The sequence below is a fragment of the Nannobrachium achirus genome (assembly GCF_963921795.1).
Source record: "Nannobrachium achirus genome assembly, chromosome: 9".
Lineage (NCBI taxonomy): Eukaryota > Metazoa > Chordata > Actinopteri > Myctophiformes > Myctophidae > Nannobrachium > Nannobrachium achirus.
Window position 1 is genome coordinate 39,191,216 of NC_137818.1, and position 109,422 is coordinate 39,300,637.

Here is a 109,422-nt window from a genome sequence, read left to right on the forward strand (position 1 = left end):
CATGTGAAGGTTTTATTGAAACTCCCTCAGTTGTTTCAAATAAAACACAATGAAATGTTTAAACAAGCAGGCCTAGGGAATAAGGACTGAGCAGCATGTTGAAGAATGCATATTAACCAAGGGGGAAAAAAAGACCCATTTTGAAGTGACTGCAGACTCAGCGCTCATCTCCAGCTGTTGTTGGTTCTGTGAAGGGCTTCTGGCCCCTGGTCCTCTGCCATGTGCAATACAGTATACCAAGAGACTTCAGAACCTGCCAAGGTCCACAGCAGCCACAGGTTCAACAACTACTAGGGTCAAAGAGATCACAGAGACTACAGCTCTTGTGGTTAGGGCAGGGGTTCCCAAACCTTTTTGTCTCAGGGCACCCCATAAATATGTTTTTAATCCGAGGCACCCCTACATTATAATTCTCACTCCCAGCACCTTATATTTATAGCATGTCGTCGTTGTCGGGTGGAAACCTTGTATGTTTTGTATTTATCATCTATACAATTTACTAAACTAGTGAAAACAGCAGATCTACAAGCTCACAATGCCTCGCATCGCGAGGCATTGTGTGCTTGTAGATCGGCTGTTTTCACTAGTTTTGTGTGACAGTCTTGTATGATGAAGCAGGGCTTTGCTTTACTAAAAGACGTACACATTTGAAACTTGGAGATACAAGGTTTCTGCCCAACATTAAATATGTTTTCAAGTGTCCAAATAAATTCCAAATATTATCAAATGATCTCGCGGCACCCCTGGACTGCCGTCACACCCACTTTGAAAACCCCTGGGTTAGGGGAATGATTATTATATAATAAAGGTCACATTTGAAGCATTCTGGTTTGTGTGGCACTGTAGTTTATTATCAGGAATGAGCCATTTGTGTTAAATATATTCATAGTCCTGTCTTGCGGACTGTGGATTGTGGATTGGTATGATGATAATGCATGGCCATTGAAAGATAATTTCCAGTTTCCATAATGTGATTTTCACAGATTGGAAATCTGTTGTAATATCTGATCCCATGCATTCTCACCATGAATTATAGGCTAATAACCAGACATGTATGTATGAGAATGGAAAACATCCTGGATCTGTGTGTGTGTGTGTCTGTGTGTGTGTGTGTGTGTGTGTGTGTGTGTGTGTGTGTGTGTGTGTGTGTGTGTGTGTGTGTGTGTGTGTGTGTGTGCGTGCGTGCGTGCGTGCGTGCGTGCGTGCGTGCGTGCGTGCGTGCGTGCGTGCGTGTGTATATATATATATATATATATATATATATCCACTCCATGCCTCTCAAGAAAGATTGTCCGTGTAAAGAATGACATGCATTCTTTAACCACATGAGCCCTAGCAACCATATTCTGGGGCAAACATTTGGCGAAAATAGCTATTCACAAGTTCACAACACATCATGTTAATATTGTATTTTAACTATTTTTAGGCACAGAGATTTGGTGTTGAAGGAAAATCCAACCATGTATAGAGCCCTGGCAGACCCCAATCAACTAAGTACATAGAGGGTTTAAGTAATTTACACATTCCATTGTATTGAGGCCTCTGCTTGTATTTTTATGGAAGAGGAAAGGCAACTTGGTCCATATTGGTTTAACCCAGTTACAGGGCAGGCTTCAACATAACACATTTAAGGACAATATACATACAGCATGTGAACTTCAATGAACCAGGCCAAGCGCCAATTAACTGTTTGCTGACATTTTCCATTCTTCTCCAGTGCTTCCTACATCTTGACAAGTTACTGTTATGGGTGAGATTTCACAGAGCCATAACAGAGTAGTAGTATGTATGTATATAGATCAGCAAGTAAAAAGAAAAAGAGTATTACAAATATATGCACAAACTCACTGCTTATAGTTTTAAGAACAGTGGAAAAAGTCAGTGATCTTCAAAATACAATTTATTGTTCTGGTGGTGGGACATTCAGTTTGCATACCAGCAGAAAGCAGCATGTAATACAGGCCTATATAATACACAACAGACATTTGCACCAGTTAACAACATTCAGTTACATGTGTATTGAGTTCATAAACAGCTTCACATGGCAAGGTGTTATCACCCAAACAGATTAAACCATTTAGTTTCATATGTGTTATAAGTCACCAAAATATACACACCAAACCCAGTGCAGCCAACTTTATCAGTCAAACAGCAAAGTCACCACTTCAAAGGCTTGCAGGGTGTTGTCAGACTTAGTGTCTGGGTGTTTAAAGTACAGATAGCTCATTGAAAATGTATGTGTGTGCATGGACCAGTGGTTTCCAAACTTTTTAGCTCAAGACCCAAAAGAAAATTAGTTGTTTGCCCGGGACCCAAACTAGTGAACACAGCAGATTTACAAGCTCACAACGCGTCGCTTTGCTAATTATACAAGAAAAAATATGGTCCCTGACCCACAAATGGGTCCCGACCCACTGTTTGGGAACCAGTGGTCTATATAGAGGGTCAGTGTAGAGACATAGGTCCTTGTCCGTGTCAGGGTCCATGTTGTTCTTTGAACTTGGTCTGTTTGCTTTTCCATTGGCCTAAGACAGCATCTTCATGTCAACAAGTGACCATAAACCCATTTCTGTTTGGTCTTAACAGTACCATCAGCATTACAAATAATGCTTGTTTGTTCTGTGGATGCTATGAACCAAAAAGCAAATACAAAACATGCAAAATTGAACGTCTATCAGAAACTTGGAGACAGTGGTTTACAGTATTGTACAGCTCAAATGTACCTGCAGAATGCAGTTTTACCGGGTTACACCACCATGGTATAATCAAACTGTTATCTTTAGAGTAACATCAATGGAATTTTTTGGTGTTGGTTTGATGGATGAGTCTCAGCCAAGTGCACCCAACTGACAACGCAGCCTTGTGAAGCCAGCATTTATATTTAGCCATGGCCACATCCATGTCAATTCTGTCACATAGTTAATAACTCTATCATCCCACATCAAAGAGGGAGCAGAAATGTTGAACAACAATATAAAATGGATCCATCAACCCTGTGTGTGTGTGTGTGTGTGTGTGTGTGTGTGTGTGTGTGTGTGTGTGTGTGTGTGTGTGTGTGTGTGTGTGTGTGTGTGCACGCGCGACTGTGCACGCGTGTGTGCTCCTATGGTGTGCTCGCATCGGATGAATTGTAGATCATTATCTTGTATGAATCATGTGTGCACCCTCACTGCAGAGCACAAATAGTTTTGTAATTCTGGTTTTCTTAGACCAGAAATCGTTGTCATGTATAGAGGTGTCTTCCTCTCTTACACAATTAAAACAGTGGTGTAAAAACTGTGTATAAATAAAAATATTGTTCCTACTGCTGTTTTCTTGTGCCAGCATGGTTCAACCTTTGCTTTGGCAACCTGAACACAAATTTGCTGAGTGATGTAGTCCTTTTCCAGTGACACAGAGAGGGAGGCGCAACCAGGCAATTCCAAACAGAATTTACAGGAAACTAAGGAATGAAAAGTGCTCCCTTGCATGACCTTTCAAGTATTTATCCACTATTAACAGGATTGCTGTTTTATGCTCTGGAATAGCCAACATGCACGGGTGACAACATGACATCTTGTGATCAAGTTCTTATGAGGGTATGTGGTGAACTATAAATGCATAGTGACACACTGACATAGACTACAGTCAACATACATACTTAAAGTGAAAGTAAAAGACATACTGAAGCAGAATTGATAAAAGCAGAACATTTTCATTCATATTTTAATTTATAGTCAAGCAGCCAGGCTGTCTGAAACACAGTTAATGCCACCAGGCATATCAGTGTATACGTTGGATGTGTGGTGATTCGCGCCATGGGCGAATGTACACTGACCTTAGCTGTCTTCACGTAATGCTTAATTTATGCTCTGTTTTATTATGGTGCCATGCGCCAAAAATAACAGATCTACTAGCTCTCAAAGCTCTCGCGCCTGAACACATTGTGAGCTTGTAGGTCTGTTATCATACAACGAAGCATAAATCAGGCTGAAATGGATGAAGCAGAACCTCAGAGCCAGGGGTGTCGCACCAAATTCTGGGCCCTGGGTACAAGGATTCTCTCACATTTTGTGCTTTAACTACCGGTATTGAAAAATAGCAGATATACAAGATCACAGCGTGGCACCGAGTGCCACGCTGCGAGCTTGTAGATCTGCTATTTTTGAAAAATCGTGAAAATTTGTGCAAGTCTTTGAATATTTTCAAATCCTTCTAAGGTTTTTTTGAAAAACCTATGTTTCTTTGTCAGTGGTGCTCAAACTTTTTCATGTGAAGGACCCCCAAAATTATATGTATTTGGCCACGGACCCCCATCTCAAAATATTTACCGTAGTTCCAGGGACCCCCAGAAGCAAAATTTGAGTTGACAAATATTCGCTTCAAAAATTGATTTATTCAATGATTTGCACACATTTTCACGACATTTCAAAAGCAGATCACCCCCAACATGACCTTTTTTCTATTGATTACTCACGCCATGGAGACTTGAGTTCAATAATATTTTTTGGTATTTGTCGCATTCCTAAGACAAAAAAAATATTTTAGTAAATTTACCCCCATTGATTCCAGATGGGGACCCAAATGCATTTGGGTCCCCATCCGGAATCAATGGAGGTAAATTTATTGTAATCAAATTATTGTCTTAGAAATGTGACAAAAAACTAAAAATATTATTGAACTGAAGTCTCCATGGCGTGAGTAATCAATAGAAAAAAAGTCATTTTGGGGGTGAACTACTCCTTTAAGGCCCCTCCACCTTGGGCCCTAGTAACTCAGTCCCACTGTCCCCCCCCCCCCTCCCCCCTTGTGACGCCCCTGCCTCAGAGGACACCAGACGACCCATGCAGAGAGAGACGATCCCACACACCCCCTGCAGCATGACATCATCTGTCTGGGTCCCTGTGCCAGTGCTTCCGTGCCCTTGCATACAAAAGAACACTGTGACGTTATGCTAGAATGGCATGGAAAGCTGTGGCCTCTCTTATTTAACCTAGGGGGGAACATAAAATAAACCTTGTACAAACTATATTTGAGATCCCTAAGCCACAGCTTTCCAATTGTCTGCCAGCCCTTTCAGCTCTGTCTGAGTAACTGTGCAGCAGCTGGTGCCTTTCTGAGGGAAAGACCTTGGGGCCTTCTGACCGCATTCCACCACAAACCTTCACTCCTCTCAAAGCAGGCGACAAAAAGGCCAGTAGTCTGTTTTCAAGTACATTTCAAATGTAATAAAATAAATAATAAGTAGCATTGCATATAATTATTTGATACAACAATAGAAAATACAATATTTGTAATTGAGTTTCAATCATCATTTGGAGAAGATGCAAAACCATTGAACCTATATTGTGGAAGTTTGCACTTTACATCATTAACAGTAGGCTACTTGCCAGCATGGACAAGGGTTCATTCTTACACTCTCATCTAACTATTCATTTATGGAATGTCTGTCCACTGCTAATGTACGGTATGGGCATGAAAGGGACACAGACAGACAGACAGACAGACAGACAGACAGACAGACAGACAGACAGACAGATACAACCATGGTAACACCCGCATGCTGAAACAATGCCCAAATCATGTCTGTCTGTGTGACATGATGAAACAAGTGACCAAATTTGGAGATGACTGACATCACTGACTGACATCACTACAGTGCCCAAATTTGGAGATGAAATCACAGACTGGCCTGGACACGGAACACCATATGGGCAACTAACCCTAACCCTAATTGTAATGATTATACTGTATATACAACACTGCAAAATCTGAATGTTAATTCCTCTGTGTCAATTTAATGAGTGTTAACTGCACTATGTGCCCTGGGGAGTGCACAATATATGAGGGATTGAATGTCCCTGAGGAGTCTCAGAAGTAATGTTGGAGAACCCAGCACCGGTCTGGGTTCTTTTTTGCTTGGGTTAGATGTCTGTCCTGTAATCTGCAACCATTTATTTTTAAGGTGACACTGTGATAGAAAGAAAAAACCACATCTGCTACCTGGGTTGCATCCTGGAAGCTAACCTATCCAGTGAAAAAATGACCACCAAGGTAATCAATAAAGTCAATCAACGAATTCGCTTCTTGCAAAGAGTTGCCCCACTGATCAATATCAAATCCCGAAAGACACTAGGAGGTGCTCTTATTGGGCCCCTCATTGATTACGGAGTCCTTGTCTGGTATCGCGACGCCCCAGCTGCCTTAAAGCTAAAGCTCCAAACAGCCCAAAACAAACTAATTAGGGTTGTGCTTGGTCTCCCTCCTCTGACCCACCTTACCGAGCATCACCACGAAAGCGTGGGGTGGCTCAAAGTAGCTGACAGAGTACAAAATCTTGCAATGGGCCTGGTGTACAAGATACACTACACCTCCAAGATTCCCAAGTACCTGACAAACTACTTCTTAAAGGTCAAGGATGTTCACGATCATAACACCAGAGGCAGCTCCACTAATCATCATCAGCGTAGATTTAACACTAAACAAGGCGCTAACTCGTTCTCCTGCTATACCATCAACATGTGGAACGCCCTTCCACAAGCCCTAAAGGAGAGCAAATCCCTAGCCTCCTTCAAAATTGGTATGAAAAGTCACCTTCAGACAGCAGCTACCCGTGACTTGTAAACAGACTAAGCCCCCATGCTCCCCCCCCCCCCTTTTTCTTTGTATTCTGCCTTTTGTATTTGATGTTATGCTTTTGAAACTGATATTATCCTAGATAAAGTACTATGTTCTATCCGTCTGTCTTTCAATGTTATATGAGATACTTAAAGTGTGGTTCCTGTGGAAATAAGCCTCGGCTTTCTAGGATCTCCTTTTAGTTGACCTTGTACCAGTGATTTGTACTGTCATGAAACTGTACTTTTTTCTATTGCAAACTTCTAATAAATTCTTCAATCAATCAATCAAGGTCTCTTTATCATTGCCCTGTTGGGCAACCACACTAATAATAATAATAATAATAATAATAGAAATTTGATGTCATCACGAGACCTTTAAACACCAGTATTTCGCTCCTTCCCAGACTCAGTGTAGCCTGGCCTGGCTTTATTGTGTGTGAAAATGTGTTTGAGAGTATATTTTCAGGAACAATCAGCCACAAGGCACGCCTGGAAATTTTGATTTGGAGGAGATCATTCTTGCCAAACAGAGTGCATCAAGGGCAAACCTATAGCTGAGAGAGCTTTCATTAAGATGCAGAGGGGAGGTTGCTCTGGTAGAATACTAAAGAGGTTAACATATAATCAAGGATGATAATTTGACAACAGTAGAGCTCACCCCAATCATCATCATTATTCTCATCATCTTCAACTGCACTGCACATTAACTTCAGTCTCAGCAGGATAACCAATGGTGTAAAGATGTAAGCATAATTTTATCTTCATTTTGTTTATGATTACATGCAGGCCTGCTGTGAGCATGTTGAGCGGTCAAACGGTGACATGAAAGCTGACGCCATGACCTCTTGACTTGTGTCCAAATACCAAACACTACAAGTCTCTGTCTGGGCAAACATGACCTGAACAAGAGAGGAATGGGAAAATCTCAGGTCACGAAAAAAAGAAAAGAGTGTGTGTGTGTGTGTGTGTGTGTGTGTGTGTGTGTGTGTGTGTGTGTGTGTGTGTGCGTGCGTGCGTGCGTGCGTGTGTGTGCGTATGCGTACGTGCGCGTGCGTGCGTGCGTGCGTGCGTGTGTGTGCGCGCACACGTACGTGCTCTGTGCGTGCGTGTGTGTTATGTGTGTGTGTGTGTGTGTGTGTGTGTGTGTGTGAGTACTAAAATATACATTTTATAAAAATATAACAATAAAAAGGCACAATGAATAAATGCATATTTATAAATTGTGTGTGTGTGTGTGTGTGTGTGTGTGTGTGTGTGTGTGTGTGTGTGTGTGTGTGTGTGTGTGTGTGTGTGTGTGAGAGAGAGAGAGAGCTGGAGAAGCTCCAGGCTGTGGCCCTGGCGATAATACATCTTTTTGCCAATGTACACATCCCGCGAAATGCACTGAGAGACATGACAAATAAAACTGTCCAGCTGTCCAGAAAATGGGTTGACCTAAATTCACACTCCACACGAGACATACTCTTCCTCTCATATGGCGAATTGGGCCTGGGGGTCCCAAACGTAGAGTGGATTTACGCAGCAAACAAGGCTAACCCACCTACTCCACATGCTCAATAATGATGACGGCACCGTCAGAGAAATGGCCAGGGCATCACTTCTTCTAGACTTACGCAGGAGAAAGGTCCCCCTGGCTGTCGAAGACAGAACAACTTTCTAGTATAGGTTTCAGGAGGAAAGACTCTGGAAAATTGGACTCACAAGCCAAGGGCTTTGGGGTCTGGTTTGATTGGCCAGACCTTAATGACCTCTGCCATCGGAAAACAACATTGAAGTGTCCATCTCTGATGGACTAATTACAAACCCCAGGGTTGTAGTGGAGGCTACCCTCACCCACACCAGGGAGGGGACATTAGGCTGCAGGAAGACACGGCTAGAAGGGTTCTGCTCAGTGCTCAATATGAGACAGACTGCAGGGAAAGTTGGCCTGTGTTGATTCCGCTGATCAATCTGTTGCACATTCTATGTACAAAAATGCTGTCATGGATGCCGTCAGGATGTTTTTGGAGGTTCTGATTCTGGAGGTGTCAGAACCTCAAAATTGAGAGAGAGAGGAGTGTGTGTAATCGATCATTAGACAATTCATTATTGTTTGCCAAAGACGCATACAGTGTTTCTCTGTATAAGATATTGTTAAAATCCAGCTTGTGACACATCATTCCCTATAGATGGTGCTCTTGTTACACATTTAATATTGTCATTAAGTGTGCTTGAGGCTGTTTCAGGAGTTCTCTCTATGGAGGTTCTCTCTTAAGAAATCAAATTCTTATCTTCTGCTATATAAGCCGCATATGTGTCTCGGTATCAGTCAACACCTCTCATGACGAGAATCAAAAATGATAGGGGTTCTCTGGAATTCATTGGTGGACAAAAGTTCAACCCCAGTGGGCTACTATAGCCTTGGATCAAGACCATCCAACATGTAGGCCTATTTTATCGAGTCTCAGTCTGACATTTGCTTAGATATCCTAGGTAAGCAAAAATACTTTATTATTCAAAAGTACAGTAGGCCTACATTTCCTTTTTAATATCAATGCATTGATGTAATAAAATGTTAAGTACATTTAATTAAGTACTGTACTTAACAGAGTAGGCCTATTTCTACATTGCAGTATACTTGTTCCACCACTGGTCGGCTTTGGTCCAGAGCAGAGCTAAAATCACTGGCTAAAACAGATTTTGGGTGCACCTTGTGCCCCAGGGCTGCCAACTTTCAGGAAAACCTAAGAGTGAGAATTTTCTTTTTTTGCGAGGGGGGGGGGGGGCCTTCGGTGCTGCAAAAGAAATATAAAAAATTATATATAGGCCCTAAGGCCTGTTAAACAAATATCTAACATATAATTTAGCGAATGTCTGTCTGTCTGAGTGAGTGAGTGAGTGTCTGTCTGAGTGAGTGTCTGTCACAGCGTTTCTCCTCAGTGGCTGGAGCAATTGATCTGAAATCGCATCACCAATAGCATATGAACACACCTGACATAACTGTGAAGCCCGTTTGTCACTTTCACAAATCGTTTAATTGATATTAATTTATTAGTGAATTAATTTTTCCCATTGACTTATAATGGGAATCGCAAAAACTCACATTCAATATTTTTTTTCTCGCAAACCATAGGGGCTACAGTTACAAAACTCTGAGAGGAGATTTATAATGATATCAAGGATTAAATAAAAAATAACTTTGTCAGTTGGCCTCATGGTGGCGCTATAACAGTCCACTTTACGTTTCGGCCTGTAACTCTTGAACCGTAGGTCGGAAAATTAAAATTATTTTTTCCCTGGATTCCTTGGGTCAATACGCATCTCCCCATATAGGCCCCGCCCATTTGCGTCAGGATAGATTTTCCGCCATTTTGAATTTTCTCCAAAACACACTTTTTGCTCCTTTTCCTACATATTTTCTTCAAATGTCACGAAAATGGGTACACATGATCTCTGAACCCATGCAATGAACATAGTCAAGGGATATTTTGATAGTCCATACCGTTCGTTCGTAACGGGCTTCCAAAGTTAGCGGGAGGGGCCCGTTTTGCAAACAATAGCCATAAATCACAAACAAAACGTCGAGTCAACACTGAATTTCTGCCACAGGTTGCGGGTGGCTTACTCAACGAATCCCCAGAAGCATTTCCAATTCCACCCGTAGAGGGCGTCACAAACGCGCAAAACGTAACCGTTTCGTTCCAAAACGCGTTTTTCAGGCGGACCGACCCTCTCAAAAAGAAACACAGACTACTCTGCGGATGGTCTCACGGTCCAAACCGCTGCACACACACACACACACACACACACACACACACACACACACACACACATAGCCATTAAACGAAACGGGTATTTCTTACATTGATGCTCCTACATATTATCATGCAAGTACCAGTTAAAGTTACTTTCCATCCCTCATATACCGTGTGCACAGTGCACATCCCATAACCCACACACTGCACATCATTTCGGAGCTCATATCTTTGAACGGGTAAGGACTAGTTACAATAATTTTGGTTATTATTATAATTGTATCGTCCCTTGGAGTCACTATTACACCAACCAGGTAGCCTACAGTATGTTGCTCTGGCTCTGGGTGGGTGTTATTTAATTCTCCAAATCTAACCCTCAATAATGAACACTTGAACAGCCTATGTAATTTTGAGGCAGAAACGTAGTTAATAGCCTGTACTGTGGATCATTTTGTTGGGGGGTCTGGGGGTCCTCCCCCAGAAAAAAATTAAAAGAGTAGATGTTATTTCCTGTATTCTGTTGCATGTTACAGGGAGTTTGATACTTTATCTGGCTTTACTAGGATGAGAAAATTATGGATAAATGTTTACATTAAGCTGCAAGTAACACGTCTTTTGCTTGAAGATCTGTTCTTTTTGCACACGCATCCATCCAAAAGTCCCTCCTCATTTAAACTGCCTGCTAGTAAGCAATGGGGATTTTGGACGTGTTGAATTTAATAATGTTGTAGATCCTCATCATCCTCCTGTCACCTAACTGTAAGAGAATAATGTGCGCAGGAACGTGCACGCAGCGTTCCTCACACCAGACGCTCACGCACACGCACACACAGCGACGCATCATTACTTCAGAATTAGATACAGTATTTAAGCCCTTTAAATGCTCAAATCGCGGCCGAAGTGGATGTCTCAGTGACACTTGAGTTGACGCAGTTTTCCACTTTTTGACGGCTGGTGATATGACGGCGTGAGAAATACGATGTGTGGCGTGAGAGCGTGAGAAGAGGGTCATTTGCGTGAGTCTCACGCTCATTGCGTGAGGGTTGGCAGCTCTGTTGTGCCCACTCTTCCTTGGTGCCCACAATAGCCTATCTTGGGACTGGGTGCCCAGATTTCCCTCGTGCCCACTCTGTTTTGGTCATGGTTTTGGTGCCCACGCTTCCTGTTAACAAGCAAAGCCCTCATTGGTCAAAAACCAAAACGTACTGACGTCAGAGCTGCCCTTGGGCTGAACGTCCACTCCGCAAGTCCTGATTCATTGTCAACATGGCACGTCTGGATGTCATTGTGGACAAGTTTGTTGCACTTTGGAGATTAACTTCTGTCCGACAAAACTTTCCTTGGATATTTTTGCTAATTTCAATCGTCGGATCAATTTTAAAAGAGCTAGAAGTAGTCCCAAAGACATATTTCAGCAGCAGCAAGAATGTCCTGAATGTGTAAGTAAAGAATTCTGCTAACGTGTTAGCTTTAGCTCTGTGGCTAGCTGGCATAACGTTATGGTAGCTATACTACTGTATGACGTTACTTGACATGGATTCATTTATTGCTTTAAGAATTTTTTAGAAGGTTGCTTAGGAAAATATACAGTTACATGACAGTACATCACTGGAAAAAGGTCAACTAAAATGAGAGCGTTTCGGCTTATTTACACAGGAACCCTTTATGTATCTCAACATTGAAACTAAAGACCGACGTATAGAACAGTACTATGCATAGGACAATAACGACTCCACCTGGACAACAAACGTGGGTGTAGGACGGGTGTTTAGTCATCAGCAGGCTGCAAATAGACATGGTATCTATCTATAAATGCGACAAATCTCTGTCTGTTTGTTTGTTTGTAATCCACGTATCTCGAGAACCGTTCATCCCCCCGGCTTCAGATTCGGCACGCGCGTTCCCCGCCGCCGCGCGGAGTGCAGTGCAGGGCCTCGACCCGACCCGACTCGCGGTTTTCCGAAACCGGCGCAAAACGTTCGGAATCTCCTTATGCGGAGCTGATTGTTGACATCAGGCTGTTCCGGAGGAAATCGGCGCAAGCGCTGACTCATTGTGACATCACTTCATAAAAGGCTGTGACATCACGTACGCCACATGAGTCAACAAAAAATCTCTGTGAATGTGTATGTATGTATGTGAATCTCGAGAACCGTTCTTCCCACCGGCACACGCTTTCTCCAGATATAGGCATAAAATGAATCCCCGAATGCGGAGCTGATGTCTGACATCAGAGTTTTCCGCAACCGGTACTGTGTGTGCAGAGATCTCCATATATGGGCATAAGGGGACAAAGGCAAACAGATGGTCAAAACGGGTCCTATGACAACAGGTATATTGGGGTTTGCATTAAAGGGTGGGGACAAAGGCTAACAGATGGTCAAAACGGGTCCTATGACAACAGGTATATTGGGGTTTGCATTAAAGGATGGGGCATTCATGGGGTCCGCTCCAAAAAAGAAAATAAAAGAGACAAAAACAAACATAAGACAAGCGACAAAGCGTGGGACTGGGAGGATGACTTGAATGATGCAGATTTAAGCAGGCTGTGTATTCTGCTTAAAGAAGAAACAAACTAAAAGCGACAGAGATCTCATATATGGGCATAAAATGGACGCAGATAAACAGATATCTCCATATACGGGCATAAAGGGACACAGACGGACAGATACAGAGATCTCCATATATGGGCATAAAATGGACACAAATAGACAGATATCTCCATATATGGGCATATGGGCATAAAATGGACCCAGAACTATATCTGCAGTGATCTCCATATATGGACATAAAATGGACGCCGACAGACAGACAGATACAGATATCTCCATATATGGGCATAAATGGACACAGGCAAACAGATGGTCAAAACGGGTTCTATGACAACAGGTATAATGGGGTTTGCATTAAAGGGCGTGGCTGGTATCGTTCGGTTTCGTTCCCGCCCCATGGGCAGCACTACATAAACTTTGTTTCTTTAGAAAGATCTATTGATAGTATTAAGAAACAAAAAGTTCTCCGCGTGTCACTTGCACAATCTTTGTCACCAGCCAGAAATGTATTTAATGGGGAAATCTTGTGCTGCTGTTTTTGCTTGTAAAATTTGCTATATTGATTTTGGCAACACAAAATCTTTCTCAAATGTCATAAATACATCTACCTAACATCTGAAACAAGTATTGGTGCCTTAATAACTCATATGCAAATTTAGATCATGTAATGTAGTAAATTTGTTGAAGGAAACGCTTCAATGTAACTGATTGTCAGTGACTGTAATTTTGTTATAATGACAAGTAAACTTGGTGTCTATTTCATGGTTTCACATCAAGAGAAACTCAATGGAATACTTATCTTCATGATTGGGTGTGTCTGGATCTATAATTTACATATTTCCAAGATGGACGCCACCCGAAAATGAGCTTTACTATGACTTTTACAGTGACAGCTGGCTGTTATGACAAAAGCAATATGAACACATTTGGTCAATTTTACCTCAGATTCTATCAAGAGTTGTGGGGATGATTGTGGAGAAAAATCAGAGAAAACATACATGCAGCTAAATGTATCTTAAAGATGTCATTTTTAATTCATCACATTGCTGAACCACCTACTCCCAAGTGTTTCTTGTCAGCAAGCAAAGACAGACAGAAGTCCAGGTCTCCTGAGCACTGGGAAGTTGGAGATTCTAGAGACTTCATCAGATAGCCTGGCTGAAGACCTTTTACTTGTGTGGACAATAATATATACCAGAAACACAGCAGTTTGTAAGCCCTGAATTACCATAACATGTGTGTAACTCTGAGAACCATTTGTACAATCTCAGAGTTAAGGGCGTACTAGTACTGGTTGGATTCCTAATATGCCAAAATGTCACAATGTCCATAGATATTCTGAAGAAAACCTGTCGACTTCGAATTCAGTAATTGGGTCTTATGATCAAAAACAAGACATTATAAGATATAAATTCAGCCACTGACACATTTTGTCCGTAGTACAGACATATTGATGACCCTGGATGAAAGTGATAGGGATGTGTAATATACGCACCATGTCAGCATGTAAAATTAGCTAAATACTCATTTTATTTCAAGATTTGCTTTTATCACATTTAAATGCAATACATACATGTGGGAGGAAAAAGCTTAGCATTTGCTGTATTTTGTCACAGCACAGCCTTACGTTTACTTATGCTGCCAACATTTGTATGCGTTTTTGTTTTGGTTGGGGGGTGTCTTGATGTAGCCTACAAATGTCAGATGTTGGGACACTCTGTGGTACTTAAATACATATTTTATACCTGACATGACCTTTTGTGCATTTATTATAGTCTTGTCCATTTTGGGATTTTTTTCCAATTTAGGGGGTTGTGATAGCAGTTTGGTTGATTTTCATCCATTTCTGGCCAAGGTACCTTTCATTACACAGTTGGCTGTGAGATGTGTTATGTATGAGACATAAGCGTTTAGCTAAATTTACTATGTGTATGTTTCATTTTGCTGGGTGCCAATCACATACATTGAGGCTTTTTCTTCAACAAATTAGCTATATTTCATGACCTAAATTCACATATGAGAATACTAAGCAGGGCAGGAATTTCAGGGAGGCCATGAAGGCCATGGCCGTCGTTGCCCCTCAGTTTGGCTTTGTGCCCCTCAAACCAATGGCATGACCTGAGGCCACAGTGGCCTTACTGCAGCTACCTGTACCCCTATCCCTATAAACTTATTTGCCCTTTTTTATATTTTTGAAAACATTTAAAAATACTTCAAATAGCCGATCTACATCGGCAGGGGTCATCAACATGTCTGTACATGGACAAATGGGTCTGTGGCAAGACTTGTCCATGTCCGTGGCACATTTAGTATTTTGGTTATCATGTGTACATAATCTATCCTAAATATTCAATAATAATAATAAAGCATTTGTTTTAATTATTTTGGATGATAAGTGTCAGGATGATTAATATGTTGTGTTGGCTACATGATTGCATCAAGTGAGGATGGAATGACAAGACAAGACAAGACAAGACAGAGAGAGAAGTAATGTTTGCTAATACTGGTTCCACTGGCATCACACCACTTACGCACTGTCTTTCTCATCATCATATAATACTTTTTTCCAGTGTAAATTAACACAGGATTGACCCTGGCAGCATATACATTTTAGTGGACTGTTACCTGTTTGTTAAGCTACTACACTCTAAAAACTGCTGGGTCAAAAACAACTCAACTTGGGTCATTTTTGATCCAACTCACGGGTCAAATAGGGACCGATGCCCAGTTTGGTTATTTTAACGCAAGAAATTTGGTTATGAATGTTGACCCATAAATTGGATCAAATAAATAACCAAATTATTTGTTTAAAATGACCCAAGATTGTAGTCAATATAACGCAAGTTTTGGGTTGAGTGGGCTAAATGAATACAACCTACTATTATGCATAGTCTGGAGAATGACAATGCCAATAGTATCTGACATTAACATAATATCAGAAATGTTTCAGGGTTTCTTCACAGACGATCTGTTCAAAGTTTAGTAATATCAACATAAAAGTGCATAATTATATATATATGCAATAATGTTGATAATACAACAATCAGAGTAGTTTAGAGAAAATAAACAAGAGAATCCCAAAGTTACCATGAGTTCTTCTCTTTCAGACAAGCTGGGGGAGGGAGCTCAACCCTAAGCTAGCAGCCAAGCACTTACGGCTATGGTTTAGACTCAAATACTGACAAATCAAATTCAGACATATGACAGTCAGCTTGCAGAGACAGACACATGGATATGACATATTTAGCATGTTTAGCTCCCAAAAGCTTAGAAAATGTCTCTGGAAACCCAGACAAATGCTTTTCCCAGCATGCTTTGCAAACAGGTTTATGGTGCCTGTCCCCTGATTGGCCCAAAGCTAGACCACTGACCCAAGTATATATGTGTTACCACTAACCCCCAAAACGGGTCACCCCCAGATAAATATTACCTACCTCGAACAACCCTGGAATTGGGTCAAAATAATATCCCAATAACTCAAGGAAGGGTTGTGGCTCTGAGAAATGACCCCAAAATTTGACCTAACACAAATGACCCATGATTTGGGTCAAGAAATGACCCATGAGTTTTTAGTGTGTACTATCTTTCAACCACAACTTATGAGACAAGAGATCAGTAGAATGAGTTTGGCAAAAGACAAAAGAATAAAACAATATTTGTTGATGGGTCAATGAATTGCAAAAACTATGCCGTGATAGTGAAGAAAGGGAACTTGGAAAGACTCTTTCTGACAAAGCACAAATCATTTGACTACTAGAAGGAAGTGAAGCCTTATGTATTTGTGTACCATGTGTATGGAACTGGATGGAGCTCTGTCAAGTATTTGTCTCATCAGCAAGATGGTGAAGAAAGAGAACTTGTGGACAAACCACACATCATTTGACGAGACATTTCCAGCAGACAGAGAACTGAGAAAAAGAAATAACTGGATGGAGCTCTGTCAAGTATTTGTCTCATCAGCAAGATGGTGAAGAAAGAGAACTTGTGGACAAACCACACATCATTTGACGAGACATTTCCAGCAGACAGAGAACTGAGAAAAAGAAATAAACTAAGGAACTGAAATTTCAACCATTTTGCCAAATATGATACTGTATATAATGTTCTTTTGTAAAATTATTGGACAGTTATTTTGTATGTCTGTGACAAAAATAAAATATGTATCAATATGTCCATCACAAGCTGACATGGTGATGACCCCTGTACATCGGCATGTTGTGAGATCATCTATTTGAAATATTCAATATTCAAATATTCATGTTTTTCAAAAGTAAAAAAAGGAAAGAAAGGTTTAATGATATTGAACTAAACGTAAGTTTAACCCTTAAATTCGATTAAATTCAATTCACTATTTCAGTGGACTAAACTTTGTTTTATTTGATGGCCTTCCTGCCCTAGCATTTGGCCTTTGCACCCTCAAAAAATGTACAACACCAAAGGCCAAGTGTCCTTGCCCCTAAAAAGACGAAATTCTAGGCCTGATACCAAGGCACCAATACTTGTTTCAGATGTTAAGTAGATGTATTTATGACATTTGAGAAAGATTTTGTGTTGCCAAAATCAATATAGTACATTTTATAAGCAGCAGCACAAGATTTTCGTTTTTTTGATATTCACTTTTATATACAATTCTGGCTGGTGACAAAAGTCGTGCAGGTTTCGTGCGGAGAACATTTAACCCAAAGTCCACAAGGGTATTGTCTATGCAAAAATGCATTGAATGAGTAGTGCCCAGACGTGGGAACGAAATTCATTTTCTAAGCACTTTTACTTATAACGCAATACCGCCTAATACCCAAGATTCACTCTCTGTACTCGGAATGGCATGCAGCCATAAACACAATGTACAGTACACTATTACACTTACTTAATTGAGGCGTCAGCCCCCAATTGAAACAAGCCCAAAAACTTTCTTGTGGTGTTTATCCTTTTAGTTGACCTTGTACCAGTGAACTGTACTACTGACCTGTACTTTTTCCTATGCGAACCTCTAATAAAGTAATCAATCAATCAATTCAATGGCTGAATTATCTTACTGCCACTGTGCCACATTCGTTGAGTCACTCAAGCGTACGTATGTTCTTGGTAACTTAATGGCACATAGTTCCTTTATCCAAGTGCTTTAGAATGTCAATTGCATTTATCCATTCTCATACACAATCATTCACACTTGCTCTCCTCCTCACAGGTACTTTGTGAAGGTGTCCTGGGGATGGACCTTATTACTACTGACTCCGTTCCTCCTCCTCTCCAACTCTTCCATCAACCGGAATGTGTCATTTCTCTTTCGGCGGTTGCTTTCTCTCGTGGTAGCCACAGTCATTTGGTATGTATGCACTGAGACATTCTTCTACATTGAGGATGTCAGTGGTTCATGTTATGAAACTACTGAATCCATTGACGTCGTCAATGACGAATTCACATCAAAAGCCAGCTGCAGGAGGGCTGGCCTCCAGTGGCAAGGCTATGACATTTCAGGACACTCCTTCATCCTCACCTACTCCGCCCTCTTCATCTGGGAAGAAATTGCTCCCATGGCCTACCTGAACACAGCTAGTTTGTCTACGTTGCCAAGAGTTGTTCTTAGCCTGCTGTATGTATCCCTGAATGGAATAGTGATGATCTGGACATGGATGTTCGCGTGTACCTCAGTTTACTTCCACGACCCATCTCACAAGTTGCTAGGGACATTGTGTGGAATACTGGGGTGGTATGTGACGTATCAGGTGTGGTATCTAAAGCCATTGTCTCCTGGACTCCCTCCTCATCGTCATCCAAAAGAGCAGAAGCAACACACCTAAAACGTGACCATTCTCATTCAATATCATTGCAAAGTATTTCAACTAAACCGACAATGATAACGCATATTCAAGTCGGATGTTTTCCATCTCTCTGGGTCCAAGTTGACCATGCTATTTAGAGTTCTTCCTTCCTTACAGAAAGGTAATTTTGTACAGGGGGATTGGTTTCTGTCCTTGAGTCACAGTTGGCAGCTGCTGTTTCCAGAATGAGTTCTCTCTCTGTAATCTGAGATAAAACACTGACATCTAGCTTTGACCTCTCACCATCAGCCGCCCTGCCTGGTGCTTATGCATCATTTGTTTCATTCTTTGTTGCCTGGTTTATTTGAATGTAAATTGGTGTGAGTAGGAAATTCACCGTTTTAGATTATCTGAACACTTAAAGAATGTTTTAATTCTAGAGTTGTTTAGCACTGACTACTTTTATTAATGACAATATTACCGCCAGCCAATAGTACAAGCGCATGTCAGTTTAAATAACTGTAGTAGACCAATATTTCATACAGATTTAATGTTTACCTTCATCTGTTTTCAAGGAACCATCTGTTTCCTTTTTGATTTGGTATGATTTTGGTCCGTGACTCCGTTCATTAGATTTTTGATTAATTTGCCTATATTTCACTGTGCAATATAGCTAACAACAAAACAGTGGAGTAGACTATTGAATATTATTTGTTTGAACATATTTTATGAATGTCATGTTAAAATATATTATTTTACTGTATGTTTAACGCTACATGCGTTGTGGTCACAACAAGATGATAAGCTGCTTGGTAAAGATGATTACTTTGTTTAAAGTGCCATTGGGCCACAATACAGTGTATGTGCATGGCTTTCTTTTGGGTGCAAGAGAATCATAACATTAAAAAGATTTACATGGACAATATTTGTTCTCTTTTGGATTGGTAAAACGTGACACTGCGCAGAGAGGATCACAGTGTTATTAAGTGGCTGTAATATTATATTTTCAGTCAAAGGCAAAACTACGTTTGTTTGGGCTCCATGAAAGAAAAACCTGAGGTCTGCGAATTCCATTTTCATAATTTATTTGTCATCGATGGCAACTGAATAAATTAAGGCTTATGAACAAATATCATAAAAAGCACCATAAATAAATGCATATTTATAAATATAAAAAAATAAAAGTAAAGAATAAAAAAATACTATCGTGAAACATAATGGTCACAAATAACAACTAGGATTTCCCAACTTGAACTCTTTGTGTGATCCATGGATTACAGGGATAATGATTGCGTCAGCATTAGCAGTGGAGTCATTGGAACAAAGGTGCTTGTGATAATCAGAGAATATACAATGACAGGCTGGTCATGGAGTGTGATGCCCAATTTAATTTGTGCTCTGTCGTGTGACAAAGTCACTTGACAAAATAGCAGATCTACAAGCTCAAGGATCGGCTTGTGGATCTGCTATGGATCTTCACTGTCATACGGCAAAGCAGAAATCAGGTTTCATTTCTTTTTCATTTCTATATAGATCTTTTCCTCGCAACTCATGTCATCTATTGTTGGTTTGTTAGGAAAAATACATGTAAGTTTGTGAATCCAAACGCAAACCGATTTAGTATAATGCTGACATACACTCAAAATAGATCCATGGTTAAATCATAAGAACTTGTTCATAGTACACTGTAAAATCATCTGTTAATTTAACTCAGAGGGTATATGGAATCAAACAGACCTATTTGAAGCCATTTGGTTCCATTTGCACAATCTCAGTTAAATTAACGCTGTGGATTTGACTGTGTACAGTGTGTCCGCTTGCCAAGACAGAATCTTTACAATTTACCTTTGTGCCATTTACATTACTGCTAATATCATGCAAGCTATTGAATCAAATCACTTTCCTCTAAAATAACTTTCTTTACACGCTACACTTGTATAAAAGATTCCAAATAACTAAACTCATGGCTATATAGCAAATGCTCTCCCCATCATATTATGTAACAAAACATAATGAACCACATCTTTTATACTTATACTTATAGGAGTTTTGATCATTTTGTTCAAGAGTTTTGTAAATGATAAATAGTTTGTCAGAGTCATTATCAGATATTTCACTGCAAGCAGACACTGTTATTAAAGGTTTGCTGATCATATTTGGTTAAAACACAATAGCATTTAGTCATGCAGCATGTTATTAACCACATCAACCCTGGTGTTCATATTTTGAGAAATTATAATGAAATAAAAATAAAAACTTCTACAGATCTACAAGTAGGGCTGTCACGATATGACATTTTACATGACGATTAATTGTCACTCAAATAATTGCGATTAACGATTTAATTGTGTTTTTGTCGTTGACAATTACATTTCTGTTTGGCTTTTAGGCTTTGAAGTTGCACATGGCAGATATGACACAAAACCTAAATACATGAAGAAATTACTGACATATTTGACAACTTATTACTTAAAAAATAACATTGATAGTGGAAATAGCCGATCTACAAGCTGTGAGTTTGTAGATCTGCTATTTCCACTATTTCTGACATTTTTCAACATTCACGATTATGACGATTATGACAAAATAATTGCGATAATGTCAAATAATCACGATTAGACGATTATGTAATAATTGTGACAGCCCTATCTACAAGCTCCAAACAGTGTATATAGGTTTATGTTGTTAATAACCAGCTGCAGATAGTTGTTTCTGTGGCAAAAGAAAACATGGCACATCCTGATTCCTGACTGAAACATTGGCCTCCAGTCGACAAACTGCTTGTCTTGTTCATCATCCAATGCCTAATTTCAGTTGAACAATAGTGTCTTTTAAAGATACAGTGTAAACCCTGTTCGTGTTCCACTGTGATGCGTATCGACGACGTCCAGAAGCGTTCTTCCAGCTGTGTGCACACGCTTGTGATCTAGTGGTGCAGACATAAAATGAATCACTGTGCTGCTGTAGGTCCATCATGTTGAATGGCTTGGGTCACAGTTCCCATTAAGAGGTTTAGTTTATGTACTGTACAGTAAGACTGTCTGTACAATCAGTCACAAAACCAGAGACACAACATGAACAACTTAGTACACAGTGTAATGTTTTAAATTCACACTCCAGACTTTGCCATGTAATCCCAATAATACAGATTATGATCTGAAACCTAAGTGGTACCGGACTCAAAATAGCAGATGGCTCCACAGAGAACAAACAACAATTGTGCAGCAAGAAAACAATAAGACTGAGCTGACGATACTTTGCTTGGCAAGAGTGCATGTCTCCTTTCCGACATGTCTCCATTCCGACACTAACCCTATCTCTAACCCTAACCCTAAACCTTAGGCCCATGGGAGTGTCGCCACTCCGACAATAAGAAGTCAATTTCGGAGTGGCGACATGTCGGAATGGAGATAGCCTCCCGCTTGGCAAGCCTCCTCATGCTCCGTTTTGCCTTGAGATGAGTCAGCCTGTCTACACACCATCCCCACTCATTATCCTTTAAACTGAACTTTTCATTTCATTTGAATCCTGTTATTCAACCGTGAGGAGGAAATGCGAGAGTCTGACGATCAATACAGTTCCCAGTGTGCTCTGAGTGTTGAGATGCTTGCGTTGGAAAATCATCACCAGCCTATGTAAAATGGGGTGCTTTGACATCGTTATTGATTGGGTCCCAAAGAACGCATTGGTAAGAGTTATGTCAGATTATCACTTGTCCCCTAAAAATTCTATTTAGTTAAATAAATTCAAGAAAATGGGCAATTATAAATCAGTAAAACAATCTAGCATCTGTCAGGAGGAAGGAATGAAGGGTAGTAAGAAGTCCAGTGATGTCTTGCTTGATATTGGTGAGGGATTAAAGCTACACCGTGTAAGGTGTTTTACTAAACAAATGATATTTTGACCAATCTGTATGGTAGAGTATGAAAATACAATATAACTATCACAACTGCAGCGGTTGTATTTGGTCTCCCTTTTATTCTATTGAGAAATGTAGATCCTGTGGTCTGGTATGACCTTTAGTGGTTGACAAGTGGTACTGCCTGAAGGTCAAAATAAAATTTCTTCCCCTTAGCAAGCACGCAGGCTATTAACGCAGTGATAAAAACGGCTTCACTTGCACAGGGGACCCGGTTTCGAATCCCAGATGGGACATGAAATTGCAGCTTTAATTAAGTCCAATTTATATTTACAATAATAATAGTAATACATATAATTATTAGTATTAGTATTATTATACTGTAATTATTATTTATCACATTTTAAAACGTGACATGATGCGTCACATTCAGTTGAAAATCAGTTACACTCAGAAGCAATGCCAGGTATAAATTAGGCATTACACTACCCCAGACAATTTACAAAACACAATTAAGTGCTTCAGAGGGGCTGCTTATAAACTTGCGTTGTGTCATTAAACATTTATTCAAGAAGAACCCTTGACATGAAATGTATCAGGTTATACAGAGACCTCCAACAGCACTGCTGTGTCCATCAATGCAGAAGTTGGAATATTACCACCACAAGATGTCACTCAAAACAGCAACACCCAAACTCCTGGTTACCCAGACTTTGAGAACCACTGGTCTATGCAAATGCACAATAGGGCAATGTTTGCCTCCATCATTCATCTCATCAGGCAGTTTCTGGTAGCACAGCAATTATCATAAATGATTTGTCATTTTGATCTCCTGAAGTTTCACAGAGAAAACCCCAGGCCAATAAAGGAGTGAAGAGCAGTTAGGTGAACGCCAATACTTTGAATTATAAATTCAGCGGTTGAGTGACATGCTGTGGTCTGGTAACCCCTGGAGATGACGCATCAACCTCATTCCATTATGCATATTTCTCCTGTTTTACTTGTAAAGACCATTTGTTTGAAATTGTCATTATGGCTTGACCGTGCCTCCAACAAAATAAAAATGAGTGCGCAGGGCTGAAGCCGTGAGACCTGAACGTTACCACAAATTAAAACTACTGTAGATGAAGGCCAGAAAAATGTGCTGTCAAGAATTCCTTGTTATGGAATGTTCTTAATATTCTTTGTTCACCCAGGATACAGTAAGTAATAGTGTTCTCTATATAGATTCATTATGTTTCCTGCAGTCATAAAACATTACAGAAAAGTTGAAACATCACACATATACACAGACATTAAACACGACAAGGGGCATTCACTACATATATTTCTTTTTTAAAAACCAATAGGCAAAGTAACCCATTCCTCCGAGGGAGCCCATGAGAAAAGAGGCCCCAAAGAACGATGGCGGCTTCTTTTTTACCATCCGAAATGCGTTGGGTAGAACTGCTGACAGGAGGGTAGTGTGGATGTCGCCCAAGACTTTTCGGAAGGCGTAGCGTTTTTGCACACGCACAAAAAAGGACTGGATGTTGGGTCGGCTGCCGTCCTCCCAATATTTCTTGGAAAGTCCCAAGAACTTAAGCCTGTGCAACAAGGCTCCCAGGCAGACATCAGCTAGTGTAAATTCAGGTCCACATAGCCACAACTCACATTTTTGACCTGGCAAGGGCAAAAGAAAAGATCTTACTGTAAATAGTCAAAGGCATGAAATGATTTGAAAATTAGTCTTGCAGCAGTCAATCAAGCTGATAGATTTAATTGTTTATAAGAAATAATATTTAATAATTGATTAATTATATTCAACCAATAATTTGGGAAAGTCAAAATGCGACAATTTCTTTTAAGTAAAAATATGTCAAATATTGTGAAAATAGCCGATGCAAGCTCACAATGTGTCGCACCCCAAAGTATTGTGAGTTGTATATCAGTTATTTGCAGTTATTCAGTTATTCAATTAATCAAAAAAGTAATCATTAGAATAATTGCTAATAAAATCATCAAAACTTGCAGCCCTAATGAAAATGCATTCTTAGTGTCTTAATAAATGGGAGTAATATTATACCTTGATACTCAAGTTTCCTCTTTTCTAGTTCGGCTTCCACCTGATCTAGAACCATGGCTAGCTCTTCCAGAATCTTCTTCAGATAGTTGACATTGTCATGGTCTAAGATTTTTGCCTGTTAACACAATAGAACATGTGCATCTCAAGTCCAAATGTAACATTCTGTACAATTGTTGATCTCTGTCAGGCAGAAACCTGTATGTCCAAAACCATTACTTTTCAGGAAATGGAGAAAAAAAAAACTGTGTCCAATGTAGTTATTACTTAGTCACAAGCTCTTGTTAATACTTTTTATTGGTTAAATATATTTCAACCTTCCATCACTATTTTTGGCATGTCAAAGGTGAAAATTATTGAAAATCTTCAAAAGGTGAAAATCTTCATAAATACCTATAGTCAGGGGATATCTTCAGAAAAAAGGTCCAAACCTTGAATACATTCCTTACCAAGAAATGTCCCTAGGAGAATCCTTACAGCTTCTGAAAGTTGGGGTCCCATTAACTTAAAGCTATACTGTGTAAGATGCTCAACTAGTGGTCATTAGCCCTATAGCAAACCGCGGTCGCGTCCGCCTCTTTCGTCCGTTTTTCGTACCTTCACACCCCCGCGTCTGCCTCCACCTCGCCGAGAGCTATCTTTAGAGGGGTCCCTGGTTCCTGTGCGTTCAGGCATTCCGGAGAAACGGACTCCTTCACCCTGCCTGGTAGGCGAGATTACCTTTTGAGTATAGAGACACACGGGCGACTACAAATATGGCCGCCATAGCGACCCCACTTCAAGATGCGCTGTGATTGGCCGGCAGTGTATAACCCTCGCTGTGATTGGCCGGTAGTGTGATGACGTAATTTTGCCGGGAAATCCCGCCCCTGTCACGGCTAAGTAGAAAACATATAAAGAGTGGGGGTTCTAAAACTTTAGCGATTTAACAGTTAGGACAATTTTAAGATTTGTTTTATAAAAAAAGTTACATGGTATAACTTTAACTATACAGGAAAAAACACACCAAAATAAATATGCTTTATGTAGCATGGGAGGGGTCAAACTAGGGGTTTTGCATGATTCTGAATCCATTGCAAGCATTTGTTTTGCACGAAAAACATTCCTTGGGCTAAAAACTGCTCCCACAAAACTGTGAAGAGTGATGACTCATCACTATACCATACTTTTGTGGGGCCGTTTTTAGCCCAAGGATTTTTTTTGTGCAAAACAAATTCTTGCAATGGATTCAGAATCATGAATGATACTTAAAGCAAATGTATTTTTGTGTGTGTTTTTCATGTATAGTAGTTAATGGGACCCCAACTTTCAGCAGCTGTCACGCATTCTCCTAGGGAAACTGAATTTCAGTCTTTGTGAGATGTGTTTCTAGACACCTTTATAAACACATTGGTGAAGAAATCTTTTGGTAAGGAATTTATTCAAGGACTTTTTAAGATATCCCCTGACTACTAAAGTAGTAGATCTACAAGCTCACTTTTGGATATTTGCGTGATACTGTCATCCCAAAAAGTATGAAATCGGGCATATGAAAAAATAACAACAACATAGATAAATATAATAAGTATTAAATAAAATACTTTGGTAGACTTTCAATCCAGTGCAGTTAAATATCTTGCCCAAGGGTGAAGGGCAGCTGCACACACTGCTGACACAAGAACAATGCGGCAAGTTTACATAGTCCATCAAATATTGGAATAAAAAATCAATATCATGGAAGAACAAGCTGCAGTGTTTTATTGCCATAGTAAGGTGGGGCAAAAGAGAGGATGGAACTGACAAACTTGAATCCTGTCCAAGCTGCATTTTCTAGAAAACTGGTGAACCAATCATTAGGATTTATGTCAGCCTGTGGTGACTTTCACATATCTGTGTACCACTGCTATCGATAAACTGAATAACTTGATAAGCCAAACAGGTAACATAGCTAGGCTGTTAACAGTACTGCCTGCATTATATCCTGATGGCATCTGTGCACCTGCAGTCATAGCCATGCACATAAACTGTATGTACTCTGAATTTTAGGCCAGAAACTCAGAACAAACCCAAAAGGAAAAAAAAAGGGAAAAGAAATGTCAACTTCACCATTCAGTGGTGTGTTCAGTTGTGCATAGATTTGTTTGTTTTATCTTTTATTATTTTTTCATGGAGCCCGAGGCTCAAGCCAGCCCAACTAATTAGCCATAAGACGTTCGGGTTGGGTAGTATCGGGTTCGGGGCGGGAAGAATTTGAGTTTTTTCATGGAGCCCGAGGCTCAAGCCAGCCCAACTAATTAGCCATAAGACGTTCGGGTTGGCTAGTATCGGGTTCGGGGCGGGAAGAATTTGAGAACTAGTACATACTGCAACAATGTGCTGCAATGAAACCCTTATCCATGCAGCACTATCTGATCCTTGTCTTATTGAATGTCAACATCTCCTACTTCTTACCAAAAGCTAATTTAATGGATTACCATCATGCATCAGTGCACATGGATCTCTTCAGTCTAATGAATAGAGGCTGCATTCAGGGCAGAGCGATACAGTCATATACGCAAAACATATATGTTCATATACAGTATTTTCAGCGCATGGCGATAACTATATTACTGCAGTGCAACACTTAAGGCATAAACAGGACTGACTCATTTGCATCATTAAACAAATAATGACAGCGTGCCATGGTGCACCCGATTAACTACTATAACAATATAATAAGTGTTTTGTCTCTTTTGTTTCAATGAAAGATTCAAACATCTGTCCAGACGCAATAATAACATCTACAAGCTGGACGCTACCACAATGGTCTGGTCTTTAATTAACCAGAGGCATTCCTGCACCTGTTTAATGTGGCACTCTGCCACCATCATCGGGACAAAGCTGTTTGTATTTGGGGGCCAAGAGCATCAGGGGGTCTACTAGAACATGTCAATGTGTGTGACCAGAGACCAACTGCTGGCTGAGCATACCTTCTGCACAGCTTCTTCCAGAAGGGCGCCGGTGTCATTCAACTACTGTATGCCTAAAAATGGAGAGCTATACAGTACACACTTCTTGGGGACAACTTCAACCGGCGGCTCAATAATCTGTTGAAATATAATCTAGAGACATTCTTCTGATCATATTATCCTCTGGAATAGTGTTTCACAACAGGGCCTTTACAGCCCCTTTGGGGGGCACTGGAAGCAATACTTTTTAAAGGGGGGCACTGAGGACGTGTGTGTGTGTGTGTGTGTGTGTGTGTGTGTGTGTGTGTGTGCGTGTGCGCGCGTGCGCGCGAGTGTGTGTGTGTGTGTGTGTGTGTGTGTGTGTGTGTGTGTGTGTGTGCGTGCGTCACTCACAGAGTCATTAACTCTGCAGTCAAATGGGGTCTGGTTTCTGAATTAATAATGGATAATGAGGGAAGATTGACTATACTAAAGCCAAAATTAAACTCTGTTGAACGATGATGTTGCTTGACACATCTACAAGCCAACAACATGGGTCAGTATCATAGTGACATGATACTGACCATGATACTGACATGACACTGACCAGTGACCATGTTACTGACATGATGTCCTTTGGCGTGGGGGAGGGGGGGGGGGGGGGGGGGGTATATGGGGGCTTTTAAGCCGTGACATAATTTTGTAGTCAGCTCCAAACAGATTTATTGTCAATATCTGTCCCTCACTATTTCAACAGATCCGAGACAAAAATAACGACTAAAGTATAATTCTACCACTTTCCTTTCAACAACAAAGAGAAGAAAAATTAGTAAATAGTAAAAAGATTCACGGGCGCTGGGGCCTTTTGGCCCCAAAAGTTCTCCTATGCCTACAAAATGATGTCAGACTTAACAGCCCCTGGTAGACGGTAAGGACTACAGTAGGCAAGCCATGTCGTGTATATAACATACCGGTATAAAGCATATTATCTCTCTCTCTGTCTCTATGTCTCTCTCCCTCTAGACGCGTCCTACTATCTGTCCTACAGCATCAGCAGTGTCATATTTATACAGTAACACACTGGAGTCTGTTGTGTGAACCCACCATGAGTTTCTTCTGCTTGGAGAGGTATGGTTCTGTCAGCTGGGGCTCCTCATGGTCCAGCTTCATCAGCTCTGATGCAGCATTAGTCAGGTGTCCTGAGTTTACACGCACGCACGCACACACACACACACACACACACACACACACACACACACACACACACACACACACACACACACACACACACACACACACACACACACACACACCATATACTGTATTATCATTGCCTTATGAACTGTTCATTGGAGAAAGATACACAGAAAAATCCAAAGAGTTGATTTAACTCTGAGTTGATTTAAATCAACACCAGATTTGACAGAATTAAGTTTAGATTTTTTGTGCATTCACCAGTAATGGGCTGTTGAGTCTGTAGAGTGTTATGATGTATGATTTTGCCATTGTTTATGTTCTTAGTAGTCCAGATCGAGTGGTTAGAGAAATTACACATGCCTTTGCACACTTTATTTACACACTATGTACGAACAGCTTAGTGAATGATGCCCACTGATTTTCATTATAAAATTTAAATATTTCAAAAAATGAGAACATACAGTTTGTGAAAGAAAATGCAGGGAGGTATTTAGTTTGCCAACTGGCAGTGTGCACACACAGACATGACCTCTTTAGACAGCTAGACTCCTACAGACCCATGCCATACCATTGTCTCTAATTATGCATAAACATCACCGCTCCACCACTTCTATTAAATAAGCCATCAGGTTGATTTAAAGGTTATCACACATACAGACCAGCTGGCTTGCCTGGATAATCAATTAATTGAAGAATGTTGTCTAATCCTTTCCCTTTGCCTTGATTTATTGAAGGAATGCAGTTCGGTCTTCAAGATTTACACAGAATTGATTCGACAGTATAACTAATTGCTGTTTTGGTTAGTTCATTCATCATCAGCGGACTTTAAACCGATGATGATGATGATGATGATGATGAACTAACCAAAACAGCAATGTGGTGTGTTTAGGGATTCTTATATTGCAGTGTCAAACTGCACTCCACTTTAACCCTGATGAAAATTAAAAAAAGAAAAATCTAAACAGTTTGGGATTTTTGTTTATGCATGCTTTGGAGAGTACTTTCAAAGGTATAACTGTGTCCACACTCCACAACCTTTTGGGAGAACAATACTATATCTTGCTTAGGAGAATGAAATGTTTTTATTTTACCCAGCAAATAGAACAGTACTGCAACAAAATTTCAAGCCTCATGTTAGCAATGACATGCTGTTTCTGTTATCTTGTCAAATGTCTGTTATCATACAATACAATTATGAGAATGAACAACTTTGGAACAGTTACTACTAAATGTTTTGCTAATTGTATCCAGCAGACCAGAATGTTTGGACAACTTTAGTTTTTGTACACACACAGCGTTATGCCTTGGCACAAGTATGCACTATCCGTTAATTCCGCACAAGGCAGCTGCCGCTGTCCCTGGCCTAGACGGTAGTGTATGGCGATGTTACCCTCTAGAGTCTAGACATTATGCAGACTCCCGTATTTGGGCCTGGAGGTGTGGCTGATGGGTGTGTTGTTGCCCCTGTTGTCCCCCAAATTCCCATACACGTGTCGTGTGCACACGATACGTGTATGGGAATTTGGGAAAGCAAATTGCGGGTCCTCAGACCACCCGCTATGCTTTATTATCCATTTGGTTGTTTACAAGTGCGTGCCTGGAATGGAAATGACGGGCATATATTGGGCATGCTCCCAGAGCCGATTCATATTTCACTCACAATTTAGGTGGCATTTCAAATACTTATTCCTTCATTAATCCAATGAAATAAAATGCAATTTTACCACAGTGTCTTCTTGCCTAGAAGTGTGGTCATGGAGTGTTCTTTACTCCCTCTCTCTATCAGTCTATACGAAAGAGTCACACAACATTCAGAGGTCTTACTCACTCCTAATTCTCAACAAACTCTGTGATTAAAGATGTCCTATAATAAGCAGAAGTGCTCTATATGCAATCCATGTGTATGTTTCTGATACAAGCAGCCAAATCTTTTTTGGTTCTAAACAAGTTGGCTGGCATGTCCCTTAGGCATAACAGCAGATATGTCCAGCTTGGAGGAGGCCATGGGGCAGACGGAGGACCAGGTGGAGGAATTCCAGTGAGAAAGGTCTAGGATTTCCACACTGGCCTAGGAACACCTCAGGATGGATGGATGGATGGAAGGAAGGAAGGATTGGCTTCACTTACTACGTATTTCTGCAGTGGCGTACATTGGGATCATGGAATCAGTGGTGAGTTCTGGATGTAGGATACAGCCGTGCGTGTAAGCGTCCATGGGCAGGCCATCTAGAAGCTGACGGTACTGCTGCACACGCTCATGGAGGACTGAGCCTTCATCAGGAATCAGCTGAGCCACTGTTTCTAAAGGCAAGACATCCATGTACATCATATATACTGTAGCACAATCAATAGATCACTTTTTATGCATTTCACAATCCATTAGATAATGACATACAACACGCTCAACTCAACTTGAAAACTGGGTGCTGGATCCATGAAGTAGTTAATAATGATAAAGAAGGAAAGAACAGCACTCCAGATTTACTATTTATTGACACATGGACATTTCAGCACATGCACTGCCAATTTATCAACCACAATCTGTTAGATACAATTTTTACTCTGGAACAGATTTTAGAACACACAGCCCACACAACAAGATCTAATGGCATATTTGTGGCATATTATAAAAGTATAGACCATTATAGGCCTAGTTGTTAATGTACATACTCAAAGCCATTATAATCACTGTTGATTGACTGCACATAGCCTACTGCATTATGAATCAGATTCAATATTCAGTGTTGAAGTCATATAAAAAATCCATTCATAGTCCTTATATCTATCTAGTGTTAGACGTTCTATTTATTTTACCTTCTTATATCTCTAGTCTTGCCTGCACCTATCCTATGTTTCACTGCTTTGCTGCTTTGACACCTGGATTTCCCTATTATATTTTATTATCTTAATAATAAACTGAAGAGAAAATAAAATAAGCAACAGAATAAAACCATGAAGGGAATCAAGCAAGGAAATGTCTCTAATTATGGAAAGGCCTTTCGATATAATACTTTTTAAGAAGCAATTTAAAAGAAGATACATGGTTGTGATGTACCTGGGAAGCTAGACTAAAAATACTCATGTGCTCTACTTTTTTTTTAATGAATTTATCTTGTCAGTCTTTCCAATCCATTGTATCTGAATGGTTAGTAATGTTTAATAATAAACAACAGGAATTAGAGCACAGTTGTCCATGAGTATTTTTAGTCTAACTTCCCAGGAACATCACGTCGTAGACCACCTATGGTTCCAAAGCAACCCACGTTAACCTTTATGCCAAGCAAGCATAAGAAATAACATGATCAGGGTTCCCACGGTCATGAAATTCCTGGAAATATTTTTAAATTAGAAATGTATTTTTCCAGTACTGGGGTCCTGGAAGGTCCTGGAAAAAGATATCCATGCACTGTCTTTGGTTATTGATTTTGTTAATACCTCTAAAATGACAAATTAAACATTGGCCAAATGGTCAAATATTAGAGGCAGAAATTGTGAAAATAGACGATCTACATGCTCACAACGCCTCGCAACGCCAGGCGTTGTGAGCATGTAGATCTGCTATTTTCACAATAAAAACGTGTTATACAAATATTCTGGAAAGGTTTTGGAAAAGTTTTGGAAATTAATTGGTACAAATGTGTGGGAACCCTGCATGATGATCAGCCATTAGATAGGCAAACAGCATGGTAACTACAGTAAGTAACAGAGCCCTCCTCTCCCGCCACCATTGTGGTGGTCGCATTTCACAATAAGGATGACATCTCCACAAGGCAATGAGAATACTTGAATGTCCGTGGCCAATTACACTCGACACTAAGCATTTGCATCAACTATTAAAATAGTGTGGTATACAAAACCAAATGAGTTGAGTATACCGGTATTAGTATTTAACAAATGAAAAGCATGACACTTCACTTGTAAGACACGCTGTAATGAAAGGACTGGCAACCTAACCTGCTGCTGAGAATCAGTAGCAGCGAACCAGGCCACAGCCAAAGACAGTGACAATTGGCGAAAGAGCAATATTCAGCTGTCTGCTGGGGTACTGGTAGTGTTGATATCGTCTACGAAAAATGTTCGATGACTACCTTTTTTTACTGAAGAAAACCAGTAGAACTAAAAGACAAGTCTTTTTATGTTTGGTTGTGCGCGAGTGTTAAGCTCTGAAAATAGCCGATCTAGCTCATAACGCGCCACGCTGAGACTCGTTGTGAGCTTGTAGATCGGCTATTTTGAGCAAGCAAGCAACCAAGTGTAAAATCACCATCAAAGCTCGCCAGAATACATTTTTGTTGACAAAATCAACTGTAGATTTAGTCAAATAAAATCTTCAGATATTTAGTTAACTGAAACTAGACTAAAACTAAAACATTTCTGAAGGCTAAAACTAAAATACGGTCAAATGCATTCAAAATACTATGACTAAAACAAAAATCTAAATTTGCTGTCAAATTCAACACTGGGTACTGGAGGTTCCCTCCCCAGGCTGCCATGTCCTGTACAGTACAGGTTTGCGGAGGGTGGAGCTGCATCTGGCAGAGCTCCAGGCTCTGAGGTAATCAATCCCAGGGCCAGCTAGACCGACCTGGGCATGGTGGGTGGTCTGCTGCAGCACAGGGGTGTGAATATTTGAGCATCTTAGGGACACACTACCAGGGGTGTCACAAGGGGGGGGAGGGGAGTGGGACTGAGTTACTAGGGCCCAAGGTGGAGGGGGCTTAATTATTTTTTATAATAGCACATGTACAAGCTCATCTTCAAGCTCGCAGCGCGGCACCAAGTGCTTGAAGATCTGCTATTTTTGAAAAGTCGTGAAAATGTGTGCAAATCTTTGAATATGTATTTTTAAGCGAACATTTGTAACTCAAATTTTGTTTCTGGGGGGTCCCTGGAACTAAATATTTTGAGATGGGAGTCCGTGGCCAAATACATATCATTTTGGGGGTCCTTCACATGAAAAGGTTTGAGCACCACTGACATAGAAACATAGGTTTTCAAAAGAACTTATTCAAAGATTTTCAATTTTTCAAAAATTGCAAATCTACAAGCGCTGCGAGCTTGTATATCTGCTATTTTTCAATAGTTAAAGCACAAAATAATGCGTAATAATGCGTTCCCAGTCTAAATGCGTTCCCTCCCCCTATGAAGAACATTCATGGGGGAGGCCCTTGTACCCAGGGCCCAGAATTTGGTGCGACACCCCTGCATACTACAGTATATGGACTGACTGTGGTGGAGGCATTAGCACTCCTTCAGCCTGAACATAATGAGAGCTGAGTCCAGGTGAGAATGCAATGCTTCCCGCAGCCTGAGTTTAAGTGCAGACAGAATAGTAAATAGATAAAACAAAGCCAAAGTTCAGTACATTTCAAATACCCATTACCATTGAGAGCTTTAATAGATCACCCTCACTACATCACAACTATAGTAGCTGACACTAGGCTCCTCTGCTTGGATATAAAAATCGTGTTGCAGTTGGCACTCTCAGAGCCAACTGCTGTCTACATTGCCAGGGGAGATTTGAACCCTGAGGAAATGCACATCAGCAGATCTCATTGTGCTGATTAGCAGTTTGAAATCGATTTAGTTTGAACTCTATCACGTAACATTTAACAGGGATAACTGCTACGTATGTGGCTAGTTTTGAATACAACTACGCCATGCATACCAATTTGTACAACCGCATCAAACAGTTAAATGGGTATGTTGGAATTCATGAACCATCATCAGCTGTTTTCCTTCTTAGGGTTGACTCATTATAACCGGGAAGCGTCCTAATACAGCCTAATACATTAATTTTGGGGGTTTTGAGCTCCTCGAAACATAGAATCAGCCTCAGATCTTAATAGTTACTGAACAGCGATCATACCGGTACATATCCTCTGCTACTGAAATCAGCGGTTAGCTGAAGCATCAAGCCTTCCTGCTGTGGACGAGTGAGCACAAAGGCTCTCTTGACTAAGACAAGGACATACTCAACATCCCTCAGGCCTTCCTTGGATTCATACTCCAAGGATATTGCATAACGGAATGCACACTGCCTCAGCAACAGTTGATGCAAGACAATATATTGAGTTCACAGAATCAGGATACAGTCAAATCTGGAGTGTTAATGATCTCTGATATCAGAGTTGAATTAGCACGATTTTGCTTTGTAATTGTCTTTATGTAATGTGTGCTTCCAAACTCTTGGCGAGCACATAGCAAAAATCTCTCCTTACCTTTCCTTTTTGCAAAACCAAAGCTTAACCTGCAGTGCTGCTACAAAAAACAACAAGATTTTTTTGTACCTCCAAGAAAGTTTGTCTCCAGGTATTCGATGATCTGGTTGTAGTCGCTGACAATGGTGTCTCCGTGGATGAAGACGGGCACCTCCTCCCCCAGGTTCAGCCTCATGAACCAAGGCTCTTTATGCTCCTGCAGAGGCAAGCTCACATCCCTCTCCTCGCAGATTAGACCTTTCTCATTAATAACTAGACGGACCTGGAAATGAAATAGTGAATGCATGTAGAATTAGCCGACTACACAAGTTACAGATTACCGCTAAGAAACATGATGACAACGGCAACCAAATACTCTCTAAGCTAAAGAATTTTACACTATCTCTGTAGACGTATTGCTGATGGGCAGGTAAGATGAGACAGTAAAAACAACTATATGAACTTTATGCCCACCCCACCCCCTGGGATTAGAATTCATTTAAACATCAGAACTTTAAGTGCAAATGATTAACTTCTCTTCATGGTCTAGCTCTGCTGGAGGCTATAGCTGCCTAAAGCAGGGTTGGTCTGTGGCGCTGGAACAACCAGTGCCAAAATGTTATATTGTTGTTAATATTTGGTGATATGTGATCAATAGTGCACAGAGCTGCAGGACCTTTCATCTAAGAGACAGAGCAGCAAAGTGTCTTATTCTCAATTTCTGAGTTATAGGGAGATTAGTCTTGCATAGCCAGACGATCAGCAATATCTGCCTAAGCATGTCTGGTAACATCTAAATTAAATGAATGGTCTAAATCTGAGTTGAAAGAATTCCAAAATGTTAAAATAACAGCATTGCCGAACCAAAGCAAAGACTTTAGGGTGGTCCTTCAAAGTGGGACGGTATCAGAATTGGTTTTCAAAGCAGTGGGCACAGATTTGTTCTCTGCTGTTGTACTACCTACATTGAATTTAGATGTTACTGGATATTATCAGTAGGCAAAGATCTCTAAACGAGACTACACAAGACTATGTGGAGATGGATGAAGCTGGATGGATGAATTATATCCACTACAATATCAACAAAGCAGAACAGAGTGGTTTACAAACTTGTGAGGAATGTTCATTTGAGTTGAAGTGGGGATGCGAGAGGATAAGAGCTCTTATTTTGTAAAGGACAAATTGTATCATATATGGCAGAATATACTAGCTCAACTACATTATTATTAAAATGACGTAAATATCATGTTTCACAGCCTACAGACCAAAACTGTTGGTGCAGTCAACATCCATTACTATCAGGACAAGCTGATGTCCATAGAGAGCCTATTCATGGAGCAAACATTAACCATTGTAATCCTGATATCACTATTTGTGGGCGGATTTTCGAAACAACACCAACAACATGGTCATTTCTTTTTTAAATAGCAAAAATAGACTATCTACAAGCTCACAATGCATCGCATCACGGTGCCCGGACGTAGCTATTTTTGCAATTTGTCAATTTGTCGTATGACGAATTTGACAAAGTATATACTGTAGGCGTGTAGGGTTTGAACGGAGACAACAAGTGTGGTATGCAAAATACTGTCGCTCGAAAATCAAAATAAATAAAACCCAAGTAAGAGGCAGCTGGTTTAACTGTACAATCACTACAGGCCTCTGGTTTGAACTGCTGGACAAGCTGTTGAAGTCTGCAGTAAGCCTACATATAGAAATTAATATACCCTGAAAATCACTTTAAAAATATTTTTTGGGGGCTTTTATGACTTTATTGATAGGACAGTAGACTGACAGGAAATGGGGAGAGAGATGGGGAGTGAAATGCAGCAAAGGTCAACGGGATCGGTCGAACCCAAAACACGCTGTCAGGAATCAGAGCCTATGTGGTATGCGCCTGGACCAGTACTGTTTCTTACATAATGAGTTAAGCCATTGCTTCGTAATAATGCCAAGCAGTTCAGCGGTTTAGACGTTTGCCCATAGGACTACACACTCCACTTTTTTCCACATCAGAATGCAACACAGTGATACTACCATACAGTATTTGACCATGTTCTGATCTTACTAGAACATTTTTTGAGTCCTATTAAATCTGACAGGTCTATCAAGAACAACAGCAACACTACTAGCATTACTGACTATAAACAGTATTGGGATACTGTTGAACAAACTGCTCTATATGCAGATATGAGACAGCACTGTGAAGGAGTGTTGAACATATAATTCTCTAATCTGCAGCCCTCAAGAATGCCAGTGCTGTATTGATTTGCCATGTGGCTTCCAAACACACCATAATTCTCAGGTATCAATTGCCATCTGTCTCTATCCATAACACCTCTGTTGTGCTCACTATACTTCATTCACATACGATCTGTCAGATGGATATGTGTAATGTGTTCCTCTCCAGACCACCACTTGCTGAATAACGCTTCTGTGAGAACTGATAACATATCTCTGATATCACTACGATCTGCTTTGCTAGCAGGATAAATGATACCTTCGCTTGTTGAATATCACTTACACCTATTTGTTTTGTATGTTTGCTTGTAGGTTGTTGTATTTCTGAAACATTTTTTGTAATACAAATATAATAATGCAGCATCTCTGAAGAAAGCCAATGCTCTGATAATTCATAGCATTTATGTTCAAAACGGCCTCAAGCAATAGTAAAATATAAATCAAACTACTTTAAATCCCGAACTGGAGCAAGAGTCATGAATGAGAACCCTTGTCTTCACTCCTTTGCTGAATGACAAGAACTCCAATCAGCCCCAGAGGCAACACCTAGCCTCATGTTTAACAGGATAAACCTTTAGCCCTGTGGACAGGGGTACCACATTATCACATACATATATTCCCTAAGATTTATGTATCTGCTTCACAGTGTAATACAGGGATGTGAAATAGTACAGTGTATTACAAGGATGTAAAATAGGTAATCATGAATGACATGTCCAAACGATCTTCACTGTTTGAAGCTCTGTTGATCCTGCCTGCACACATTTTGTTGAGGCTTCTTAGCTATGGGTAGCCTATCATTTTTATTCAGTTGCCTTTCTGAAGGTTACATTTTGTTGCATTTATGTGGAAAAATATATGTTTTGCGAAGGTAAAGAAATGTAAATTAGAAATTGTATGAAAATGACCAAATACTGGTTATATTATATTCACTTAAAGTAAGAATCAGCTCCCTTTGGTTTGTTTTGCGTGGAGATACTCAATTTTAATCAATTATTTAGACTGTCATGTGTCAGACCACATAAGGTGTACCATCATTCACATGCTATACAGACAGAAAATAGATCCTGCACGTCGATACAAGGTTACTGTTTATGAGATGAATGAATCTTCCATTCATACATGACTGAGTGACAATAAAATATTGATCATGAATTCAAGCTATAGCCTATTGAATTGTGCCCCAATCTGCAGAGGTTGTCTAAAAGGAAAGATCTGTCCAGCTATTATAGGCATATTCTATAACATTCACATGCCATAAACCTGGCATAATAACCATGCGCAAAAACATGCTTTGATCACAACGCACGCACGCACCCAGGCGCGCGCGCACACACACGCACGCACATACACTTCCATGCTATAGTAGCCTATGTCACGGAGGAGACTGGGGTACACCTCCATCTTCGTGCTGTAGCGTGCATTACCTTTTGGGAGGTGAAGGACTGCGTCCAGTGGTACAAAACGAGCCTGTCTTTTGAGAAGGGTAATTTGGGCTCTGCTGCCATAATCGGTTCCTCGCCTTCCTCCCCGTCTGTAATCTTGCCGTCTTCATCGAAGGCTGAGATAGGCCACCAGCTACAGTTGGTGGGGGTAACATTGTTGGAAGACGCCATGACAGAGCGTTTTGTGCGTGTGAGAGGATGGACCAGGGAGAGGGAGCGAGAGAGAGGGGGATGGAGAGAGGGAGGGACAGAGGGGGGAGGAAGAGAGAGAGACAGGGGGATGGCGAATGGGAGGGACAGAGGGGAGCGTTGGAGAGAGAGAGAGAGAGAGAGAGAGAGAGAGATAGAGAGCAAAGGATTTCAGCACCACGCACCGAGCATCATCGACTCAACGCAGCATCACCCGTTTGGGACAGCTCCAGTGCTGAAACGGCCGGGTTTTGCTATTTGCTTTAGCATTGAGGGAAAAAAGAAAGAAAGGATTGAAAATGAATAAATAAACAGCGTATCGATATGCAGTGTTGCATGCTGGTAGGACTATTAAATCAATGTGAACGTGAAACCTACTACTATACATCACATGATATGGGCGCAAACATGCGCCGTGGATGTCACTCAACTAGCCTATATGATAGGGAGGGACACGGGTGCCCTTTCTTCTCTAGGTCAACCTGCTCCTTAATGACAGACAGGCAGTGGTGGAAAAAGTACTCCCATCGCTTACGTAAAAGTATCAATACTGCAATGTATGTAGAAATACTCCATTACAAGTATAGGCTAATTAAAGGTCCCGAATACAAAATGTTAAAGTAGGCTACTAAAATATTGGCATTAAAGTACCAAAAGTAAAAGTAGGCCTACTCATTTATACATTTATATTTATAGACACTATATAAAATAAAATGTATAAAAAAATATTTTGAAAAAAGCTGATCTACAAGCTCACAATGCCTCGCAGCACGCCGCATTGTGAGCTTATAGATTGGCTATCGGCTAACTTAAGTACAGTAGGCCTACTTTGGTAAATAGGCTACTTTTGGACGATTATATTCCAAGGGTGTTGCAATGATTTAGATTTACCAGTAGAGGGTGCGACACTAAAAAGATGGCCTGCAAATCTGAGAGAGGGGTAACAGGATAGATGGGCACTAAGGGAGAGTGCGCAACTCTGTTTTAAATTGTATTATTATTTTTATTTTTTTCAAAATGGAAAGTAAAATCAGGTATGACATGATTAGAACATGCTTTTACAATATTAAGGTCTAATATTTCTACAATTACAAATGGCTACAAAACCTGCACACATAGCTATATCCAGTCATTTGGGGCATATACGATAAGTTGAAGGATACAATTCTGTCTGATAATGATGTACCATGCATGTTCACATCATGTATGCTTAACCTTTTCACAATTTTTAAAATATTATTTTTCTTTAACATTTTGGACAAAATAGACAGTTTTAGTGTAGGAGGCAATATGTCTCTATGTGTCCATCTATCCCGTATCCACCTGTGATTTAATAAATCATTATGTAAATCAACAGTATAGGGCGGCTATAAGTCCACCAAAATATTATGATTCTATTCTAGGGATAAATTGAGGTTAACCCGTCTGAGAACCTTGGCTAAATATTGCGCTACGAGGCTGAAGGGTTTAAAGTGGCGGACAGAAAGATATATCTACAGACTTTTAATTAAACACTATGCTATTAGCCAATTAGAGTATTCCTAAATGGCACACCAACCACGAAGTGGCAAGACTCTGCATTGCTCCTTGCAGGCAGCAGAGTAAGGATTGGGTTGTATTTTTGGAACGGTGTGTGTGGGGGACTGGTCGCCTTGTTAGGTCTGGTGAAATATTTCCAACAACAGCACCAACTGTCAGGAGATAGCTGCGCCTGAGCGAGGGGTGGCAGGGACAGGGGAAAGGGGCTATTCTATGGCCACCTTGAAAGCCATTTAAGATCACTGGCTTGTCAAGATAAAACATAGAATAAACGGTTTAATTAAGAGGGGTAACGGTAAATTAACATTTCAACCCCATTCAGCAAGAAAAGAACCTGTTAAGAGAGGGCCTAAATTACCGAGATTGACGAATCCACGACGGGGACAGGGATAATTTAAAGACAAGATCGAGGCGAACAAGTCAAGAATTAGACTAGCCTACTAATAATATATGCGCGTTACGCCTTCAACTTTCTGCAAAGTAGGCCTAGACTGAAGTGCGCTCGGATCGAGCTAGAGATGTGCACTGCAGACATTACCAAACCATTTCCAAACGAAGAAATGATCACAAGCACAGTGCCAAGGATATGATCTCAAATCATTTTTGATGTCAGTGAAGGTGAACTCAGACTGGTGGAGAGTAGGCCTACCTGTTTATCAAGATAGATTGTTTTAAACTTTTTGACAAGTTCGGTCAGTGCTTCTGGCTGCAAAAATCGCAGGCATGAGTGGAGGTCGCTTTGAATTTGACGACGGTGGAGCCTATTGTGGTGGCTGGGAGGGGGGCAAAGCCCATGGGCATGGGATCTGCACCGGACCTAAAGGGCAGGGCGAGTTCTCCGGCTCCTGGAATTACGGATTTGAGGTGGTTGGAGTTTACACCTGGCCCAGCGGAAACACCTACGAAGGCTACTGGGCGACGGGGAAGCGTCATGGGCTGGGAGTCGAAACGAAGGGACACTGGATATACAAAGGAGAATGGACTCATGGCTTCAAAGGGAGATATGGCTTGCGTCTTAATTTTAGTAGTGGAGCAAAGTATGAAGGAACGTGGAATAATGGACTTCAAGATGGATATGGCACAGAGACCTATGCTGATGGAGGTAAGAGATCTTTTCTGGTGTTTTCTTTTAGGCATGGTCATGTATTTTACTTTAATTGCAAAGTGATATGGTAAATGAACACAAGACCCCCTTATTAAAATGATATTGTAAAATTACTTGTTGTATAGTTAGCCTTAACTCCTCAAGCATGCTGACCACTCAGAAATGTGTCCACAGTATGGACTCTATATGGCAGGGAACCTAATACCAAACCACTGAGGAGGGAACCCTGATGATGCCAACACCATAGCATGTCATACTTCCTATATAATAAGAGGTGCTTCGCCTCTAGGGCTTACATTGTAATCCTTACAGTATGATATATTCCTGTAGCCAAAAGAACTGTTGCTGTCAGTCAAGTCGTATCTTTAGACTCCAGCTCACATCAACTGCTGAAAATGTAGTGCCAGGGCTGCCATGCCAACCCTCCTTGATTCTGCAGGAGTCTCCTTGATTGTCTTTTTTCCTTCATTTCTCCTTGGTTTGGTATCAAACCAAATTCACCAGAACACAGGAAATTACATCTAGGCCTACTCTGTTAAAATGTTTGAGTACCCACAGTTTTAGGGGTGTGGTCAGTGCATGCAATCATACCGAGATATTCACTAATGAATACTTAAGCTTTTTAATGGATGACATGTCTAAATGTACCCATCATTTTCCAATGCTAGTAAAGCAAGCCTGATTAAAGTATCAAGAACACAGGAAATGACATCTACTCTGTTAAAAAGTGTATGGGGGAGTCCCCCAGACCCCCAACAATAATACTAATAATAAACTCCTTGATTCTCACAGTCGGATGTTGGCAGGCCTAATAAAATAAAATTGCTTTCTTCCTAGAAAGCAGTCATTGCATAATAATTAGTTAGATTCTTATTTATTTATTGTAGCCTATCATGATGTGGGTAACCCCACAGGGCTATTAAAAGCAATGCAAGCCAATGTGTATTTGTATAGCAAACAATGAAAGTAAAATATATATATTCCATATCGAAATCACTAGAATAGTGCAGCACTATTTTGAGCGTGGAATTATTTAGAGACAGATGTATTCAAGTTGTTAATCACAATCACTTATAGAAAACCTTTAATAGTTCCTTTAACTCTTCTCTGGAAGCCTATAGCCTGGTGCTTGCTTGCTTATCTCCCCAGGTCACATATCTGACAGTGTTTGTAGAGTTCAGAAGTTGGGCCAGTTCAATTGATCGTAAAGGATTCTTGTTTGTACAGAGGCAGCACTGCCCTGCTCAACAGCTGACTCATCAGCTTTCAGCCCCATCATCACTTCATCATAGTTGTATAGAAGAGGGGGTGTGGTGATAGGATAGATGTCAGGGTGTAATAATAGCACAACATGGCAGCAGGCCTGTGCCCTCCTGGCCTGACAGCCAGCCCTGTGCCTGTCAGTGAATCCAAACACGTGTCCAATATAGCATGAGAACAGGGCCACATGATGAGGTTTGGTGGGGATATAACTCAGTCTGTAAGCCAGTCCTGGCACACTCGATACAGATATGACATTTCAATACAATAACAAAGCAACCATGGTTGCCTTGATTTTGTATTGACATTTAGTCTGAATAGTTTTGAAATATTAATATATAATATAATATTAATATTCATGCATGCATATCTGAGTTTCACTGCTTTTGTATATGAACTGGAAGGGAAAGGATAGAAAGGAAAGTAAATGAAATGAAAGAAGCAGTATGAAAAACATGAATTGATGTAATTTCCCTTGCCCCAAATATGCTAATTTCTACATTGTCAATTCAGGAACTTTCCAGGGCCAGTTTACTGGTGGGATGCGGCATGGCTATGGCGTTCGTCAAAGTGTGCCCTATGGCATGGCAGCAGTGGTCCGCAATCCTCTCCGTACCTCCCTGACCTCTCTTCGCAGCGAGCACAGTAATGGTACCATTCTGCAGCAGGACCCCCCCATCATCAGCACCAATGCCTCAGGCGATGAGACACCTGTTGCTGCCCCCTCACACCTGGGGCCGTCCCGCGGTGGCTTCGCCCTCACCCTTCAGGTAGACCCTGATGCTGTCAAACCAAAGAAAAAAGGCATTTTTCAAAGGTCCAACCTCCTGGGCAAGCTGAAGAAGTCTGCCTCAAGCACCTCACTGTCCAGCCAGAAGAGTAAGATTAGCTTCCTCGGCAGGAGCAGCTCGGCCATGAGCTCCAACGCCAGTGAGACCAACTCCACCATCAGCGGAGACGAGAGCCTGGCCGGAGACGAAGAATTCCCCATGGTGGAGGCCGACATCGATGCCACCACCACGGAGGTCTACATGGGCGAGTGGAAGAACGACAAGCGCTCGGGATATGGAATAAGTGAACGGTCCAGTGGGCTGAAGTATGAGGGCGAGTGGCTGGACAACCAGCGACACGGGTATGGCTGCACCATCTTCGCTGAGGGAGGGAAGGAGGAGGGCAAGTACATGAACAACATGCTGGTGAAGGCCATGAAGAAGAGGATGATCCAGCTGAAGGGAAACAAGATCAAGCATAAGGTGGAGCGTGCGGTGGAGGGCGCACAGAGGGCTGCAGCCATCGCTAAGCAAAAGGCTGAGATTGCTGCCTCCAGGTAAGGATGGCCCACATAAGCATTAGACATTAGAACATTTGATTTAATTAATTGTTGCTGCTTTTCTTTTTCTTATAATTTTTATCCCACAATTTTGTAAACCATTTTTTCACCCAGTGCCAATTGCCTAAGCTGTAATCCTGGGCTCTGCTCTCCCTCTGCCTCTGCCACGCCTGGGGAGACAACGGACTGACCTCATGCTTCCTTCTATGCATGAGTAGTCCAAGTTGTTTCTTTTCACCTGACAGGGGGGATTTCCCCGGTTTGGACATAGCGCGTGGAAGGAACATGTCATTCCAACCAGTTCCTTTCCCCTCCACCAGGGGCCCTGGCTGGCCAGGGGGAGGCATTATAGAGACCAGGATTACTGCATGTTTTTGTGAGGGTATCTACCAGTGTTGCTGCTGTTTTTAATGTTTGCTCAAAGCAGCTACTTATTGGCAATCTGGAAACCCATCGCCAAAAAAGTGGGGGAAAAATCTTTTTTGCATTTGCCTCTGTAGAGACCGGATGTCGGCCATTCACTTTCCTTTAGCGATTGACTTCTGTGTGTCTTTATTTACATCCCTAACTCTACACATTGTAACGGGAGTGGTGACAGATTCAGCTTCAGAGCTTTGAATCTGTCTTGAGAGATTAGTTTATTCATAGCTGTGCAAGACTGAGGAAGACAATGTTGGTAGGAATGTGTATGGTCAGCCAGTAATTGTACTAAAAGATAACCATTGAGCCATAGCAAGACATTTTCATTTCACTGTTATTCTGATAGTTCCTAAATAACACTAGGTTAGTCATTTATCGGTACTGCTTTGCAGCACTGTACTGTATATCACAGTAAAACCTGGAGTGTTAATCGAACTCTGAGAGTTATAAATGACCTGTATAGGTTCATTTATAAACAAGTAATACACTGTCAGGGAAGGGTGTAGGTTAATGCACACATACATTACAGTCAAGTTCAATGTAGCAAGTTGTTGATATGGACACTGTACAAATAATAGGCTCTGATACCATTCCTGTGGCCCGCCTTACCATATCTCTGTCACCCGCTGGTCTGTATGTGATTTTGGTCATGCAAGCTCTTTCACAGCAGCGAATGCTGCTCATTATGTAGTAATGGATGGATTGGATACCTTAGTATACCTACCGTAAGTAAGGACACAACAAAATAAATTAATAGAAGTAGAGTAAATGATTGGGAGAATATAACTAATACATATCATTGTCCATTTACAACATGTGAACACACAAGAGAACTACAATAGAAAGCAAATAGAGAAAACATGTAGTTGAACACCATTCACTGCCATTGTTGTGGAAAATGTGTGGATAATAGTTATTAGTAGGCCTGCAGTAGGTAATATGCCCTTGTGAAAACTGTCTTTGCAGGTTACTGTCACTAACATTATTGGAGTACGCTATGATATGAAAATCAGTTTAGCTTTCCATGCTAGAATTCACTTGTTATTAACTCCCAGGAGGTGTAGTTAGTCATGTCAAGTTCGAGTTGCTCTCAATTTCAGCTCGCTGGGCTCAATAACAAGCGCACCCTCTGTTTCTATGTATGGTAGTTTCCGAGTCCGACTGCCAAGGCACATAAATTAGCTACTCACTTTTACACTTGTGTACTTTGACAAGTTCACACAAGTTCTCAGGTGAAACCTTGAGACAATTATTGACCTCAAGTATACTTTGCTGTCTGTCATTCAAGCTATCAATCACAAATGGACTAAAAAAAAACTGCTTCTTGCATGGAACAAGGAAGAAATTTAAGTAATACAGCTATTATAGTGAAAGTAAATGGCATCATACTTGAATTGTGTTTGAATTCAATTGTGAATTACCTATTCCTTGCAATTGTTGATTGTTTTTCCATCCCTTTACAACATGAATGGCAGTGAATTTAATTACGTGCAAATGTAAACACAGCAGAGATCTAAAAAAGAAATCAACTCAGGAAAACTATACTGTATGTAAAATATGTGCCTGATATTGTAACTAGACAATGATACAGTATATACAGACACCTGTATGGTCCTTTTTTGCTTTTGTCCATGATTACATAAGATGCTACAGGTTTGTTTGAATTAAAACCACATATCCGTTTGACTAATAGAATTCTTGACTTAATTGTATATGCAGGGCGTTGTATTTTTCACTCCTTGTTAGACTTCAATATGAACTCAAATCTAGCATATAACTACAGAACATGTTTTAGTTTTTTTCTAGCTGTATTTTTTTTTTTACCAAGGGCGACATTTTGACTGCACTGTGCGTCAAAATTGTACAGGGAGAAAGATATGACACATGTGCCCCTTGGGGTTTTTCTATGGCCTTACAAGGCGGTAGTGTTTTTATCAACACTAATCCTCAGCACCTGAAATAAGCCTAGTGTTTATAGTAGGGAGGCTCACACTGATGGACTGCAGATCCTGCCCCTGCCTGGACAGATTGGAGTCTAAATATTTTAGCATGGGGAGAAGTAGTATCATAAGAGTTATGGACCAGTGTTATTTGGTGATGTTGTCAAGCACAAGCAAGCGCCTACATCATTTCCACGACTCTTCAGCCTCCAACCCATGAAAGCCCTTGGATAGGCATTTGGCTGAACGTATCCAGACAACATTGAAAACAAACAGCATTTATAGGAAATACTTTTAGCAACACTGGTAACCTTTAGTTAAAACCTACACCTGTATATCTATCCATTTCCATGATAGATACAACCACACCTAAAGCTTTAAATTATGCTCCGTACAATATACAAGCCAAGCTTGTATGCAAGCTTAGCTGAGCTTGTATATCGGCTATATTCATTATACGATGAATTATAAACCAGGCTGGCTGTCATGTATAAAAACTACAGTATGTTGCATAGTTCTCATAAACCCTGTAAGCCTGACTGAGCATCAGCATCAAAGGCTCTATTTAACTAAACGCCCTGCACTCATACATTGATATCCTTTGTTATTTAAAAGAAGCACAGTCACAGCCAGCCAGGTAAGCAGTTATTTTCCCAGCTTAAGTCAAAGAGATATGCTTGTTCTCATTCCTGTCCTTTGGAGATGCAGTCAGGGTTTATAAATAAAACGTACAACCTGTCCACTGGGACACCAGACCCATGTCTGCCCTGGTCAGCTGTTAGCTTTAACTGCTCCCTGACGTTTGGTGTGTTTTGGTGGTGGCCGTGGACAATGTTCAGTTGCTTACTGGACCCGGGGCATCTGGAGGGCCCTGTGTGGCCAGCAGTGGCTGTAAATGACACACAGACAGGGGCCATATGTGTCACAGAGGAGCCCTGACTAAATAAGGACAGGCACACTGTTGCTAGCTATCACAATCACAGGAGAATGCAACAGCTGATTATACTCCCCAGCCCACCTCCCAGCCTTGTCTTTCCTTCCTTGTCGCACACGCAAACACACACACACACACACACACACACACACACACACACACACACACACACACACACACACACACACACACACACACACACACTCACTCGCATTCTTAATTTCATGCTGAATGACAGGGGCTCTTGTTTACATAGTACCTTCACACCAAGTCAACTGTTACTCGCTCCTCAGCTGCTACAGCGAATCAGCAGTCCCTTTTGATTGAGACTTTAATTTTAAATTTTAAAAGGCTAGTTTGCCTTTTCATTACAGTAGGTCGAACTGGTTGAAATAGTCTTACACAGCAAGTTTACTTGTATAGCAAATTTCAATAAGCCAATTAAAATGTCTTTAATATTTATAAAAGAGTAAAGGTCTTTGCACACTGTTGCGTTTTTTTCAGCTGAATATACGAGCGAATTTCGGAGCACGTAGACGTAAATCAAGAAATCAACCTCACGTTATGTCAATTACGTTTGCACACTGCTCTCCGTTTCGTATTTATTTTCGGACCACTAGGTCTCTTGCTCTCTCTATCTGAAAAAAAGCATTTAGCAATGAAAAAACGCAGCAGTGTGCAACTAGCTTTAAACGAATGGAATTTTACCTCAGTAAAAGTCAGCAGCAAGTCTTCTGCTTTGATTTAAAATAACTACAAGTTGTAGCAGACCTGCAGTTTTCTCTGAATTTGTTCCAGATATTAATGTCGAGCATAAAAACAGAACTCTGCCTCTCTGTTCCAGAAGACCTGAGAGGTCTGAATGTTGCATGATGTAGCATTGCTTTATAGACCAACAGTAGTATTTTGAAATCAATTCTTTCACAGACAGGTGATTTGATCCACTTTCTTGGTGAAACAACACCGCTTTAACTGAGATACTATACTCACAGCCCCCCTGGTGAGATTTAGCACCTTTGCCTACAGCCAAGAGCAGATGACAGACACCAGTTCGTCTTGCGTCAGTGGCGGTGTCAAATGGTCCCACGGATATAAATATGACACAGCTCATAAGCAACTAGACTACTTGGGGATAAGGGGTTGTTAGCATACTGTACCACACCTTGCCCTAGTAGTGTGTCTAGGCTTTCATGTTTTATTGCTGATGCATACATTTTGTGTTGGGAAGCAATCACAGCCATTCACACTGTAAGCAGATATTTACCAGAGCAGTGCTGTATTTATTGTAGGATCCAGGTCATACACAGTATTTGTTCCTCAGCATTACAATGGCTGGTAAAAAATAATAAGTGATAAAGGAAAGGACATTTTACCTAGTGTGCCCCATAACAATGTTGCAATTAAGGGGCTATAATATGTAGCCGCACATGATACAGATATTTAAATAATAAGTCATTTATTTATTCACTAAAACAGTGAGTCGTCTATTTTTTATAAAACCTCTCCCTCTTTCTAACCCTCCCCCTCTTTCACACTTTCTGTCACAGATGAATGGGACACTCAACGGAGACCCAATAGCACATGTCAATATGACCAAAAATATATGCTTGCACAATGCTTTGATCGCTTCCCAATGAAATCTTACAGCCACAAGCATCAAAGACAATCTCTTTAGAATGGAGTTTCTTCCTATGATTGACATCTCATCATTCGTCGTAGATCGTCCTTAGGGGGAGCCCCAACAGCGTAGCGTATGTAGGTCAAAGTTTCAAATGTCACACTTGGTTTGCAAGAGTTAGGATTGAAAAGGGAAACTGACTTCATTAGTAGCAGAGCTGATCTATTACTTGTAATTGCAATTTTTAGATTTCACCCATGTAATTAATTGGTCATGCTTTAGGTTACAATTCATAAAGTATCATCACTCTACGCTGTTGTAGGTCGTAATTTACGGACACTAATGGGGCCTCGTCTGGGATTAGTGACTGTAGAGCTGTTTCTCCATAGATAATAATAGTGTACTTTAGGGCATTCACCGAATATTCGAATATCAAAGTCACTATTCGACGTTGTTCACTGAAGTCGAATATTCGCTTATTTTTATTTTCTCTTTAAAAAATATATAGTTTATAAAGCTTGGCTAGATAGGAAGTTTTAAGAATTAGTTGTGAGTGCCCCGGGTGGATGAATTTGTTAATGCTCTATACCAGGGGTTCTCAAACCTTTTTAGCCCGTGACCCCCAAAATAAACATATTTGAACTGGGGACCCCCACCCGGAAAAGCACTTGGAATTGTAGGTATTACATTTAATGTGAATCGGTTCCGCAAGATAAATATTGTGAAAATAGCAGATCTACCGGTACATGCTCACAACGCCTCGCAACATCGACTATTCGAATACTTTGAGGTTGAATAATTTGAATTCTAAAAATCACTATTCGTGAATACCCTAGTGTACTTTATGTCACTAACCTGTCTGGTTAAAGACCCCTTAAAGACAGAAATGCACAGTAAATATGTGCCTGGTGTTAATCCTGCTGACCTTTCGGAGGCTCTTGCTTTGCAATGTGGTGTGCACTAGTATGCTGCTGGACGCCACTTTGCTGCATTGGCTGAAACTCTAGAGATGGTGCTGAATAGTGGTGCAGCAGGTAGATCTGTAGGAAGAAATACCACCTGCTGCCATTTCCTGTCCTTCACAGTGCTTTGGGTACATGTTTGACTCCGCTTTGGCTCGCTCCTACAGTATACTGTACTTTAATAAACTGTCATTTATGCCAGTGGTTCTCAACCTTTTCAGGCCGCGACCCCCAAAATAATCATATTTTAACTGGGGACCACCCACCATGACGAGCACTAAGAGTTGAGGCATTACATTTTGTATAACATGGTTCTATTGTGAAAATAGCAGATCTACATGCTCACAATGTTGAACATTGAGTTAATCATCTAGGGACCCCCCAAAATAATTTGGGGACCCCCCTGGCAACTAGGCTGGTCATTCTAAAAGAACTAAATTGTGAGGTGGCACGTGGCAGGCAGTCACTTTGTAAGAAGACGCCATCTGTTGCCATTGTTTCTTATTTTACCCATTTTGTGGCAAAGTACCACCTGACTGTCTGCCAGCTTGACAACTGACAACTAAACACCAACGTCATTAGGCTTTGCCTAACCCATTCCCAAATGTTACAACAAGCGTCTACTTTGTGTGACATATGTGTACTGAAACAGGTATTATTATTACATTCGTAGTAGCTGGCATAGATTTTTCACAGCTTTTTGGATCTAGTTTTTGCATAAAGTTAAATGCTGTGAGAAAGCAAACATAACGTAACTGGTTTGTCTTCAGTGATAATGTATCCATTTGTATCTCTAACAGTGTACAAATGTACAAAACATTTGGTTGTGTTTTGTATACTCTCAGAGTTAAATGAATACAGGATTTTTCTTTGTGGGCAGTTGGAAATAACAACTGCCGATTAGCACGCTATCTGTTATTGCAACCTACATATTATCATCCATTTGAATCTAGTTATCAACATCTTGGGAGAACTGGGCAAGAGTAGGTGTTGACTGTATGGACAGGTGTTGCTCTGCTATATCAAGCAGGGAACCTCAAGTGGCTCTAATTGTTCGAGTGGGAAGTGCCTACCCCACAGAGTCCTCAAGTGGATATGGGGCTATTTTCAGCACAGTGTAACATTACAGTATGCCAAGCATTCTCAGAGTAATCACAATCAGCAATACTCCCTGTTCTGGAACAAATATCAATAGTTAGCTTTGAACTTTCAACACTACACACACACACACTCTCTCTCTCTCTCTCTCTCTCTCTCTCTCTCTCTCTCTCTCTCTCTGTCTGTCTCTTTCACACACAACACACACACACACACACACACACACACACACACACACACACACACACACACACACACACACACACACACACACACACACACAGTCGCTCACGCGCACACACTGATGTATTGGAGCCCTCACTAATAAGTCATTGTCTAGAGAAGGAGTATGGGAGGTTAATGTATTTCTGTTTCAGTCCAGCAACAGAAAAAGAAACAGACCCTCGCTCTGTAGAGCTAATAGTAGGCTACTAATGAAACATGTGACCCACGCATGCACCTGTAACTTCATTTGGATATGATTGAATACTCTAAACAAGCCCTGCCATGTGATATTTTGGTCAGTCTGTAACTGATGATGAACTGATTGTGTTGGCTTTATGGTATTAACTTCCAGGCCTGTTCCACAAGTCTGTGTTTAGTGCACAGCCGGGTTCAGGGATGGGTTCTAGTCTAGTGGAAGGGAGAGTGCACTGCCTATGAGTTTGGGGTCTTGAGTGTTGGGGACTTCTCATGACTTTTTATAGTCCAGCCGTGCCAAAGTCGCTTTCCAAATTGAGATGCAGGGAATGTGTATGGGGTGGTTGGGTTTGCAAATGGAACCCAGGAGGTCACTGATCTGAGAAAGTGTGACATTCATTCATTCATTCGTTCCGTTTTCTTTTGCAGTGAAAGACAAGTGAAACCATGGCAATTTCGTTGACAAATAATAGGTTACTTATGCTGTGCCATGTACAGTATTTGTTTAATCATTTTATTCACAATGGTGATTTGAGCACAGGTCATGGTTTAAACATTGCATTTATACTGTAGTAATGCATACCAAGACCATCCTGACGCATGCTTCATCAAGGTTAAATCATGCTATATTTCTGTCCTATTTATTTATGCATCCTCCTCCATGATAGATAAATAACATGGATCAATTTGCTTTGTATCCATATTTTATAAGTACGGTATATGCGTAATTTATTCCTTATCATACAATTGCATTGCTCGCAAACATAACTGATTTTCAACTGAATCATCTGGATCTCAGACTTCATGTGACGTCAGTCATCTATGACGTATCTATGATGTTTAACGCCAGATCCTGATGTTGTATGTTACTGCATTTACACAGGCGCATAATTTTGACGCACTTAAAATGTGTTATTTGTGCTACTTGCAGAACGACCCATGCAAAGGCCAAGGGAGATGGAGCGGAGCAGGCCTCTCACGCCTCCAACAGTGAGTCCAGCATCGCTAGAGTGGTGGCCAGAGAGCTCTCTCCATCTTTCTACCAGCCAGGTCAGTGCTCTTCCACATCTGCTCTGTGGCCTTCAGCAGTATTCTGCAACAATGGAGAATAATTTTATTTTAAACACAAAAAAAGCACAACATGAAATAGACAGCATAGGGGTGCCCGCTGGCCTACTGGTCTGGGTGCATACCACATTAGCCTCGCGTAGCCAGGCTTACTCATCTGCGAAGAGAAAAGCCTGGTGACAATAGAAGGCAGAAGATGTGAAGAGGGGGGGGGCTGAATTTTCCCGGAAGCTGTATTTTTGTCACAGTGCGGTGTTCCTGCAAACGTATTCCCTGCACGAAAAAAGCTGGTCTACGTCTCCTGCTCCGTCGGTTACGCTCGCAATAAACAATATACAAACAAAAACATTGATTCAGGCGATGTTACACCTATTCAGAGTGAGTTAAGAGCTACAATCTATTTTAGTTTTTTCGCTGGGGAATGTAAACAGACCCGCATCGCATGACGTAACTTCCGTTAACCGCAGCACTTCCGTCACACACTTCAAGCCCTATTGTCAACAGGGTGATACCACATAGGCTTTGTGTAGCCTGCAGTGGGTCGCTGGTACGATTCCCAAGCCAGACCAGATTTGCTGCGTGTCACTCGTGCCCATCTCTCTCCCCGTTTCCTTTCAGTCTACTGTCCTGTCAATGAAGGCATAAAAAAGCCCAAAACATATCTTTAAAAGAAATAGACAGCATCATACTATCATCGTGTTTTTGCTAGAAGCGTACAGTTTTAACAACAAGAGTACAACATGAATACAGAAAGCAAATCCTATTGTGTTAATAGGCAGCACTAATTATACTATTGCTGTACTATCTCTTTAAATCAAACCCCATAGGCTATAAACAAAAACAAAATCCTATTTCCTCCTAGCCAGTTTCATACTGTACTGTGTGACCCTGTACTCAATGCATAGTATACTGTATGTATGTATATACAGCTTTAGCTTTCAGAGACTTGGCTGTGGCTCAGTACGTGGGTAGTCACCTTTGAATGTCTAAAAAAAGGAACATCTTATTGGGCCAAAGGGATCATATCAGTTTCCTTGCCAGACTGGCAGTCCAGCAGAGAGAGAGAGAGAGAGAGAGAGAGAGAGAGAGAGAGAGAGAGAGAGAGAGAGAGAGACAGACACAGACAGACACACGTACGCACGCACGCACGCACGCACGCACGCACGCACGCACGCACGCACACAAACTAACACCCAGAGCCTTGTATAAGCCTTTTGCATTTCTCCCTATTTCCTCGGGAGAGGGCTTAGACCATTCTAGCAGACACTGATAAAAAGTAGCCAGCGTTGAGTGGCTGAGATATGTGAGATCAGTGCTGACCACAGTGACTGCTACGCATTCCTCCATGAAAGCTCTTTCACCATGGACGCAGGAGATAACACAGGAGAGTTACAATGTCAAAGTGTCTCCCTAGTTTGTTAACAAGACCAACAGGTCCTATATAGAATCAATGACAGTTAATACAAAATTGCAGTTAATAAGATTATTATATTTTTTTAGGGAACAGATCCCCATTTACAATGATAGCATTAGTATAAAATTCAATAAATACCTATATTAATAAAAATAGAAGCCATATGCCAATTTCCCCAATTAAATGTTTAACTTTACCATGGCCAGTTGGCCACCAGAAATCAGTCTTTTGGTGGGAGAAAAGTAGCATTATTGTTGTCAGAAATGTCTCATGAGAGCTGTATCCTATTACTGGGATAATAATTCATATATACTAGAAGGGTCTTGTTATTGTGCTATTTACAGTGTCAATAGCCATTTAGCAAGAGCAACTTGCTCTTTGTTGAGCACCTGGTTGTTTTTTATCTTCTTACAAAACAATTTAGTGCTTCAAAGAAACTAGGATACCAGGTAAACTTCAAATCTAGAATGCACAACATGCGACCAATCAGACCTGGTTCCAATATCTCAAGAAATAAGATTGTTCATTTTCTTTATGCATAGTTTATTATGAACATCAGTAAATAGCATCAGTGGTTTTTATGGTGCCGGAGATCAAACTTTTCTTCTAGAGAAAGCAATTATAGCAAGTTTAAAAAAATATTTGAGGGAATCTGTATTCTGATAATTTGTGAATGAATTGTTGTCTTGGATCCGGCTGCACTGCTCTGAACACTGCATTACGTTCCCTTTGGCGCAGGTCCTGAGTACCTGAAGAAGAGAGCATTAGATGAAGTACCTGAGGGCAGTGAGAACACAGACATAGTCATGCACGAGCCGCTGCTGGCCGAAGAGGAACCCATGCCCACACCGCCAGAAAGCCCCCTGATGAATGAACTGCACCGGCTCATGCCCGGCACCACCTCAGCCCGCACCCTGACCCCGTCCCCCAGCCCTGGCATCACCAACAAAGAGGTCCCCAGCCTCCTCAGCCCGGGAGGCTGGGATGGAGACAAAGCCATTAAAGGTGGTGGAAGCAGGACCAGCAGCAGACCAAGCAGTCGCTCCGCCACCCCCTTGGCTCCCACCCCTGCCCCCGCCCCCGCCGCCACTCCGGAGCCCAATGTTGCCCCTGGCAGCCGTGGCCCCTCCCGCACACCCAGCCGCCAGAGCACGAAGGCCGAGCAGGGCTCTGACCTCGAGATTAAGCCTCTGCAGAAGTTTGACTCTGACCCAGCCCCAGTCACTGATGCTCCTGTAAGTAATGGTCTCATCTACACAGAGGAAGAGGTGTCGCCACCTGCCTCCAAAGTGCCCTCCAAAGCGGTCACCCCTGAGCCGAAAGAGGCCGAGCCCAGACATGACCGAGCCCCATCTGTCCAGGAGCGGGCCCCATCTGCCTTGGAAAACAAGGTGGAATCGAGAGAAGCGAGTCGACCGGCCAGCAAAGCGGAGATGAGGCCACCACCGAAACGAGATCCTAGCCCCAGACCATCACCAAAACCTGCACCTCAACGAGAGCCTAGCCCCAGACCTAGCCCCAGACCATCACCGTTTCCTCCACCTGAACCGAAACCCGTAACTAAGCCAGAGGAACTTGTTGTTGCCAAGCCAGCCCCGAAGGTGGACCCCAAAGCTGAAGCCCGACTGAAGTCTTTGGTGACAACCCCGAGTTATGAAGTGACTGCGGAGTCATCGGAGTTGGAGGTAAGTTCATTTATTCATCATTTATTCTGAACAATACCCTTTTTAAGCCAGTTTCTTTTTTTCTTTTTCTTTTTAATTCAAGGAAATAATACAAGATCTAATCTTGTGTTTAACAGGTGACAGGAACAAATGGGTGCTGAATCTTTACATGAGATTCCATATATTTGTTAATTGTAACTGTTATTTTTTCTTAGTATTTACTGTGCTATGTGCTACAGTACATACTGCACAGCAAACCAACCATGTTATAGTTGAGATGTATTAGCAATTTACAATTATATCACCTATATCTTTACGGCTGTACTTTTGAACACACAAACATTTGATCGTTTGTGGTTTGTATTAGAGTATATATAGTAATAGAAACACATATAATACGTATACACATTGAGTACCGCATGGCACTTTCATTTTTATTAATCCATAAAATAAAAATGTAACTACTTGTATATACGGTACTTCATTGACTTTGGTCACCAAGGGGTTCATACTACTTAGCCCCCTGCTTTTATCCCTCTACATCAAGTCTCTTAGCTGAAAATAGCAGATCTACACGCTCATCTATTTTCTATTTTCAATGTTCTATTATGACATGTTGGTACGTACATCAAGTTTCATGTAGTCCCACGAGCCAGGCTGTTGCTTCCCACAGTTTTCAAATGCTACTGTCATACTGGAGCACTCTGAAAATGGGGGTAAAGTGGATGTGACGCCTCCTACCCACTTCTGTTTCATCTTTAGACTCGCATATTTGTCCTAATATAAATAAAAATAATTGAAGCCTATATAGCTTGCTGTGTAGCAGAAATGGAAATTGAAAGATATTTGACAGCGTCCTTCGGAGATTGTGGAATAGTTTGTCTTGCCACTCGAGAATAGGGTTCATGTGATTAATTATGTAATTTTTATTTTTATATTGGATGCTCATCATGAATGTTCTTTTCTTTTCAAGGGGCCAAACACCATAATGATCTGCATGGTCATCTTGCTGAACATCGGCTTAGCCATTCTCTTTGTGCACATTTTGTCATGAAACATCGTCAACCAAACAAGGTAATAAAATATGTTGTATTATAAATCACAACTAAAATATTGTCGTTGTCGGGTGAAAACCGAATGATTTAAACTTGTAGATCAGCTGTTTTCACTACTTTTGTGCGATGGCCTTATCTGATGAAGCAGGGCTTTGCTTTGCGAAAGAACGTACACATTTGAAACTTGGAGATACAAGGTTTCCACCCAACAACGACGATATGTTACATTTTCCGTCAAAAGGGAAATACAGACTATAAGCACTGACGTTGCACATATTTTCTTTATATCACAACATTACCACAATAAATGTCACTGTACGTATGGCATGGTTTTCTTCAATATTATGTGTTGGGAGTGGTGCTGTCTGTGGTATGATCTGTGTGTTGGCTGTCCTCAGGTCACCAGCAGCGTTGCAGAGAGATGGCCTGATTCTTCAGCAAGAACCAGAGAGATGAAAGAGACTGCAGAGAGAAACAATCCTTATATGGATACTCACAGCTGCTCCGACGCTTCTGCTCTGTTCTGTTCTTTTCTGTGTGAAGCAACTCTATGCAGATTGAAGAAGTATCTGGAGCCAAACAGAAGGATTTAAGTGATTCAGTCAATCTGAATGTGATGATGACAGAGGCGTTTGGACTTTGATTTTAATTTTTTTGTTCTGTGCTCATGATATCATGAAGCTCTTGTGGACAGTCAAGAGAATATTTTAGAATTCTGACTGATTTTGCTATCTCTCTGCTACTGTAAATCCAAATAATTTTGTACGGTCATGTTTTTCACATTCAATGGAAAAACTCCAGTGCATGAGTTGGACAGCTCTAATGCCTACAATAACTTGGAAACAACTTTAGAGAGGTATATAACACTGTGCAATTTTATACATTCATTAGTATTTTTTATTTTGGATATAATGTATTAGTTTCAACACACAGCACACCATCATGTTTCGTTGATTTAGGAAATGATGAATGGAATAGATTAGGGAAATTACCGGGTGCTAATATGTGTGATTGTTATTGAACCCCTGTTGTGTATGTAAAATGTGTTGTGCGTTTGTCGTACAGTACTGTGAGGCACCCAAGTGGTTACATTGTGTATGTATTGCAATGGGAGAAGTAAGCCAGAATTAGAAACCCAATAGTGTGGTTAAGAATGGTCTGATGGTATGTGAGCAAGAGGAATGTTAATAGAAAAGAAGAAAGAAAACTTGAAGAAGGGACACTAAGATGAATTTCTAGATGATGTATTATGTTTTGCCTGTAAACAAGTTCTATTGCTTGTGTCTTTCATAGTTTTACATGTGTCAAAGTAGGAAACACATTTCACATCAGTCAATACTATTATTATTATTCAGGGCAGGTTATGCTTCAGAGACAAATATCAGTTTTGTTGTTATTTTTCAACCTTTGTACGCATGAAGGCACTTTGAGTGAGCGTGTGTATTTTTGTACATTTATGAAATGCACATCTTTCGGCAATGAAAGCACGCTCTTGCAGGATATTTGGGAGAAGTGCACAATCACGTATTACTAATATTTCCCTACAGAGTCAATTACCTCAGGATTGTGTTATGGAGGAAAATATAGAATGACTAGTTACTCCTCGTCTTACATAGTGCTCGCTGACAATCAGTATTGGTTGTTGTTTGAGATTTAATTTATTCTTTGCTCTATTTTTCAAGAATTAATAAGTGGTAACAATAGGAAAATACAGTTTAAATATTCTAGCTAGCCCTTGTCCAAGCAATATCAATTTCTAAGGCCATAGACCTATAATGAATCTCAAATCAGTTTATTGTTTTCATTGCATGCAAAAGGCAGCAAATGTTATATTTCTTTTTTTTTTTTTTTAAGCTCTGGTTCAATACAACTCTAACGAACTTTAATGTGTAAAACAGATGAATGAAAAGTAAGCATTTGCAGGTACAGTTCATTTTGTTTTGTCCATTTAGTTTTGACCCGCAGTTGCTATAGTTGACATTTCTGAATTCAGAGTAGCCTAATGCATTTGGTTTTGCCAGAAGTGGTCTGAATGACAAAATAATGGAATAAAACCTATTTTACAGTAATGGTGGATTTGTGATTTGTTTTAATGAATTCAAATAGGAAGTAGACAAGAGAATCAGTTTTCAAACCTACATTGATCAACACCATTCATAAAGTACTCTTCTCCAACAATTACAGAATTTTGTCAGATGCAACCTATTTTATCTTGAAGGTCACACGAATGTTTACCTACTGTATATCCTACATTTAATATGTTGGCGGGTTTACCATGATATTAATTCAATTTCATTATTGGTTTAGACTAAACTTTAGAGTATAAATTCAGTCTGGCAACTGTGGGAACAAAGATAGTATTTTTAAACACCACCTGTTTGCCAACTTGACAGACCCCCTATCCCTCCCTCCCATGGGCCACAGTGAATACCAGCCTTATTTTAGACCAAGGCAGTGGCCTAGGTTCTTAAAGCTTTCATGTCGCATGTGCATGAGAAATACAGTTCACACCTAAAGAGATACTGTACAGAATCCATCTAAAAACAAAATAGAATATTGTGTAAAGCATCAGAACTGACTTCGGAAACTTCCAACTGGACTTCAAGCAACTCTGATTTCAGAAGGTGTGTGTGTGTGTGTGTGTGTGTGTGTGTGTGTGTGTGTGTGTGTGTGTGTGTGTGTGTGTGTGTGTGTGTGTGTGTGTGTGTGTGTGTGTATGTATATATATATCTTTGCTGTTTCATTCCAGCCTTCTTTATATATATATATATATATATATATATATATATATATATATATATATATATATATATATACACACACACACACACACACACACACACATATATATATATATATATATAATGCCTTTGCCGTTTCATTTCAGCCTTCTTTTTTCAGTTAGATTGGCAACTTTGCAACAAGTTAACCTCAGCCTAACCCAGCATACAAGAAAAGCTTCCAAACACTGCCCTCTAGTGTTGAATGATCACAAGCGTGTGGCTAAATTGTTATACCAACAACATTTACAAATTTGTAATAGTTTTATAAAATATATATAAGTCTGTAACTCAGCCAAAAGTGACTATAGCATTATGACTGTATCTTTTAAGGGGTTACTAATCAGTACCAATTGCGAAACAGGGCTTCGACTACAGACACAGGTCCGAAATTCAACAACAAAAAAGGAGACACAGTCCCCACAGGAGGGGATGTGACAACAACAGATATAGCATACTTAATTGGTATAAAGCTTATCCAAATATAAATAATCTAAAATTAAAAGGACAAACATGTGCTGTAGCATCATTTATTTTAAAGCAAACAATTTTGCACACAACAGAAAGGAACTAAGCATAATACAAAAAGTGCATGCCAGTCTAGTATTCTTCTCCTTCATCATCACCTTCGGCACTATCAGCCCCCACCTCTTCATAATCTTTCTCGAGTGCTGCCATGTCCTCTCTAGCTTCAGCAAACTCCCCCTCCTCCATACCCTCACCAACATACCAGTGTACAAAGGCACGTTTTGCATACATGAGGTCAAACTTGTGGTCAAGCCGAGCCCAAGCCTCTGCAACAGCAGTGGTGTTGCTCAACATGCACACAGCCCTCTTGACCTTGGCCAGATCTCCGCCAGGTACTACAGTGGGGGGCTGGTAGTTGATGCCAACTTTGAAACCAGTTGGGCACCACTCCACAAATTGGATGGTACGCTTGGTCTTGATGGCGGCAATGGCAGCATTGACATCTTTGGGCACCACATCTCCACGGTACAGAAGGCAGCAGGCCATGTACTTGCCGTGGCGAGGGTCACATTTCACCATCTGATTGGCTGGCTCAAAGCAGGCATTGGTGATTTCAGAAACTGTCAACTGCTCATGATAAGCCTTCTCAGCAGAGATGACAGGGGCATAGGTAGCCAGAGGGAAATGGATACGGGGATATGGCACCAAGTTGGTCTGGAACTCTGTCAGATCAACATTAAGCGCACCATCAAAACGTAGGGAGGCTGTGATGGAGGACACAATCTGACTAATGAGCCTGTTGAGGTTGGTGTAGGAAGGACGATCAATATCGAGGTTCCTACGGCAAATATCATAGATGGCTTCATTATCCACCATGAAAGCACAGTCAGAGTGCTCTAGGGTGGTGTGGGTGGTCAGAATAGAGTTGTAAGGCTCCACCACAGCAGTGGACACTTGAGGAGCTGGGTAGATGGAGAACTCCAGCTTAGACTTCTTGCCGTAGTCAACAGACAGACGCTCCATCAGCAGGGAGGTGAAACCAGAACCAGTTCCACCTCCAAAGCTGTGGAAGACCAGGAACCCCTGAAGACCAGTGCACTGATCAGCCTGAGGAGAGAGAGAAATATAATGGTCATTGGGGATTCAACCCCAAAACTCTTTGCATTAATAGTTCTGCTCCTGCCGTGGTTTTGAAAGTTATCATAATGAGGTAAATAGTAGACATGACATTTTCACCAATGACTGGAAGTTGAGTGCATTACTTATATGCTTACTTATATACTTATATACTTACAATATGACCCCAATTGGACTGAAGAGGGTGCTAACTATAGGTCAAGATTTTGAACTGCAAGATGTTGAAAGTCTTAACTCCCATGCCTTGAGTGACTTTTACATTACATTTGCTACGTACATCTCGCTATAAATTTGCCTCAAGTAATAGAATTACTACATTTTCCACCATTTAGATTTTCTTTTAATAACACATTTTTAAAATCTTCTAAATCGTAGGTCAAATCAAACCAAACTTTATTTAAATAGCACATTTACAACAATCGTGCTGTACATAGTATGGATCCACAGAACAGGCCCGCGCAACAACATAGTCACAAGACATGCAACAAAATAAATGAGTCTTAAGGAGAGATTTAAAAACCTAAATAGTCTGAGCACTTCTAATAGAAGTAAGACACCCCAAGGGGCGAGAAGCGACCACCAGGTCACGCGGAAACCTAACCTTAGCCTTAACCCTAACCTCAGTAAAACTATGCCTAAACCTAACCACAGTAAAACTATGCCTAAACCTAACCCTAACCCTAAACCCTAGGTCTAACCAAAGGGAGGTCTAACCATGGGCCAGTCCCCATTGAGTATTTTATTAGACAAAAGTGGAGAACAGACGTATAGTCAGTACATTAAGAGAATGTAGTACAGTACAAGTACAGTTAAACACCCTGCCTAAAAGGAGCATCCCAAATAAGTCCTTTTACGGTCTTTTTTTACGTCGGAAGTAGGAGCCAGCCCATGTAACGACTTAAAAGCAAATAAGAAGACCTTCAAATTAACTCAGAATTCTACCAAATACAAAGCCTGCTATATTTGTCGTATTCGCCTATTTTTGCTGAATGCTTACCCATATTTGCTGAATGTTCAACAGTTTTTGTCAAACAATTATATTTACAGGAAAAATAAGATTGTATAAAATTCTTAATGCTTTTGTTGCTCATTGTGCTTACTGCTTATTGCTCCCATCTTTGGACAAATAATATCATAGGCGGCTCCACAGGGGGGCATTGGGGGGCAATGCCCACCCAGATTAGACCTTGTGCCCCTCCAGTCCAGATTGGCCAGCCACCATTATTCTAAGATGTTTTGCAGGTGTTAATTATATATATGTTTTGTTCTTTGTGATTATTATAAATATACATTTTCAAATTAATTAATAGTCTAATGAAAATGCAATAATAAAAGGTAGCCTACACTGGCGCTGCACCAAGTTGGTTTTGTTTTGAAGTCTATTCCTGTGTTGTTGTGCATGCAGCATGGGAAATTGAAATCTTTTCAGTGAGAAAATGGTGCAAAAATCAGCTTGATATACTATATAGGGGTTCGTTGAGAAATAAAGTGCCCACTTTGGAAAATTGAAGGCCCCCCTGCTGATTATTCCCTGGAGCCGCCACTGAATAATATATCGTCACTGTTGGGCAGAAACCTCGTATCTCCAAGTTTCACATTTGTACCTTTTTTCACCAAGTAAAGCCCTGCTTCATCATACAAGGCTGTCGCACAAAAGTAGTGAAAACAGCCGATCTGCAAGCACACAACGCCTCGCGATGCGAGGCATTGTGTGCTTGTAGATCTGCTGTTTTCACTAGTTTTGTTCATTTTTAAAATGATAAATACAAAACGAACGGTCTTGGACATAAGAGGTTTCCACCCGACAACGACAATATACTGACCTCTGAAGGATCTACACTCTTTCCCAGGTCATGATGATTACGACCTGAGAAGTTGGGAAACATCTACTGTCATGTAAAAGGTTTGACGTTTGACTGACAATGGAATGCAGAAGTGCGTGATCACTACCAACTCCTAATAGGTTGACATGCCAGTAAAAACATTTAAAACAGGACAGGGAGGCCTGTCGCGTCATAGGTCTGACGATTGTTGGTCAAATGTTGCCTAACTCATCACCAAAGAATGACCTGGGTGTGAGAATGCATCAGTTGGAAGAATGGGAGATGGCTCGTACAATGTTCTGGTTGTTAAAACCTTATTGTGTTATAGTGTTGAGATGTGGGCAAGGTGCAACAGCTGACCAAATAATGTTTTTATTTTTTAGCCAATAAAGCAGGGGTCTTCAACGTTTCCAGGCCAAGGACCACTTAGTTGAGAGAGAGATGAAGCAGGGACCCCCACAACCTTTTCATAGATTCCATTATAGTTTCATCGTTTGACAGCACAATCATCAGTGTATTTTGGATTCATGTCAATTTGTGTTTTCAGATATCTGACCACTTGAGCCATCATTACGTAATAAACTTGACCTTTTACTCTGAACTTAGTCTGCTCTTTTTCCCCTCTACACCAAACCTCTTTGCCGAAAATAGCCGATTTAAGCTCACAATGCCTCGCAGCGCAAAGCTTGTAGATCTGCTATTTTTGGCTACAGTTCTCAAAATATGGACATTAGGGTTCAAGTTGTTAATATAAAAAGGGTTGGAAGATTTGGAGGACCCCCTGGAATAACTCTGAGGACCCCCTGGGGGTCCTGGACCCCCTGTTGAAGACCCCTGCTTTAAAGATTACATGATTGTGAAACCTAAATGTTTCATTATTTATTTTTGATTAATTATGTAGCCATATGTAAAATTATCAAATCACCCACTATCACATTTTCACACATTTGGCAATAAACCAAGTTTGTCCCAACATCACCAAACTAACTGAAAATGTGTAAGCTGATGAGGCATGACATTTTGAAATTGAACAGTAGGGGGAGACTTTGAGCTTTGCAGAAAAGGGGTGAGCCAGCAGCCAGGCACAGATTAAGCAAGCAATGAATGAGTATGTGTCCAATCATCATAAAACCTCTTCAGTACAGGTGTTAGAAACTGTGAAAGGTCTACAAGACCCCTCACAGAATTTCAACTTCAGTCAATGTTGGCTTGAACCCCTGAATCGCTCCTCATCCTCTAAAACAACTTACCAGTTTGCGGATCCTGTCCAACACCAGGTCAATGATCTCCTTGCCAATGGTGTAGTGTCCACGGGCATAGTTGTTTGCAGCATCCTCTTTGCCAGTGATCAGCTGCTCAGGATGAAACAACTGGCGATACATGCCAGTGCGTACCTCATCTGAGGAACAGATACGATATACAATATAATAGCTACTCATGCAGGTATACACAACAGAACATTTAATGATACCTTGTTGTATTGTACAAATTGTACAAATATTCATCCAGATGCTCACTGTAGAAGGCCTTTTGACACTAAATTCTCATATTCACTGTTGTACATATCCATTCATACATTCACTGCCAATAATATCAATTCATATATACATAATTATGTTAAGACATTCATTCAGAGACAGCGCAGATGCTTACTGTCCGAACATAAGTCTAACTATTTAATCAATTGTTTTTCATTTTATCTACATTCTTATCTATCTAGGTTTGCCTTTTGACCCCTGTGTATGATACACAGGGATCAATCAAGTTATCTAATTTTATCTTTCAACTTAATTCTGAAAGATTTGCATTTATCCAGAGCAGATGAAACTTACCAATGACAGTGGGCTCCAGATCTATGAAAACAGCCCTGGGAACGTGTTTTCCAGCCCCAGTCTCACTGAAGAAGGTGTTAAAAGAATCGTCACCACCACCCATGGTCTTGTCACTGGGCATCTGTCCGTCGGGCTGGATCCCATGCTCCAGACAGTAGAGCTCCCAGCAGGCATTGCCAATCTGGACACCAGCCTGGCCCACATGGACTGAGATGCACTCACGCTGGAGGAAACATATAGGCACTATTTTGTTTAAACAGTCAGTCCAGTCAAATCACTGCAGCTAACACACCATACCCAGACGATGATGAATAATCATTTATTACACAATAAAATGACCGAGTCCTGACTCCTGAAGGGGAAGAGGCTGGGAGGAGTTAAGGAAAGAAGGCTCTCATTGTACAGCACAAGATATACAGCACAAGATACCATGACCACATGCACCACCTGACAAGTTGCAAGCTTAAATTAACTCAACTACTCAAGACAGAAATGTTCTTTCAGTTCAACACTTCGTTTTCAGCCAAAATACTTAACACATGTGGTGGCTTATTAGTCATCCTGTTGCCTGAATTTAAAACATGTGATAAACCATGGCAGGCTAAAGGATCCATACAAACATATACTTTTCCCTGCATTAAGCATTACGTTTTGTGTCAGCAGCAGGTAGGCCTACTACAGCTGAGCTATGATAAATTACAACCAAGTTTTATTACAAAGGAGGAAAAAACTGAAAAGCTGCTCAGCTGCCTTTCATGATGAGGGCTTGCCTTGCAGGATGAAATGACCACAATTATCACACCAGTGGTGTAAAGTAACTAAATACATTTACTCAAGTACTGTAATTAGTACAATTTTGAGTTACTTTTACTTTACTGGAGTATTTCCAATTTTCTGTACTTTTACTTCTACTCCACTACATCTCAGACAAAATTGTACTTTCTTTAATCCACAACAATTATTTGAAAAATGTAGTTTACTTTGTAGATTTTAATTATTATTACAAAACATGCATTAACCACTTCAGCCCTATTTCAGCTATTTGAAAATAGCCGAACTACAAGCTCATTGTGAACTTGTAGATCTGCTATTTTCAAATGTTTTTTATACATTTTAAACATTTGATTAGGCCTACTTGTGAAAGGGGACATTCTGCATAATGAGTATAGGCCTACTTTCTACTTTAAATATATTTTTTAAATTCCAATTCTTTTGTAGTCTACTTTTACTCAAGTAAATTTTGAATTCCAGATTTTTACTACAGAGTATTTTTACTTTGCAGTATTGATACTTACTTTTACTTAAGTAAAACATTTGAGTACTTTTTCCACCACTGGCTGTGATGATGAGTGTTTTAAAAGATGGGAAAGTCGTTTCCCACGCCCGCCATGACATGTCTATTTAGAGGATTAACAATTAATACAACTAAACAACGTGTCTATGACGATATATATAGGCTATATTTTATTTTTATTTTTATTTTTATAGTTTTAGTTTTATTTGAGAACTGTCAACTGCAGGCTGGCTGTCATTTAGTCAATCAATGCTGAACGTCAAAACAAACAAACAAAAGCATCACCCTTTCATACTCACCATTTTTTCTGTGTATGAGAAGTCTCGGATGAGATGAGATTAACGTAAAAAATAAGTTATTCTTACAGTAGACCTTCAATGAGACCCGTGTAAGAAGTTTACTCGGACTGTGGTTGGGTGGGGCATTTTATAGTTCAGCCGGCAAAAGAAGGGGGGTGCTGGATCGGATTGGCTGATCATCACATGATTCCTTTTCTATTGGATAGATGGACTTGTCTTTTTCCATTGACAAGCCATGATGACGTCTCTTTTCATGAAAGTGGGGCAGTCACAAGAGGGTGTCAGGAATTGATTGTAGACAGTATCATGAGTATAACCCTATGGTATAACCTCTATGACACAGTAGTAGGCTATTACTGGAATGGGAAAACCTTCTGCTTGGAAATGTTTGCCAAAATAGCTTTCTTAGTAATAAATAGATTATTAACATACCCTACCTTTGGAATGTGAATTTCTCTGTAGCCTTTTTGTATTATTATTATTGATTGAGAACTTTATTAACAGTTTGCAAAATAGTACAGTGGTATACAATGATGATAAAAGGATAGCACAAGTTATAAGGGCTTGTTTCCAGCCCATCCCTGTCTTGCTAGACAGAACCTTTTCACAGCAGGGTAAACATATCTGCCTGTCAATGATGTGAATTGTGGGTTTGTTTATTTGTGTATTAAGATGTACTTGCTATAAGGGCCCTTTTCCATGGACAGTTTGTCCTGTACAGTTAGTTAGTTGACATAGGCTTATTACCTTTATTGCAAAGCACAATGGCTGCTGTAAAGGTCTAGCTGTTAAAACACCTGCTCTCACAAATCAACGATCACTGCAGGCTACACTCATATGTTTCCACATGAATATTTTGATAATATACCTCTACCTTCAGATCTTCCAAGAAAAAGTTGCCCTGGACATGGTATAATCTGCCACTGCCCATGACAACACTCTTAACATTTCCCCATCTCGCCACACTCATTGCGTATTCCCTATTTTAAAATAAATCTTCAGTTTTGTTCAATTGGCACACTCATTTAAGAACCTAAAACCCAAAAGATCAGGTCTTCAACATATTTCTATTTAGATATTAAACATCAAGCATAGGTCAAACATTTCCAGTGCTATCTTCTATTCTTCATCTATGTTGGTCATCAGTGATTATAGTCTTGGCATAATAGTCCAGGCGTTTTGGGCAGTATTTTGATGTAATCGTGCACTTTATGAAAGAAGCATGAAATTTGGCACACAGTTAGAACATGCCATATGGAACATTTTTGGCTATAGGGGCATCGCAGATTTGTCTTGGGAAACTTGTGGGAGCCAATTAAAGTTGGGCTCTCATAGACTTTACTATAGAGTAAAATAAAATAAAAAAATACATATGCTTTAAGTAGCATGTAAGGGGTCAAACTAGGTATTTTGGGGATTCTGAATCCAATGCAAACATTTGTTTTTTATGGACCCCATAAAACTATGGTTTAGTGATGAGTCATCACTTTTCAAAGTTTTGTGGAGGCCGTTTCTCGGAAAGGAATGTTTTTCGTGCAAAACAAATGCTTGCATTGGATTCAGAATCCTGAATAACACCTAGTTTGACCCCTCACATGCTACTTAAAGCATATTTATTTTTTGTATTATTTGACTCTATAGTAAAGTCTAAGAGAGCAACTTTGATTGGCTCCCACAAGTTTCCCAAGACAAATCTGCAATGCCCCTAATAGCCAAAAATGTTCCATATGGCATGTTCTAACTGTGTGCCAAATTTCATGCTTCTTTCATAAAGTGCACAATGTTTGCCTGAAACGCTCGGACTATAAGGGGAATCAGTCACAGCTGCATAGTAGGTTATAGAAAGAGATCAAAAACAGGGGACAAAAGGACAGTACAATACAAAGCAGCACAAATAGACTTCAAAGTAAATAGGCAAGTCCATGTGGGTGTGATGGTGTCCTGAGTGTCCACAAAAGATTGTTGGTGGGCCTACTGTACAGTGCATGAGAAATAGCTCTTGGGAGTCATAATGGTTGAGTATTTTATTAATACACCAAAACAATCCAGACCTTTTCAACAATCAAATTGACTTTTTCACAACAAAAAAAAAAACAGCGTGCATTGTTTAGGTATATTGTGTGTGTATAAGATATTCCCTATTGATACTAGGTATCAATAGGAAGTAATTTTCCAAATAAAACACTTAACACTCCTCTCCCTCCTCCTCTCCCTCTCCCTCAATGGAGTCAACTCCAACCTCTTCATAATCCTTCTCCAGAGCTGCCATGTCCTCTCTGGCCTCAGAGAACTCTCCCTCCTCCATACCCTCACCTACGTACCAGTGAACAAAAGCACGCTTAGCATACATCAGATCAAACTTGTGGTCGAGGCGAGCCCAGGCCTCAGCAATAGCAGTGGTGTTGCTCAGCATGCACACAGCCCTCTGGACCTTGGCTAGATCTCCGCCTGGTACTACAGTGGGGGGCTGGTAGTTGATGCCAACTTTGAAACCAGTTGGGCACCAGTCCACAAACTGGATGGAGCGTTTTGTTTTAATTGAAGCAATGGCAGCATTGACATCTTTGGGCACCACATCTCCACGGTACAGAAGGCAACAGGCCATGTACTTGCCGTGGCGAGGGTCACATTTGACCATCTGATTGGCTGGCTCAAAGCAGGCATTGGTGATTTCAGAGACTGAGAGCTGCTCATGATAAGCCTTCTCAGCAGAAATGACAGGGGCATAGGTAGCCAGAGGGAAATGGATACGGGGATATGGCACCAAGTTGGTCTGGAACTCTGTCAGATCAACATTAAGCGCACCATCAAAACGAAGGGAGGCTGTGATGGAGGATACAATCTGACTAATGAGCCTGTTGAGGTTGGTGTAGGTAGGACGCTCAATATCGAGGTTCCTACGGCAAATATCATAGATGGCTTCATTATCCACCATGAAAGCACAGTCAGAGTGCTCTAGGGTGGTGTGAGTGGTCAGAATAGAGTTATATGGCTCCACCACAGCAGTGGACACTTGAGGAGCTGGGTAGATGGAGAACTCCAGTTTGGACTTCTTGCCGTAGTCAACAGACAGACGCTCCATCAGCAGGGAGGTGAAACCAGAACCAGTCCCACCTCCAAAGCTGTGGAAGACCAGGAACCCCTGAAGACCAGTGCACTGATCAGCCTGAGGAGAGAGAGGATATTGGTCAGTAAAACTTCCTTTTAAAGGAGCGAGAAACCCTGCCTCTTTATTTGTTTTATCAGAATTCAGATTATGAAAAGAAATCTAAAATGTAGGCATAGTTATATGTTGTTGTGAGGTGAGTGGGCGGAGTAATGCGTGCATATAATTATATTCTGAAAGTAGCAGACTGAGCTGTCCGCACTTGCTGTTATGGAAGAATGATAAAGATTCCGCAACTCCATTTTAGATTTACCGGTAAAAATGCACAAGTCTTTTACTAACAAGCCATCTAGAGCTGTATCCATTGTTTTAACTTTCTCAGCCGTGCTCTGAGGGCTGTTTACCGCACAACGTCCTGCTGTCTAAACCGCGGGGACAACCGGAGGCGATAATGGAGTCCGGAAGATGGATGCTAGCACTGTCGGCTATTTTCTGTGTGTCCGCGTGTGTGTGTGTCTGTTAACAGTGCGCGCATGCACAACGTTCACATGCACAGAACATAGCCTATCTACAAGCTCACAATGTGTCGCTTCCGTGACGCGATGTGAGCTTGTAGTTCGGTTATTTTTACTTTTACTCAAGTTGAATTTCGGGCGCTTACTTGTATTGAGTGGTTCTACATTGCACTATTGATACTTTACTCAAGTAAAACATTTGAGTATATTTTCCACCACTGTGTCAGACGACAGGCTGTCCACTCGCAACGTTCTGTCACAGCATGTAAACACGGTAGTGTCGGCTCGGAACGAGACAACAAGCCATGGCTAAAATACTCAAATTGAATATATCCGACTAAAACCATTGATAATACTATACCCTAAACTATACTCTAAAGTCCGACTTGTGAAAGAGAACCAGGAAACAGACAGTCACTACACAGTGTGACTGCAGTGCTTCTCTCTGGTCAGAAACGCAAGTACAGTGAAACCACGCCCCCCCTTGTTACAAATCTACATAAAACAAACGTTAATATTAATTAGATAAGGCACGTCACGCCGAACTAATGGAATGCAGTGAGCAAATATGTAATGAGTGGCGCCAAATATTTCTTTTCTATCCAGAAACTGGAAGTACACAAATAGCTGCAGAGACAGCAGAAAGCTCTGAATCCACAAGCCTATGTGCAAATTGAACCATATCATTGCTCCCTATCACAAGTGACTCATTTATATAATATATATTTATAGAAAAAGTGATTTTGGGTTTCATGACACTTTAAGGTGTATTCAGTACTAATCTTATAAGGCACATATGACACCTATTACAGTATTATGTCAAAACAACATAATTGATAATGTGTTTTGATTGTGTTGATAATTGATTGTGTTCACAGATGTTTCAGTGTTCCTCATTAAGTCAAAATTACAATGAAGTTACATTGCGAAGCGGGCCAAGGTTTGAAAATGTAAATGTGTAGCTGTCATGACGTGGATAATATGGATAACTATGACAATGTTATAAACTGAAGTGTTTGAGTCAGTATCATGATGTCACAACATGGTGTCAATAACAGCACAGGTACTCCACCCTTCTCGGTCCTGAAAAGAAACGTCTGTTGACATGCCCAACCACCACTACATGTTAGTGTCATGTTAGAGTCATGACTGTCATATTAATACAAAAAGTTTAATGTTAGCGGTGTTAACCATTCCGTCCTTGTCCCTTTTATGCCCATATATGATCCATGATGTCATCAATATTAAGCCCATATCTTGGAATACCCATATATTGACATACAATGTCAGTCTCATGTGGATATTGCCATCTCAATATTTGGGAAAGGTTTAATTTTAAATTAAAGTTAATTAATTCACAATACATTTATATAAATTAAACTCTATATAACGTATCTCTAACAAAATGCAAGGAATTGATTCCTGATGAAGCCGGTCGATTTGACATATGGCCCAATTGTGTGCCACAAAACTGTGTGGGGGAGTAGCGCCGCAAAAAAAAAAGGTTAATCTAGGAGGCCCTGGAAGATGGATGGATGGATGGATGGATGGATGGATGGATGGATGGATGGAATAATGTCAGACTAGTACTATGGTCTGGTTTCCCTGCAGGGGCAACCACACTAATGAATCATACTCTAAAACGACTTACCAGTTTGCGGATCCTGTCCAACACTATGTCAATGATCTCCTTGCCAATAGTGTAGTGTCCACGGGCATAGTTGTTGGCAGCATCCTCTTTGCCAGTGATCAGCTGCTCAGGATGAAACAACTTGCGGTAGGTGCCAGTGCGCACCTCATCTGAGGACACAAACAAGAGGTTGACTACTGTGGATTCTATAGATTAAGTATTACCTTGAAAACTTTATTTGCACAATTTGATAGAATAAAAGAAGAGTGCAGATGTCTTGCGTCCGAATATAATTCCATTATTAGCTAAATGTAACTATTTGTAATGGACCCACAGTTCATGCTTTTATCTTTGAAGGTGTATCTTTATGGTGTTATGACAGGAAGTCCTTTAATTTGTTAATTTTACCAGCTGGGCAGAATCTATTGATTGGGACCCAGAATGGCCGCTCAAATGTTTGTTTAATAATGTTATTTAATAATCACGGACCTGACGGAATGGTAAAGGAAGAGACCATGGACCGGACGGATAAGGACAGGCGGCCAACAAACTTTGGAACAAAAGCACTTGACACTTTAGCGCCCAGCTGAAAGGGGGACAAGGTACATTTATCTCAAGGTTTTGCTTAGGCTACTGCATATTGTTTTTGGTCTTATTGTTGGGTTTTATTTTCTATTTGATACTTAATTAAGGTTTATGTATGTATTGTGTATCTATGGGTTTTATGGACAAATGTATTATGGTGCCTAGATGGATTATTGTTTTTATGCCTTTTTCTGTCCAGTTCTACTTTGATTTCAAGAATAAAGAGCCATCAAAATCAGTAAGTCTTCACCCTTTAATGGTCAACTGGGTCCGCTACACTATAATTGTGTTTTTATTTTATTTTATTTTTTATTTTCTTGGTTTGGCTAATCTTATCTTAAAACCGTAATTCTGAAAAATGTGCATTCATCCAGAGCAATGAATCTTACCTATGACAGTGGGCTCCAGATCTACAAAAACAGCTCTGGGAACATGCTTTCCAGCCCCAGTCTCACTAAAAAATGTGTTAAAAGAATCATCTCCTCCTCCGATGGTCTTGTCACTGGGCATCTGTCCGTCCGGCTGGATCCCATGCTCCAGACAGTAGAGCTCCCAGCAGGCATTGCCGATCTGGACACCAGCCTGGCCCACATGGATGGAGATGCACTCACGCTGGAAGCAGAAAAGGGGCATTATAGTCCAGTAATTTTAGGCCAAAATTAGGCTAAACCTAAAACAAATTGCAATAGTAGCAAACTCAACTGATTTTGTATCCTCAATATGTCCTTAGTGAGGGAAAAAAGGTCCCAAGGAATTCCATCAGGGGAAAGTTTTGAAAACGACCTACCTACCTTCACTTACTATATACTACACTATAAAGGAAAAGATGACTCCCAAGTGGGATGTGAGGGGTCAAACTAGGGGTTTTTAATTATTCTGAATCCATTGCAAGCATTTGTTTTGCACGAAAAACATTCCTTGGGCAAGAAATGGCCCCTCAAAACGATGGTTTAGTGATTTTCACAGTCTTTTTTAGCCCAAGGAATGTTTTTCATGCAAAACAAATGCTTGCAATGGATTCAGAATAATTAAAAACTCCTAGTTAACTCCTAGGTCACATCCCACTTAAAGGAGATTTTTTGGGAGTAATTTTTTCCTTTATAGTGTAGTGTATAGTAAGTGAAGGTAGGTAGGTCGTTTTCAAAACTTTCCCCTGATGGGATTCCTTGGGACTTTTTTTCCCTCACTAAGGACATATTGAGGATACAAAATCAGTTGAGTTTGCTACTATTGCAATTTGTTTTGGGTTTTTTCATATAACGACTGGACTATTGGACTTTTATATTGTACTTCTCTACTCCCTCTGTCTTATACAAGCTTTGGAACACCCTACCCGTGGCAATCAGGAAAGCTGATTCCTTGGCATCACTGGTCACTTCTTTTTTGCACAGACATTTGGACACTTTTTTTTCCCGCTCTGCACTTTTATTTTTTTAGGCTCAGCATTGTTATTATTGTCTTGGTGCAGACACTTATGTATAGGCCTACTGTATATATGTGTATATTTTTTTGGCACTGTGTTGATAAGTAGTTCCTAATGTTTGAATGAATGGACCATTTTAAGTTCTTTGAGTTTGCAATATGCTTAGAAAAGTCCCTTAAAATTGCAATCCATTATAGAAACGTTAAGTACTACTATGTTTACTGTCAATATTCCAGGATGACCTCCCACTTGGGTAATGACGCCCCCTGGCGATCATTCAGAGAAACTACTTCAGCTCCCGTACTAACGTAGGTAGGAAGGGCCTGTCACTCAAACCGGAGTGACCCGCCTCCAGGCTATATAAACCCCCGGAGGCGGAAGTAACATCCTCTTTTCACTCTCTGCGATATCACATTCAGATAAGTTGAAACTCAGCCTTTGTATTATTATTCTTCGCGCATTAGCCTAAAGCGGTGGCATTGGAGTCGCCCACTGGCGAGTGTTGAATTAACCCGTACTTAAGAATACTTATTCTTGTTCCGTCCTAAATCGACGGTTATTTCCTTTTATAACAAAGGATTATTACTGCTTGTTCAGGCCTTCGCCGAAGCAAGCGTGGCATAGCATTAGCCGTTAGCTTGTTAGCTCGTCTGCTATTGTTAACGTTAGCTACACTGCTTACCGCTTGTTCAGGCCCTGCCCGAATCAAGCGTGGCCTAGCCTTAGCCGTTAGCTTGTTAGCTCGTCTGCTTCTGGTTAACTCTATCTACAGTGCTTCGCCATGGATCCTCTGGCCTTCCTGCCGAGGCAATGTCCAGGCTGTCCAGGACTCATCGACGGACAGGATCTTCACCATCTCTGTGTCGGCTGCATGGGCGTTGCACACGCCTTCTCTGCACTGAGTCCTCAGGGGAGAGCAGGACCTTTCTGTGACTGCTGCGTGGCCTACGACCACGATGTACTGATACACCGGTTCTACCTAGCCAGGGCAGGCCTCGGGGCCTGCGCTCCACCAGGTGGGTCCACTGCTCTCAACCCCACAGCCCAGTCTTTCCTTCCCCAGGCGGCCCGCACCGTTGGTCAAGGTGCGGCGCTGCCTTCCGGAGATCCGCTTGGCAATCAGCGCGCCATTCCAAGTCAAGATGGCGCCGTGCTACATGAGACACCGCCTGCCGCGCAACCGACCGCAGCTAGCTCCACTGTCACTGGAGCTGGCGGGTCTGGTGAAGTCGCCGCTAAGAAGGCGACCAAGAAGGCTAACATCCAGAAATCTCCGGTAGCCTTTTCCCCTTCGGGCGCGGTGCCCAAAAAGAAACGCTTGGATGTGACCGTCGGGGACGTCCCCCTCGACGTGAGCATCACCAAAACAGTCCAGACCTTCAGGCGAGAGTCGGACCTGAGCTCCTGTCAGAGCGAGGGTTCTGGTTCTGAATACTCTGGATACACGGCCGAGGAGGAGGAGGACTCCGTCGAGGACGAGGGTTCTCGACTCACGGTCACTGTGAAAGGTAATGCCCCTGCGGCTCCAGCACGTCAACTGGACGCCGCAGGGAGCTCCCAGGCCTCCTCAGGCACCACTGCCCCTCCACCCGCCAGTCAAGCGAGTGAAGCGGGAGCAGAGGACGTCGATTCTGCAGCAGAAATGCTGGATCATCTCACAGTCTACATGAGAGCTCTGGCCAGAGTTGGAGAGGAGTTGCCACCTCCTCTCCCCTCTGAAGAGGCCGAGGATGATGACGAAATGCCCGGGCAGGAGCCTTCGGTTCCCGCCCCGTATGTCCTCTCCAGGCTGCCGCTGGTGAAAGGTTTCACCAAGGCCCTCCATTCCTCATGGAAGACACATAAAGACCCCAGGAAGCTGCCTTTTTCTGTGTTGGATTTGGTGGGCGGTGCGGAGGCAGGCATGTCCACCTGCCCTAACCTGGACCACCTGTTGGCACAATCTTTTCTGAGTTCCGTCAGACCCCAGTACAAAGATGTAGGCACAGCTAAAAACGGGCCGTTTGTTGGCCCCGTCGGCACCAACCCGCCGGGGTTCACTGTCCTGGAGGACAAGCTGCAGTCGGACAGGGCTCGTAACGCCTACCGGTCCGCTGCTCTGGCCGCTAAGGACCTGAATCTGATCCAGCTCTTGCTCGCTTCCACCAAGGACCTGGTCAAAGGTCTGCCCACGGGGGAGCACACAGCTGAACTGAACACTTTATTTGACATCATGCTGAAGGTCAATTGGCATGCGGTTAAGTGGATGGGCAGGTCCATGGACTACAACCTCCAGTCTGAGAGAGCCCGCTGGCTCGACTATGTCGACCTCGAGCCTAAGAGGGACGTGGGCGAGAAGCCTCTAGGTCCTCGCGGGGAGATGTACAAGTCTCTCATAAACATGGAGAACAGTCCCACCACCCTCATGGGTGGGGGCTTGGAGCTGCTGCAGGGTAGAGTTACCTTCTTCAAGGCGGCTAAGGACATCGTCGAGTCCACCACAGTGCCACAGGATGAACCGCAGCAAGCTAGGAGGACGTCCCGCTCCTCCCGCGCCAAGGAAAGGGGCCGCTCTGCTTCTTTTAAGAAGCACTCGTCTTCCTCCAGGGGAGCCTCTGCAGCCAGGGCGCCTGACAGGCCCCGCAGCAAGGCTGTGGTTCCCGAGCGCGCTCAGCCGCGCCGCCCGTCCAAGGATGGCAGGCAGCAGTCTTCATACCGCGGTGGCCGCGGTAGGGGACAGCGCAAATGACACTTTGAAGAGGGGAATTGTGCTGGGGCGGGGGTCCGAGGTGTCTCTCGGTCCCCCTCCCCCCAAACGAGGGCGTTTTTCGGTACCCCGTGTCGGGGAAATGAAAATGTTAATTTTGATGCCTCCTGTGTCGACAATAAACATGTTGAAAGAGCAAAGTCTGTCTCTGTCCAACTCTCTCGCACTAGCACAGACGACCCCATCGTGCATGCCTCCTGTAGTAATGATGAAGTCCTGTCAGGACTCGATAATCAATCACAGGTTTTATCAGAATCCAGTAATGTTAATGTCAAACAATTATGTGGTTCCTCAAGCGCGCGAGTGGGATATCCCTCGCGTCGACAATATGAATCCTTTATGCATGCCTCCTGTAAGAATGATGGAGTCCCGTCAGGACTCTTTAATCAGTCAGAGGTTTTATCAGCAACCAGTAATGTTAACGTCAAACAATTATATGGTTCCTCATGCGCGCGAGTGGATTTTCCCTCGCGTGAGCGATGCTATGAATTTAACCTTGAGTCAGAAATTCTGTCGGCCTACTATGAGCCCGGGTCAAGGGACAAGCATAAAGGCCTTAGAGCAGGTATTAAACGTAAAAGTTCCTCTCCTGTCAGGGGAGAATGCTTTAGTTGTGGGCGAGTCTGTTTATCAGTCGAATCGCTTTGCTCTTCCTGTCGCTCTATCGAGCGAAAACCGAACGCTTCCGGATTCGGATTCGCTAGCTCCCCGCTTCCGGTCCGGCCGCAAAAGAGCTCCGCTAGTCAAGCGGTACAATCAGAAGGTGTTCCCACCTTGCGGCCTATTGAACCCCCGCGCTCCGCATCCGGGTGTTCCGGATACGGATACGCAGGTTCCCCACTTCCGGTCCCGCCGCAAAATAGCTCCGCTAGTCAAGCGGTACAACCAGAAGGTGTTTCCGCCATGCGGCCTATTGAACCCTTGCGCTCCGCATCCGGTCGTTCCGGATACGGATACGCAGGTTCCCCACTTCCGGTCCGGCCGCCAAAAAGCTCCGCCGTCACGGAAGCACAGTGGTGGGGTTTCTCTCGCTCAAAACACGCTAGCACGCTGTGCGCGCCAGTGGAAGTTATGCAACCCGAGCCATTGGGTATTTCGAACGATAACCAGGGGTTACAGGTTACAGTTCGCAGATATACCCCCGCTTTCGAGCAGGGTTATTCATACCAGAGCACGTGGTTTAAAAGCAAGTCTTTTGAGAGAAGAGATCAGCTCATTGCTAAGCAAGGGTGCTATAGTGGAGCTGGACAGGATCCAATCCCGCATGGGATTTTGGAGCCGTTATTTCCTGGTGCCCAAAAAGGGGGGGGGGCTACGTCCCATCCTGGACCTAAAGGCACTAAACGTGTACCTGAAGAAGTACGTTTTCAGGATGCTAACAGTACCCACCATGTTACGGTCGGTCAGGCAAGGGGATTTCCACTGTTCAGTGGATCTGAAGGATGCTTATCAGCACGTCCAGATTTATCCCCCACACAGGAAATTCCTTCGGTTCGCCTTCGAGGGTCGCCTGTACGAGTATACAGTACTCCCTTTCGGTCTGTCACTGAGCCCGAGGGTTTTCGTGAAAGTGACCGAAGCAGCCATCGCCCCGCTGAGACAGCAGGGCGTCAGGTTGGCGACGTACATCGACGATTGGATGATTTCAGCGGGCTCCGCCCACGAAGTGGCGCGTCACACACAAGTGGTTTTGGCTCACCTGAAGGCCTTAGGTTTCATAGTCAACCACGGCAAGAGCATGCTGACTCCAGCAAGTCGTCTTACATTCATTGGGGTCCTTCTGGACTCATCCGACATGTCGGCCCGTCTCTCAGAGGAGAGGGTGGACAGGTTTCGGGAATGTCTCGACTCCTTTCAAGTGGGCCAGGAGGTCACTTACAGGAGTTGCATGGTACTGACGGGAATGATGGCTTCCGCAGTACATCTGTTGCGTTTGGGCAGGTTTCATATGAGACCTTTTCAAAGATGGATGTTATCCCTCGGGATCCCGCCCTCCTTGAAGTACAAGAAGGTTACGGTTTCCCCTTCCTGCGCGATCGCCCTGTCTCCGTGGCTGGTGGAGGGATTCCTCACCAGCGGAGTCTCGATTGGCGAGGTGGTTTCCCACAAGTCGATCACGACAGACGCCAGTCTCAGTGGATGGGGAGCCACTTTCGAGGGGCGCACAGCGCAGGGGCTTTGGCCTCTGGAGATGAGGGGTCGTCACATCAACTATTTGGAGTTGATGGCTATACTCCTGGCGCTCAAGCATTTCGAGCCTTGGATTTTGCATTGTCACGTCCTGGTCAGGACAGACAATACGACGGCCATGTTTTATGTCAACAAACAGGGGGGCCTGTCGTCGTTGCCACTGGACCGTCTGGCTCGAGAATTGACGGTTTGGTGCTTGTCGCGCCTCAAGTCGATCAGGGCCTCACACGTCCCAGGTCTCCTCAACAGCGGAGCAGATCTCCTGTCCAGGGGAGGTCCTCGCTACGAGGATTGGTCTCTCCACCCCAGGGTGGTGAGCCAGATTTTTCGCAAGTTTGGTCAGCCAGTGGCGGACCTGTTTGCGTCAGCGGAGAATACGAAGTGTCCGTTGTTCTTCGCGGTGAAGGGCAGTCCTCCCTTGGGGTTGGACGCCTTAGCGCACACGTGGCCGAGAGGTCTACTGTACGCGTTTCCCCCCTTCGACTTAATCCGACCCACTCTGGAGAGAGTCAGGAGGTTCGGTCTGGAGATGCTCCTGGTGGCCCCCTACAAGGGCACGTGGAGATCGGCGATCGCCCCTCTCCTTTGCGAACCGGGTTGGCAGCTGCCTCGGTGCAGGGACCTGTTGAGTCAGGCCAGGGGGGAGATCTTCCACCAAGACCTGCAGGTCCTAGACCTGTGGGTTTGGCACGTGAAAGGTTAAACCTGCTGGCAGCCGGTTTTTCTTCTGAAGTGGTTGATACCATTCAGAGTGCTAAGGCGCCCTCTACGAGGGCGTCTTATGATGGAAGGTGGAATGCCTTTGAGGACTGGTGTGAGTCGCGTGTTCCACCTGTGGTGGCTCATGTGGCGTCAGCCCAGGAAATTCTGGAATTTATGCAGAACCGCTTGAGAAGTGGTCTAGCATTTTCTACCCTTAGGGGGTATTTGGCGGCTATTAATGCCTGTCACCTGGGGGTGGCGGGCAAGGCACCTTCTAAAGTCCCGGAGGTCATCAAGTTCATGCAAGGAGTTGAACGTTTGAGGCCGGTGACTAGGTCTTTGTTCCCAGTTTGGGATCTGCAGGTGGTTCTAGGGGGCCTATGTCGGGCTCCCTTTGAGCCGCTTGTAGGGATGCCTTTGAAACTTTTGAGTTTCAAGACGGCTCTTTTGCTGGCTTTGGCCACGGCTAAAAGAGTTGGTGACCTGCAAGCTCTCTCGGTGTCTGCGGAGTGCATGCAGTTTATGAACAATGATCTCAAGGTGTTGCTCAAGCCTCATCTTAAGTTTGTTCCTAAGAACATGGTGGTTCCTAAGGAGCCTGTTGTTCTTCTGGCTTTTCATCCTCCTCCGTTTGTCTCGGTGGAGGATGAACGGCTGAATTGCCTTTGTCCTGTCAGGGCATTGAAGGCCTACTGTGACAGGACTGCTGGTTCTAGAGCTTCTTCTCAGCTCTTTGTAGAAATGGGCAATGTTCTTGTCAGAAAGCCGGTGTCTAGACCCACTCTTTCGAGGTGGATTGTGGATGCTATTAGGCTGGCTTACTCTAGTGCGGGTGTGGAAGTGCCGGCGGCACTTAAAGCCCATAGCACTAGAGGTGTGGCTACTTCGTGGGCACTGGCAAAGGGAGTCTCCGTTCAGGAGATTTGTGTTTCGGCGAACTGGTCTTCGCCTTCTACCTTTGCAGCCTACTATCACCTGGATATCGAATCCTCTTCGCTAGCGCATTCGGTTCTGGGTGCAGTTGCCTCCTCTACGTCATAGAGGAGTCGGATCTTCCCCTCCCACAGGTGGGCATGTAGCCACCTGGGGTACTTTGGGGGGACCCTGTGTTTTCCTTATATAGTGTGTCTTACTTATAAGGCGGACTTGTCCTTTTCATTTAGTTGAATGAGGCGGACTTCGGTCTGTCAGGGTCTCTCTTTATTTTCTCATGCCTTCACACCCAGGTCCGGTGGGCCTGGGACCTTCTGGGTGATGGGTCACGCCCGTTTGGGCTGTGCTCACCCGTATGAGGGGTGTGTGGGGGTATGAGAGTAGGTTGTGGCTTAGAGGGGAGTTTAAGAATCCCAAGTGGGAGGTCATCCTGGAATATTGACAGTAAACGGTAGGTTCCGTACGGAACCATTGTTTACTTAGATATGGAAGGATGACCTCCCACGTAATGCCCCTCTGTTTCACTGAATGTGGCAGAGAGTGGTATTAAGAGGATGTTACTTCCGCCTCCGGGGGTTTATATAGCCTGGAGGCGGGTCACTCCGGTTTGAGTGACAGGCCCTTCCTACCTACGTTAGTACGGGAGCTGAAGTAGTTTCTCTGAATGATCGCCAGGGGGCGTCATTACCCAAGTGGGAGGTCATCCTTCCATATCTAAGTAAACAATGGTTCCGTACGGAACCTACCGTTATTGTTGTGTTGTGTTTTTTTTACTGTTCTCGACACTTTTTAATTTATATATATATATATATATATATATATATATATATATATATATTTTTTTTTTTTTTTTTTTTTTTTTTACTTAATTGCTCTGTATTGTTGATTCTTCTTTCTTGTTTGTTTTTTTGTGCTCGGCTGTACACAACAGTCCTTTTTCTTTTTCTTACTGTCCTGTATCCTGTAACCTTAACTGCTGTGTGACTCTGGGTGACTGAATTCCCCCCTTGGGATAATAAAGGTATCTATCTATCTATCTATCTATCTATCTTTTAAACACTTTTAAAAACACACCTGTTCAGGAAAGCCTTCCCCTAGATCACCTCATTTGCCTTAATTGTGTTGTGTTTTTATTGCTTGCTTTTAATTGATTTAGTTTCTATGTTTTTTATTGTTTTTCTCCTGTATGCTATATTTTATTGTTGTTCAGCACTCTGTAACTTGTTTTGAAAAGTGCTATATAAATAAAGTTATTATTATTATAGTGTACTTCTCTTATAATAACATCACATTTTACTACACTCTCAAACGTATCATAATATAGTAATAGGAAAGAAGATGCTACATTTTAATAGCCTGGCTCCAGCCAATAGACCCGCCCACTCTCTGAGTGAACTGCGTAGAGTCTGAAATCAGGCTAACATTTTAACCCAGGGCTTCATTTGGGGCATTGCCACCCCCTAGTGTTCACATTCAACCTTAAATTCCTTCTGAACTCAGATAAATCTCATTTCAACGCAATCGATGCACGTCCATCTACAGTCAAGCCCTTTTGTTGTTTGCTATTTTAGAAAATATTGCAATAAGGCTCGGTCTCACGGGTCACACCGGGATAATATTGTACATATGAGAGAGCGGATTCTGCCATTAGAATGGAGCGGTTTTCTGCCAGTTGCGGATTTCTACAACAACAACAACATGACGCTCATTGAAATGCGTTGGCAGAATCCGCTCTCATAGGTAGAATAGGCCTGTTATTCCGGTGTGACCATTTATAGCCTAGGCCTACCGTTATTCAGCAGCATTCTGCAGATCTCTACGCACACACAAATGCACCCAATCACGCAGAGAACAGAGGATTATCTGGGTCATGTTGTGGCTCGGTTTTTAGAATGGAATAGGCCTACTACACATCCATCACCAGAGTAAATGCACACGAAATGTTACTTTTGCATTTATAGAAAATATAAATATTTTACAGTATGTCTAATATGTAGGGCCTATCTATTTATTTGATGCAAAATGAATTATGTTATGAATGTTTCATTGTCAAAATCGTCTATAAAATATAATTTTTCAATAGGCCTATACGTTATAGCGTGGGATGTTCCAGAATAATAGACAATAGCCTATATGGAAATGGCATGGACTATATAGTCTATAGTAGGCCCAGGCCTATAGATGGCTGACAAACTGGTTAATATCAATTGAATCCTTGTAGGCTACCTATCGAATGGGGGTCTAATCTGAACGAAGGATTGGGTTTCGCGGTAGGCCGACACTGATTTATTAACGCGATAAGAAAAAGCAAAAATATTGGAATGAAAATAATACACTAGATGGTGCAATGCGCAATATTATCAGTCATTTACAGACTGCGATGGTGATGTGACAGGTGAAAATGGGTTTGGGGGAGGCATCTCAGGAAAAAAAGCATTCCATTAAAACCATCCAGGCAAACAATTCGAGAGAAAAAGAACCCCAATGTAATATGTGGTCGTAGGAATACTTACCATGATTGCTTGTCGAGATTATGCAATGTAATAAGACAAGTCTGGTGCGGTGCGTCTGCAGCAGCAGTGGGGTAGCCTACCTACGCCAGAAGCAAATCTGCTAATCTGCGTCAAACACAGAAATACTACAGTAGTCTATCTGCTGAGGGGGGGCACGTGTACACAGGAGCCAACCAGCGCCCACCATCTGCTCGATTGCCTACATAGCAGAAAATACCCTTAATACCTAATTATTTATTTCTCTCCAGTCGAACCTAACTATCTGTCCAGCTCTAGCATATTCAATAGTTACAAAGGCTATAAACAGTTTTGTTGTTGGGGTCGCATATTTTATATTAGAAGATGAAAATAGCAGCACATAGCACATCGTCTATACCATGCATGCCAGCCACGCCCATCTGAACGTGCAAGGTTTCATTAATATTTTTGAATCAATGAAAATAATATGAATCACCATCATCAGCCTCGACTGCATGGGTCTAGAGATTGTTTGGCTTGGTTTCTAATTAATGTGCTACTGCCACAAACATTTATAGGCCTGTTTTTATTTAGGCTACAATGTTTCCACAGAATCATTAATCTGAAAATGTTGGACCACAGCAAGGAAAGTGTGCTCCCTGGAGCACAGGTCTCTGCCAGGCCTCCCCAAAGCATGCAAACCTTTCCCAAACTGACAGTTATTGCGCCACTATGAGGTCGATTTTGGCGTTTTCATGATTTGTGCCATTTTGTGCAAACCGGCATATCCCACAAACAGATTCCTATTCCTTTCTGACTGGCTATCATAGCCAATCAGCCAGATATCTTGATCACGTGACCACATACATAATGTTTGTGTGAGTTTCGGACAAAATCTGTAACAAAAACTGAAATCGGGAAATGTCATGATCCAAATGGTATCCAGGGAAAACTATTTTGATAGTGGATGGATCTATGGTTCAGTTACAGGCCAAAAAGTGAAGTGTGTGGTTATAGCGCTACCATGAGGCAGATTCAGTTTAATGGCAATCAGATCAGCTGTTGTTCACAAACAGGGTCGAAAACATTAGACTCAGCCTCTTGGCCTTCGGAGACAATTCACCCAGGATATGACATTGTCACCTCAAATTTTGGGGTCCAAATGTCAAGGTTAATGCATTTTGTTTTATATTTTCCTTATTGATTCTGTCATTTAACATGATATTTTGGAGAAGTTGTAGTAGCAAACTTCATATACCTCTGGAGAAAATACACCTGATGTTTTACATGTGAATTCCATCACCTGGCACCTTCTATTCTGAATCTACTGTAAACATGATGCACTATATGCTCAAAAATACTACAAAGCAGACTGGAAAGACAACGCAATAAATTAAGAGAATAATTGCTTGCCTGGTAATCTCAGAGAAATAGGCTTGTTTTTAAGACTTTTTTTCTTTTGCAAAAACATTTATTGGACAACAGAGATGTTATTAAATGTAAGATACAATCTAGTATTCAAATTGTAATAATCTAAAAAGGGATTGACTAATTCTCTATCTAGGATTTCAATGCTATACATTTTGAAATGTTATCAAGGGTTATTTTACAGTTTTTGATTAACTAGTTTTATTGTCAGACAATAATAAATTAGACTTTACAGGTATGTCACACAGGAACTTTATTTAATACAATAGACAAACAGACATTGAATAGAATGGACTCTCTAATTGGAATGCATATAGAATCTCATACAGAACATAATAACTCATTGCTTTCCCCTTTTTAATACTCCTCTCCCTCCTCCTCTCCCTCTCCCTCAATGGAGTCAACTCCAACCTCTTCATAATCCTTCTCCAGAGCTGCCATGTCCTCTCTGGCCTCAGAGAACTCTCCCTCCTCCATACCCTCACCTACGTACCAGTGAACAAAAGCACGCTTAGCATACATCAGATCAAACTTGTGGTCGAGGCGAGCCCAGGCCTCAGCAATGGCAGTGGTGTTGCTCAGCATGCACACAGCCCTCTGGACCTTGGCCAGATCTCCACCAGGTACTACAGTGGGGGGCTGGTAGTTGATGCCGACTTTGAAACCAGTTGGGCACCAGTCCACAAACTGGATGGTACGCTTGGTCTTGATGGTGGCAATGGCAGCATTGACATCTTTTGGCACCACATCTCCACGGTACAGAAGGCAGCAGGCCATGTACTTGCCGTGGCGAGGGTCACATTTCACCATCTGATTGGCTGGCTCAAAGCAGGCATTGGTGATTTCAGAGACTGAAAGCTGCTCATGATAAGCTTTCTCAGCAGAGATGACAGGTGCATAGGTAGCCAGAGGGAAATGGATACGGGGATATGGCACCAAGTTGGTCTGGAATTCTGTCAGATCAACATTAAGAGCACCATCAAAACGAAGAGAGGCTGTGATGGAGGACACAATCTGACCAATAAGCCTGTTGAGGTTAGTGTAGGTAGGACGCTCAATATCAAGGTTCCTACGGCAAATATCATAGATAGCTTCATTATCCACCATGAAAGCACAGTCAGAGTGCTCTAGGGTGGTGTGAGTGGTCAGAATAGAGTTGTACGGCTCCACCACAGCAGTGGACACTTGAGGAGCTGGGTAGATGGCGAACTCCAGCTTAGACTTCTTGCCGTAGTCAACAGACAGACGCTCCATCAGCAGGGAGGTGAAACCAGAACCAGTTCCACCTCCAAAGCTGTGGAAGACCAGGAACCCCTGAAGACCAGTGCACTGATCAGCCTGAGGAGAGAGAGAAGGCTGTGGTCACTAAAGCCCCTGATACACGTAACAATTCTTTCATCAATATCAACCAGCAACGACCAGGGTATGGTCGTTGAAAACGACAATTGGGTATGGCCATTGGCAGGCAGCGTCATTGGATTAATCTTTTTGTGCCTTCACGCGTGCAAGACACCAGTCATGTTGCCATACCTTATCAACAGGCATGAATTTATTTTAGGAGGTACATTTAATTTTTTTCCCCTTTTTTGTTTGAGAAATGCGAAGATCAGTCATATCGACAAACATACAATTTACATTTTAGACGTTTAGCAGATGCTCTTAATCCAGAGCGACATACAATACGCAAGGACAGCACAAGGTAATATATCAAATGCATAGCAACAGTAATCTAGGATCATAGGTAAACCAAGAACCTACACATAACTGTATAAATGATAACATAGGTCTATGCATATACTTACATATACACATATCCATGATCTATATACAGGGCCGGTTCTAGGGTTCAGGTGGCCCTAAGCAAGATTATTTTAGGTGGCCCCCCACTGACGGACGCCTTTGAATCGCCAAAACCAAAGTTATAAATAATAATGTCTTCTTCTATCTAGTAGAACATGTGGTGTCTGTTGTTAGCACTCAAGCATGTATTTACTAACTACACACATAGGGTTGCCAACTCCCAGAGATTCAAATATGGGATACATCCTGGCCGCCCGGAAAAAAAAATTGGGGTTTTGAGGGGCGGTCAAAACCCCAGAAATGCATAGAAATCTGCATTTTGGTACAGATCAGACAGTTCTACCTATAACACACAATAAAGTTTACAATGGAGGTAAAACATTATTAGATCATTCTCTCTGGTTAGTTAAAAGCTATTAAAACAGAAACATGTAGGCCTATGCTCTAATGAAAAAAACATTTCAAAACCAAGATATAACTATTATAATACATATCTATTTCTAGACACTGTTTCATTTGTCCAAAAACATGAGTGTAATGTTATAACTAGAAAAAACAACAATTGATTTGAATCAGATTCATACAAAACATCACACACCTTCATCCTGTGTTATTTTGGTCTCAAATTGCAACTTGTAGGCCTATTCAACTCTACAGTATGTGGCATATTTTCAATTCTGTTGTGTCTTGTGTGAGATCTTAATTTTATTGCACATTAAAATAATAAGTAGCATTTGGATAGGGTAGGAGTGGGCAACTTAGATGATGGAGAGGGCCACTATATTTCACAATCACTCCAGAGGGCCACAATGCATATTGTAAAAAAATAGATCTACAAGCATTGCGATAATCCATTATTTTAAAAAAAGAATCAATTGGAATCCTGTATTCTTTTTAGCTATTTGTTTTAACTGGAATCCTGAAAAGTAACATTATTATTTAATTTCAGATACATTTATATGTTCGTATGTTAACTTTATGAAATGCAAATACATAGACAAAAAAGACTATAGCACTGGTCATTATGCTACTACTATAGACTGAAATAATTAAAGTAGGTAACAGCTGAAATCAATAATATATCATTATTCCGATATTAACCTGCGGGTCTTGGCCACATGTCGAGAGGGCCACTTCACACTCACTCCACAATGCATATAGTGAAAAATAGCTGATCTACAAGCTCAAAACGCGTTGCAGTCTTCTCCCTGTGATGTGGCCCCCTTATGGTTGTGGCCCTAAGCGACCGCTTATGTTGCTTATGCCAGGAACCGGCCCTGTCTATATACTGTATATACACACACACACACACACACACACACACACACACACACACACACACACACACACACACACACACACACACACACACACACACACACACACACACACACACACACAGACACATACATACCAGTACATACATACATACATACATACATACATACAGTACATACTGTACAGTACATACATACATTCTATTCTACTATACAGTTTGAGTAGTGCCTGTACCAGTTTGCGGATCCTGTCCAACACCAGGTCAATGATCTCCTTGCCAATGGTGTAGTGTCCACGGGCATAGTTGTTGGCAGCATCCTCTTTGCCAGTGATCAGCTGCTCAGGATGAAACAACTGGCGGTAGGTGCCAGTGCGCACCTCATCTGAGGAACAGATTGTATAAGGTAGAATGACAATTCTATCATAGATGTCATAGATATTACCGGTAAAATAATATTCAGATATACACTACAGAACGTTTAACCTGCTAAGGATGATTCTTCAGAGACTAGCTTATTCATGTATTCATTGTTGTTAACTGTTGATAGACTGTACATTCATTCATATAGTTACTGTTTATACAGTGAATTGCACATATATTCCTCCATCCAGATACTCACTCTAGAAGGCCTTTTGACATAACATTCTCATATTTACTGTTTAAATATCCATTAATCCATTAGTTTACTATGAAAACGGTGACACTGTGTGTAGTGTATCTCTATCTCTGTCTGTCACGCCTGACACTGTGGTTCTATGGGTTTGTCTGTGGTTCTATGGGTTTGACTGTGGTTCGATGGGTTTGTCGCTCTGACATCATGCTCTGATGTCACTGTGATGTCAGGGGAACCACTCTTAACAGAATGGGTTTGCCGCTCTGGCTTGATGTCCGTTTTATGCATATATGGAGTTCCCTGTCCCGATGTCATCAATATTAAGTGCATATCTGGAAATGCCCATACCCATATATGGGCATGTTCTGACATCACATTGTTGACTATCATGTAGGGGTCTGGTGCAACTGGTCCAATATACATCACTGGCCAGGGCAAGGTTGCATGTCGCCCTGAGGCGTCTTACTAGTATAATTTACTACCAATAAGATGTATATTAATTCATATTATTCACTGCTAATAGACTGTACATTCTGATGTTTTGTCTCAGAATATAAGTCTAACATTATAATTGTACTGTAAGTATTAGGTTTTTGATTGATTGACTCTTTATTGTCATATTAGCATATGAAAACACATGCTTACAAATAGACAAAAGGATGAACACGAGAAAGCCTGTAGGCTTATTTCCATTGTGGTTCTTTCAAATATGTTTCTTAGCAGTAGATCTCATACATACAATTGAAATTACAAATAGGGCAGAGTTATGAAAAAGTTTTCATTCAGCCATCTTTTGTGTTCAGATTCAAAATTGTCCTTTGAGGCTGAGTATATGAACGTACTCTTGCCCTTGCAGCTGTTAAATGTGTATGGTTATACTGTTATACCGATGGGTGTCTCTGACATTAACAACTGTACCGTGCTGTTCACAATTCTGTGAACCATACACATTTTCAAATGCGATACTCTCTCCTCGACTCAAAGCCGAGGAGAGATTTTCATTCTCATCTATCTTGGTTTGGCTGTTGACTATTACTCTCACCTACACCTCTCCTGTGTTTCACTCACTGCTGTTGCTAGTATGATACATAGGGATAAATCACGTTTTAATCTCATCTTATCTACCTTAATTCTGAAAAATGTGCATTTATCCAGAGTAAACTTACCTATGACAGTGGGCTCCAGATCTACAAAAACAGCCCTGGGAACATGTTTTCCAGCCCCAGTCTCACTGAAAAAGGTATTGAAAGAATCATCTCCTCCTCCAATGGTCTTGTCACTGGGCATTTGTCCATCCGGCTGGATCCCATGCTCCAGACAGTAGAGCTCCCAGCAGGCATTTCCTATTTGGACACCAGCCTGGCCCACATGAATGGAGATGCACTCACGCTGGAAGAGAGAACTACATTGTTTGACTCAAGTTCATCAGAGAGTATTTAATGTGGCTTCGTTTAATAAACAATGACAATATTGAAGTAATAACCAGTTTCTAGACACATATTGGATGAGGAGACTGCACATATAAAAATAACAGTAGGCTAAGAATATTTGAAAAATAAACTACTTTCTTTAGACAGCAAACGTAAAGCAGAAAAGGAGAACAATGCAGTAGTGTCCAATATCCATTACCAACATGTATATTTAATGACTGGCAGGTGCATGGCCATGCTGACAGTGCATTAAATGCATTTCATCTATTAGCCCATCATGGATAGGGTTTCTTTGGGTGTGGGCCATTTGATGAAGAGTGCTGCCTCTGCACATCACATTCACCCAGCCTATGCCATGATGAGAAAGGACCAGTAAGGATGAGACAGTGTCATTATTCATGGTTTCTAACCACACGCACCAGTTTTGCATGTCTGCTTATTATAAGCGACGTTTGGCTTAATTTTCTGTAAAGTTGTTTGTAAATTATTGATAGTTGCGTGTTTTGGGGCTTGTTTCCTAATGTTGTTTGAATTGTTCTCAAACATCATGTCAAGGATCCCCAAATTAATATGTAGGCTATTTGTCCAACAGTCCAAGGCTATTTTTTAAAGACAAGCTCATGCATGTACCTATAGTCACTTCTTTTGGACTAGTTTTCATAGATTTGGACCACGCTAGACCCAGTACAGTGCAATCCTTTCAAAACCTTTTTTGTTCAATGCCCCGCGCATGAGAAGCTCACGAAGCCTATCCAGCGCGCCAGAGCATCTCAGTCCCACACAGCAGCATGTTATAACTGAATTGAGGATCTTATTGTTACTTATAGGCCTACTTGTTCATATAGGTCTATAACAGTCCAACTATAGCTTATAGCCTATTCTCTAACATTTCCAGTGTCATGCATGCATTTGCATGCCCAAAAGTTATCGTCCATGTTTATAAAATAAATAATTTCTTAATTATATATCAAACCCACCATTAAGTCATTTTAATTAAAGTAGCCTATCAGTTTCAAAATAGTCACAAATAAGAACATAAACGACACACAATTGCCATAATGACGCTGAGATGGCTGATAATAAACTTGCCATGAATGAACACTTCACAAGATATTTTTAAGTTTCTGAAATACATGCTCCATTTGCTCGGCCTACCACAGAAATAGAATAGACCAATATCTGCACATATAACTCCAGATAGATCAGTTTTGGCAGACTATCACTAAACTTTGGTAGCTATAATAATTACTACAGTATAGGCTGTATAAAATAAATATGATGTCAAATACTTTTACAGATGTAGGAATGTGATCAATTTGAAATAAGTTGAATAAAATTAGCTTACCATTTCAGTATGATTTAGTAGTTGTGCCTGACCACTACGGTCTTACAATACGACAGTTATGTGGTCGGTGTAAGAAGTGAACGCAACAACGGTCATGACAGCTGGATTTATACAAGACGTAGCCCCGCCCTAATGACAGAGTGCGCCCTGTGCTTATTGGTCAACTCCCAGTCCATCTGCCACTCACTCACTCACTCAGCAGTGCCTTCACCACAGAGCCCACTATATGGACCACACATCATCATAATTATATAATGGACGATACATATGGCCCGAGACCCCGACCCCTTATTGTGCTGCAGCATGGCGCTTTTTAACATTCGTGCCTAATTAAGCATATCGGCCCAAGACCATGGACAGGTCACAGGACCAGTCCAGACTGCCATTGAACTTGTATGCTAGTAGCCTATTATGTGTAGGCCAACGTTCCCATTCAATTTGATTTCAAACTTTTATTGCATCCTATATTCGTGTAAAAATGCAAAATAATGAGAGGAGCTGCAGCCTAATTCAGTTATGTAAAGTAGTAGCCTAAGTACATTTACAAGTAGACCTACTGTAGGCCTACTTAAGTATCATTTTGAGGTATTTGTACTTTACTTGAATATTTCCGATTTCCAATACTTTTACTTCTACTCCACTACATCTCGGATCAAAAACATTGCTTTTACTACATTTATTTGAAAACTTTAGTTTAGATAGTTAGATTTTGATTATTAATTCAAAACATACATTAACCACTCCAGCCAGCCCTATATAGCCTACATTTCGGCCTTTAAATAGCAGATCTACAAGCTTGCATTGTGAGATCTGCTATTTTCAAAATATTTGTATACTGTAGGCCTACGTTTGAAAACTTGAATGGGACATTCTGCCTATTCTACTTTTCGTACTTTAAGTAGAAGTACATTTTGATGCCAATACATTTGTACTTTTATTCACATAAAATTAATTCCAGTCTTTTAATAGTATTTCTATATTGCGGTATTGATACTTTTACTTAAGTAAAACATTTGAGTACTTTTTCCACCACTGGTCAAATTACATTGGAGTAGGATATAGAATATTGGCTAGAATGCTGATCTGGTGGTGTGGGCAACTTTATTGTCTTGTCTCAATTTCACAAGTCCTTATAGCTTACATGTAATTGAGCCTGTAAACAAATGTCAGTAAGCCACAGGACTGTTTCCAGAAATTGAATTAAATTGAATGACATAAGCCTACATAGTAGACTAAATAATCAACCAACATCAAAGATAGAGTTAAACTAATAATGGAAATAATAATACGGGTAATAATAATAATTATTATGATATGATGTATAAGGTGCTAAACCTGTGTTAGCCAACAGTAGGCCTATGTGTTTTTTTTCTTCTTTTTTTTTTAAGATTTGTTTTTGGGCTTTTTTTTTATGTCTTTATTCGATAGGACAGTAGACTGACAGGAAATGAGGAGAGAGATGGGGAATGACATGCGGCAAAGGTCATCCGGATCGGGAATCGAACCGGCGACACCAGCAGGCATCATAGCCTAGTATGTGGGATGCGCCTTGACCATCAGGCCAGCGGGTGCCCCAACAGTATGTGTATTGTACCAGTACGTCTTGTGTAATATAAAACAGAGACCATGCACTTATTCAGTCCATGCATCATGATATTGTTATACCATTTTGATCCGGCTGCCCCCCCAAATCACTTAACGAAAGTTAATGCTTAAATATATCGATATCTACAATGCCTGCCACGTGATTCGGGAACCTATTCAAATACATTATAGTTTTTACTTATAGCAATAATAATATTGCTGTTGCTGAATGTCGTTTTTTATTATTGTTTCATAGGCTTTCTCTTATAGTATTTTCTGTACATAATGGAGGTTAAACTGCTCATTCATGAAGATGAGAGCAATGTGGGCCATGTTACAGATACCCAACCCCCCCTCAATCACTCGTCCCACAAACTTGCCGTTGCTATAGGAGATGATGGACAACGGAGTTGCCGGGATACAGCCTATATATCCACATAGGCCTTTAGCCTATCTGGTAGTCACATGACCAAGCTGTGAAATAGCAGTGCACTAACAGGCAACATTGCAGGGGGGTGTGAGGCGCCCCTGCCCAGCTCATTGTCTGCCTACTTGCCTTGTGTCCAAGGAGACAAGTGAGCATACTTGCTAGTCTACAAATGCAAGTGACCTTTTCTTTTCAACGTGATGACAAAAAAAATATTGTGATGAGTTCTTCTGAACGAGCATTGTCTCTGTGAGAAATGGTGCATGGCTGTGTTAATGTGGGTCAGCTCTTTCAAACGTGCACATTCCTTAAGACATTTTGTTGAATAGCCACTACCTGATCCTTACTTGCATCCCTACCTCCAGACCTTATTTGAATAAGGCTACCATGTTGGGACTCATTGTTTAGGTTCTGTGTGGGTATGTTAAACAGTTAGGTTTGCAGTGATTAGAACCATTAATCTTTCAGTGGGCTATAGGCCTACAGAATAGTCCAGCCCAACAAATATGACCCAACAGATTTCAGTTTTGACTTAAAAATACATAATTCAATACATACATACTGTACATATAACCTCGATCCCTTCTGTGCTATAAACTACAGAAGAGTTGATATAAACTATTTACCAGTCTCATTAATCAAGATTCCACTCCCATACCTTTTTGTTGTGCAGCTATGACCTCCTGTAGGCCAGGTCTGCAATGTAGCCTCTGTGCACACAATACAGCAAGTGCAATAATTAATATTTATTTATTTATTTTTCATATTGCATGACCAAAATATCAGGTCTTTGTTTGGTGTCATATTCTCCAAACAGGATCGAGTGCCGGGATCTTTCATTCAATAGAGGACCACTTCTATCTTGAGCTCCAACATCCTCCTCTTTCCTCTCGGCGTTCAGCTGTCCAGGCCACTCCCCCTCCCTGTCTCACAGCTGCTCGGGAGGAGAGGGGGTTGAGAGAATGTTCTCTGAAGAACCTCGGCGTGGAGCCAGTGTGGCTTCCTGTTCTGCCCTTGTATCCCCTGCACGCAGTTCACATTGAGTACAACACTCACAGATGGTCTGTTGTCAGTCATTATTTCCCCAAATTATCCAGGGAATGAATTGCCACAGGGCAATGGCAGATTTCTGGGTTCTCCTGGCTGTGTCCTTGAACAAGATACTGTAACAGATAACTGCACCACTATAGACAGAATGCCCATTGCTCCTAATATTAAGGATAGGTGCAAAGGACCCATTTACCCACAAGGATCAATACAAGTGTAAATAAAATAAAACAGTATAAAATATGTTCTGGAATAAAAAGCATAACGTGTTTGGTTCATAGCATTGTGGACTGCATCCAGGCTCACGTTACATCTTTATCACTTAGACTTTAAAGGCAGCAATTGTGACTTTGAGGCAGAATAACCTGTGTAAACAAACCTCTTTTCAAAATGCTCTCAGTCCCTCAAGTATTCAGGGTAGCTTGAGAACAGGCAGGCCATTCAAGCATCTCATGTTGTAACCCCAGAGACTATGGGGCTGTTAAGTCTGTAGGCAGAGGAGAACTTTTGGGGCCAAAAGGCCCCAGCGCCCATGAATCTTTTTACTATTTTTACTATTTACTAATTTTTCTTCTCTTTGTTGTTGAAAGGAAAGTGGTAGAATTATACTTTAGTCGTTATTTTTGTCTCGGATCTGTTGAAATAGCGAGGGACAGATACTGACAATAAATCTGCTTGGAGGTCTGACTACAAAATGATATATGTTATGGTAAAATCTTGGTCACTGTTTGATTGGCTTGTTCTATCACTGCTGCAGTCCTCACGACCATAACGATAAAAGGTCAAGTCATGCATTAGTTGTTCCTTTAAATTCTCAGAACAAGACAAGGCACATTGAAGTAGCATTTCAAACACGGTCCAGCAAAACAACAACGAGGTTGCAGAGAGGGGCAGTGACAGAAAGGTCACATGATCACACCACTGAAATGACATCACTGCAGAGAATCTAGGACAAAGATGGAGAGCTGATATACAGTTGGCAGATTATACCATAGCAGGCCTCAGCAATATGGATGGCAGCTATAGTAAGGTGGAAGCACTGCTTCTGCATATACACAAATCATGGATTTGCATGCACTACAAACTCCTGAATCGTAAACAATTCTGGTGAGCATGATCTCCAGCCAAAAAATCAAGCTGTATTTGGGTTTTGTGGTGGTGTGTGGAAAAACTACAATCAAAAGAACAACTCCTAAATAGTGGTAGTTTTAAAATATATTTCTGAAATGTCTGTATATCACAATGTCATAATACCGTATGTCACAACTGTATAACTTTAGCTACATCTTTCAACCACCCGACTGACACTGGTTGTTGAGGCCTTGGCTTACTTGCCTCTTATGCACAGCAAGTGTACTTTTGTTCACTGGTAAGTGGGGGTATGTAGTGTGCGTTCTCGGAGGCTAAAGAGGACATGGCAGCTCTGGAGAAGGAGGAGGAGGATTAGGAGGCCGGAGTTCATTGAGGGAAAGGAGGCAGTGATGGAGCCAACGCCTCTCAAATTCAGATCCCTCAAGCATTTTGAAGCACAAGTCAAAACCACAAAAGTAAAACTGAGACAAATTTATTGGAAAAAGATGTTTCTACCAAACTTGCCTCAATAGGTATAAAAATGAATTCTGTAGCCTGAGACCATAAACATTACTTCAGTAGGGAAATTATCACTTGAAAGCGATTGAAAGTTAAAGAAAATATGCCAATTCATAAACATTCACAAAGGTTTACATTAGACAAATGTAAAAAAGAAAAAAAAGGAGGGGAATAAAATTATAAATAAAAAATAGATCCCAGGTGACTTGTGTAGTTGGCAGTGGTGGGTTGGGTGATTGGCGTTTACACCAGTCTGTCCTGCAACAGTGGACAGCTGTCCACAGCACCGCGTCTGTTCACAAGGTTCCAGAACATTGCAGTCCCAGAAGTGTTTTGAGTCTGGCTGACCTGGGGCCCAGCAGACACAACATCCTCCTTGAGAGGGCCATACGACTGGAATCGCCTATTGAAAGGGGAAAGAAATAACATTCTAATTCTGAATTGTTTTAACCATACAGAAAAATGTGTCCAAGCTGAAGTGCAAATAGATAAAACTGATTAATGTCTTTCTAACTGACTTAATTATTTCTAACACAAGTCAGTTCTTACTTGTAAGAGAAAGCCACTGTTCCTACTGCCATGGCAACCATCAAGACTCCCATCACCATGGCAAAAGTGCCAGATGAGGGCAGAGCAGAACCTAAAATGAGAAAGACCTTGTTGTTATGGTATTACTATAGTATTAAGCTGACTGGAAATCATAATAATTAAAAATCTAATTATGCGTACATTATTTTTACAATGGATTTATCATTTCAGTGTCATTGAGGGTGGTTTTGGACAATGTTTTCAAACTGCTGGAAGTGTTCTTTCTGGCTAAACTCCTAATTCATGCTTTTTCCAGTTGGAATTCCATCATGCAGTATGTTGACTGCACTGATGTTGACCACACTCTTTTGCCAAATCATAAACGAGGCTTATGGTTGTGCTGCTGTGCTCCAGTATGTCCTGTTGTGACGGCCGGTTCTGATATTTATTATGAATGCTAAATTGATGTGTAACATTCACTCTAAATTTGTGGTGGATGTGTGTGGTTATATTATGTACTGTACATTGTGATGGGTGTGGGATAGCATGACGCTGCGACCTGACGGTCGCTTATCTCCCGATTAGGGAGTCTTACTGGTATTATGTACTGTACATTGTGATGGGTGTGGGATAGCATGAGGTATAGGGTGTTTGTATTATAAGCATGCTTGATCCTGTATATTGTTGCCTGATAATTAGAAGGCATGTCCTTTCAGCTGTTCTAATATCTGTCTATTTCACCTTAACCCCACACTGGCCTGCATATGCATGACGGGATATCTGACCAGGAATAACCTGGCGCTACACAGGGTTCATTGGTAAATGTCGCAGATTTGAATTTCTTGTTTCAAGATGGTTATGTAGACTCTGTCACCTTGCTGAACGGGTGGTGTTTTTCTAGGGATCCCTAGCAAATTAATCACATTTTGTGTTCACCCTCATTGTTTTTATTGCAACTTTTCGTCATAACAGGGTTGGTTTACATACCTGTGTTGACATGGACTTTAGCACTGGTGGCAGCCAGGCTGACATCATTGGTCATAGACACATTGATGCAGTAGACACCAGAGTTATTGAAGATGTGACGCAACACCAGCTGACACTCGTTGTTTGGTTCTACCATGTTGCACTCTGTGTGGATGGGCCTCAAACACTCAGCATCCAGAATCACACTACACACCTGTTTTGGAAGGCTGGAGAAAGAATATAGAAACATTACCGCGGGAAGTAGGGGTGCCGGGGGGGCACATAAACCCTTTTACTTTTCAGAGTAAAAGGGTTTGTTTACATTTTGTTCAAAGCCATTAAAATACTACCAAACTTACATGAATAACGGAAACAATGTTAGCTTAACAATACTGTGTGATTTTAACTAGTTTTTGTAATTACCTGTACATGTTTACTTATTGTGAGATTGTATTATCATCTATTAATAATAAGGTTCTCTCTTAAAGACCTGATTAAAGTTCTTAACTTAAAGGTAATACTCACCTTCCCTGGCAAGTAACTGTAAGATCCAACACTTTTTTCTCAGCTTTAGGTGTCATCATCACAGCATTGTCCATTTGCACTATCTCTACTTTCTCAATACCCTCTGAAAGCGAAGACATCAAACATTATGGAAAAGGAGATTCATTGAAAATTGTCTAAATGATTGTAGACCTCCATTTGATGTTTTTTTTAAATATATTTTTGGTGAACATAAACACAACTCACCAATCACTTCAATCCCGGTACAGAAGGAGCCATATCGATAAATCACACAGTCGTCATCATCTGCATCACGTTTGTTCACCACAACTACTGCAGCTTGTCCCATCAGAGTCAAAGTCCTCTCTGCACCTTATGAGAAAGAATGATTATCAGCTGACCAGACAATCAAAAGAATCAAGACAAACTTACTTGTATTACTTTTTTAGTTTATTTATCAGGGACTATATACAATAAAGAGGATTAATTGCACCAGAGTTATCGCTACATGCATATTTTATTCACTACTAACCTACAACAGATCCAGTACCAGCTTCACTGTTTGACCCGAGTGCCTTGGCGACAAGATCAGCGACGGCATCAGTTGGCAGACCAGGGTTGATGAGGGAGGAACCTCTGAGGCCCACTGTGGCTCTTTCCTGTACAGGTTGAGGGGTAGATGAGCTGGAGGCTTCCTCCTCAGTGTGATCTTCCTCTGTATCAGAGGGACCGACGTTCACATTTACCACTGATGCCTTGGTGGACACCATCAGAGGAACTGCAGACGCCAACACAGCAGCGTCCACTGCGAACAGATCAGATTTGATCAAGAACAAGTTGTCAGTCCAGGCGAAATTATAATTTTATGAAGTATATCGTCACTGTCGGGCAGAAACCTCGTATCTCCAAGTTTCAAATGTGTTCGTTTTTGAGCGGTGGTCACACCGTCTCCATAGCGTGGCCGTGTGTGTATCCGTGTGTGTCTGTCTGTGTGTGTGTCTGTCTGTATGTAGCCTCTGGTGTATGTAGCCTGAGTACCCTGTGTGACCAGAGAGGTGCTGTTGAGTCTAGTCTGCCCTGAGCATCAACTGCAATAGCAGTGTTGGCCTGAGTGAGCAAGTATGGCTCACACACACGGGTGCACGCATTGTGTGCTTGTAGATCGGCTGTTTTCACTAGTTTAAATCATTTTAAAAATGATAAATACAAAACAAACGGTTTTGGACATACAAGGATTCCACCCGACAACGACGATATGTTGGGCTTTATGGCGTTCCAAACAATGGACACCTGTTTGTTACCTGTGGTTCCCTGGTCAGCAGGAGCCTGAGTGGGGTCGAGAACCGGGGGATAACAAGCCTTATCGGGGATGACTGCCTGGATCACAACATGGGGCTTGAAGGAGCCAGATTTAATGTAGGTGTGGGTGACTGTCACCTCCCTGGTTATGAGGGCTCCACTTGCATCTCCAAAGTCCCAGTTGAAGGTGACGTCCGCGTTGCTCAGGTACTCACTGGGGTCATGGAGAGTGATGGTGAAGGCGATTGCCCGGTTCTGGACAAAGCGCATGTCACCTGCCACGATGTCATCCACTTGGTCCAAAGCCACAGCAAAGGGGATTTGATCTGAACACACAGGTGGACACTCAGACCATAATATAAGCATAAAGGCCCTTTACCACTGGCGCGATAATGATTAAGATGACGATATATCGGCGTTCACATGAATTATGATGGCTTTATCGTTGTGGAAAACAATATTTTTTATCGTTATCACGCCCAGTGGGAAAGGGCCTTAAGACCGGTTACATCCCGTCACTCCGACATGTCTCCATTCCGACACTAACCCAATTTCGGAGTGGCGACATGTCGGAATGGAGAGAGACTCCCCTTAAGACCAAAGCTAAAATCACTACAGGTTATTAAAACATGAAACAAATTAACAAATAAAAACTATGGATAAACAAATAATAAACAGTGCAAGGATCATTCTTAATATCAAATCTAAAATCAAATATCAATCTAAATTGTAATTCTTAACCAGTGATGGAGAACTGAGTGGAGGCATATCCCAGAGGAATGAACTTCTGCTTGCTGCGGTAGTGATAGATGACAATGTCCATGGTGTAGGAACCCAGGGGGATGTCATCTGTGCCAATGGTCAGAGAGGAGGATGGACCATCTGACACTTGCCAGTACTGACCTGGTCAAAGATGACAAATAAATCATGTGGGTTGTGCACAAACCTGCAAGCAAATGGCCATAATGGCACCATTGTGTATTAAATCGCTACCGATACTCAGAAGTGCAATATTGTAATTGTTTTTAGCTGTATCCAGCAATTTAAGACTTGACTGAATATATGGATGTATACTGTACTCTGTGTGTGCCTTACCAGTAGTCAATTCAATTATACTACATGTATAAATAAACATGGATACATTACATGTTTAAATAATTGATTTGTGTGAATGTGGTGTTGTATTTCTAATGAAATAAAAAAGATTGATTTGTAAATGTTCTAGTTGCTAATACATCATGTGTTTTCTTCTTCCTCTGAAAGGCATTGCAATACGGTATTTCTTTTGGATGAAGTATAGTATATGTTTGATATATAAGTCTGCCTTTGTTAAGTCTAAAAAGGGCAAAGTTGAAGAGGGCATATGACCATATGAGCCATATTAAGGCTCTTAAACATAATCCATTCTGGGTCATGTTTCAGGTCATGCCATGATGTGGTCACAAAACTCTCTAACCCATGGAAATATACATTGTTTAAATGTGATTTAGAATCTTATGGAGAAGAAAGTTTCACTTACCCCACGCTTTCCATACATACACGTAGGCAGGTGGCTTGTCCTTCTTAAACTGTGTTCCATCTGGGAAAACATCTTCCCACTCTGCGTCCGGGGCCGGGTACACAGGCTCAGATTCATGATATGTAGTTCCTATAGCATCACATAATGACATTGACTGTTACAGCCTGTTAAAATGTATGCACACGTTATTTTTAACCCATTTAGACCTGGACCAACTATCCGTTGTTATCTTTAATTATTTTTTTCGTAACATTTTTGCAACATTTTGTTTTTGAATGTTGTGTGTGTGTGTGTGTGCGTGCGTGCGTGTGCGTGTGCGCGTGCGTGTGCGTATGCGTGTGTGCTTTACCATTGATCACACAGTCCTCCGCCCAGACAACCTGTCCATTGGGTTGTACTTTCTGGTTGTGTGGAAACTCCAGGTCGATGGTGAAGGTAACCTTGGCTCCAGTCAGAGTTGGTGCATCATTCCCCACATTGAAAGTCACCTTTCCACCTGTAGAACATCAGACAGGAAACACTTAGTTTCACATAACATGGAGAATACAGCCTATCTAATTCTCTGTATGAATTACGATGCTGAAATCTGCACAATATAAAAATAATCAACACTCGATAGACAGACAAACACACACACACACACACACACACACACACACACACACACACACACACACACACACACACACACACACACACACACACACACACACACACACACACACACACACACACACACACACACACACACACAATTTTCAAATCATGAAAATATTTTGCAGGATACCGTAAAAAAAGAAAACTAAAATCTCCCGGTAGATATTTATAGGCATACCTTTCCAAGAGTCTTTGTAGCGAGCGTCTCCATCTCTCCAGACTGGGTACATCTTCGAATTCCATGATGGATATCTTGTGAAGCGGTTTCTGGCCTCTGAAATACATGAAATAACCAACAGATCTGAAACACTGTGTTGAAAGGCCACAGGCTTATTATCATTTCCCTCTCATTAGGAAAGATGTTGTATACAGTGTTGTATATATATTTCTTTATATCTTCACCTTGTAAGCCTAAATGAAACTTTAGTGTTCCCATCTGTACTCAAAATGCAAAATCTGAGATGTATTTTCATGGCTGTACTGTAATGTATTTAAAATGTCCAAAATTGTATTTCCATACAAGGGGGATATCAACAAATTCATCATTGCTTTATAGGAGACCTCAACATGCACTCTCCACTATCACTGATGAGCCCAAATGTGATTGTGGCTGAAGGTGCTGCTTGACTGTTGAAATTATAATCCAGACTCCAAATCCCTCTCATGTGACAGTCAGGGGTGTGTGTGTGTGTGTGTGTGTGTGTGTGTGTGTGTGTGTGTGTGTGTGTGTGTGTGTGTGTGTGTGTGTGTGTGTGTGCGCACGCGTTTGTTTGTTTGCGTGCGTGCGTGCGTGCGTGCGTGCGTGCGTGCGTGCGTGCGTGCGTGAGTGAGTGTGTGTGTGTGCTCTCACATGGAGGCATTTGATTTTACATAGTGGTAGATTAAGAATGGATTACTTTGGATCAAAAGCAAAGAGGGCTAATATTAAATTGACTGTAAACTGACAGATCATAGAGCCATACCAAAATCCGATTTTATTCTGTATGGATTATTACTCATGGGTTGGCTTTAAGTTTGTCACAAGGCTAAACTGGAATACAACCTATTGATGAATTATTTTTGTAAAATAATGAGTTATGATGAATGTTATATTGAGTATAACCCTTGTAAGGTGTCGCTGTTGGGTGAAACAAGATGAATTGTCCCTTTTCTCAGATAATGTTAACCTCAGTGAAGCTAGTTATTTTTTCCCCTTTTCATTCAGCTGTGAATTTGAACTTAAACATCATATGACAAAGATGAAAGGAAGGTCAAATTCTCTGCATGGGTTCTAACACTCATGGTCCAGTGAATAGGCCTATCACATGGGAATGTCTTGAAACTACACAAACAGGCCTTGAAACTTGAAAAGGTGACCACACATCTAATTGTGTTCATGGAGATGGTTTCCGTATGAACAAAGCTAGAAGGCAGCATGTACTTTTATCATGTTGACTTTTTATAATAAACCTTTTTGTTTTAAAGGAACTTTTGACCAAGACTATCCTTAATCCACAAGTAAAGTTCCTGTTAAACTAAAGTACTACAATGCTTTGTAACTCTGAAATTGATAGTGACTGTATGCATAATATGAATACATTACTACATTACTATGTACACATTGTTTTCAAAATGATGAACCAGCAGGAAGTCTTCTTTAATGGCTGTACAGTAAAATCTTCAGTGATATTTTTTCCATTTGTAACGAGTGTACAATTAGACACTTATAGGTCCATTTGGTTGCATCTGAATTAACACAGAGGATTTTCATGTGTAATGTGCCTTTATCTGGCATAGGTACATCCAGTACAGTCATCTCTCTAAGATTCATTCAGTACTAAACTAATGATTCTAACTGGACATTCCATTAAATGCATAAAGAAGTGTTACAGAATCACAGACCGCAACAACCACTACCACCTGCTCTCACCAGAAAATAGTAAAGACATCGGTTTTGCAAAAAAAATATGCAGCCCTCAATAGGTAACTAAGTAGAACCATACCAGAATTTGCTACCATGTCTGATCGGTACCAGCAGAAACAATATCGTTATAAGGGAAGGAAGCTAGCTTGCTGGTGTTTCCTTTATTTTGACCATTACCCATAAATACTGCATGCATTTTGCCATCTATTTTTAAAAATGTGTTTAAAAGTTGCATTGTCAATACTTACTTGCCACAGCACATGAAGCTACTGCCAGCAGCACCAAAGGTATAAGAGCCGTCCGCATTCTCAGAGTGCTGCCTGAAATATCCCTTTTCTGAGTGGCAAGCCAGAGCAAATCAGCTTTATAAACTCTTTCAACTCTGACCCCACACAAAATAATAGACCAAACCCCTTCTACCCTATGAGATTCTGCGATGCCTCCTCCCATAAGATTTAGAGGCACCTATAGTGTAGTGATTGTATGTTTACAGTAGAAGTACTGTATGTGTCAGGGATTTTGTTGGTGACATAATCCTTGACATACAGTATATAGTACATACACGTTCACTAAAGCATGCAGAGCAAAAATGTGCTTTCTCATATCCTGAGGAGATCACGAGATTGAGTCTATAACATGGACACATTCTACACTTGAAAGAAACTTTCAATTTGAAAATCATACCCCCTCAAATGTGAACTTGCTTCCTTCCATAAGCAACATAGTGCTTACAGTGTGTTGGATACTGATCTTTTCATTAATATGGAGTGGATGGATACGTTTTCATGAAAACGTCTGTTCATACAGTGATGATGTAATCCCTTTTTAAACCTTCTTTTGAGTGTATTGAGAATTATGAACAATGTGTTGGGTAATAATAATAGTAATAATAATAATAATAATAATAATGTTTTATTATGTTAACATCTCTCTATAGCCTGACTATAGCCACCTAAATATTTTCTAAAATCTATATTGGTCTCTTAAAGTATTAACAAAAGCTCTAGAAAGTAATTGGTCTGAAAAGGATTTAGTTCAGCAATTTTACAACATTAAGAAATGTTGTAATGTCTGTATTTTAGACGTATGCCTGCCTCGTAGTGCTGGCTAATACGGAGTCTGTAGTATGGTCACTGTATCATTAAACTTTAAGTCACACAACACTGCTAAGAGAAGGAAGGAATGCAATGCTAATAAGGATTATTGAAGCACTTGTGACTCCCTAAATTCATCCGGCTTTGCCCTACAACCGAAAGAACTATAAGTCACTGTTTTTTTTATTCTTTTGTTTTAAATTTGATGGCAAACTGTGACACATTTAAAGCTATTTTACCATTTTTAAAATCTCAGCATTCACAACATATCCTATTCCAATCCGTTTTATCATTCATGAATGCCAACTATGAACCTTGAACCTTGAAACTTGAACCTTCATTCACCCACATTCTCATAACCATCTTGCCCATCATTTCTTAAGTGCTGAATTCATGGGGAAAATCTCTTCTATATGTCTCTTCTATAATTTTGTCACATTACAGACATTGTTTAAAGTCCAAATTGATAATGAAAAATGTATTGCAACCAACACTTAATTAAAAGATTAGGCCTGGCCCGGACCGCTGGCCGTCCAAGCAATAGGCTCTAGTCCCAATCCCGACAACCTTTGCTGTGTGTCTTTGCCCATCTCTCTCTCCCTCTTTCCTGTCCATATTCACTTGAAAAACTATAAATAAAGGCAGGAAAAAAAGGCTTGGGAAAAAAGGCCTAATTTTCTCCCTGCATGGGTGACAGACTTGTAGAGTAGACAACATTTGCCCAGATTTGATTTGTTTGATATTTAAAATATTCCTAATTTGCTTGATCAGGTCAACGTCCTTTTTCAAACTCACCCTTTTTTTAAATAGGAAATCTCACCCCAGGACACAGAAAAGTCACCCTAGGGTTAGGAAAAGTCACCCCAGGACCACAGAAAATTTGCTATTCTTAACACACTTTCTAACTGTGTGGCCATATGTTAAAGATACTAATATAAGGGTACAGTTTCATGACAGTATAATTCACTGGTACAGGGTCATCTAAAAGGATATGCTCTAGTAAGCGTGACAGACAACATTATTTCCAAACAGCTTGCAAAACATAAAACTTCCCTCCAGTATAGCGTTTCTGCACTTGCAAATGCAGTGGAAAGGTTTAGGCCTGCAAGCACAGCACAGTGAGCTGTCTTGCAGTCATGGGGCGGCATTGGCTCAGGGGTAGAGAAACCGTCATTAGAACACAGAGGGTTCCTGAAGGGTTCCAAGTTTGATCCAGGGCTCCCCCAGAATTAGTGTTGTGTCGAAGAGTCCTTGAGCAAGACTCTGAACCCCTAGTTGCTCCCGGTGAGCAGGTTGGTGCCTTGCATGGTTTCCTCTGCCATTGGTGTGTGAATGTGTGTGTGAATGGGTGAATGTAATGCACAATCTCTCTAAAGCGCCTTGGATAAATGCGCTATAAACTAACCATTTACCAGTGGTGCAGGCACAGGTTATTAGCGCCACACAAGCATCTGGAGGCAGCGACATGAGTTGAGCGTGGAAGAGAGAATGCTGAATGTGAAAGTATAGAGAATGTGTGGTTAGTGGTAGACAGTCAGTCTCTCTATTGTCATGCCCTTAATGAATACGCTTGATCAAACCTCATTGATGTTGTCAGCATTCATTGCACCACAAGAGTGCATCCTGAAGGGTGAGATCACTAAGTTCATCACTAACTAATCACTAACCACTAAGTTCTTGTTTAAGACTGTAGCTCAATCAGGGACCAGCATCTCTGGCAAAGTCAAGCAACGAGGGACCAGTATTCCTGGTGATGCCAGTGGTGATGTCATTGATCATAATATATCAGTTTGATTTTGGAAGTGCATGGTGAGCGCACCTCACTTTTATTTCTACTCCACTACATCTTGGATCCAAATAGGCCTACTTTTACCCCACTAAATGTATTTGAAAACTTTAATAACTTTGGAGATTTGGATTATTATTACAAAACATACATAACCACTTCAACCCTACATTTCGGCCATTTGAAAATAGCCGATCTACAAGATTTGTATAGGCCTACATTTGAAAAATTCAAATGGACTTTCTGCATATAGTGGAGGCTCTAGCCCAGAAAAATAAGCTGTTAGTTAACTTCAAGTCATGATGCAAAGGTCCCCTTTGGTATGGAAGTACCTTAGGGCCATAGGAAAGAATTTATCCAAAGAGACAAGTTAGATCACCCTTCATTTTCTATTTATAGCCATTTTAAAAATGGCCGCCGACAATAATCCCCAATACACCAGACCCCATATCTTTGCTTCTGTTAGAGCTATAATAATAATATTGGTGTCAAAGTGTACATTCTTGGGGTCTAGGAACTCAACTAAACAGGTGTCAATGCAAAAAACCCAATACTTCACTAATTAACATGACAGCGGGGGGTAAAATATGCAAATTTCATGAAAAATAACATGTTTTAACAGGGTAACTTACCCCCCCACCCTCCCCCTAAACTTTGATTCAATTTTCCTTTGGTATGGAAGTACCTTGTGGCCATAGGAAACAATTTATCCAAAGAGACAAGTTAGATCACCCTTCATTTTCTATCTATAGCCATTTTAAAAATGGCCGCCAACAATAAACCACTATTATACTAGACCCCAACTTTGCTTCTGTTAGAACTATAATAATAATATTGGTGTCAAAGTGTACATTTTGGGGGTCTAGGAAGTCAACTAAACAGGTTTCAATGCAAAAAAAACAATACTTCACTAATTAACATGACAGCGGGGGGTAAAATATGCAAATTTCATGAAAAAGAATACGTTTTAACAGGGTAACTTACCCCCCACCCCTCCCCCTAAACTTTGATTAAATTTTCCTTTGGTATGGAAGTACCTTGTGGCCATAGGAAACAATTTATCCAAAGAGACAATTTAGATCACCCTTCATTTTCTATATATAGTATGGCCGCCAACAATAAACCACTATTACACCAGACCCCAACTTTGCTTCTGTTATAGCTATAATAATAATATTGGTGTCAAAGTGTACATTTTTGGGGTCTAGGAATTCAACTAAACAGGTTTCAATGAAAAAAAACAATGTTTCAACAGGAGTAAAATATGCAAAGAAAAATTAGTTTTAACAGGGTAATGTTCCTTTTTCTCCCCCTTTGGCAATGAAGTAGGCTACCATAGGGTAATAGGAAATAAATTATCCAAAGAGATTAGATCACCCTTCATTTCTGAAATATACACGTTTCTTTTTAAATGGCAGCCATCATTTACACTTACAGCAATACAACACAGCCTATATCTTTGCTTCTCTATCATTTCTGGGGTAAAATAATCCCATTAAATTGGTTTCAAGACAACAAAAAAAACAATAGTTTTCTCATTACCTTCAAAATGGAGGTGAAATAATTAATCACATTTCATTAACAGTAAACAATTCATTTACTGATGCAAACTTGGACACATCATCAGTGTTGTTTCCTGGAGTCACTGAGTGTTTTGGGTCCTGCAAGAGTCAGCCTCCTCAGGCGACCCGACTGAAGCTGATCAGACCTCGTTATGTATCCAAGTGGCATGCTTCTGTCCCCACTACTCTCCCCTCTTAATCTGGAGGCCTTTTCTGCTGCATCCCCAATGTTGCCTAAGGCTCTTCTTTGTTGGCAACTGTTATGCACAGTGGCGTAGCTGTGCTTAGGGAGTGACTGGCAAATTCCAGACTGCTAGATGTCAGGTCTCAATCTGGACAGGGAGATGTGTGGTGGATGTTTCAGCTGCCTCTCCAGGTCAACTGTCATCACTCATTCTCGGGCTGTGGAGAGCAAACCAGCAGAGCAGTTCTTTGTTGTTTTCTCTGACCTTTTCCCTTCCTTGACACAGTGAATGGCCTTAGCTGTGGCTTGGGAGTATTGGATGCCCTTGATGCCCTTGCTGATTGCTTAAGCGATGGATTTCAGGACCTGGTCGTTCCTCAATAGAAACCGGCCCTCGGGCCTCACCCAGCGCCTTGGAGCAGCTGCTCAGGATATGTTCAGGATATGTACGGTACCTGGGTGCTCAGGATGTGTACTGCAGATATTCCTGTGCCCGTGCCACAAACTCCTCCCTGACTGAGCTGACAGAGTCTGAGTTTATTGGTCTTCCTGTACAGCCTGATTTTGCTTAGGCTGCGGCCACAGCCATCTTCATTCAGCCATCAGATCATAGATGAGTAGAGGCCAGAGGATTTTTGGGTGCATTTCATGCTGGTAAACATAGGCCTTGAATCTTCCAGGGAGCCCCCTCCAGGTCAGCACTGGTTGCCTTGATGGAATCTCTGTCATTCAGAGTGTGGTTGAAGACATTTCCAAGGCTCATCACCGGCTTCTCAATGACTGATGGGATCTGGTGTTCTTCCAGACTGAAGCGAATTTGTCTATGATATTTTGGATAATATTTCCCTTACCAGGTATATTCCAGCACATGCCATTGCTCACAGTCTTGGACCATCCAAGGCAATGGCACTGCCAGCATTCCATGCTTTAATGGGGAGCAACACAGCCTTTGGCAAGGGCAAGAAGACAGTCCGTGCGGCAGTCCTTGCCTGAATCACCTTACCTCTTCAGCTGCTCTCTGGCCCTAGCCCCACCACTGAGATGATCTCCACCCACACACCCATTCTCCAGAAATCTCTCCAAAAGCTGTATGGTGTTTCCGGGGGGGAGAGTGTTTTCTGCTGGTGTTTCAGTCCGAGCGTATCAAAGGGTGCGTACTGAAATGCGAACCGGGTGTGTGCTCAGTGTAGTGAGGGCCTAAACCCAACCCTAATCCTAACCCTAACCTCAGTAAAACTATGCCTAAACCCAACCCTAACCCTAACCCTAACCTCAGTAAAACTATGCCTAAAACTAACCCTAACCCTAACCAGACCCAGTGCACATTTCCGAACGCACCCTTTGATACAATCGGACTGAAACACCAGCAGAAAACACTCTCCCGTTTCCGGGGATGACATTAGGACTAATGCTCGACTCTCCCTCTTCCTTCACAAAGGAAGCTACTTTGATCACATGCCACCAAGCAGTGATGCGCTCCATTGGAAGTGCAAGACAGACTGTATTATTGTATCTATGGGTTCTGGTGTAATAGTGGTTTATTGTCGTCGGCCATTTTTAAAATGGCTATAGATAGAAAATGAAGGGTGATCTAAATTGTTTCTTTGGATAAATTGTTTCCTATGGCCACAAGGTACTTCCATACCAAAGGAAAGGTGAATCAAAGTTTAGGGGGAGGGGTGGGGGTGTAAGTTACCCTGTTAAAACGTATTATTTTTCATGAAATTTGCATATTTTACCCCCCGCTGTCATGTTAATTAGTGAAGTATTGGGTTTTTTGCATTGAAACCTGTTTAGTTGAATTCCTAGACCCCAAAAATGTACACTTTGACACCAATATTATTATTATAGCTCTAACAGAAGCAAAGTTGGGGTCTGGTGTAATAGTGGTTTATTGTTGGCGGCCATTTTTAAAATGGCTATAAAAAGAAAATGAAGGGTGATCTAACTTGTCTCTTTGGATAAATTCTTTCCTATGGCCCTAAGGTACTTCCATACCAAAGGAAAGGTGAATCAAAGTTTAGGGGGAGGGGTGGGGGGGGTAGGTTACCCTGTTAAAACGTGTTATTTTTCATGAAATTTGCATATTTTACCCCCCGCTGTCATGTTAATTAGTGAAGTATTGGGTTTTTTGCTTTGAAACCTATTTAATTGAATTCCTAGACCCCAAAAATGTACACTTTGACACCAATATTATTATTATAGCTCTAACAGAAGCAAAGATATGGGGTCTGGTGTAATAGTGGTTTATTGTTGGCGGCCATTTTTAAAATGGCTATAAAAAGAAAATGAAGGGTGATCTAACTTGTCTCTTTGGATAAATTCTTTCCAATGGCCCTAAGGTACTTCCATACCAAAGGGGACCTTTGC

General features: G+C 41.4%; 6 protein-coding genes across 6 annotated transcripts; 2 read left to right on the plus strand and 4 right to left on the minus strand.

Annotated features, from left to right (window-relative positions):
- Nucleotides 1-11,599: 11,599 nt before the first annotated feature.
- On the plus strand, nucleotides 11,600-19,536 carry fitm2 (fat storage inducing transmembrane protein 2; the record flags this gene model as incomplete). The annotated part of the gene is made up of 2 exons (XM_080733587.1): nucleotides 11,600-11,772; nucleotides 18,074-19,536. 2 exons carry the CDS (start codon nucleotides 11,600-11,602, stop codon nucleotides 18,684-18,686), a joined length of 786 nt encoding a protein of 261 aa, XP_080589713.1. The 3' UTR covers nucleotides 18,687-19,536.
- Nucleotides 19,537-23,824: 4,288 nt separating this feature from the next.
- Nucleotides 23,825-38,728, minus strand: gdap1l1 (ganglioside induced differentiation associated protein 1-like 1; the record flags this gene model as incomplete). The annotated part of the gene is made up of 6 exons (XM_080733580.1): nucleotides 23,825-24,168; nucleotides 24,572-24,686; nucleotides 28,579-28,673; nucleotides 30,799-30,972; nucleotides 34,962-35,154; nucleotides 38,540-38,728. The coding sequence occupies 6 exons, from the start codon at nucleotides 38,726-38,728 to the stop codon at nucleotides 23,825-23,827; spliced, it is 1,110 nt and encodes a 369-aa protein (XP_080589706.1).
- Nucleotides 38,729-41,008: 2,280 nt separating this feature from the next.
- jph2 (junctophilin 2) lies at nucleotides 41,009-56,572 on the plus strand (the record flags this gene model as incomplete). Its single annotated transcript, XM_080733163.1, has 5 exons — nucleotides 41,009-41,387; nucleotides 43,164-43,977; nucleotides 52,304-52,422; nucleotides 54,593-55,539; nucleotides 56,492-56,572. 5 exons carry the CDS (start codon nucleotides 41,009-41,011, stop codon nucleotides 56,570-56,572), a joined length of 2,340 nt encoding a protein of 779 aa, XP_080589289.1.
- Nucleotides 56,573-59,953: 3,381 nt separating this feature from the next.
- On the minus strand, nucleotides 59,954-84,354 carry LOC308290837 (uncharacterized protein; the record flags this gene model as incomplete). Its single annotated transcript, XM_080732749.1, has 7 exons — nucleotides 59,954-60,928; nucleotides 64,032-64,180; nucleotides 64,614-64,856; nucleotides 68,397-69,372; nucleotides 71,479-71,627; nucleotides 72,432-72,654; nucleotides 84,292-84,354. The coding sequence occupies 7 exons, from the start codon at nucleotides 84,352-84,354 to the stop codon at nucleotides 59,954-59,956; spliced, it is 2,778 nt and encodes a 925-aa protein (XP_080588875.1).
- A 62-nt stretch (nucleotides 84,355-84,416) lies between these two features.
- On the minus strand, nucleotides 84,417-94,876 carry LOC308290838 (tubulin alpha-1A chain-like; the record flags this gene model as incomplete). Its single annotated transcript, XM_080732750.1, has 5 exons — nucleotides 84,417-84,420; nucleotides 84,456-85,273; nucleotides 87,248-87,396; nucleotides 93,288-93,436; nucleotides 94,818-94,876. The coding sequence occupies 5 exons, from the start codon at nucleotides 94,874-94,876 to the stop codon at nucleotides 84,417-84,419; spliced, it is 1,179 nt and encodes a 392-aa protein (XP_080588876.1).
- A 417-nt stretch (nucleotides 94,877-95,293) lies between these two features.
- Nucleotides 95,294-102,732, minus strand: pmelb (premelanosome protein b; the record flags this gene model as incomplete). The annotated part of the gene is made up of 12 exons (XM_080732751.1): nucleotides 95,294-95,453; nucleotides 95,600-95,690; nucleotides 96,566-96,771; nucleotides 97,070-97,172; nucleotides 97,295-97,420; nucleotides 97,599-97,853; nucleotides 98,350-98,673; nucleotides 99,089-99,250; nucleotides 99,867-99,995; nucleotides 100,216-100,362; nucleotides 100,702-100,797; nucleotides 102,675-102,732. The coding sequence occupies 12 exons, from the start codon at nucleotides 102,730-102,732 to the stop codon at nucleotides 95,294-95,296; spliced, it is 1,857 nt and encodes a 618-aa protein (XP_080588877.1).
- Between the last annotated feature and the right edge of the window lie 6,690 nt (nucleotides 102,733-109,422).